At 35.3% G+C, this 144,179-nt stretch overlaps 1 protein-coding gene across 6 annotated transcripts; it reads right to left on the minus strand.

Annotated features, from left to right (window-relative positions):
• Window positions 1–1,235: 1,235 nt before the first annotated feature.
• ANO5 (anoctamin 5) lies at window positions 1,236–90,325 on the minus strand. Of its 6 annotated transcripts, none has more exons than XM_079101823.1 (22): window positions 89,791–90,325; window positions 82,607–82,653; window positions 69,706–69,753; window positions 67,236–67,277; window positions 63,591–63,704; window positions 57,927–57,995; window positions 56,117–56,401; window positions 51,750–51,863; window positions 48,835–48,950; window positions 41,261–41,395; window positions 40,793–40,898; window positions 40,627–40,687; window positions 33,663–33,814; window positions 30,375–30,449; window positions 28,538–28,760; window positions 27,150–27,319; window positions 26,411–26,508; window positions 12,846–12,976; window positions 10,663–10,868; window positions 8,932–9,110; window positions 7,324–7,432; window positions 1,236–3,839 (listed from the first exon to the last, which is right to left on the minus strand). In XM_079101823.1, exons 1-22 carry the CDS (start codon window positions 90,308–90,310, stop codon window positions 3,618–3,620), a joined length of 3,222 nt encoding a protein of 1,073 aa, XP_078957949.1. In that variant the 5' UTR covers window positions 90,311–90,325; the 3' UTR covers window positions 1,236–3,617. The 6 variants fall into 6 exon arrangements, with proteins under 6 accessions (XP_078957949.1, XP_078957952.1, XP_078957950.1 ...); XM_079101826.1 differs by lacking the exon at window positions 89,791–90,325 and adding an exon at window positions 85,577–85,693; XM_079101824.1 differs by lacking the exon at window positions 67,236–67,277.
• Between the last annotated feature and the right edge of the window lie 53,854 nt (window positions 90,326–144,179).

Below are 144,179 nucleotides of genomic sequence, written 5' to 3' on the forward strand. Positions count from 1 at the left end.
TTGAGATTGTCAAAAGTTTGTTTTAAATATTATTTTATTCACTGAGCAAGTTTAAGTCTCTTGTAACTTATGTACATATCACTTAAGAGACATTTCCTTGCATACCTGTGTATCCCCTTCCTGAAAAGAGAAAAGAGAGTAAACAAAAAGGAGCACTTATTTTGGGGGTTAGTCCCAGGGCACACAACCTCACACACACAGATATGTCTAATCAAACATTTTGGGAGACTGGAAGCAGGCATCTCACACAAATACTTTTGAGTATTCTCATCAAGTTTTACATAATGACGGAATAGTTACACTTGGAAATTATGACAAAGAAAATGAAACATTAAAAATGTGCCTAGAAAAAGAGCAAAACAGTAGTCACAGGATTCCTCATGGCATACTTCCAACCCGGCTAATGGTCCTTCTGCGAGGCCATTGCTTTATAACCTTCTTCAGTTACATATGAACCATTACTTAAAACACAGACTAGAGAGGTTCTTTCTTTCTTTCTTCTTTCTTTTCAGTACCAAAGACTGAACCAACCCAGGGACTCTTAATCACTGAGGCTTTTGTTATTTTGAAACAGGGTCTTACTAAGTTGCTTAGGGCCCAAGTTGCTGAGGCTGGCTTTGAACTTGCCATCCTCTTGCCTGTCTACAGTGCAGCTGGGATTACAGGTATGTACCACCAGGACCAGGCTGAGAGGTTCTTTCAAAACAATAGATTCCCTTTATTAATGGACAGTACAAATCCCTCACCCTCAAAAGGAGTAAGTCCACAGAAATCCATAGCTACTCATAGGAACTAACATGACTTTGGAACCAACTTTTACTTTTGATACATAATAGTTGTCTCCTTGAAATTTCTCGTTTTTCTCCTAACCCTTACGAGACAGCCTGAGAGAGAGGTGCCTCTTCCCACCCACAGTGGCTATGCATCTGCATAGCACCTCTCTCTCCCAAAGGAACACAAGCAGAATCCAAAGGAAAGAACTCTTTCTTCTTCCTCCTTTCCTCTGCTTCTTTTTCTACATCCTCTCTTTGAGAACTTGCTTAATAGTTTGGACAAAAGAAGACTATTAAAGCCCTGAGGATTCATGAGATGCAGCAAAATTAAGAGAGCATTTAATTAGGACCCTTCCTTTTAGATGGATTCATCTAAAATAAACGTTTTAAAGGATTCTGCTTCTTGTACGCAAACAAAAATTGATGAAAGCAAGAATGAGAGAGAACATTTGAAAAGTTATGTTTTTTTTTTTGTCTTCAACACTTAAACATTTTATTTCACATAAGATCCCAAATGTTCCCTGGAACATTTCTGAAAAGAAAAAAAATGAGTATCAGTTTGATTAAGGGACAAAAATAACTCCCATGCTGATAAATATGAAGTTATATTTGGTGTTCAGGTGCTCTTAATTCAGCCCTTCAATAAAAACCAGTGGATTTGGTTAAATGAAACAAATATATTTGAATACATTTGGCTTCTGATTTTGGTTAGCAAACTATCAGGAAAAGTGATACCAATAGTTCATTTTAAAATCTGTAAAACAAGAAGAAACTTCTCAGTAAATCACAAGGTGAATACAAAGCATTTATCAATATATTTTAAAAGGAAAATATCCATCAATCATAAGGATTAATTATCTTAAAACAATTTCTTCTTTTGCTGGTTTCTCCATATATACTCTTAACCCAACACTTGGGTTAGTTTGTTTTAAAGCTGTAGTGGACAGATAATTTTGTGAGTTAAATTTATCTTTATCTTACTAACTAGCTCTTCTAAATACTTTAAGCAATAAAAATCAAAGTGTATATAACTAAAATCTATGCTCTTCCTTATTTTCATCAGCACCCAGGAAGGAAGCAATGTACATTGTAATAATGTAGTTTGATTTGTCAAGGTAATAATAATATTGTGTCTGGGGCTTATTTCATGGTAACCCTGACTGATTTTCTCGAGCAAGAAATATATCTCCTCTACATATAAAATCATCTTTAAATTATGAGTGCATTTCAAATTACCCAAACATGTTCATGAAATATACCCAGTGGATGACAAATTAGTTCTCCCAATACTGGGGTAACTGTCTTATAGTTTTATAAATTCCATAATCCCCAGGTCTAAATGCTTAATATTAATCAGTAGTTAATTTTGTCCATCTGTCATATATTTAATATTGGCAATGCTATAAAATTTGTTAATATTAGATTAATAAATATTACTTTAAAAAATCTTGTGGTAAAGTTTCTTGGTGTGTGATAAACACTGTTCCTTTGGAACTGAATTATAATTTGAAACTAGAGATTCATATGGTATATAAGTGGACTGCATCTCTCTGTTTCTAGTGGTAACAAACTCACACAATATTTTGTTAAACGGAATGAGAACTAAAATTGTTTTGCACTACACAGGCCTAAATTTGAGAGGAATAATTTAAGAAATATTGTTCATTTAACTATCAAGTTCACCTCGTTCTTACTTGGTTGACTTTTCCTTGGTGTTAAACTTTTTGTTATTTCTCTACATTTGATACATTACATCATGTCAAATCAACAGCCAACAGTATGATCTCTCATGTGTCAAAGGATAGTAACAAGGCACTGAGCATTGTTTATGATGATACATCAATATGAAAAGACTGTAAACTTATTAAGAGTAAAAATTCCTTTAAGCAAATAGATTACATTTCATAAATAACTTTACCTAGCTTATATAAATAGCTTGTGCTCAAAAAGACTTCATGATGCAAAAGAGGCATTCCAGAAAAAAAGTAATTTTAAAAACTTTTAACAGTTTTCTAGACTGAAATGAATAAATCAATATGCATTGCCTTGCATTCTTTAACTGCTAAGAAAACACATGTAGTTTTCTTCAATACCTTTCATTCATTTGAAGACCTAACAACTTTGTAATGTGGTTTCCCAGATAAGATAATCTAGAAATTATAGTTACCAAAGTGTTATCATTAAGAAACTTGTTAGTCTCTTGTTGAAACATTCGGTCTTTAGAAGAAAATGAATTCTGCATTTGCCTGGAAGAACTACCTGGGAGTTTGTCGGAGTTTAATTTGTATTGGACAATTTCAGGAATAAACACCTGCTATGATATATAACCAAAATTCTTTAATATGTGAGGTTTATTATGTCATCTGATTTTGGTGTTTCATTTGCAGATTTTAAAATGGCAGGATTTATGTGACTCAGGAGGCCTCTTTGCTCCATTTCTTTTTGTAACATTTTTCTTGATGGGGAGGAGATATAAGCAACCCAAAAGAGGACCATAAAAATGTGCAGATGCACAGCAAAGAGAAGGGACAGCCCCAGTCCAGTGTTTCATTCTGAACTGCAACACTCCATGATTTCCCATAAGCTGATTCCACATGTGCTTTCAACAATCATTTATAGGATCCCAGAAAACAGTATCTGGGGAGGGCCCAGTGGATTATGTGAATAAGTGGTACTCAGCCAATAACACAAAGTTGGCTTCTATGAGAGTATATAAAAGTGAGTTAAAAAAAAAAAAAAAAAAAAAAGGAATAAAATTGACACATGGCTTTTGGCCTATGGCCCTAAACCCAGAGAAAAAAAGTGAAGTAAGACAGGCAACCAGCTGTTTTTACATTGTGCTGATTAGATTGTTGATTTAGCCAGCTGTGCTTTGCTTTCTTCCATCAAGACCTGCTTGGAAAATACTTCTGAATTAATTCCCAAGTTCTCTTTCAATTTCTTGAGCTCGAAGTCATGGAGAATCTTGACAGTCATTAACTTTTCTCGTTTGATTCTCTCCTCAACATCTTTTGGAACATCAGGGATCATCCAGGCCAACAAAAATTTAACCAAGAACACAATGTGCTAGAGGAAATATGAAGGAAACCAGAAACACTGTTAGAATTGTTAACCATTTGGCAGAAAATCCTTACAGATCATTTCACTCATTCAACCCTGTCACACTATTGTCATCCATACACTGGCATTTAACAAATATATAATTTAAATAAATAATTACAGAAATTTCAATTGAATATAATTACTGAATATACATTTTATTTCTGTCCCTTCCTGAAGACCTAGTAAAATGCTTGTGAAAGAATTAGTGACAAGAATAAAGCAAACATTTAAACCTGCAATTAGTGATATGGTGGTTGAGAGTAGAAACCAAAAAGACACAAGCAATTTTATTTTAGATCTTCAGAAAAGTTCATGAAAGAAAGTATTATATAGGTTGGACTTGAAAACAAGAGTATTAATTAACAGTGGCTCATGCCTGTAATCCCAGCAGGTCTGGAGGCTGAGGCAGAAGGATCGTCAGTTCAAAAACAGTCTCAGCAACTTATTGAGGTCCTAAATCAATTCAATGAGGACCTGTTTCTAAATAAAATATAAAAAAGGGCCGAAGATGTGGCTCATTGATGAAGCACCACTGGGTTTAATCCGTGGTACAAAAAAAAAAAAAAAAAAAAAAAAAAAATTAAGGTGCAACAGAACACTCAGGTCCTCTCTCCCTCTTCATACTCCACCCATGTACCAGGTGAAAGGTTTACTTTAACAGAAGTCAGCTATGAACTTAGAGACACAAGATATAACCAAGAATGGGGAGTGGCACATACTGAAAACAAAAGTTTATAAGAAGTAAAATTCAGCATAACATACTATGAGATCCCCAAATTCACTTGCCTTGCTCAGCTCTCAGAACACAGGCAGCCATAAAATTTTCAATGAACCAGAGGTTGGAGGACTTTTTTTTCCCTGGGTAAAATAACCCACTGATGAAAGTAGAACTACATTTACAAAATTTTGTGGTTTTCCAATGAAATTTGTGGTTTACCTCCTTGTCAGTCTACCGTGAAACCTCTCAAGTGAAATTTAACTATAGTAATATAAAGCTTAGAATCACCTTTTCATTGCCTCATTTATAAGTATGAGCAAAACTACCAACTATGAAAGAGTCTCTAATGTAAAAGAAACAGAAAAATATACAAACAGGAACTAAAAGCAAAAAAGAGGTAATGTAGGGAGCAAAAAATACTAGAATAAAAAAGAGTATCAATCTATCATATTATAGAAGAGAAAATAAATGGTTATTAGAATTTCAAAATATGAAGCATATTACCTGAACAAAAAGTTAGAAACTGAGAGGTACAACAAAGAAAAGGAAACACTGATTTAAAAAAAAAACGATACAAGTAAATGTTCTCAACTTGAGAGGTAAGTATATTTTCAGACCTAAGGGGCTCTGTGAGTATTCACAACGACTATTGTCAAATAGCAAGGAACTGTGTTGTCAAAAATCATGAAAGGGGTTATTAAGAGAATTTCTAAAGCTTATTGATCTTTAAAGGAGACCCTAAACAAAGCCCAGGAAATCAGAATGGCACTCAATTTCACAACATGGGAAGCTGAAAGAAGATGAAGAAAACTCTTAAAACATTTCAAGAATACCTAAAGGTGATGGAACAATTCTTAAGGAAATAACTTTCAATCTTGAATTCTGTAACAAGTAATAATGTGCAAACAAAAAGCCCTTCTGGAATATTCAAGATCTCAAAAATTGACCATCCAAAACTTTTCCTCAGAAAATTACTGGAAGATGTGTTTCAACATATTAAACTATCAAACAAAAAAGAATTCCAGGTACAATTTACTGGATAGAAAGGTGATCTAAGCTTCTGATAGAAAAGAGAAGTGAAAGAATGATAAATTAATGAACTAAGCTGGGAGGGAAAAAGTGTGAAAGAGGGAAAACAAAATTATAGTAAAATAAATGTATTCAGAATATAATCCAAGAAGCAGATGTGACTAATATTTATAAAGTCACAATTTATAAAACTTGCCTCTTGACACTCATTTATAATTTCTTACTCAATACTCTGATGAACAGTATTTCAGAGTTGAGAGGGATTAAATATTTAAAAATATATAATTAAGTGTGTAAGCCATTTATCACTCGGGTCTGACATGTCACTCTGTAGCAAACACATGTATATCTGTAGCAAAATAAATAGTCCCCATAAAGGAAATGAATAAAGATCAAATATAAATGCCTAGTAAGTTATCAAAATGCTGTTTTTTTGAGAATTTTGACTTCAGAATAAGAAACTATGATCCATATAAACAAAATATTATGCCATAATTATATTGAAAGGTAGGAGTAAGATGAAACTTCTTTTTCTTTTTCTTTTTTTCACAGTGCTGGGGATTAAACCCAGGACCTTGTGCTTTACAGATAAGCACTCTACAAACTGAGCTGTATCCCCAGCCCAAGGTGAAGTTGCTCTGTGTACATGCAAGTGCACCTTGTGGGTATGTGTGTGAGATCTGCCATAGTAGGAAGTCAACAATTAATATCTAAAACTAAAGCACAAAAAGTGACTGCATAGGTATGTTATTTTGCTAGAGATAAGATATCAGAAAAATGGTTTTAAAAGTTGAAATATTTTCCTTTGGCGATTAAGATGAGGATGAGGAGAAATGTGTGAGATGCTCTTTTACAGCCATGTAGAACTATTTCATTTTTTAACTTCCATGTGTAACCTTGATGAAAATAAAAACGAAATTCAAAAGAACCTGAATGAAATTGCATGTCTATGGGTTATAATTGTCAATGTTGTGGTTTTCATATAGAGTGGAAAGGTGCCATCCTTTGTTTTCTCTCTCTCAATGGTCTTCCTAAGGATTTATAGCAACCAAGTGTAGGATTTGTAACATAGTCAAATACTCCCTCTGTATTGGTTATTCTTTCATGCATGTCTTGTCTCTATAAATATGCTAGATATTCCACAAGAGGGGATTCATAATATAATGAACAGAGTGAGAGATAAGTGGCATGGAAACCTACCAATAACGTTTAGTTGATTAACCTTAAGTCAATTACCTATTTTTTGGGGGGAGCATCAATTTTTTATCAAAGGTGAAAAAGTTCAATTTACAAGACTGCTGTGACTTAAAATTGCTTCTAGCACCAGGACATAAAAGGTGTTCTATAAAATCAATGGTCACTTTCCTTTTCTCATCTCAGGGAAATACGGCAACATTTTTCATTACCTTTTCTGTCACCATGGTCTCTTTGACAAGAGTAAGTAAAGAGCAGGCAACTTCATCTGCACTGAAAACATTCCTAAACTGCCTCTTATGACAAATACTTCCTTCGCAATAACTCATTGAGAAAAAGCTAACTTCCTTTTAATTGATTCCTTTTAGTTACATGTAACATTAGAATTCATTTTGAAATATTATAAAAAAGAGATGATTCTAACTTTCTGATGAGCAAGTACCTTTAAAAATATCTACCTAAAATGAGAAGAAAGAGTAACTGGAAGGAAAGTTAAGAATAGCTTACTTCCATAACTATAATGAAGGTCATCTTAGCAGCAAGGACATGCCAGAATTGCATATTATGAAGGTATTTATGCTCATCATCTTCAGGAGGATGTCTATAATCTCTGTACCTGAAAAAGTAGAAATAAATACGAAAAATTAGCTAAAGCTTCAACTAAAAAGACTTGGCATAAGTTCTTATTATTTCTCTTAAGAGACCCTGTTCATTGACCACAAAAGTCAGGCCACAGGAAGATAAAACAAATATTCTATTTTTTGATAATACAAAACATTTTCTTATTTATTTAAAACTATGGCCATATGCTACTTATATGCATAAGTCTCTAAAGAAAACATACAATTGAAACATCACTTCTGTCCTTCAAGATAAACTTCCATTACCAAACTCTGACATTTCCATTTTTCTCTCTTCCTTTTCACCAGTACTTACTTCCATCCCTCTCTCTCTCCACCAAAACTGCTTGTATTGTCATTAAATTTAAAGAATATTTTAATCTTCATCTTATTTGACCTCTGAAGAACAGGATTTGATATTGTTGACCATTTCTGTTTTCTTGAAACTGTTTTCTCTTAATGTGTACTGACATAGCATTGATCCTTGTTTCTTATTAATTTCTAGACTTTTCTAGATGTTCAACTTTGTGAGAACTCATTCTCTTCTACAAATCACTACATACTGATGCATTTCTACTGATGGTAGAAAGTGATGAAAACAAAAATTCAGTGCCATGTTCTTAAACATTATGCTATGATTCCTTGATATCTAAATATGGAATACTATAATGTTTTGGTCTATTTGCCTTGCAACATTTTTCTCATTCTTTGTTGGAATCCCAAAAGAGGAACTGGTTTAAGGCTTAAGTTAAGGTTAAGGAATCTTGGTATATATGGGTATCTACCTACCTATATATTATCTTTAAATTCAAATAATATAAAGATCCTCATAGTACTTGATTTAATGAATGTGGAAAAAAAAGTTCACATATCCCATTTCACACTCCCCATACAGAAAATCCTTAAATGGGATGACTCTCGGTTTATTATAATATTAATTCTTTCTCATTCTACCTTTTTTCTGAATACTCATAGCTAAATTCAAGTAAGTGAAATACACATATAAATAGGATCATGCTGTGTGACAGACAGATATTACACATTGAGACCAAGGGGTATTTGTTGGTAAGCAATATTTTTGAAAAAAAATACCAATCTTTGGACTAAAACATGAAAAAGATGATAGTGGGGATTAGTATTCCAAGATTTTATAATTGTAAAGTGGCTGAGATGGGACTTGAACCTACATGCATATGTCTCCCACCAAGCATGCTCTTTCTTACTTTTCTGATTATTTCTTTTAACAGTTCTATCCTTAACCAAAATGAGAAACTATCTGATATCAACATATTTACCCATAATATATTGTTAGTTTTTGCACAGTCTACTTTTCCAAATTGGAATCATACAATGTGAAAATTCTAGAATTAACACACATTATTTATCAAGGGTTTTTGTTGACTCCAGTAAATCCTTTACATTATAAGATGAGAAGGAAAGGGATAAAGTAAGAAACACAGTTAAAGGGCAAAATTAAAATTAGACAAAAAGAAACCTGCAAGTGGTGAAGTCTCGTTTTTCTGAAGGTGCAGTGTGGTTTGGAAAATCAGCTATCAGGAATACCGACAGACTGTTATTGACATATCCTTTGAAAGGATGTGTGGTATTGGTTGAGTAGGCGTAGTAGTACACCAAACGGGGGATGATGTCTGATGTAAATGCAACAATAAAAGCCTGAACGAAAAAGCAAGAGGAAGATAGTGAGCTGTTAATCTCATTTTAAAAATGTACTATCTATATATCTCTCAGTCCCCATGAGACATATGGATGCAAAATAATTAAAACATTATTATAAATCATACTACTTATATGCTAGTCTTTGTTTTGAAACACGAAACAGCTCTTTTATAGTGAGGGATTAGTAGTCCAAGATTTTACAACTACAAAGTGGCTGAAATAGCTGGACCTAAATGTATCTGTCTCCAACCATGCCCTTCCAACCATGCCTTGCTCTTTCTCACTTTTCTGATTGCTTCCTTTCACTACTGTCTGTAATCCAAATTCTTGTGACTAGACCAACTCCGTAAACTAGGAGTGTGCACATGTGTATGATACCTGTGACAGATGAGGAGGAGATGGAAAAACAGACCATGTGCTGGTTAACCATATTTAATTAATTGCTCAGTATGATTAATCTCAGCATTCGATTTCATGTGAACGTTAGCCTTCCATTCTTTCCTAAGTGCTTGAATTACACAGACAGCATGTTTCCTTTAGAATACACGAGTCAATTTAAATTCATCTGGCTCTGCATCTTCATTATTAGCAGTAGATTTTTTTTTTTTTTAAAGCCATGGTTATTACTTTTTTGGCTACTAATCCGTTTAGGTTTTCTACCACTTATTGAATAAATTTGACATATTTTTATTTTCTAAGAAAGTCCTAGTTTCAAATAGATTTTCTTTTTTAAAATAAATGGCTACATAGCAGTCTCTTATAATTTTTTTCAGAATTTTGTGTTTTGATTTGTCATTCCAACAAAACAACTCTTGGTTTACTTAGCAATTATGTTACTTTTGTTTGTTTTCTAATTTGGTTATTTGTGATTATATTTTTATGTACTTTTTTTTACATATCTTCTACTGATTTGTTTCATAAATTAGTATCTTAAGACACATACTCAGCTCATGTTTTCCAGTTTTATTTAAAAAAAAATAAAAACATGTACAGGTATGAAAGTTTTCTCTGTGTGGTTTTAGTTCATTCCCATATGTTCTTCTATTAATTATGCTCTGTCTATAATTTCAGCTCTATTTCCTATTATACAAAGCTTACTTAGAAGTATAAATATTAAGTGGTTAGATTTTCTTCTTTGATAATGTTAGTATCACCTTCAGTTTTAAAGTATATTATGGCTAACTATGCACTGTAAAATTTGTGCTTTTGAGAATTTAGTCTTCCTATTAATTTTTCATAAATGCTCTATAACCATAAGCAAATGTGTGCTCTCCATATCATTATTTATTTTCTAAATTTGTCACATGCTATGAAACTGTATCTTGGAATGTCATGAAATTTTAATGAGGGTACAATTTTTCTTGTATTTTTAGGTGCTTGAATGACATAATTTTTTCCTTTATGGCTTAGTGCATGAAACTTTAGGATATTTTATCTTTTTGGCCTACTGCCATGATGAAATCCATGTAAATAAAGCATCATTCACATGACCCCATTCCTATAAAAACAAAATAGGATACAGTCACACCACCAAAGTAGGTCCACTTACATTAGTTGCAACAGAAACAACGGCCATCCCATAAAGAATATCTTGCCAAACACCTATGCTATGAGCTTTGGCAGCTACAGGTCTCCTATACTGAGTAGTAAGTTTCCAGGCATCCACTCGAATCTCTATGATGTTATTCAGAAGGGCAAGAAGAGGAGCCAAAGGAAAAGAAGCCACAAATAGTGTGACAAATCCAAACTGGATAACTGTAGAGATTTAAAAAAGAAAGATTAACTCATTAGAAGGAAAGAGGAACATTCTGTCAAATCCCTGCCACTTCTTTCATTTGAAGGGACATACACCAGTAAAACAATCCAGACCTCTTTCCATCTGCCCACTGCATCCTTCACATAGGAGGCAGAATGAGTTACTTCCTTCTAGAATTGGAAAGAACTCAGATGCACAGATCTTTTCTTGCTTTCTTTAGAGATCTGCTTGTCTGAAGAAAGAATCTATTCTTTGTCTTTCTTTCTTTTATTTTGGTACTAGGGATTGAACCCAGGGGTGCTTTGCCACTACATCACATCCCTAGATCTTTTAATTTACTTTTTATTAAATTTTTAATTTTGAGAAAGTGTCCCACTAAGTTACTTAGGGCCTCACTAAGTAGCTGAAGCTGGTCTCAAACTTGCAATTCTCCTACCTCAGGCTACCCAGTTGCTGAGATCATAGGCATGTGCCACCTCAACTGGCATTCTTTGTCTTTTATGTTAAGTTTAGGTTTATGCTAGTCTTCACATTTGTATTGGCATTTACATTGTGTTGGGGTAAATTGAGTTTTCTTTCTGTGTTGTTAATCCACATACATTTTGAGATCAATGACATCTGGATGCTTTTAACATACACACACATAAACATATCCCTTATATGCAGGCAAAGAAATTGCAAAATTTCTGGAATAAGGTATTTGCTAAATTCCTGATCTATGTACTACCTTAGTTATCTTTCTGAGTTTTACTCTCTCCCCTCATTAAGACTTAATGGAGGACTATATCTGTGCAAGTGGGCTTCTCTTCTCATTTTTGCTCTTTTTATTCTAACAAGGTTTGAAACCATGCAGTTGACAGACTGCGCTTTTCTTCACATGAGTGAATAAAATATAATGAGAGATAAAAAAATGACTTTCCATTAAGAAGAAAGAATCTTTCACCAATTTTCTATTTTTAAATTAACCCTGAATGTTTCTGGATGTCACCTTTTTTCATAATAACAAATCAGGCTTATTATTAAGTGGATACATACTCTCTCCTCTCCTGCTTTCTTTACTGACTTAATAGAAAATTAAGAGGAAGTATGTGGTTGAAGCAGCACAAAATTTCTAGGATCGAATCTCAGATATCTGCCTAGAATATTTGATTCAGAGAAAATTAATATTTGATTCAGAGAAAATTAATTAGCCTAATTAAGAAAGTTTCAGTATCCTCAAAAAATGTCAAATAATGACTAGTCTACATAATTTTAAGATTAGAGATAATGTATGAAAGTTTCCAGAATAAATCAATTCTCAAAGGGTCTCAATAAAGAGTATCTCATGCATTACTCCATGATTTTATGGGCCTTGGAAATAAATGAAAAAAAATGTCATTTATAATTCCACTAGAAAAGGAGATATAATCACTTGGGTGGAATACTCAAAGCAGATTATAGAACAGTCTTCAGCATTAACTTTCCTAAAATCGTCTCTCAAAGTTTCATCTCTATTCAACCCTTGAATATATTATGCATTTATTATGTTCAGCTTGTGTCTACCCTGCATCACTGCACTTAGCATTCTTCTCAGTCTGACATCAAGGATATACACACTAAATGCATGTCAAATTTTGGAAATGTTTTTCAACTTATTTTCTCTCTGAACTTATCACTGAGACAAATAAGTAAAAATAGCCATTGAAGTAATTTCAAAAAAGGTTAAAATGTGATTCTGACTTAACTAGTTTCAACAATATTAACATTCAATCAAAAGGAAAAATATTTCTAAGATTTTTGTTTTGAAACTAAACTTTAATCTGCATTCTGTTTGGTGAGAAGGAAAATGGTGGATTAACTTTTCCATCTCCATCCATTCATCTTTTCACCCTCCATCAAATTTGCACATGCAGCAAAACAGAAAGAAAAATAATAAGAGCTGAAAAACCACTCATTTTATTCAAGCCGACTCTTTCAGAATGCGGGCTAGAAATTACCTGTTTCTAAGTACTCATAGAACAACCCAAGTTGTCCAAAAGTTTCAAGATCATGATCCTGTTCCCAGCGACTGTACAATTTCTCAGAGTTGGTCCGAGCTTTCCGGCGTCTCCACCAATTAAAAACCAAGCTGTTGGAAATGACAGAAGTAAACACATGAAAGAAAGCGAAAAAGGAAGAGATCAGAGAGATAGTGTGTTTAATCTGGAAAATGGCAGAAAGGATAAATAACTTAAGGTTACAGAACAAGAAGTTTTATGACTAAATTCCAAGTCAAAATCTATTGTTCTTTTCACCACAAATGTAGAGATCAAGATTTCCTTATTAGAGTGATTAAGAAAACAAGACCATTCTGAGACTGATCATGGAAATATATTTGCTCAGATACAGGTTCACTGAAGAGTATGTGAAGAAGTAGATTACCACTAGAAAAATTTACTAAATTTTATATTATTGCAATTCTCAGAAGGACATTCAAGGAAATGAGAAATACAGAGTGTTTATGAAGGGAAATGCAAAGGCATATCTAACACATAGAAATAGATGTAATAATACTATAAACTTTAACCAAATAAATTCTGTACATTATAAAAATGTACTGTGATAAAGTTGGATGATAAAGTGAATAATAAATATTTTTCTTTTAAAGTAACATATCTATGAAATAGACCATAATGACAGACTGAAGTATAAAAATATACAATCATTTGGTACATTTCAAACAGCTTTTAAAACCTACTAAGAATGGAAGAGAAGGTATAACAAGAAATTATCTTAATCTGATCAAAAGTGTCTAACAAAAACCTCAGGCAAACTTCATTCTTAATAGTGGAAAAATGAGAACTGTTCCCTTTAGAATCAAGAACAAAGTGAGAGTGTGCATGATCATATTTAAGATTCTAGTGTAGAAGCTGAGCCAGTACAATAAGACATGCGACAAGTGAAAGAGAAAGCTGTGATTAACAATGATATGACTGTCAGCATAGAAAACCCAGATGAAGTTAGACAAAAACTATTCAAAGAGGTAATGGCATTTATCAATATGTTTCATTCCTATATACCCCCAACACAAAGGGACAATATAACTTTTAAGAAGATATCATTTACAAATAGCAACTAAAATTAAAAGTACTTAGAAATGGATTTGACAAAAGATTTATAAAACCTGTATGCACAAGGTTAAAATCTGCAGTTAAATTCATTAAAGTCCAAAACAAATCTCCATGAGCTGGCAGCAGTGGTGCATGCCTGTAATCCCCAGAGACCCAGGAGGCTGAGGCAGGAGGATCCTGAGTTCAAAGCCAGCCTTAGCAAAAGTGAGGTACTAAGCAACTCAGTGAGACTGTCTATAAATAAAATACAAAACAGGTCTGGGGATGTAGCTCAGAGGTAGAGCACCCCTGGTTCAATCTCCCAGTACTAAAATAAATAAATAAATAAATAAACGAATAAATAAATAAATAAATAAATAAATCTCTCCACAAATAGATTGGTATTGTAAAAATATCGATTATTTATATTGAAATAACTGAAATGGAATTTCAGTAAAAACCCAAAACATTTTCATGTAAAATTAACAATATATTTCTTCAAGCTTTATAGAGAAAGATAAAAGACCAAGGGATAGTCAATACAGTTCTACAGATGAAAAATTTGGTAAAATTTGCCCCTTTAGATATCAAGACCAATTATAAGCATAGGTTAATTAAAAGACTATAGTATTAGTGCAGGGATAAACAAATTCTGGAATAGAATGGTGACCTAGAAATAGTTTTGTACTTTGTATTTAAAAAAAATGGTATTGTAGATTATGGAGTAAAGGGAACAGGACTCTCAGTAAGTAGTAATATGACAATTTATATATACACATATGTAATTTATATATACTATATATATACATATACATAAAAATTGGATTTTCACCTCATATCAAAGGTAAAAACTGTTTCTACATATTAAGAACTTGACAGTAAAATATAATAATATTAAAATATATTTTAAAATTTAGAAGTAAGTATAATACAGTAGTTTTTTTAATCTTGGCATAGGGAAGAATCTTTTAAACAAGATGTTAAAAATGTTTAACCTAGAAAGGACTGATAAATTCTACTACAGCTATTGAGTATCCCTTATCTGAAAAGCGTGGGACCAGAAGTGTTTCTGGATTTTGGAATATTTATGTGTACATAGTGAGGTGTTTTGGGGATAGGATCCAAGTGAAAACATGAAATTCATGTATGTTTCAAATACACACAAAATACATAGCCCGGTGGTAATTTGATGTACTACCTTATGTGAATTTTGCATGACATAAATCAGAAGATCATAGATCAAAATATTACTACAAATATTAAAAACTTAACAAGTCTTTTCTTAAATTTCTACAAACAGATTGCTGAATATTCTTCAATTTTCAGTTCATCATGAAAGAATCTTGCTTGTTTCCTTATCAGCATGCCATGAAGGGGCCTGTTCCCTGTGATGTTGAAGGTTCCTTTCTTCCAATACACAAAACAGATTTTAAATTTTAGCTTTTTGTAGTTTTTCTTTTTTTCATTAATTCTGTAAATCCTGTTCAGCAACCTAATGAAGGTCTATCTCTCTGTTTCTCCAGGTCATATATAGTGGTCATTCCAGCCCCATACTCATCTGTAAGGATATTCTGCACTTACACAGCAGACCATTTTCTCCAACAGCTTAACTTTCTGTGCTACAGATAAATTTAAGTGCTTCCTTTTTTCTTACTATTACCCATACTAGTATCTGCAGTCTTCTGAAATTTCCAACAGTATCTTCACACCACAGGAAAAGAATAAGCAAACAATGCAGAGTGAATAATGCATATACATTTTGATCCCATGTAAAGTATCATGGAGAAACTGTTGTTGGTGCATCTGACCTGGCCTTTGATTAACATTTGTGAGTGTGTTTGTGTAGGGAAATTTGGGAATGTGTGGAAAAGATATATTGTAGCTGAAGGGGGCTGGGAGGCATTTTTTCTGGGTGACACTAAATAGACCAGGTATTAGAGACTGCATTTTGATTGAAATTGTCACAGGAAGTCAAGTGTGGAATTTTCCATTTATGGCAGGCTAATGTAGGAGTTCAAAAAGTTTCAGGGTTTGAAGCCTTTCAGATTTTGAATTTTGGATCAGGGATTGCTCAGTCTGTACTAAAATTATGTACTTTCATCTAGATAAAGCATTGACTCCCAAATGAGAGTGAATTTGCTAACAAGAGCACATTTTCACTATCTAGAGACATTTTTGTCTGTCACAACTATGGAGTAGGTGGCCTGAAGGCATCTAGGTGGTACAGACCAGGGACCTTTCTAAAACTCTGCAATGCAAGCCTGACCCAGTGCTTCAGTTCTTCAATCCCAGTTAACTCGAGGGGCTGAGGCAGGAGGACTGCAACTTTGAGGCCAGCATAAGCCACTTAGTGAGACTCTCAGTAACTTAGCAAAAACCTGCCTCAAAATAAAAAAAAAAACAAAATGGACTGATGATGTGGCTTAGTGGTAAACCAACTTGGATTCAATTCAGGAGAACAGCAATAACAACAACAAAAATCTACAATGCAAAGGCTATCCCACTAAAACGAAGGATTATCTGGCCGTAACTGAAAATAGTACTGAGACTGAAAGACTGGTACCTATGGATACTATTAAAAAATATAAAGATAAAATTTGTTAGGAGAAAATATTTTCAACATATTTAACCAAGAAAGAATAAAAGAAACAATGACCAAAAAAAATTTAAAAATTCAGAAACCAGAACTTCTGAAGTTTTCTTACAGATGTTAGGGTAAAAAAAAAAAAAAAAAAAAAAAAAAGTAGAAAAATCATTAAAAAACATAAATAAGTACTATAAGTACTTCATTATAGTAGCTCAAATCACAATAGCTAAACTATGGAACCAACCTAGATGCCCTTCAATGGATGAATGGATAAAGAAAATGTGGAATATATACACAATGGAATATTACTCAACTTTAAAAGAATGAAATTCTAGCATTTGCTGGTAAATGGACAGAGTTAGAGAATATCATGCTAAGTGAAATAAGCCAAAACCAAAGGCCAAATCCTACAACATTTCTAATAAGAAAAATGAGAGATTACACTCCATTTATGTATGATCTATCAAAATGTATGAATGCATTCTATTGTCATGTGCAACTAATTCAAACAAATTTAAAACAAGATAAGGAAGCACCCATGGCCAAGATATTTTCTTTCATGTTATTAAGTGGGGGAAAAGCAAAATAAGACCAAAATGATATCTCATTTTTACTCTCCCAGTTGACAAAAATAAATAAGACAACATTAAGTATTGCAGCAACTGTGGATTAAAAGCAACATGTGTACATTGCATACATACAAACTGAAAAACAAAGAGACAAAAGAATGATGAGAGGGAACAGCAAACTTGAGATTTTTTTGAGACAATACCAAACAGATGCACATATGTATAACTAGAGTCCCCTGAAAAGGAGACCATCAGGTTCAATAAAAAAGCTTGTGAGAAATTCCAGAAACTCTTCCCTGTGCTTCATACCACCCAAACCCCTCAATTCCCAGAGCAGCAACAATTATCTTAAATTCTGTAGTAATCACTTCCCTTGCTTTCTTATAATGTTTTATTATCTGTGATCTGTTTCACGTTGGTCTTTGAATAAAGTTAATATGGAATTTGATATTTTGCATACAGATGCCCAATTATTTCAACATTGTTGCTGAAAAACTATTTTCTTTACTCAAGTTTTTGCACATCTTCAAAAATAAAATGACCATATTTGTGTAGATCCAAAATTTCTCACTCTCTCCTATCTCTACTCTTGGGATTCCTATTCTGTTCCATTGATGTATACAATCATTCCTTCATCAATTCCACACTATTCTGATTAATAAAATGTTAAAATAATCTTTTTAAAGTGAGTAGGATAATTCCTCCAACTTGATTCTTCTATATCACATTTTTTGAGCTATGCCAATTTTCTGGTCTTCTATATAAATTTTAGAATGTGCTTGTCCATATCTACAAAACCCCTGCTGATATTTTGATTAAAACAACAAATGTATATATCAATTTGGAGAGGTACTAACATTTTTAGTATGTTAAATCTTCTAATCCATAAACAGGATATTTCTCTGCATTTACATAATTTTTCTTTCAACAGGGTTATGTATTTTTCAGCAAACAAATCTTGTATGACTTTGAGATTCAAACAACATATTAAATTTTTTGGAGAAATAAATTCTGTGGTAACCAATGTTTCTTGCATCCCAACTTTTACTGTGTTCTTTCTGTTCAAGTACATGTTTTAGTAGTTCTTTCCATGAGGTTCCATGAATACTAAGCTCTACTAGTATTTTTTTTGGATACCGAGAGGATTGACCTTAGTGACACTATGCCACTGAGCCACATACCCAGTCCTATTTTGTATTTTATTTAGAGACAGGGTCTCACTGAGTTGCTTAGCACCTCCCTTTTACTGAGGCTGGCTTTGAACTTGCCATCCTCCTGCCTCAGCCTGAATTACAGGTGTGCACCACTGTGCTCGGCTTCTAATATTTTTATATGTTTAAAAATGGTATCCTTTCACCTACACTTTAAATGATAGTAAACCTGGTTCCAGAAAACTAAAGTGAATATTATCTTTACTTGGAAACTTGAAAATATTGTCTTTTACATCAAATGCTATTGAGAAGAAATCTGTTGATAGTGCAATGACACCTCTTTAAAGTATTTTAATTTGAATAGATTTTGAGACTGTCTTTAATGTTCTATACATTCCATAATAAATCTGGGTGTGAATTTTTTTTTAATTTTTAATTTTAATTAAAAATCATAAATTTACATAGGGCAATGTTGATTGATTCATTTTGTTATTTTTTCCCTTCCCCCCTCCCCTCCCACCCCTTTTCCCTCTATACATTCCTTTCTTCCTCCATTCTTACCACCCTCCTTATCCCTAACCCTAAACATAACCCTAACCCTAACACTAACCCCTCCTACCCCCCACCCCTGTATGTCCTCATCCGCTTATCAGCGAGATCATTCGTCCTTTAGTTTTTTGAGATTGGCTTATCTCACTTAGCATGATACCCTCCAATTTCATCCATTTGCCTGCGAATGCCATAATTTTGTCATTCCTCATGGCGGAGTAATATTCCATTGTATATATATGCCACAGTTTCTTTATCCATTCATCAACTGAAGGGCATCTGGGTTGGTTCCACAATCTGGCTATAGTGAATTGAGCAGCTATGAACATTGATGTGGCTGTATCTCTGTAGTATGCTGATTTTAAGTTCTTTGGGTATAGGCCAAGGAGTGGGATAGCTGGGTCAAATGGTGGTTCCATTCCAAGCTTTCTGAGGAATCTCCATACTGCTTTCCAGAGTGGCTACACTAGTTTGCAACCCCACCAGCAATGTATGAGTGTACCTTTTTCCCCACATCCTCGCCAACACCTATTGTTGCTTATGTTCTTGATAATCGCCATTCTAATTGGGGTGAAATGAAATCTTAGGGTAGTTTTGATTTGCATTTCTCTTATTACTAGAGATGGTGAACATTTTTTCATATATCTGTTGATTGCTTGTACATCTTCTTCTGTGAAGTGTCTGTTCATTTCCTTAGCCCATTTGTTGATTGGGTTATTTGTATTCTTGGTGTAGAGTTTTTTGAGTTCTTTATAGATTCGGGATATTAGCGCTCTATCTGAAGTATGATTGGCAAAGATATTCTCCCACTCTGTAGGCTCTCTCTTCACATTACTGATTGTATCCTTTGCTGAGAGAAAGCTTTTTAGTTTGAATCTATCCCAGTTGTTGATTCTTGCTTTTATTTCTTGGGCTATGGGAGTCCTGTAAAGGAAGTCTGCTCCTAAGCCAACAAGTTGAAGGTTTGGGCCTACTTTTTCTTCTATAAGATGCAGGGTCTCTGGTCTGATTCCGAGTTCCTTGATTCATTGTGAGTTGAGTTTTGTGCAGGGTGAGAGATAAGGGTTTAATTTCATTCTGTTGCATATGGTTTTCCAGTTTTCCCAGCACCATTTGTTGTTTTTCTCCATTGCATATTTTTGGCCCCTTTGTCTAGTATGAGAAAATTGTATTTATTTGGGTTTGTGTCCGTGTCCTCTATTCTGTACCATTGATCTACCTGTCTATTTTGGTACCAATACCATGCCGTTTTTGTTACTATTGCTTTGTAATAGAGTTGAAAAACTGGTATTGCGATACCACCTGCGTCGCTCTTTATACTGAGGATTGCTTTAGCTATTCTGGGTTTCTTATTCATCCAGATGGATTTCATAATTGCTTGCTCTATTTCTGTAAGGTACATCATTGGGATTTTAATTGGAATTGCATTGAATCTATATAGCACTTTTGGTAGTATGGCCATTTTGACAATATTAATTCTTCCTATCCATGAACATGGGAGATCTTTCCATCTTCTAAGGTTTTCGTTAATTTCTTTCGTTAGTGTTCTGTAGTTCTCATTGTAGAGGTCTTTCACCTCTTTTGTGAGATCGATTCCCAAGTATTTTATTTTTTTTGATGCTACTGTGAATGAGGTAGTTTTCCTAATTTCTCTTTCTGAAGATTCATCACTTATGTATAAAAATGCATTGGATTTATGAGCATTGATCTTGTAACCTGCTACTTTACTGAATTCACTTATGAGTTCTAAGAGTTTTCTGGTGGAATTTCCAGGTTCCTCTAAATATATAATCATGTCATCAGCGAACAGGGATAGTTTGAGTTCCTCTTTTCCAATTTGTATCCCTTTAATTTCTTTGGTTTGTCTAATTGCTCTGGCTAGAGTCTCAAGAACAATGTTGAATAGAAGTAGTGAAAGAGGGCATCGCTGCCTTGTTCCAGTTTTTAGGGGGAATGCTTTCAGTTTTTCACCATTTAGAATGATATTGGCCATGGGCTTAGCATAGGTGGCCTTCACAATGTTAAGGAATGATCCCACTACCCCAATTTTTTCTAGTGTTTTGAGCACGAAGGGATGCTGTATTTTATCAAATACTTTTTCTGCATCTATTGAAATAATCATGTGATTCTTAACTTTTAGTCTGTTGATATGGTGAATGACATTTATTGATTTCCCCATGTTGAACCAACCTTGCATCCCTGGGATAAAACCCACTTGATCGTGATGCACTATCTTTTTAATATATTTGTGTATGTGATTTGCTTAAATTTTATTGAGAATTTTTGCGTCGATGTTCATTAAGGATATTGGTCTGAAATTTTCTTTCGTCGATGTGTCTCTGTCTGGTTTAGGTATCAGGGTGATATTGGCTTCATAGAATGAGTTTGGAAAGGTTCCCTCCTCTTCTATTTCATGGAATACTTTGAGGAGTATTGGAATGAGCTCTTCTTTAAAGGTTTCGTAGAACTTGGCTGAGAACCCATCTGGTCCCGGACTTTTCTTTGTTGGTAGGCTTTTGATGACCTCTTCTATTTCATTGCTTGAAATTGATTTATTTAAGTTGTGTATGTCCTCCTCGTTCAGTTTACGTAATTCATATGTCTCTAGAAACTTGTTGATGTCTTCGAGGTTTTCTGTTTCGTTGGAGTATAGATTTTCAAAATAGCTTCTAATTATGTTTTGTATTTCACTCGTGTCTGTTGTGCTATTTCCTTGTTCATTCCGATTTTTAGTAATTTGAGTTTTCTCCCTTTTTCTCTTTGTTAGCGTGGCTAAGGGTTTATCAATTTTGTTTATTTTTTCAAAGAACCAACTATTTATTTTGTTAATTTTTCCGATTGTTTCTTTTGTTTCAATTTCGTTGATTTCAGCTCTGATTTTAACTATTTCCTGTCTTCTACTACTTTTGGTGTTCGTCTGCTCTTCTTTTTCTAGGACTTTGAGCTGTAGTGTTAAGTCATTTATTTGTTGATTTCTACTTCTTTTGTTGAATGCGCCCCATGAAATAAATCTTCCTCTCAGTACTGTTTTCATAGTGTCCCAGAGATTTTGATATGATGTGTCTTTGTTCTCATTTACTTCTAAGAATTTTTTAATTTCCCTCCTGATGTCTTCTGTTATCCATTCATCGTATAATAGTGTATTAGTTAATCTCCAAGTATTGGAGAAGTTTCTGGTTTTTATTCTGTCATTTATTTCTAATTTCAGTCCATTTTGATCTGATAGAGTACAAGGTAGTATCTCTATCTTCTTGTATTTGCTAACAGTAGCTTTGTGGCATAAAACATGGTCTATTTTAGAGAAGGATCTATGTGCTGCTGAGAAGAAAGTGTATTCGTTCTTTGTTGGATGGTATATTCTATATAAGTCGGTTAAGTCTAAATTGTTGATTGTGTTATTGAGATCTATGGTTTCTTTATTCAATTTTTGTTTGGACGATCTATCCAGCGGTGAGAGAGGTGTGTTAAAATCGCCTAGTATTATTGTGTTGTGGTCTATTTGATTTCCAGAATTGAGAAGGATTTGTTTGACGTACATGGATGAGCCAATGTTCGGGGCATAGATATTTATGATTGTTATGTCTTGCTGATTTATGCTTCCCTTAAGCAGTATGTAATGTCCTTCTTTATCCCTTCTGACTAGTTTTGGCTTAAAGTCCACATTATCTGAAATGAGGATGGATACTCCAGCTTTTTTGCTGTGTCCGTGTGCATGGTATGTTTTTTCCCATCCTTTCACCTTCAGTCTATGGGTATCTCTTTCTATGAGATGGGTCTCTTGCAGGCAGCATATTGTTGGATTTTTCTTTTTAATCCAATCTGCCAGTCTATGTCTTTTGATTGATGAGTTCAGGCCATTAACATTCACAGTTATTACTGTGATATGATTTGCATTCCTAGTCATTGGACTAATTTTTGTTTTTTGACATGATTTGGTTTCTCCTTTATTTGGCTATTCCTTTAGGCTACTTCCTCCCGTTGCTGATTTACATTGTTGTTTTTCATCTCTTCCTCATGGAATATTTTGCTGAGAATGTTCTGTAATGCCGGCTTTCTTTTAGTAAATTCCTTTAGCTTTTGTTTATCGTGGAAGGATTTTATCTCATCGTCAAATCTGAAAGTAAGTTTTGCTGGGAATAAAATTCGTGGTTGGCATCCAATTTCTTTCAGGGCTTGGTAAATGTTGTTCCAGGCCCTTCTAGCGTTTAGGGTCTGGACTAAAAAATCTGCTGATATTCTTATTGGTTTCCCCCTGAATGTAATCTGATTCTTTTCTCTCGCGGCCTTTAAAATTCTTTCTTTATTTTGAATGTTAGGTATTTTCATAATAATGTGCCTTGGTGTAGGTCTGTTGTAATTTTGCATATTTGGAGTCCTATAAGCCTCTTGTACTTGGTTTTCCATTTCATTCTTCAGATTTGGGAAATTTTCTCATATTATTTCATTGAATAGATTGTTCATTCCTTTGGTTTGTTTCTCTAAGCCTTCCTCAATCCCAATTATTCTTAAATTTGGCCTCTTCATGATATCCCATAATTCTTGTAGATTCTATTCATGATTTCTTACCATCTTCTCTGTTTGGTCAACCTTGTTTTCAAGATTAAATATTTTGTCTTCAATATCTGAGGTTCTGTCTTCCAGGTGATCTATCCTATTGTTTATGCTTTCTATGGCGTTTTTAACTTGGTTTATTGTTTCCTTCATTTCAAGGATTTCCATTTTTTTTTTTTTTCAGTATCTCTCTCTTTACTGAAATGGTCTTTTGCTTCCGTTATTTGCTCTTTCAACTCTTGATTAGTGCATTCATTTAATGCCTGCATTTGTTCTTTCATCTCCTCGTTTGCTTCCCTTATTGTTTTAATTATGTACATTCTGAACTCCCTTTCGGACATTTCTTCTGCTGTGCTGTCATTGGGTTTTATTGATATAGTATCTAGGTTTGTTTGGGACATTTTCTTCCCTTGTTTTCTCATATTGGTCAGATGTCTGTGGGACTCTGTGATATTGTAGATTTCCTCTATTGGCTTATAGTGACCCTGTAGATTTCCAGTGTATCACCTACCAGCCTTCAGTAGCCAGAAGTCTTGGATTAATTTGATAATGCAGTGCTTCCGAAGAACGCTGCCCCTAGCCCGCTACCGGTTCCAGGGAGAGAGACCTGGAGAGGTCTCTTGTTGCACAGCCCTGGTTCCAGAGGCTGGTTGTAGGTTGGAGGTCTCCACTGGCTTGGGGACTTGTGGCTGGCTCTGTGTAGACAGGCTCTCACTGGGTGATTTGCCCCGAGAAGCTAGCCTAGAGAGGCGCTTCCCGCTGGAGTGGGGCTGGGCTGCTTGGGGAAGTCCCTGGCGCCCTGTGCTGGTCACTGAAGCAACCTGCGGGTGGGCTGGAGGTGGCAGTGGGGCGGGCTGGAGCTGGCTGGGGCGGGCCAGAGCTGGCCGCACTTCTTCTGTGCAGAAGGGCTCTCACTGGGGGGCCTGTTCCGAGAGGCTGGAGGATCTGTCCCTGTAGGCGGAGCCCACCGCCAGACTGCACCGAGCTGCCTGGGGGAGACGCTATCTGCCCTGTCCCACTCTAATAAGCCACTCGAATCCGGGCCTGCCGCCCAGCTGAGCTTCGCTGGGTGGGGGAGACTCACCCCGTGGTTCAATTTTAGTCCGAGACTCTCAATGCCTCCCCTTCTTGGATCCTGGGTTCTGGGGCAACTGGAGATGCAGTCACCCTCTAATCCACCATCTTGGGTCGCCTGGGTGTGAATTTAATTCTATTTATCTTACATCATTTTCAGAATTTATTTCTAAATGTCATTTTTTTCAGATTTGTATTATATTCAGCTACTGCCACCTATTTCACCTATTCAAAGAGTCTTTCCCTGTATCACTTTACTAAATTACCTTTTTCTGGAACTACTGGTAGATTAAGAGGGAAGCCTCTTAATCCTACAGCTAAAACTTTTTGTCTTGGGCTGTGCCAAGGATCAGACCCAGGGCCTTGTGTATGCTAGGTAAGCATTCTACTAATGAGCTACACTCTTAGTCCTTCAGTTTTTTGAAAATCTCATCTTTCACTATATAATGTCAAAGTTTCTCTGTAAAATTCACAAATGTATTCTTAAATCATGTTTAGTCTGGAATTGTACTCTGGAATTGTCATATCTACTGTATTTTTTATTTAAGGTATCATTTTCCACTTACATATAATTGATTCCCTTTCACATTTAGTTTTTCTTATTTATTTCAGTTTATATGCAATTACTTCCTGATTCTTTTTAATGACAGTATCACTTCCCCTTAGTTTTTAGTATAATCAATGTAAATTTTATGGGCATTGCCAAGAGTTACTAACTATAACAATCATTTAAACTAAGTTCACTTTCTAAAAAAATCATTCTCTTTATAATATTTGTAGCATTAAATCTGATATAATATTTTGGTATTTAAAAAATTCTTGTTTTATTTATTTTTTCATTCATTTTTCCTTCCCCATCTCTCTCTCTCTCCTCCTCTGTGCATGTTTATAATCCTTCTTGTATTTGGTTTAGGGGTTACCTCTGTTCTGTTCCCTTGGATTCTCAATCCAGAGCTAGGATACAAAATAACAATTTTGAGTTATTCTCTATAGGGATGTGATGCATCCAATCATGAACCCAGAAGAGCGCGTGGCTAACCCTATTACTGTTTAAAAATAAGTTTATGTTTATCCTTCATAAGCTAACCAAATAGAATTCTACTTGGCACTATGACTGTGGGTATTTGGGGCAGAGGGAGTTCAAGACAGTACTTGTAAAGTTCCTTCAAAAATAAAAGAAAACAAATAGGAGAAAAAACTCAGTCCCTGGCTTTGAGTGCAGTTAATGTGACCAGTCTGGTCTTGAATGGGGCACTATTAGTCTACTATATCCAGCAGGTGCTAAACTCTGACATTGGTATTTCCCAACAAGGAGCTCTGCAAGGTAAGAAACATGATTTTATAATTCTTTCCTTTTCCGTCTAAGAGAATATTCATCTAATAATTGAAAACAACTGCCATTTATTTTTCTCTTTTTATTATATATTCATTATTACTGTTTTTGAATCAGAGAGTAATCCTTTGACCTGAAGTTTTCCAGCATTTTATTCGCAACCAGTTTTTAATGCCTAGATTACATTAAATATGAATATATTTAGAAGTTCAACTTTCAGTAATCTTAAGAAATAATATGTAAAATGTAAAATAATTTATGAGGACATAACTTTGAAATTTCCCAGTGAAATATAAGAACAATTACTTTTCCCTCAACCTTACTCATGCAAGAGAAATGCATATTTAAAAGCCTGTATGTAAAACATTACCCTATATTCCACTAGTATACAAAATTATTATGTCAGTTGAAAATAAAAGTAAATAAAAAACTTTGTTAGCTATGCAGTAAAATAAATAATCAAATAAATAAATAAAAGTCTATATTACTTTAAAGCATCCTTTAGAATTGATTTAAAATTAAGAATTTTTTTGCTTTTTGTTTTATGCGTAAATGCTTTGTAACAAAGGCGCCATGATAATAAAAAAAAATTCCATTTTCTTCAAGAGAAAAATTTCTCATGGAAAATTGTCACACAAAAACTTATAAGTCATACATACGGATAAATGGCTTCTTTAATGTTTCCAAAAATCTGTTTCCCAGTCATTATGATGGTCAACTGGGTTGTCAACTCTATTAGACAGCCTCCAGGATCACACTAGTTGGAAACAAGTGGAGAGAAAGAAGTGAATGATGAAAGATAGAATTTAGCAACAATTTAAAGAAACCCTAACTAGAAGATGAGAAACTCAAAAGTTTAGTTGGAAAGTCTATCAAGGGGATAAAAGAAATATTAGCCCAATAATTCCAAGCATGGTCACAGATCAGTGCCAAGTTAACTCTATTACATTAACCTGTGGACTCTGTTTAAAACACAAATTTCTGGGTCTAGTTTCAGAAAATTATGAATCTTTATGCCTGGGTTAGTTGACCATTTTATTTTCCATGTGATTTGCAAGATCACTGAGGTTCAGAAACCACTGATCTTGTCTAACTCTGTAGCCCACAGTGGAGTCATTTCTCCAAAAAATAATAATTGGTCTTTTCTATGAAGTCTCAGGAATCAAGATCTTATTTATTTTGTACTTCATATTTCACTATCAAAGTCACATAAATTCACCATATAAATTCTTGCCCAAAAAGAACTCAAAAGTCTAGCAAATGGCTGAATTAATCTGTGTAGTCAGTTGTCAGATTTCTCTTGCAATTTGGTAACATCTGAGTTACTGCTGAGCCTGAAGAAAATTCTTAGTTAATGCTAGTTAAGTCACAGACCTCAAGTTTCAAGAGAACACTTACCTCTTCACTTCTCCACACATTAAACAAATATGTGTATTTTCCAGGATAGCCCACAAACTTCCCTTTAAAGAAAGCTACGTAGAAGCAGGATGAGTAATAATTTACAAACTGAAACAGGAACATTTTCAAAGTAAGACTACTCTCATACTCCTGGTAAGTTCGAGGAATTTCTGGTAAGTAAAAAAAAAAAAAAAAAAAAAAAAAAGTAAGAAAGAAAGAAAGAAAAGAAAGAAAGTCAAGGTTTAATACAATTTCCTGGTTTTCCTTGAATGATATACTCACTGGAATAAGTGAACACCTAGCCATATTATTTTGAGAGTCAAATAAAATGCTCCCCTCTGATCACAGTAGAATAATATTGAGTAAATATGAGTTGTCTAGGCTCTCTGTTGAACCCTTGCTGTTAATCTAATCACTGTGAAAGCCCAGAAAGCTCCATTTTCACATTTCAAGGGTAAATACTTGTCTGGGGGTGGGTTTGTGGGGGGTCACATAGTCAGAATGTGGAATTCAAATCCCTTTAAGACTGAAGAACTGTGTGATCATCCTCAGATCCCATATTCCTGTAAACTTGCCAGAACTCCCTCCCATATCAAAGTGATTCTACATCAAGAGCAGAGATGATTTCAATTGAATTGTTTCTCCTCAAGAATTAAACTGCTTTATCAATTTTGAAAACAATGTGATGGCAAAAAGTAGCATAAATGGTACACATTTTTCCTCTCCTTTACTTAAAATGCATGATCATGATTTTACATTTAACATATTCAAATGTAAGAAAATATTAAATTATCTTCACATTACCTGGAATATCATGAAGCAAAAGTGTAAGGGAACGTGTTTTTGAGCTAATAATCTCCCAACAGCATAGCTGATCCCCCCAAATCCAAGATATTTTTAGAAATACTGCAATAATAACAAGTTATTCTGAAGATACAGATAACTCCTCCATTTTAGCAAAATTCAGTTGCCCTCCAAAAATCTCTAATATGAACTCATTGATTTTTCTCCATGAAAAAAGCTATGACTTGATATGAACTTTTAAAAGCAGATTATCTGCCATTCCTTCCCCTTCTCCTTCCCCTGCTCCTTTCCCTTCCCTTTCCCCTTCCTTTTCCCCTTCTCCTCCTCCTCCTTTGTTTTCTTATTCTTCTTCCTTTCCTTTTTCTTCCTTTTCTTCTCCTTCTTCCTCTTCTGTTTATCCTGCTTCCATTACGATAGGCCTGAATGTAGTTATTAGGGGATTCTGTACTACCAGGAGTGGGTCTACTTAGAGAGCAGAACTGCCTTAGACATGGTACATGAACTCCCTGAAAGATGATAAAAAATGGACGTGTGGCATTTGTTGGGACCCATTTTCAATTACAGTAATGATCTGGCCAGCTTACCCATTTTTGTAATCCAGGCAGATATCTTTTCATAAAAGAAATTCAACATCAAGATGACCATAAAGTTCAAGCATGATCCTGAAAGTGATGTGGCTAATTGAGGAGTAAAGTAAACTTTGACGTGCTGCAAGGATGCTTCACTTTCCATGAAGCTAGCAAATGTAGCAAAGACGGACAGGCGGTACACAATCACAGCTACCATGCTGCTGACAACAAGAGCCATCTGTGGAAGGGAAGTAAATAATTCGTCACTCTGGTCTCTGTCCATCTGTGATACATACATATCTCTTATGGCATTATTCAGTTTAGCAACTCTTATATTCAAAACAAACCAAACCCATCTCTCCTATGGATGGCAGGAAACAAACAGTGGCAAGGTAAAGGGTAAAAGGAAAATCATTGGATAGCAACTGGTTAAGTATAAAATAGAAAAGAAAATGTATTCACAGCTCTTCCTCTAGGCTTATTTCCTGATAGCATTTAGGAAACAGCAGCCAGAACACCAAACCTGTTCTTCTATGGCCCTTCAGTTAATAATTTTAAATAAACAGGTTTAAAGGTTGTAAGGAAAAAATGAAGACAATTATGTGGCAGAGATTGTATGTGGCCATAAAGCTTCAAAGTATGTGTATTCCCTTTAGAGAACAAATTTACTGATTCATGCTCTAGGTTTAGTTAGAGAGATTACTCATAAATTTTTGTACACTTTCTATATCGTAAAAGCATAAAGACAGCCTTAATATCAGTGGTTAGAAAACTTTATTCTAAGCATTGAGGAAGAAGTCAAATTGAATGAGAACTAGAAAGCAAAACAGAATAATCTATCTGGAACCATACTTCAAAATGTTTCTCAAAGGGTGTCCTGAATTGCCTCCTCCTCATTTATCACATTTCTACCATAGTTGTTGGATAGCTAAGAAAAAAAAATTTCTGCTAACTTTTTTAAGAAAAAAAAAATAACTTTAACAAGAACTGTTAAAAAATACAGTATATATGCATTGGGAAGTTAAACTACAGTCAACGATTATTAATTTACTTACACTTCAATATACTAATCCCTCCAAGGGTAACATTACCTCCTTTCCCAAATTAAAAGGCCAACTATTAAGAAGGCACAAATGTAGAAAGGGAAGGAAATGAAACAGGTTATAGCGATAGAGAAGTTTGTTAACTAAAAAATATGGAGAAAAATTGACTCCCACATATGAGATATATTAGTTAAAATTTTTGAGTACATAAAGGCTTATTTTCTTGTGTTTTTTCTCAGCAAGATAAAGACATTTAAAGAGTTCCTTATTCATTTTATATAAATATTTTAAGTGTAGCTAAAGATACATTAATGATTTTTCTAAAACTAACCAGAGTCTGCAATCAAAATATCTGATGTTATTCTGTTCTGATTTCAAGTTATCACTTAATTAATGAATTATGAGATAGAGATAGGCTGTAAGATAAAGTTTCTCTTTATTCCCCTAGGTCTTTCTCCAAAGTCCAATTTTGGAAAATCCATGTTAATTATAGTTTATTTTATATAAGCGATATAAACAAGATAAAAAGACCAGGAACAGGAAGAGCAGGAGGGATTCCAGAGTCACCTCAGATGAAAATGTTGGAATAATATTGATGATGCCTGTTAAAGACAGGATAATGGTTTTTTGTTTTGTTTTGTTTTGTTTTGGGTTTTTTTTTGGCATCTTTTCCTCACTTTTTAAAATATTTTTATTTCTTTTTTTAGTTTTTTTTAAATATGAGAACATTATTTATTTAATTATCAAATTAAAATTATCACATCTATTTATGAAAGTCCAAACATAATGGTTTTTAAGGAAATGCTTACCCAAAATGTCACTGTGGCTCCTGATAAAAAGTACCATGGAATACGATTCCACAGAGGCATGTAAGGTTCCATCTCCTGTAACATCAAAAAAAAAAAAAATCAGAGAAAATTTCAAAATCTGCCTTCGAAGTTGATAATCCAAGGAACAGTGAAAATCATACAGCATGGTTAAAGTAGAATTCCCCGCACCCAAGGGCTCACTATATAGCTAGGGAAAGCTACCTTCTAGCAATGGTTCCCTCCTATGAAGCAGAAACCATCTGGTCTCTTAGATATTTTACACAGGGTAAGGGACAAAATGGACTCATATTAGCTAAGTTAAGAGTTGTATTCAGGTCCTGATAGAGAGGAGACAAAGGTCAAAACCTCAAAGGTACTCTTAAGTGGACAAGATTTAATGAATTTATTTTTATTCCCATTGAATTGAAATGAATGGCATTGCTCTGTAATTGCTCTGGATCATATTAAATTTGATGTGTTCTTCATAGTGTACTTCATAGCGTAAGCTGTGTTCTTCCACATAGTTCAGATCAGATTTCCTACCTGCAATGTTTAAAGTCACCAATGAAAGGTTACATTGCTAACATTCTTAGCTATATTCAAATGTAGCTAGACTTTACTAAAGACTACTGTCCTGCAGTAAAAAAAATAGTTGCTGAGAGAAATACAAGATTTCATATTTTATGTATTTTCAGGATGGACTGAAAGCAAATAATTCTCAATGGGCTGAGCAGATCATCCACGAACTCTACAGAAGTTTAGAATGTGTGTGCCTGTGTGCATATGTGTGATTTGTTTTATGTACTGTACTTTCTTGTGTGTACATTCAATATGTGTGCCAATGTGTTCTTGTGCATATTTGCAGGTGTGCCTGTGTGTGCCCATACATGTATGTTGTTGTCAATGTGAGAGCTCTGGTTTGCTTAAACACCAAAGAAACCCCACAAGTAAAAGAAAAGAAATTCTGCCTCTTGATTAGAAAACCAAGCGGATGAGTCAATGTGAATCAATACATACTGCTTCAGTTCCAAGTGTTTATTCAATGTATCTTTTGTTGGTGGTGGTATTAATTTTGGCAAATCTGAAAGGCTTGCCTTTGTTTTTTAAATAACATGAACATAAAATAGGAATAAATATCAAGCCTATATATTAATTTTAAACTACTAAATTATTCATATATTTTCTGAGGTGTTTTTAATCCTTTTTTCATTTACTAAACTTTTGTGATCTTTCAATGAAATATGAGATTGGGTGAATACCTATATAGTGAAAAGAATTTTCAGTGTTATACTGAAAGAATAGTGTCCTGAAGAGGGGATGGAATTGTGCTAAATAGGTTGTGTTTATTGTGTTTGAGACTTATTCAACACTCTCTTTCAAATAGCAGGTAATGGACAAATATGTGACCAAAATTCTGGTCTCTGAAGGCAAATCATCTTCCACTTTCCCATGAAAAAAGTGAGAGACTAAGAAGTTGAATGACTCTGTCAAGTACATAAAGCCTGTCAGGCATAGGGGCACATACCTATAATCCCAGAACCAGGAATTTTAAGCAGGAAGAGGAGAAGTGCAACGCCAGCCTGGGCAACTTAATCCCTTAACTTTGGCCCTGAGCAACGTAAACCCTATCTCAAAATAAAAATATAAAAGGAGTAGGTATATAGTTCAGTGGTAGAGCACCCTTGGATTCAACCTCTACTGCTGGAAAAGAAAAAAAAAAAAAAAAAAAAAAAAAAAACAAACACAGTCTGTTTGCCAGTTAAGGATCTATAATATAAATTCCCTTACTGGCCAGGCTCCTACTCACATCAATGTAATGATTCCACTATACTCAACTGAAAGAGACGACGTGAAGAAAATCTGCTCTAATGAACCATTCACTCATAAGCCCAGTATCTTAATACAACCATTATTCTAATTGTTGGACATTAACTATCATTTCTATTTCTATGTATTTATAGACAAAGCCCAAAGTATACACATTGTTGTTCATTTTCCTTTTATTTGCCTAGTATTAAAATTACATATTTCATGTTTAATGCTTTGGGCTTGCTTTAAAATAATCTAGTAGCAGAAAGGTTTAAGGATATAAATGAAAAAATTGCACAAATTAAAAATGATTGAAGCTGTAGGTAAATGCAAATCAAAACCACACTGCAATTTCATCTTACTCCAGTCAGAATGACATGATTGAGAATATAAACAATAATTGTTGGCAAGATTGTGAGTAAAAGGCTATATTAGTATATTGTTGGTGGGACTGCAGACTAGTACAACTGGCCTGGAAAGCAGTACGGAGAATTCTCAAAAAACTAGGGATAAAACCACCATATGATCCAGCTATTTCACTCCTTGGTATCTTCCCAAAAGATCTAAAATCAGAATACTACAGCAATACAGCTACCTCAATGTTTAGTGCAGCACAATTCACAATAGTTAAATTATGGAATCAACCTGGGTGCTGGACAATAGATGAGTGGTTTAAGAAATTATGGAGTCTTATTCAGCCATTAAAAAATAAATAAATAAAATTATGGTATTTGTCAGTAAATGAATGGAAGTGGAGAATATCATGCTAAGTGAAATAAGTCAAACTCAGAAATTCAAAGGTCAAATGTGTTCTCTCAAATGCAGAAACCAGAGTAAACTAAAGGAAAGAGGGAGGGAAGGATAAAGAAATATAAAGATTAAGGGAAGATCAGTAATGTAGAAGGAGACTGAAAGGCAGAGTAAAGGGATGGGTAAGGGGAGGCAAAGCAGAAAGGCTTCTTAAAATCCCATATTATATGCACGTATAAATATATCACAGGGATCTTCACCTTTACATAATCAAGTATAAATAAATAGATGAGTGAAAGGAAATCTAGTAGAATAGAGAAAGGAACATAGGAGGACAGAAAGGAAGAGGGAGAGAAATAAAAAGGGGATCAACAACCGAAACTGAATTCCATGCATGAATTAGTTTGTGGGGATGAACTCAACTACTATGTATAACAATGAAGCTCTAATAAAAATTAGAAAAATGACTGAAACTGGATAATAGTTCCACCCATTGGGTCGTTATAGTTTTCCATCTATTTTGAAAGTATTTGAAAATTTTCACACAGACACACACACACACACACACATATGAATAATATGTACATATTAGAAATAAAGACGTTTACATGATTTAGATTTTAGGGAGTATTTTCAAAGCAAATTAAGATACACATTATTAGTTAAGAAGCAACCTGAAGCAGAGTGACCACTGAGAGGAGCTGTCCATTTCACAGTCTCCTAATGTACCTTTGTCACTGGGTTCATTTTCCTGTGTTTACACATAGCTTCAAATTCAGGTCTCAGCTGAAGCTGCTGCTGCTCCTCTTCAAAGTCCACTAAGTCCCACTCATATTCCAGTCTGGCCTGTCGCTGTTTCCAAAACTCCAAAAACAGTGTGACTACAGGTAAAGAGAAGTATTTTTTTTAACCCATAATAATAAAAGAAACAAAATTAATAAGAAAATTATTTTCTATCACTTTTTAATTATTTTGGCTGCAAGGTGGTTCATATTTTTCAAGTGGCTATCTTCTGTCATTGTTAGACTATGAAATTACCAATGATTGACATAAAATCAAGTAATAACATTCAAATAATTCATATACAAAAAAATCAAGCTAATTTCTTAGTTCAACAAGAAATTTTATTCAGGCTTATCATACTGTTTCTTCATTCACATAATTTTATGTAATATTTAAACTTAACATTTTAACAAACACTAAGATTTCTTTTAATGTGTTTTTTACTGAAATCATTCAAGTTAACATAACATTTTATCAAGTTTAGGGAAATGTTACTTAAGAATATTTAAGAAAAAAACATAACAGCTACTTTCCAGCATAGTGTAATCTCTCGTTTCCTCTCTCTCTTACACACACACACATACAATCACATATGTGTACCTTCAAATTTCAATGGACGAATGACGTATTTATGGAAAAGTACATAAAACATAATTATACAGTTAGAAGAATTTTCACAAAAAACACCCATTTATCAGCACCAATATATTAAAAAAAATGGAAAATGAGCAACACCACAGAAACTCTCCTTCTAAATCTTCTAAAATGTAGAAGTAACTAATAGAATAGCTTCTAAATCACAGGATAGTTTTACTGTCTTCAAACTTTATATAAATGGTGTCCTACGACAAAGAATTTTTGTTGAGTATGTCATCTTTTAATTAAACTACAAATTCATTTATCTATTCTCGGTTTGATGAACATTTGAGCTGTTTACAGTTGTTCACTACTGACAATGTTTCTTCTTTGAACATTCTAGCATATATGAGTGGGTATATATGTACCTTTTATGGAATATATATCTGGGAACAGAATACTACAATAAAATCAGTTTATTACTTTATCATTTGTGAAAGACTCAACTTTTAAAGTTTCTTCTGACTCAATCTCTACTTTTAAATAATAACTGTGGATTATATGTGAACATTTTTAAAGTCCTAATTATATCTTTTCAAAATCTCACTATTCTCATTTAACTGCTCTCTCTGCCTCTAATATATGTTCTTTTCAATGCAAAGATATCTATCACCCAAACACCAGTTTTTTTGTTGTTCATTTGCTCATATATACATTTGATTATATGCTCTTTTGCTAATTATAAAATACATTTTTATTTGCATCAAGAAAGCTTAATATCATATCTACCATCTTAACTAATTTTAAGAGTACAGTGCATTATTGTGAACCACAGGTACAATGTTGTGTGTATCTCTAGAGCTTATTTATCTTTCTTAACCCAAATTTCATGCCCATTGACTACTGATTACTAATACCCCAATTTCCAATCTCCCAGTCCTATCAACCACCATTATACTATTTGATTCTATATATTTGACTATTTTAAATATTTCATATTTAAAATATGAAATGCTCTGTTTATCTTTCGGTCACTGTCTTATTTCACTGGGAAAAATGTCCCTAAGTTTCATCCATATTGTTACATATTGTAGAATGTCCTTGCTTTTCAAGGTTTAGTAATATTCTATTACATGTATATATAGTGGTTTTTAATCCATTCATCTATGGACATTTTGATTGTTTCAACATCATTATGGCTAATGCTTCAATGTAGCATTTCTTTGAGGCCCTGAGTTAACTCTTTTGGGTAAATATGCAGAAATAGGAATACTGACATAAAGTAGTTCAATTTTTAAGTTTTTGAGGAAACTTCATACTATTTTCATATTTACTGCATCATCTTGCAATCCTAACAACAGTATGAAAGGGTTCCAAACTCTATTCTCACCCATGCATTATATAAATCCAGCTTGAGAGGTATGAGTTGATATCTCACTATGGTTTAGACTGTAATTTTCCTGAAAATTGGTGACATCAGGCACTTTCCCACATATGTGTTGGCCATTGTATGTTTGTATGTCTTCTTTGGCCATTTGTATATCTTTTTTGGAGAACTTTTTACTGAAGTTCTTAACCCATTTTTAATTAGGTTGCTAGGGTTTTTCTTTTTTCTTTGCAGGATTGAGTAAAGGAGTTTTTTATATAGTTTGGATATTAAACTCTTATCATATAAATGGTTTGCAAATATTCTCCCATTCCACAGGTTTCATTACATTGTGTTTCCCTTTACTATAGAAGCTCCTTAGTTTGGTATAGACCCACTTGTTTATTTTTGAACATTACTGCCTGTGCATTTGGTGTCATGTCTATGAAACAACTGCTCACAGTTATTGTGTGTCAAGTGTCATGAAGCATTTCCCCTGCATTTTATTCTAGGAGTTTTGCAGACTCTGGTCTTATGTTTAAGTCTTAAACCCATTTTCATTTGATTGTTGTTATAGTTTAAGGGTTCAATTTCATTGTTTTACGTGTAGATAACTAGGATTCCCAACACCATTTGTTGATGGGATTTGTCTCACTATAACTTCCCCATTGTGCATTCTTGGAATGGATCCTGAAGACAGGTTGACTGTGTACAGGTGAGTTAATTTCTGGGTTCTATATTCTTTCCCATTTATCAACCATTGCAAAGTGTACTTCCAAACATCATACCACTCATGACAAATCTATACTATTTTGTCTATCAATTTAAAAGAAAGAATAATTCATTTAGAAGAATAAGAGACCCAAGATAGCCAAAGCAATCCTGAGAAAAAGAGTGATGCTGGGTCACAATCAGATCTCAAATTATACTACACAGTTACAGTTTAAAAAGAAAAAATTCAGCATGATATTAGCATCAAAACAGACATGAAGGCCAATGAAATAGAAGACACAGAGACAAAGCCACACAGATACAGTCATCTGATATTCAACAAAGGTGCTAAAAACATGTGGAAGAAAAGATAAACTTTTTTTTTTTTTTTTAACAAATGGAGCTGGGAAAAGTTTCATTCATATGTAGAATGAAACTTGACCCTTATTTCTCACAGTGCACAACAGTCAACTCAGTGGATCAAAAACCTAGGAATTTTACCAGAAAATTTGCCACTGCATAAGAAAACAGACTGAATACTTCAATACACTGATGAAGGCAGTAACTTTGTTTTAACAAGATTCCTAAAGTACATGAAATAAAAACAAAGAATCAATAAGTGGAATGGCATCAAAATTTAAAAATTCTACATAAAAAAGGGAATGGTTAAGAGGATAAAGAGTAGTCCTACAGAATGGGAGAAAATCTTTGCCAACTGCACTTCCAACAGGGGTTAATATTCAGAATATATGAAGAACTCAAAAAATGACACCAAAACAAAACAACATTAACAATATGAATTAGTTCTCAAAAGAAGAAATTCTTTTGAGAATTACTTCTCAAAAGAAGAAATATAAATGCAACAAATATATGAAAATTGTTGAACACCCTGGAAAACAAGTAAATACAAATCAAAACTACTACTGAGATTTCTTCTGACTCCAGTCAGAATGGCAATCAAGAACACAAATAATAATAAATGCTGGTGAGTGTGTGGGGGAAAATGCAGACTGATACATTTGTAGTTTTTTAAACTACAAATAAATGGAAGACTAGTAGAATAGAGGAAGGGGGACAGAAGGAGGAGGAGGGAAGGAAAGAGGAAATACTGGGGACAGAAATGGAGCAAATTATATTTCAAACTTGTATGGGTATGTCAAATTTAATACCAGTATTAAGTATAACTATAATGCACTAATAAAAACATTCAAAAAGTAATTCAGTCCTCATCTGACACTTCACACCAGAAATGTACTTCTATGAAAGTAGTCTTTATAGATTGTGTCCCAAATTAGACCGTGTCCCAAATTAGTCCATAACATGTTATATTTTACACAGACATTGATTCATTTTATCATGTAGTGCTGATTTTCAATTTCATGAGGCACATATTTTTACTCTATTCATTTCTTTCTCTTGCATATACTAGACACATTTAGGGATAAAAATCTTTCAAAAGTCTGATACAAGTAAGCAGTGCTTTAACATTTGTTTGTTTAAACTACAAGGCAACAACTACCATAAATTTCTAAAGTATTATTTGGTTACCATGACTATGTAACAGAATGAATGTTCTAAAAGTGTCAATGACCTAAGCATGTACTAATGGAAAACTGATTACACAAAATGTGATAAATTCTTAAAAGGCAATTTTACTCATAAATACAGATTTCTACACGTGCACACATACATACATATGCATTTGCACTGTGCCATATATTCTTTGATATGGAGTCCCATTATTCATTGTTTGTTGAATGGTAAAAGCATGCTTAAAACTTTATATAATATTGGCATTTATGTAAAATTACATGAACATAAGTCCCACATACTCAGAGTGAAAGATTATGGAAAATTATGGCCAAAATATTTATCACATTTTGAGTGATTGGAACATTTTTCCTATTGCTATATACTGCTCGAATTTCCTATGAAGGTCATGTGTTTTCATTATTAACAAACCAAAACATTGAAAGAAAACACTCCCTACCTTCAACCACAAATTATCTTTATTTTGAGGTTTCAACTAAATAACTATAGTGCTAGTCCTTTAACCTGAACTGTCTGTTTTTCACATCTACTCCACAAAGATATCATTTAGCTTAGCTTGACTCTTCATCAGAAGTTGTACAAACTTTTGTTTTCATAGAATTTGTCCAAGATCTTCAAAAGTCAAAGGTATATTATTCACTACAACAAACTTTTCTGAAGGAAAAACTGATGGTGACATCTCTGAAATATTTTCCAGTGTGTTTCTTCTTGTTGATGGTGCACATTCTCTCCCAGGAGGCAACTGAAATCTCTTACAATATATTTGTTGAAATCTGTCATTCACTTTATTTTATGTTTACAAAACAAAGTCTTTAATTTTAAGTCCAAAGAAGAAGAAAAAATTCCAAAATGTGTACAAAGTACTTTCCAGATTTTGCCTATGTTGTATTCTAACAGTTTATTTGTAAGATTTTTGGAATACATAACACCTTTTCTAACAAAATAATATCCATTGCTGTTGATGCTCCCGCTAGCGTAAGCTTGACCTACCTCTGTGTCCTCTGCAGTCACTTCCCACGTAAAGCATCCGAATCCTGCACTTCTCTGCCTGAGAAACCTATTCAAGCTATCAAAGTTACCTTATAACCTGAGAAGGATACCTGAAGCTAACAGGGTTTTCATGTCCAAGGGAATCCCTTATCCAATGTGGGTTGAGAATTAGTGGGTAAATACTCCAGCTTCCCATCCCTCAAGAGGCAATTCTGAGATGCTTTTTATATAATCATTAAGAGGATGAAGACCCCTAACAAGACTGAGTTTCAAATGCCTACAAATGGCAACACATTCACGAACCCCTTCTACCCTCTCCTTCTTCCCTGTCTCACTTTCCTCACCTGTCACATGTGCTTCCTGGCATAAACTATCTGTGATCAAGTCTTCATCTCAGTGTCTGATTTGAGATAAACAAAAAGTAAGATTTTTCAAAAAGGAATAGGCACAGTTCCTGCCCTCATGAAGTTCCCAGTTTGTTGGGGTTTGCAGATGCATACCATTCGCTTTTTATTGCAAGTAATGATAGCAACAAGATTTGGCAGCCCTATATTGAAGAGATGTCCATATGCTAACTTAATAAACCTGGGATTGTGGTAAACTTTTAATGAGATTTCTTGATCCTCTGTTCTCTCTTTGAAACTAGAACTGCTCTCTTCAGAACACAACAGCTAAAGAAATGTTAGAAACCCATAAATCCTTCTGATGGACAAATCCATCTCATTGATGTTTTTGGGGGGGTCCTGGATAAAGTAATCCTTGCCCAATTTTGAAATGCACATACTTATGTTGGCTAGATTTTTCTATTAATAGGAAAGAAAAGAAGTCTATTTTCTCCTAGAATTCCCAAGTTTTGATATATAGTTTAGACAAATCTTTAAGACCCCTTTTGATGAGTTATTCTTACAGAAAAAAAAAAAAAATCTTTTTCTGATGATAGGAACAACTCTATGTCATGTCAGCTTCCCATCTGAAATTGAAAGAATGCACTGGGTGGGACATTTCCAAAGTTAAGGGAACTCCACTTTATATGGACAATTTTAAACAAATGGAACTCTAAACCAAAACTAGAACAAGACACAAGGAATTCAGACTCAAACACTGTTTTGTAGCTTTGCACAGTTTTTGATCTGTGTTGCAATTTGGATCCATGAATCCATAACTTCCAGCTATCATGTATTTAAACTAAGTCACTTCTGAATTAAGTGCTTAATGAGGCTGTCTGTACTACAGCACTGGGATATAGTGGGAGTCTAATATATCTGATACCTCAAAAATTATACTTTGGGGCGGGTGCCAGGGATTGAACCCAGGGATGTTTAACCTCTAAGCCATATCCCCAGTCCTTTTCATATTTTATTTTGAGATAGGATCTTGCTGAATCACTTAGAGCATTGCAAAGTTGCTGAGGCTGGCTTTGAACTCAGGATTCTCCTGCCTCAACCTCCAGAGCTGCTGGGATTACAGGTGAGAGCCACCACATTGAGCTAAAAAATCATACCACTTCTTAGAGAAACAAACAGATATTTAATAGGCACCTTTATTTCTCAAGGACTAAGGGGTAATGAGTTCATCTGTGTACTGATTTGAGTGAAGAAACAGTGGTCTGAAACCACCTTTTGTATCTAAGATATGTCATCTGAATATCTTATATGGATAAGCTGTAGAACATATCATAGAAAGAAAACTTTTGTTTTAATGGGACTATGTACTCACCCCAAATTCCCATGAATATTGCAAAGAATACGGTAGATTCATTATCAAATAAATGGGACAACTGCAAAAATAATAACAACAACATCACAAGGACCACTTAGTATCAAATGCAATACAAAAGGAGGAAAATTCCAAGCTTTCTCAATAGACCACAATGTCTACATACCTTTGAAGTCAAGCAGGTACTATTTAGTCTCCAATAATCACATACTTGATCACAGAGTGGGCACATGATCATCTGACCTCCAATTTCAGGGTCACAGATTTCAGTACTACCCAGAGAACAGTAAAATTATTTTGAAGGCCATGTTTTAGAATGAAAGTCTAAGTTACTATTATTAGAACAATTGTTTATATAGCTTATCACATAGAACAGAAGGAGCAATGAAGTAGCAGTTTCTATAATGGGTCAAGTTACATTTTGAAGAGTCAACTTTTTAGAGCACACATTAAAAACATATTTTCAAGAAAGCGCGTGGAGAGGGGCAGCTGCTGTGTTTGGGTCCTCTTTGGAAAAAAAATCAATTAACTCCCACCATATGGAAACATTCAGGGACAATGTGCAGGGAAATAATAATTGTTTCAGTTAAAATAAGAGAAGATGTTTTCTCTGAGGAACTCAGCTGTACTTTACCTGCTTTCATTAGCATCCATTGATAATATCCCATAAATAAGACAGGCTAAGCCAACTGCAGCTGCAATTAGGAGCATTTCAGTATAAAATCCAAGAAAAACAAAATAGATACCAATTTTTTCTCCAAAATAGTTCCTGTGAAAAAGAATGAAAAGAAAATCAGAAATTAGAAGAAGATTATAGTCTGGGGAGCCTTGGTTTTGTATTCAGACAGGCAGGCATTCTAATTTTGGCACCACTACTTTCTAAATGTGTAATTTTGGTAGAGTTCCCCAACTCTCTAAACTTCCTTTCCACATGATAAAACACAGGAAAATGTTTATTCCATTGTATAAGGGATTAAAAGAAGCAGCACATAGATGGAGTTGCTGGAATGTAATATAAATTTAAATTTTTGAAGAGCTTCTAAATTTTTGAGATAGTAAACATTTTTTTTTATTTAAACAAATGGGATACATGTTGTTTTTCTGTTTGTAGTAAACATTTTTTAAATAAATTACAAGGTACTCTGCAATGCAACTTCTAGCAAATAATCTGACAAATTAAAATCATAATCATAATCTGCATGGATTTTTGCTTTACTTAATTTTTTTCTTTATTTCTTTATTTTTTTTAAATTTTTCATAGACTGTTTTTTGATTCATTGTACACAAATGGTATACATCATTTTGTTTCTATGGTTGTACATGATGTAGATTCATACCAAACTAAAAAGCTTTTTCTCAGCAAAGGATACAATCAATAATGTGAAAAGAAAGCCCATAGAGTGGGAGAAAATCTTTTCCACACCCACTTCAGAAAGAGCACTTATCTCCAAAATTTATAAAGAACTTACAAAACTTTACACCCAAAATACAACGAACCCAGTCAATAAATGGGCCAAGGAACTGGACAGACACTTCATAAAAGAAGACATACAGGCAATTAACAAATATATGAAAAAGTGTTCAACATCTCTAGTAATTAGAGAAATGCAAATTAAAACAACTCTAAGATTTTCTCTTACTCCAATTAGAATGGTTTTACCTAATTTCTGATATGGACAAAAATACTTTGAACACACTGTAAGTATACATTTTCATCTTCTTCCTAGTTTGAATCTCTGAGGGAGGCACATAGGATTGTGACATAGGTAGCTGATCAAGGAACTTAAAATGACTGTTTAATTAAAATGTCCACAAAATATGTAGTTCAGTTCTTGCTTCACAAAAGGTTGATATATGACAGTATTATTGAGCATAAATGTTCAAGTCTCAGATTCAAGTTCATTTTCTTTTAACTAAGTCTTCCTTTAGGAACCTAAGAGCATAGTTTTCTCTGATTCAGAAAACCAGGTTTTATTGTTGCTTCTTAACTGCTTATTCCTCCTCCTTATTCATATAGAGACTAGCTCACCAAATCTGTGAGCCTTTCAACAGCTTCCTAGACAGGTAGATGTGATTAGTTTTGAGTTCAAGAGCATTTCTATGGAAGCATGTAAATTTCTGTTCCCATACATGCATCCAGGTCTATAAAGGTTATAAGCATCATTTCCCAATGAGAATTTCAAAATATATCTCTCTCATATTCAATATTAGTTTTACTGAACTCCATTCTTCATTTTTCAAAACTGTTTTCTAAATATGCATCTGTTTCTATTATCTTCCTTCATTGCTTTCAGTAATGATAAACCTTTTGTATTTTTATTTTCCCTTCTTATTTTCCAAATCACCATGATGTGAAATTAAGCTATAACACTCTACTAGTTAATCCACCATTCATAACTTCCTTATAGTTACTCTCAATTAGGGTGAATGAACTTGCTTTATTTTTGGGGGGGCAGTTTTGGGGATTCAACTCAGGGGCACTCAACCACAGCCACATCACCAGTCCTATTTTGTATTTTATTTAGAGACAGGGTCTCACTGAGTTGCTTAGCACCTCACCAATGCTGAGGCTTGCTTTGAACTTGCAATCCTCCTGTCTCAGCCTCCCCAGCCTCTGGGATTACAGGTGTGCACCACTGCATCAGGCTATCGCAGTATTTTACTGACGTGTAATAATTACTATAATACTATATAACATCAAAGTCAGGAAAAAAAGGTATGAAGTATTTTATATTTTCTTTTGTGGAAGATCATATTCACTATGCTTCTTCTCCTTTGATGTTTTAACAATTACAGAAGCAAAAATTTTAGGAGGCATAATGTTATGTTACCCCCATAGACTTAAGAATTTCTCAGAAATTCAAAAGAAAATTGAATATTTCAACAACCTTATTTTTAAAGGACAAACTACTTTCCAGATTTCATGAATATTTTAAGGAGAAAAAATAGTTAAAACACTGATTAGAGGAAATCATGAGAATTTATTATATCTGGAAGTCTAGCAAATATTTTACTAAACTTTGGACTTAAACTATAAGAGTGTAGAAATGTATGGCAATGACAAATTCTGGTATTACAATCCCCTCCCAATATATTATTTAATCCAACAAAATGATCATTGCTCTGGTGACAGAAAAATCACTTAAAAATATTCGGACACTGGAAATGAAATTTGGTATGGAGATAACATAAAATATCTGACATCTAGGGATTTAGATTCCTGTATTCTGACTCTCTTTCTAGGCACCACAGTCATCCTGACTTCTCTATTATTCTTCATGTGTAGTCACCCACTAGATCCCACAAAAACTGTCATAAATAGTTTTCTGACCCATGGTCTCTCCTCTATTCTGTTCCCAACGCTTTGGATAGGATCTTCAATATTCATTGCTGGACAATTTCAATAGCACTTACTTAGCTGACTGCAGTCTTTCTCCCCATCTGGGTTTTCCCATTGCACCCCAAAATTACTCTTTTATCCCAAAGGTAAACCTTAAGAGGAGTTTTTTGTTTGTTTGTTTGTTTGTTTTCAATCAAACCAAATAGAGTATGTTATGGTTTAGATCTGGAATTGTCCCCAGATTGTTTGAAACCACTGTTCCCAAGGCATCAAGGTTCAGAGGAAGGGCTTTCAGGAAAAGACTGAATCATGTGAGATATTACCTCATTTGATGGATTCATCATTTGAATGGACCACTGGGTAGTTATCTGTAGAAAGGTGGAAATGGCTGCAGAAAGTAGGACATTGGAGGGACATGTCCTTGGTGCCCCTCTCTGTGTATGTGTGCTTCCTGGCTACCTTGTGTTGAGCAGCTTTCCTCCACTGTGCCCTTCTGCCATGATTTCTGCTCTATCCCAGGCCCAAATCAATGAAACAGGCAACCATGAACTGAGACCTCTGGAACCTTAAAGCCAAATAAAATTTTCTTCTCTTCAAACTCGTTTTTGTCAGATATTTTGGTCACAACAATGAAAAGTTGACTAACAGTATAATTCACATACAATAAGTACACTTGGTTCAAATGCAGGCCTTCGTTTCATGTAACTACAAGTCCAATTCCAATTATATACACAGCACTTCCATCAACTAAAATGTTTCCTTGTGCCCTTTGTAGTGAACCCTTCCCCAATACCCAGCTCTAGGTAACCACTATTCTGAAGTCAGTCCCAATAGCTGTGCCTTTTAAATAATAATGTTTTTAAATGAAAATGCAGAGTATGTATTTTTCAGTGGTCTGCAATGTTAATGCAACCCCAGGGATGAAAGGAAGATGTGGCATGCATTGTTTCTGTTTATTTCTGAGGGAATATATTCATTGTATGAATGTATGAATGATCATTTGTTTATACATTCATCAGTACATGGATAGCTGAGTTGTTTCCACATTTTTATTATCACTAGTTAAGCTGCCCTGAATATTCACATAGTGATGCTTCTGTGGACATTTGCTTCCTTTTCTCCAGTTCTTCATATGTGAAACTGCTAACACTGAAAGTATGCATTTAAAGAACCTTCACACTGGTTTGTAAAGGTGCAGTACCACAATGTATTCCCACCAGCAGTGTTTGAGATTTCACATGATGCTGCAGCCCCACCAGTGTTTCTTATGAGTCTTTTTGATTTTAGCTGAACTAGTAGTAGGTAAGAAGAGGTATCTCAATAACATTTTAATTTTCATTCCTCCTGTAAACCACAATATTTTGTCACTGAAAATTATTTTGCCTTATTAATGAGTTGTAAGAGTTCCTTAAATACTGTAGATAAAGTCTTCTATTGATGTCTATTATAAAGATTTTCTATCAGTCTATAATTTGTCTTTTGATTTTTGTAATTGTTAAGGAGATAATATTTTCAATTTTGATTAAATCAAACATCATTTTCTTATGCTATTTTTGTATCTTATCTTAATTCTTGCCTAAACCAAAATCATATAGATTTTTCTCTATATTCTTTTGAAAACACTCTCAGTTTTCTGCTGGGCATGGTGTAACACACCTGTAATCCCAGCAGCTCCAGAGGCTGAGGCAGGTTCAAAGCCAGCCTCAACAACTTAGTGAGGTCCTAAGCAACTTAGTGAGACCCTGTCTCAAAATAAAAAAATAAAAAGGCCTAGGAATGTCGCTCTGGTTATGCACCCCAGGGTTCAATCCCTGGGACCAAAAAAAAAAGACTTTGCAGTTTCTGCTTTTAAACTTAGTTCTCCAATCCATTTCAAGTTAATTTAAATCTTCCTATGGTAAAGTATCAAGATTCATGTTTTGGATGCATATGCACATATCCATTTATACCAGCATCATCCCCATTGAATTTTCAGGCACCTTTGTAGAAAATAAATTGATCATAAAGGTATGAGTCTGTCTGGACTCTCCTTTTACTAAAGTTTTATTTGGAAATGATTCAAACACAAAAAAAGTTGGAAGTACAATTCACAGAATGCTTTGATTCTTTCATTGTAAACATTTTGCTACACGTGCATTTTCTCTTTCTCTTTTTGTGGGTGTATGTTGGGGGCTGTGCCATGTTGACCCGCCAGGGCGGCACCTGATCACATTGGCAGCGAGGAGGTTAATTGACATAAGCACACTCAGGTGATTTATTGTCCACGCACACAATGTATGCGCATGTGTTCTTGAGCACTCCTAATTGTGCCTGCTCAAGCGTCTGGCCTAATCTTTGCGTAAGAGGCGTGGCCCTGCTCTCTGCCTCCTGGAAGTGATATAAGCGTAGGGGGAGCAAGATAGCGCGACACACAGAGCAGCAGCTAGTAGAAGAAGACACACAGCGGCAGCTAGTAGGGAAAAGCCGCGGCAGCTAGCAAACACAGCAGCTAGTAAAAAGAAGAACACAGCACCTAGTAGAAGTGGCAAGCAGAAAGACAAGACAGCGGAATGGCAGCTAGGAAGAAGAAGTGGCTAGCTGATAGAAGCATCGAGTAGGGGCAGCGGCGGAAGGCAGATCACAGAGCAGAGAACTGAGATGCATCACTAAAGCACCTTAGGTAGACGTACCCTTAGTTCACAGGATGCAGGACGCACCAGTAAGAAGCAGCAGACCTTAAGTGAGGCGTAGCAAGTCTCTCTTCCTCTAAGCTCTAAGCAAAGTCTGTCCTTCTCTCAAGGTCCCTCTCTCTCTTAAGCAAAGTCTCTCTCTCTGATAAGCAAAGTCTCTCTCTCTCTCTCCTCTCAAAGCAAGTAAACCTCATTTCCTCTATCCTCTATAAACAAGCAAGAAAGCAGTGCACTAAAGAGAAAGATAGAAGTAGCTCAGTTTCCAGTCCACCACCCATAAGACCCGTGCAAGTTGTTGCTGCAGGCGGTGACAAATATCCACGGATTTTGTACCGCAAAGAGCCAGCGACAGGTGTATATGAGTGTGCACACATATAACTTTACCTGAACCATTTGAAAATAAGTTGAATACATTGTCATCCCTTACCACTACATACTTCATTGTCCATTCTTAAGAATGAAGATTCCTTTACACAATCACTGTGACAAATTCTAGGGATAATGGTTCTTTCCTGCAGTTGCTACTTCTGTGATAACACAGTTTTTTTTCTTTTGCCTTTTTGGTTATCTACTAAACACCTTTATACTCAGTTATCAATTACTGACAATAAATTTTTTGCTAAAATTTTAAATTTATTTAAAAATTACTCCATTGTTGAAAATGAAACACACTGAAATTTACTATCTGTGGGAAATGATTCAATTATAGGATGAAAATTTTTATAGTTATCGAATTTAAGACACACACTGTATCCAGTGAAATATCTGAACTTCCTTCCAGTTGTAAAAGGAAATTAGCAGGTGTCAGCAAAGTATTGTAAATACACCAGCAATGATCTGTAACATAATGTGTCCATGGATTCAGGGATGTGAAAACCAACCCTGGGGAATACTTATAGCCCTGCTCACATATGGTAGACAGCTGAATAATGTTAAGTGAATAAGCACATTTTGAATAATGTAAAACATGGAAACCTTCATTCTCACAATTTTGTTTCTTAAAAAATATCCTACCAATATATTCAACAGCAGATGTTTCTGACAACACTGAATGAAACAGGGAAAAATGTGAAACAATCTAATGCTTTTCAACAGAAAAACTCAAATTCCCTATAAAAATGCATAATAAAGCTTTCGCTTTTGCATTTAAAGAGAGAAAGACCTTTGTACATCTACAAAAAAGGATATCAGTGATATATTACTTAGTGGAGAAAAAGAAATTCTCAGTACAATAAAAGAGATAAAAATGCCAAAAGACTGTAACAGACACTTTACCAAAAATTGTTTATGGATAGTTAATGAGTACATCAAAAAATATCATAGGTGAAAAATATATTTATGTATGTTCTCTTATGCAAACACATAAAAATAGAACTAAATAGACATTACAAAGCAAGAGAAATTCCTTCTGTGGAGTTTGCTAGAAATGGAATTTCCACTTAAAACTTTTCACATCTTTATTACTTACTTTTTCTCACAAATAAGCTATTCTGTTACTTAAAAAGTTAAGTGACCTTTATTCAACACTTAAAATCATCATCCAAGAATGAGTTTGAGTAATGACTGACTAACTGGCTATGTGCAAACATCACAGTACAAGCATAAATTATATAAAAAATACTGCCTCTAGTGGCAGAAGGGTCTGTAATCTGATTTTTCCTTTCCTGATATCATAGCAGGTCTCTTAATGGCCTGTGTAATGGAATGCTGTTATCTTTCAACTTGAGAACCATATTCTTCTTGCTCAGTTAATAAAACTGCAGACAGTTGAGGTTATTGAGCAAATGACTTACAGGTCTCTAAGATCAACATTCACACAAAAATCCATTTGTTATCTTCCTCCTATCTTCTAAATTCTTATACCCTACAAGAAAATCTAAACTAATATAAACTGAGAAATAAGTGCTGGTTCCTAGGTTAGCAAATATGTGTCTATTTAATTATCAAGTAATTCCAAGAGAAAGTACTGTTGTTATTTTTCTTCTACAGATGAACCTCTCTTAACTTGAAGATGAATCCAGCCTAGGTAAATTGCAAGGCTTAATATCAACCACCATGTTGATGTTAAATATCACAGATTTTGGCAACAATATTCTGTTCCCAAATGAATTACTTGATAGTGAAAATTATGAGACAAAATGTACTGGATGAAAATGGTAGCAAAATACAATAGCATATTATTCATTGAAAGATACTTACTTAATCAAATCTAAAGGCTGCTCCTTGTAAAAATAGGAAAACCGTGCCCAATTTTGATAAAGGATATACCTTTCATTGACAATATTGGGAGGTTCTGCTGGCTTCCAATATTGGCCCTACAAATATTCGAAAGAGGGAAATAAAAGACAAGAGAAAAGCAAATGAATGTCTTTTTATCTCCAGGAGGCTAGTGGACAAGATTAATGCTCTCTTTTAGTTTTAGATTTATGTTTAACATTCCACTGATATAAAACTAATTACTAAAACCCATCAAAAACCATAATAAGAGCAATTATTTACTAAGTTTTTACCCAGTTATCTAAAAATAGGAGTTAGAATTTGAGGCTTAACCTCTGCTCAAGCTATTCCCTTCACCTAGAATGCCCTGCCTTCTCTATTCAAGTTCTCTTAAGTCTGAGCTTAGAGATTCAATTGCTATGTAGCTGGCTCAGAATTAAGAGATAGGCCAATGCTTTTATTTTACAGATGGAAGAATTATTAAACCCAAAGCAAAGTTAAGTGAATGATCTAAATCACACTGCTATGCCAAGAAAAGATTCTTGTCCTGTTCTCTTTGGTTATCACCAATAACCACTTGCCAACAAATGTACAATATTATTTCAAATTTTAGCATTTAAGAACCTCAGTATTATTTCATATATAAGTTCCCCACCTATTGTTAGATAATAAGTAGCTTTAATAAGATCCCTTCCTGACCTAGCAAATAAAGTACTGAGTATAGAGTAGCTATTTAATACATTCTCTTCTACTATTTGTGTAGATAACTGAACTACTGAAGACCACATTGAATGAACACCTAGTTTAACATTTAGCACATGTAAAAATTGACATGTATAATGTAAAAATTTTGTATTGTATAGATTCCAACTTCTTTCTTTTTCTGTAGCTAACTCTACTGAATTTTGAGAAATAAAATGAAAAAAAAAAAAAAAAGAAAGAAAAAATGTGGCTTATGTGGGAATCTTGTATAAGCGATTCTGTATAGCAAAAAGTGGAAAATCCAGTACCTCAACTTGCATTCAGAAGTGAAGGCAAGAAAAGTACAATTGACAGTAAGTTATAGGTATTTCTAAGGACAAGTCAGTATTTCACTGACAAGTCACTAAATTTCCTATGAGTATGGCTCTGCTAAAAAGTTAGATGTATAGATTAAATTTGCTGGTGAGTGAGGATGTTAGTTTGGCCTTATGACATGACATTGGAAGAAGAGAATTAATGCCCTAACAATGAACATACAAACAGAAAAAATCCCATAAAACAATAAGCCCTTTTGTGAAGAAAGACTGACACAGAATGTGTTGAAGCATATTGATTAATTTACTTTAGATTTCTCTACTTTACAAAATGCCTTTGGCATTTAGAATTCATAATCTCCAAGGAATGTTTCTGCCCTGGAGGAAAAATATTTGTGTCTTGGTGCAGTGTGTTTGTGTGGGGGGGATGGTCATTATAGGAGGGAAGAGGATGGTTGAGGTTTCTAAAACTTGTTAGGTGCAACTGAATTGATATTCTTATTGAAGATACCTGGCATTTTGGAAAATTCTACTCTATCCTTATATAAAACATGAAAATTAACAAACAAATCAGTGTTGAACTGGCCTGGAGTTAATTCTCATACTATCGATTAATAGAGCAAGGCACAGAAGCTTGGGAAAGAGTTTTTTGCTTTGGGATTTTGGAAATTGTTGTAACACCACCACCTTCAGAAAATGGGCAATGATTTATCTACTACTTCTTTCAGTGGAAATATTTGTTTCTTCTATATTGCTGAAGAGTATATTTCATGCAAAGAGCCTATCATCAGAAAGTCTTTAAGTATGGAAGATTAAGGTGGAATAAAAGAAAAGATCCAAGAGATGATCCCAAACTAAATTAAATGCATTCAGCCACATGATTCCTACTGCTAGCAGATGGTGAAATGCGTACACTGACTATCCAAATCAGTAGATTTCCCTCAGAACCCCCAGAAACTAGTTCTTGGTTGCCAGGCTGTTTTCAAGTTTTATTCAATGGGTGCATCATGTAAAAAGTCACTTCATTCTGGAAGCTATGAGACTCAGTATTTTTTGATTTGCCGGTCCCAAAGAAAAATTCTTAATCTCAATTATTAGTCTGAATGTCTTACAGAGTGAAACCTCTAGCATGTAGTGGAGTTAGTACACAAGCTTTATTTCTAGTCACTGCCTAATCTGTGAGCTTGGATTCCTGGTTGTGTTCCAATTACACCTAGCAGAATGTTTCCATGTAATTAAAACCAATTATGTATTTGATTAATGAATATATGAATGCATGTAACTTAAGTCTTTTATGGCTTCAAAACTTTTTGAGAAGACAGGCATGGTAGCGCACGCCTGTAATTCCAGTTACTAAAAAGGCCAAGGACAGAGGATTACTAGATAGAAGCCAGCCTGGTGAACTTAGCCTGTATCACAATAAAATTTTTGAAAAAGGGTTGAGAATGTGGCTCAGTGGTAGAGTATTTGAGCATATGAATGGTCCTGCATTCAATCTCAAGAGCTATAAAAATAAAATAAAAACTTTAAGAGAAAAGACTTGATGGGTTCAGATAGAAATTTCCAAATATTATCTTCTAAAATGTTTTCTAATGTGACTGTTTTCAAAATGGATTTAAAAAAATTCACATGAAAATGTAAATACTTTTTTAAAAATGAACTTCCATTGGAAATCTCAGTGTCAACAGTCATTAACAATGTTTTTCAGCACAGTTGGGGGAGTTCTTAGATTGAGGTCTTCAGGAATTTTCCCATCATGAGAGAGAATTAGGCAAATTATAAGAAAAAGGAAAGCAAGAGGACGGTTCTATCTCACAACAAAACAATCTCCAAATGTGAGAGGAAATGAACCTTGCATTTCAAAGCCAAATCTGTACTTACATCATGGAGTGGGTAGGCAGATGAATAAGTGTTGGAAGTCAGCAGTCTTTCAATCCCAAACCTTTTCTTCCCATCTTCTATGCCAAAAGGACACCGTGAGAGAATATAATATACCTACGAGGTAAATACGAAGAGACTAGCACATTTCAGAACTTTGTACTTTTCACAGTTTTCAATCACAATTTAACAATGTCCATTCTGTCTAAATGTGGACACAGGTTGAGATTACAGAAAGAAGCTTCCCTTGGTTGTTTGGGAGAAAAGACAGGATATGGGGTTGTGAGGCATCTGCAGGTATTTCAGTTCCTGTTTCTAAGAGACCCCCTCTCCTACAGTGAAGGGTATGGGTGGATTGATCATAATGTACTTTGGTACTTTCATCCCAAGTTCCTTTGGGAGTCTTTTGTGCAGAATTCCAAGTATAGTCAAGGTTTCAAGATAGAGTCTTAATATCACCAACAGTTCACTTGGAGAAATACAAAGTAGAATCAATACTTAGTCAAGCTCTTTTGGATATTTCTTCACTTAATCACTGTGATTATTTATGCTGGACCTTTACTTGATATTATCTTGAGATGAATTTATTGACTCAAGATTATCATATCTCTATAACTTTGTGATCACTTACATCTATATATAAGTTTTTTCCTGTTTAGAACTTGGGTTTTGGTTTTCCCTGCTCTTGTATCTCTATCAATTCAATTTCATCTGCTTTTTGTCTTCAGGAACTTTTCATAATTTCTGCTTCAATGATTGTTTGATTTGATCCCTCAACACTATTTTAAATACATTTCCCACCCCTTTCTTTTACATTTCATCATTCAAGAACTTGCTGATTAGAATGATGATTGTCCTTGAATCATCATTATCTAATCTGCCATGTATGTCAAGGGAAGTTTAATATTCCATCTTAGTAAAGAAATCATAATTTATGTAAAGTAGTTTGCATTTTAACCAACAGTATGATAAAACTCTTTTATATACTTTGGATTATTTCCTTAGGAAATAGTCATCAAAATAAGAAGTTTGTCTTGAGTGAAAAATTTTGCTTTACCAGATATTAAGATATATTACAAAGCTATGGTAATAATTATAGTACTGTCAAACAAAATCAAATCTGGACTTAAGCTAAGAAAAGATATTATCAAAAGATTATTGCACGAGAGAGATGGGAACTATGACAATAGAAAGAATATTTTAACCATGAAATCCTCAAACATTTGTAAGACCAGGCAGAACACACTTTGGTTCTATTAGGATATATCCTAATAGAAATGTGAGACTAAGGGAGCATCACAGGTCAAGGTTCTGGTTCCTGTGAGGATGAAAAGTTTAAAGTTCCTTCATGTCAACTAACAGGGTCTTTGTTCTGAGGGATCAATGGTGACAAACAGTTAAACTAACCCTTTATGAAACAAAGACTGAGAATCTGGAAGGAGAGTGTCAGCTTTTGTTACTACAATGTAATAATAAAAGGGATAAATGGTGAGGTTAAGCCAAATTCTAAAAGAACTGAATTTTCCCTGGTCCCAGAAGGGAAATGCCCCCACTTCCCTTCTCCCTTCCTTTGTGATGAATGTAAATCCTTTTAAAGCCAATAGGCCTCTCTGCAGTTTTACAAGCTAGCAGTGTCTTTCATAAGTTTTCTTGGAACTATTTTAAATGTAAACAGCAACAGAACTGACATATTATCTCTGAGTCTCTGTGGAGTTTAGCCTGGACACCTGACTCCAAACTATACCACTTGACAAAGAGATAGAGTTTCATTTTTTCTTTTCATAAAGGCAATTCGCTAGCATAATTTGACACTTCAATTTCCAGGTAAATTTAGGATAAAGTGTTGGATAAATGGTGCTGTGTAATCAAACTGATGAGGTGGTAGAGGTATCTCTGGGTATCATCTCCCCCAATGATTACATGGGGAAGAGTGGTTCTTTACAGTGAGCTTGTTCCCAGAAAGAAAAGCATAGGGGATTTCTTTAACTGTCCCTGCTTCCCAAGGCTACACAATGCTGGTAAATTCATTTTCAGTATTGAGACAAAAATAGATACAAAGATGAAAGAAACAGATTAGGGTCCAAAAGTAACCTATGCATTTGTAGTGTGAAAGAAATATGAAAGTTGTCAGAATCAAAATGGAGTCACTATGTCACCCTAACAACAAACTCCAAATAAAACTGGGAGGTTATATATAGGAAGGATCCTTCTGCATGTTTGCCTGATACTGCCACAAAAGGCTATCAGAATCATTTCTCTTTAGAAACTTGCCCTTGCCTCAATCTCTTTGATTACACTTGTGTTTAGAATGGCATGCATATTCCCAAATAAATATCTTATTCTTTGGAGAAGGTCTCTCTGATTATTTAATCTAGGTTGACAGTGGATAATTTGAGTCATGACAAAGGAAGCACTACAAAATAGTAAGAAAAGTTGACTGTTTTCAATAATTGCTACAAGTTAGCTAACCATATATAATGGGGAAAACCAATTTCCATTTTCTACCATGCACAAAAAATTAATTCTAGGTAGAGTGTGTTTCTCAATGAAAAGTGAAATAATATAGGCATGCCTCAGAGATATTGCATAATAAAGAGCAGACCACTGCAATAAAGCAAGTTATACAGATTTTACAGTTTCCCAGTGCATATGAAAGTATCTTTATAGTATACTATAGTCTATTAATTATGCAATACCAGTATCTCCAAAAAAGCAATGTCTATACCTTAATTAAAACACTTTATTTTTAAAATATGTGAATAACCATATGTGCCTTCAGTTGAGACATAATCTCTTTCCTGGTGGAGGTAAGGGCATATTTCTAAAGAGAAAAATGTAGGAGATTACTTAAGATATTTTGAAACAATAATCCCTGGCCACCATAATTAATATCAAAAGTGGCATCTGTCTGAAGTTGAACACACAGTTGCTGGGCAGGCGATTCCCTTGTAGAAGTACTTTTTGTGTAAGGAAGTGGTGGCCTTTCTGCATGTTTGTGATTCTGTGACTTTTTTAATATTAATCTTCCAAATGACTTGCATAACAAAGCAAGAATAGTAGTCATCCCTTCTAAAGGAGGGGAATGTAATTTAATGTTTAGTTACTCTGTACTGACACTGTTTACATGGATCAAGAAGACATAAAGAAATAGTAACATTTCTATGCCTGATAAAGCTCCTATTTCATTCTTGTGTGTTCACTTTTAATGGGACAAGTATTACTAGATTACAGTTTTCAGAGGTTTTGCATATTTTCCTTCAATTGATTCTTATTATAACACACTGTCACTGTTTCAAGAAGTTATCTTATTTAGAAAATAGCTGAATTATGACTTAAAACCAGGCCACGTGATTCCATGTCTCATGCTCTTTACTCCCTTAGTGGTTGCCTCTTTAAGTTTTTGTTGCTAATTTTTAATATTGTTAATGAAAAGGGAGAAACCTTTCAGTTTGTGAATTCATGTTTTCATACCAAAATCCTCAGAATTACATTTTAATATTCCTGTCAATTAAATTTTAAAATATTTACTTAGGAACTAGGAATAAAATGGAATCAAGCTTTTCCTCTCCTTAGAAAAAGAGAGCCATCACCTCAAGGGTACAAGGGTCTTGAGGTTTTTAGAAACCAGATGATTGAACTAATATACAACAATGTATAAGGGCAACACGAAACCTGAAATTTTCTTCCAAAGGATAATATCTAATATTTGTTGAGCATTTGGCATGTGCCATGAACTGTTCAAACCTTTTCATATCTTAGTTCCTTTAATTTTTAGGGTAACCTATGAAGTGGATACTGTTCTAATCTAAACACAAAGAAATGGTGGCACAGAACTTTGGATACTTTAGGAGAGAGGTCTTTAATGGGAAACATAAAAGATCTTCATACTACAAATGGAGAGGAAATACTGATTTAAAAGGCTGAAAGTATGTGAACATTTAAAGCCTTAAGTTGGGGGAGAAAATTCTGAGATTTCTCAAATTCTATATATACATAAAGAAATCGAAACATTCAAATTTAACTTGAAATGATCAATATTCTTTGCACTGAATTTATAAAACCAAACTTGAAGATTATAAGAGCAATTTACAAAGAGCTTATAAAATCAAAGTTCTCTGACTCTCAGTTAAGGGTTTTTCCAGGATGGATGCTTTTGCTATTGTATCCACAGTGTCAATGACTCTTTTAAACAATAATTTGAGAGGCATAGAGGATAACAGGTTTAAGTGAGCCAAACAGATTTTCCAACCTGCCCAACACCACCAAATGTTTAAGCTCTACACACATAGTATTTTATATGCACATATATAGAAGCACACATAGATACACGTGCCATAATTGTAGAGATGTGCAAGGTCTTCTCTACCTACAATTCTGTTTCTTGACGAGGATGGAAAGAAGGTTGCTTCATCTTCAATGAGGAAGAGCTCCTGCCGATGTCTGCTGAATTGGGCAGTGAAATATTCAGGACGAGGAAACCTCACTTCCTGTGGGAGCTTCACAGGCCCAAGCATATAACGTAAAGGGTTGTTCTCAGGTCGGGGAATATCACTTTCCTTAATAGGCATTTTGATTCCCAACACTTCAGCATAAGTAACTAGTACCTCCCAAGGTGCATGGATCTTGACAAAATAAGTTCTTCCATCTTCTGAGTCCTGAATAAAATAAAGGCAAAATCAGTAAGCTCACTGATTATTTGTTATTGAGTGATTAAAGAAACAAAACTTAAAAAAAAAAAAAAAACTCAAAAATGTCAAAGCATTTATAATTTACTGAAAAACCATAGCAAAATTAAAAAAAATAAATTCTGAAAACAGATATAAAATTTTTATACATGTATAAATGTTATATATGTATATGTATATATACATATGTATTATATATATGCACATGTGAGAAAGAAAGAGACACACAGTGAAATGTTTTTAAAAATATATTTCAGGGTCAATCAACACACAGCCCTAAATACACAGTCATATATGGTTATGAACAATCTCTGAAAAACAATTTTTGGGGGCACTTTACCACTAAGCCACATCCCTAGCCCTTTCTATTTTTTATCTGGCACAGAGTCTCATTAAGTTACTTAGGGCTTTGCTAAATTGCTGAAGCTGGCTTTGAACTTGTGATTCTTAGGCTCAGCCTCCCTAGTCACTGGGATTACAGGAGTGTGCCATGTACTCAGCTGAAATGGCTAGCTATAAGCTCAGAATTTTGCTTAGGTTATATAAAGGATATATACAAACTATAAGATGGTCTCACTTTTCTTATCCAGCTTTTGTATAAAGCCTACTTGAAGAGGAAGAACTAATAAAGGTTCATCATATAGCAGAATAAGTTATAGATTTGTGGTATAATATACATTTTTAGTTAGTAAAAGTAGGGAAGAAATAAGAACTAGAGAATATTAAATTTAGAAAGCATTAGAAATATATATAGACAGGGTAGGATCCTAAATATATCTTTAAAAACAATTTTGAAAGTTATTTCAGCGAAATGGTTAAAGACAGAGATTAAAAATTAAAGAACTTGGTATATTCATGAACAGAGCATCTTGACTTAAATAGTACGTTATGCTGTAAGACAGTCAGGTTAACTACTTAGGATACCAGATTATAGGCAATTTTCAAAATAAGAATGAAACTAAGACCATGTCTTCACTTCTTTTGTATCCTGAATAGCTATTACATATGCTCATTTTTAAAGTGTTCCAGTGGTCTTTTAAAATTCTAGAGGGCATTCAAACATTTTTTTTCCCCAGAATTGAGAAAGTAATTCTACGTCTAGTTGTAGGAACATATGATTTTGTAAACCAAATGGTTACCCATTCTCTGAATTCAACAAAAATGATAATAAAGCTAATACGACCACCATGTGATGAATCATAAAATACTATTTTAAACATTAAATCACATGACTATATGCTGACTTCTGAGTCTTTCTAATACAACTTAGGAGTTCAAAAGATTGACACTGTTACTACTACTAATCTAATCTGCTTACTTATGTAAACAATCTTCCTTTACACTACTGACCTGTAAGACCATAGACCCTACCATGCCCAGTACAGATATCTGATACATAGTGATCTAAACACAAAACTATCCACTTGAAGGCTAGAATAGGAGAAAACAACACTTAAAACGTAAGATTCTTATATAAATTATCAATTAAATTTACCCTTTTGTCTTCCACTTCCAACTCAAGACCCGTTTTTCTCAGATTTAGTTCAAACTCTTTTCTTCTTTCCTATAGCAAAACAAATAAATGAGTACTTTGTTTTATAGGCAGACTCAATACACAAAGGCTGTGCCTCCAGATGTTCTTGTTCCTTTCAGGTTTGCCTATAAAATATTCAATGTAATACCCCCATCTTAATGTCATGTGTTGCCTTGTACCTGTACCATAATTAACAGCAAACACAAAATACAATACGTGAAAGAATTATCTAAGAAATATGCGGGACCTCTATTTGAAGAGCTGTACAAAACTTTACTGAATAACACAAAAGTTTAAAAAGCCCTCACAGAGAGACATATCATATTCCTAGTTGGAAAGACTCAATATTACAAAGGTGAGTGCTCTTGAAATAAATTACGAATTTAATCAAATTATAACACACAATATGTTCACGACTTTTTAATCTTAAAGAACAGAATGGCTTCTTCACTTAGAAAAAAAGTGCAGCTAAATTTTACTATAGTTCATTATTATAAATGAACATTACTGTGGGGTTTAAAACCATGTATCGATGGTCCAAATTTTTTGGCCTTAATTATGATTTAAGTGAGAAGAATTTAAGAGTGAAAAAATTTATAAAAAGCTTTACTAGGATATTCTAGGACATGTCTACCTTGAGGTTTCTATAAACTTTTCAAAGAATAACAGGTAATTTAATATGATATTCTTCCACACTTTCTATGTTGATGGACTAGGCCTGTGATAACACTGCAAGTTCTCCTTTCTCAGATAAATTTTCATCATTTCTGCTTTGCAAAGTAAGGCATATGCAAACTTCCAGAAAATCAAAAATCAGGTAGGGGGATTCAAAATATTGCTTTCAGTATTGAGAAGGTGAATAATTCTTCTAATTGCAGGAACACTTTGTAAATCACATGGTTAATCATTCCCTGAGTTCAACAAACCTTGTAACACAGCTCATACAATCATTATCCGACAAATCATAAAACATTATTTTAAACACCAAATCACTTTGCAGGAGTTCAAAAAACATTGATACTGTTACAATAACACTTTCAATAAATCTACTTGCTTATCTGACCAACTTTCCTTTACTGTAAAACACATAACATGAAAAAAGAATATAATCCAAGCTGAACCACCTCATCCTAAGATTAATTTTTATTTATGCATGAATATAGAAAATATCAATCTCATTAATCAATACATTTATGACATGCTTACTTTTTAAATAACTGTCAAATTTTGCAATATACTCATTTTCAATTAAGCACTAATACAATTATGAAAGAATTCAAATCAAAAGGTTTAAGACTTAGAATGTTATAAAGACAGTAAAGAAATTTCAATTAATATATATACATTGTTTCTTGTAGCAAAGTAATGATTAACTGAATAATAAAAAAGACTGAAGAATAAAATATGCATATAAGCATAAAATTATGTGGGGAAGTAGAATGGACATTTTAGGTGAAGAAAAAAATAAATGGTACAAAATTTTAGCTGTTAAAGTGTTTCTTCATATTTAAAAAAAAATGAATGATGGTTGATATTGAATTTCCACAGTATTTTCTTACAGTGGAAACACACTGAAAAAGTAATTGAACTGGGGCATTTACAACATATTTTAAGTTAGATCCTTTTCAATAATTGAAGGGTATACTGAGTAAGTAGAGAGGGAGAAGACTTGTAGATGGATCTGCCTTTGGAGGAAGTAGAGGAATCGAACTGTTGAGTTTCAGATGTCTATGAGACCTCTAAATAAAGATGCAGAACAGTCATAGAGTTGGGTATTATTGGGAGAGAATTCTGAACAGGAAAAGGAAACTCTGGATTTGGTACAAATACAGTTTTAAAACTAGGAGACAACATAATATCATTAGAGAAATCAGTGGAAGTTAAGAAAAAAAGGTAAGGATTAAAAACTATGCCTTGAGGCACCACAAGAGTAAGGGTTTAAGCAGAAGAAAAGATTGAGAAGGAACATTTAGTGAAAGAAGGGAAAAATACAAATGTGTTCTCTGAAGCCAAATGAAGAACATACACAAGAAAGGGTATGATCAAGTATGTCAAATTTTAATAGGTCCAGTATGATGAGGGCTGAGACTTCAACACTGGCTCTATGTGGAGATGAGCAGAGTGGTTGGGGTGAGGCCCTGAAAGGAACAGGTTTAATAAGATTGGGCAAAAAGGAATTTGAGAACTGGAGAGTAATTGGTAAGGAAACTTGGATCAAGAAAGTTTTTGTCTTGCTTTTGCTTGCTGTTTTCTCAAAGTAGAAGTTAACTGCTTATTTTTTAAGGAACTAATTCAGGAAAAAAACACAAGATCTCATTTTGGAGAGAGAGGAAAGAACTGCAGGAACGGTACTATTAATTAGGTATAAAGAAAAGAGTTTATATAACAGACAGGTAACTACTATCCAGCCTGCAGGAATGGCAAGATCATCTTTGGCATGTGGGAACTTGGCTTTCTGGAGGTTTCTCTTCAACACCAGAACTGATAAGAGTGGCTCACTTTGCCACTAGTAGTTTATGCTAAACTCCTACTTTTATTCTAGGAGTAAGGGATTTGGACATGCCCTAGGCAAAACATGAGGAGGTGACCATCTCACAATTAAAGCCTAGGGCACTGAGTCTCTAATGATCTTGCCCAGTACACAACACTTTATATGTGTTACCATATATTGTTACTGGAGAAGCATGTCCTGAGGACTCCTGTAGGCTTGTTCCTGCTTTCTCTTGAACATTATTCCATGAACCTTTTCTCTTTGCTGCTTTTGCTTTGCATGAACATGACTGTATGCTAAGTCCTTTGAGTCTTTCTAATGATCGAAAAACCTAAGGGTGGTCATGGTGACTTCTGAATAGTAGGTGAGAAGAAATAAACTACAGGGCACATGGAAAGGTTGGCTTTAGATAGAAGGATAAGTAGTTCTTCTATGATAACAGGAAGGTAGGCAGACTGTATAGATGGTAATGCTAGGGGATGGAGAGATGTGATGACAGAAACTTACAGAATTTCTCTTCTTGCCAGTTTTCTCAGCAAAGTATAAAAGTGTGATTAGCTTAGATTGAAATGGAGAAGGAGGTAGTAAAGGTATGAGAAAAAAGAATAGGTTCTTAAGCAGAAGAGTGGGGGACAATAGAATAAAGAAGTCAGATATGATTGCCAGAGAGCAGTAAGGGCCAACTAGTGGTCCATGGGCACCTTATAAAGTGAAATCTAAGTTGTACAGTTTTCTTTCTGCATGGGTGTAGGCATGAAAGTGAAGAGCGGGATTTAATTAAGGTTGCTTTGTTAACTGAGTATGCTTGAAAGAGGAGCAAGGGACTTGGTGTCATATATAATAGAGTGATCACAGTTGTTGACCATCAGAATTAAGCTAGAAAAAGATCAGAAAGAGGGGGATAAAGAAGAGTAAAAAGGTGGAAAAATAATTATATTTCATCTAGTCCTGGTGGGATTGAAAGAGAAGTGTATAGGAAAGATCTGAAGAGTTGGTTAAAAAGTTTGGCCCATGAAATATAATTAAAAAGAGCTACAGTTATCAGCAATGGCAACTTTCAGGGAAGTGAATAAGAGAGTAATGGATCATTGGAGAAGGGACTTCAAGTAACAGAAGGGTTAGAGGGCCAAAATAATCCTCCATGCATGCACTGAGATCAAAAGTGATTGAAAAAAGTAAGAGTACTGGTGGAAATACTGACAGTGAGCAGGAGCTAAAATTGTAGAAAAATAAAAGGGAAGAACCAGAGTCCAAAAGAATGACAACAGCAGTACAGGGCACTAGTCAATCTGATGAGATTCACAACTCAGGAATTTCAGGGACAAGGGAGGGAGAATACAGTGTAATTAACAAGACAAAAGATATTTTACCATATCTCCAGGGAAAGTAAGGAAAACTGCCTGCACTTAAGAGGACTGCTAGGGGAAGCAGAACACCCCAATGAAGAGTGAAAAGAACATTCAGAGAAAAAATGAAAAAGACAATGGTATATAAATTTCAGAGACCTGCTGGACCAGAAACCAGGAAAGAGTAAAAGAAAGGACTGGATAGTCACATGCTCTTGTGGGTATGTATAATAGCTCTAGTTTTATGGTTTTCACTTTTATTTGTATGATATTTACTTTCTAAGTATGTAAATAAATGTGAGTGTATACAAATACATCCATATATATATATATATATGTATATATACATGTTTATCACACATTATATAGCAATGAACAAGACAAAGTACTTGGCCTTAAAAATCTAATTTATGGTATCAGAGGCAGTAAACAGTAAAAATAAAAATGAATAAATAACTTAGAATATGATAGGTGTTACAACAAAAATAACAGGGTGTGGAATAGAGCACAACATGAAGATTATTTCAGATCAGATGGATTAGTCATACATTTTTAAAATGAAAAATTCATATAAAAAGTAAATATTATTTTCAAAAACAAACCTCATATTTTAAATGTCACATTTAATATCTAATAAAGAACTCAAAAAACTCTACACCAAGAATGCAAATAATCCAATCGACAAATGGGCTAAGGAAATGAATAGACACTTCACAGAAGAAGATCTACAAGCAATCAACAAACATATGGAAAAATGTTCAACATCTCTAGTAATATGAGAAATGCAAATCAAAACCACCCTAAGATTCCATCTCACCCCAATTAGAATGGTGATTATCAAGAATACAAGCAACAACAGGTGTTGGCGAGGATGTGGGGAGAAAGGTACACTCACACATTGCTGGTGGGGCTGCAAATTAGTGCAGCCACTCTGGAAAGCAGTGTGGAGATTCCTTAGAAAACTTGGAATGGAACCACCGTTTGACCCAGCTATCCCACTCCTTGGCCTATACCCAAAGGACTTAAAATCAGCACACTACAGAGATACAGCCACATCAATGTTCATAGCTGCTCAATTCATAATAGCCAGATTGTCCTAGATGTCCTTCAATTGATGAATGGATAAAGAAACTGTGGTATATATATATACAATGGAATATTACTCAGCCATAAAGAATGATAAAATTATGGCATTTGCAGGCAAATGGATGAAATTGGAGAATATCATGCTAAGTGAGATAAGCCAATCTCAAAAAACCAAAGGTTGAATGATATCGCTAATAAGTGGATGAGGACACATAATGGGGGGAGGTAGGGGTTAGTGTTAGGGTTAGAGTTAGGGTTAGGGAGGGGGGCAAGAATGGAAGAAGGAAGGTCTGTATAGGGAAAAGAGGGGTGGGAGGGGTGGGGGGAAGGGAAAAAATAACAATGAATCAAACAACAATACCCTATGTAAATTTACATAAATGGCATGCCTTTACGCCATGTACAAACAGAGAAACAACATGTATCCCATTTGTTTACAATAAAAAAAAATCTAAAGGTGAGCTATGTAAAAAATCTATCATTTGAAAGAAGATAAAGAAGTAGTCTCAAAATACGCCCAAAATAAAATTGACTTAAATACCCATTTGTAGGCTACTAATTTTGCAGTCTTCTCACTAAGTGTCAGCTTTCAAGAAAACTTCAGAGCACTTTCACATTTGCAATATAATTCAAGGTGAACACCTATGTAAAAATACAGAATGTGCATCTTTTTCTTCCTGTTTCTCTAAGATAAGCACTTACCGCCTTTAAGTCTGAATCTTTCTTTATGTCATCAACGTAGGAAAGCACAAAATCAATTTGCCTAATTCCATCACGGAAGAAGACAGAATCTTTACTTTGTTCTCTTTTTTGAAACTGCAGGAGACATAAATGACATATTCAAAATTATTGTTTATTCTCAAATAGCAAAAGCTATAGAGGACATTATTTAAAATTTGATTCCCACCTTATTTTATTTGACCTTGGAATGGCATGTCAGGACAAGTAACCAGAGTTCTCATTAGCAGAAGAGGATGCTTATTTTACGAAGTGAAATTTCATAGAGGTGTTAAATAATAAAAACTCAGGAGGAAGTTAAGAAATCCACACAAAACAATGCTTCAATTGTATAAAATTATAAAATGAACATATGTATACATTAATCCCAAAATGCACATTCAGAGAGTTTTGTTATATTTATTAAACACAGCAATTAGTTCATTAGATAACCCATGATTACACACTTCTTTCAGGATGTGATTAATAGTTACAGATTTTTTCATATAATTATCACTTTCTATTTCAACCTTTGAAATGTTAGAATAAAATCAAGGCACAATTAAAAATTAGAAAGCTGGTAGCTTGCTAGCTGGTCTCACTGTAAGTAAGTTCTCATGCAAATCTCTTCTACCATTGATCTTGGGTGAGTCACAATCAATCTTCTGTTTAAATTTGTGGAATTATTTCACTATTATAATCAAACTTACAAGTTTAGGTTTCATATGTTGTATAGTTCATTCATTCCTTTCCTTTCAAAACAACAAAAAAGTACTAGAGAGCTTATAAAAAAGAGATTTCATGTTTGACTTATTTGGTCTTTACAATTCACATGTAATATGTAATACTTGATACTTTTAATATTTCACCTGTAATATTTAGAATTATTCAAATAGATAATGCAGTGAATGCCAATGTAATCATTTTCCACTGGCTTAAGCAAACTTGTGAATGGGGAACTAGATGTCTGTATTTCACAAGTGGTGGTTTTATTAGTTTGAGTTTCTTTTATGGTACTCTGTGCTCTTTTATTCTCCCAAGTCAGGCCAGATGAGTCTCCCATATAAAGGAATGAGTGTAGATTAGTTATGATCAAGTCAGACAAAAATTTCGTGTTTTATCTGTGGTATATGAACAGAATTACTGTACATAATGAGTGAACAGCTGATGTGTCCCAGAAAGAACAAATTTCCAATGCACCGGAGGAAATTAATGAAAAAAATGAACAAAAACATCCACCGAAAAATCTAGGGAGTACAGAGATTAAGAATCAAAATGTAGAAACTCAAAAGTTACGTCTGAGTTTTTGGCACACCATGTGAAGAATTGAATAATCAGTTACTCTTTCCTATAAGAAAATAAAATAACCAGAGAAAACTCAAACTGCTATATGTTATGTGGTATACCTTGATTATAAATCAGTCAAAAAGGAAAAGAATGGAAAATAAAACAAAAATCATTGGCACTCTTACAAATCATCATAATATTAGCCTATCTTATGAAATTCCCACAAGTTTATGAAAGCTAAATGGTAGAAAAAACTAAACCAAGTATGATGTAAGTACAAAATTAGAGAGGAAAAAAAAAAAAAAAAAAAAAAAACCACTCCTCTTTCTCTGATTCTGTGACAGCCATATTTTATATGTTAGGTTTGTTAAATGACTAATATTTTTACAAGTGATCATATTGTTTAGACCAGTTAAATCTAAGTTCACAAAGAACAGGAAAATCCAAACTTCTTTCATAGTGCAACCCTGATTATAAACTATAACATTTTTTTTAATATAGAAAAAAAATCACTGGTATCTTTGCAATCACCATTAGGCACATGTTTTAATATTGTTAACAAAACTTATTAAAGCTTACTGGGTTCTTGATAATAGCCATGCTAATTGAGGTAAGATGAAATCTTAAGAGTTGTTTTAATTTGCATTTCTCAAATTACCAGGGATGTTGAACACTTTTTCATATATTTATTAATCACCTGTATATCTTCTTCTGAAAAGTGTCTGTCTTGTTCCTTTGTCCATTTATTGATTGGGTTCTTTGTATTTTTGGTGTAAAGTTTTGTAAGTTCTTCGTAAATTTCGGAGATTAGTGCTCTATCTGAAATGCATGTGGAAAAGATTTTCTCCTACTCTGTAGGCTCTCTTTTCGCATTATTGATTGTATCCTTTGCTGAGTAAAAGCTTTTTAGTTTGAATCCACCCCATTTATTGATTCTTGCTTTGATTTCTTGCCATATCAATGTTTACAGCAGCTCAATTCACTATAGCTAGATTGTGGAACCAACCTAGATGCCCTTCGACAGATGAATGGATAAAGAAATTGTGGTATATATACACAATGAAATATTATTCAACCATAAAGAAGAATAATATTATGGCATTTGCACATAAATGGATGGGAGAGGAGAATATCATGCTAAGTGAAATAAGCCAATCCCAAAAAACCAAATGCTGAATGTTTTCCCTGATAAGTGGATGATGATATATAACGGGCGTGGGGGATGGGGTTAAGAGAAGAATGGAGGAAATTTGGATTACTTACAGGGAAATGAGAGCAGGGAGTGGGTGGGGTATGAAAGATGGCAGAATGACACAGACAGTATTATCCTATGTACATTTATGATTACACGAATGGTATATCTTGTACAAGCATAGAAATGAAAACATGTACCCCATTTGTGTACAATGAATCAAAATGCAGTCTGTAAAAGTAAAATAATAATTTTAAAAAAGCTTACTGGGGCAGAAAAATGCATAATTTTGTTACACAGAATACTTTTAAAACACAGAATACTTTTTTTTATTAAAAATCATAAATTTACATAGGGCAATGTTGTTTAATTCATTGTTACTTTTCTTCCCTTCCCCCCCTACCCCTCCCACCCCTTTTTTCCCTCTATATAGTCCTTCCTTCCTCCATTCTTACCACCCTCCTTATCCGTAACCCTAAACCTAACCCTAACCCTAACGCTAACCCCTCCTACCCCCCATTATATGTCCTCATCCGCTTATCAGCGAGATCATTCATCCTTTAGTTTTTTGAGATTGGCTTATCTCACTTAGCATGATATCCTCCAATTTCATCCATTTTGCCTGCAAATGCCATAATTTTATCATTCTTCATGGCAGAGTAATATTCCATTGTATATATATGCCACAGTTTACAGAATACTTTTGAAAATCATGTTTTTGTTTTGCTCAAAATGTAACACAAAGACCATATTTTACAATACATGCATGTTAGTGTTTATATTTGATCTGTTCTGAGAAATGCCAATTTATAATTAAGCAAACATCTGAGTGACTTCTCTTTGAATAATGGGGTTATTCTGAGATTCATAACCTATATTCCTGATAGGAGTTAATAAACCCCTGAACTATGTGAAGTCTATTTGCATTAATGTGTGTGTGTGTGTGTGTTTATACATTTTTAGGAAGAGGGTACACAGATCTCTTTATAACCAACAACGATTAAGAATCACCATTCTTAAATGTCAATTTCCAGAGAAGTAGAAATTGGCAACAAAACCCCCCATATTAATAGTATTCATTGGAAGAAACTGATCCAGGCTATTATTAAGCCATCCAGAGCATAAGCCAACAACATTCAGCACGATTTTACCATAAGACGCCGCCTCAGGAACAAATTGAATCGCTTTGCAGGCTGTGAAGCAACCAATAGGGAGTTAGCAAACCCTACTCAGAATTAAACAGTTTAAAAAACAGATAATCAGTATGAAACACACTCAGTGTGATCACTCTGTGTGTGTGATATTTAAAGCTGAAGGATAGAAAAAGTTAACAAGTAATAAAGAAGAAAAAATGGGAAAGAATAATAAAAAAATTTACTTCAAAGTAAATTTCCCTAAATTTTTTATAATGTAAATTCGGATGGAAAATATTTGTGAAATTATGGAAGAAAGAGAGGCATAATGAATTAAAACATGGGACTAATGGAAATACAAAGCAAAATAGATATTCTTTACATATGCCTCTATATATCAGAAAAAGAAAGCAAAATTGCCACCATTGTATATTCTGGGAAGACATAAAATGTATAAAGTTTACCCAGGGCTTATTTCTTAAATATTTCATGACTTTCTAACACACTGAAAAAAGAAAATCATTCAATTATTGAAACACTGAATTGTCTCCTAGTTTCTATTGTCATGGCTAAAATACTAATATGTAAAATACCAAGGAAATGTCTTTAAAATATCTGATATTTGAAAGATATTTGAAAGAAAACAAAAGCAATAGCACAAAAAAGTCCATACTGTGCATACTTTATTGCATCATGAAAGAATAAATAATCCAGCAAAATTACCAATGAAGGGGCTCAGTTCTTGACATAACAAGTTTTGCATCAACTATTCTCTTTCTGGAACAGACTGAGGAGGCCTAAGCAACTGGTGATTGTTGGGGTAGAAATTCCTGTTCTGTAATAAGCCATTTCTATATGTGAAAAATGAGAAAACAAAATGAAAAGTCTAACTGCCAAACAGGAAAATGGAAAACATATACAAACAGAGTGGTAAAGCAAAATAAATTAAAATGATATTTTGATGTTGAAAAAAATTAGTATCTCACTCACATAGAGAGAAATACAGATCTAAACTAAACTAAGGATACTGAAAAAACGGAAATAGTTCTGAAGAGGCTACTGAATGGGCAAAGATCTAAAGGAATGATGGTCCAGTTGACCAAGCTGTGGGGAGACAGGCACTCTCACACATTCATTAGACCGATGAGGTGGAATTTAGCAATATAGGGAAGGACTACATGTGTCTTTGTTTTCTAATAGAGAAATCCCATGTAGAAGGAGATACTGGCCAAAGTTGCTTAAAACTAACTCCCAGGGGTATTCATCATTGCCATATTTATGACAGCCTTGGAAGAATTAGACCAAATAAAAATAAATGGTTACTAAGAGGCCAAAGAAGGAAGAAACTTTGTCTGAAAATGCTTTATTTCTCAGTTTCAACCTGAGATAGATTTACCTTCAAGCCAATAATGTCTAAACCTCAGGGTACTTTTCTTGCACCTGCCCCTTCTGGGGATTTAGGAAAGACCCTAGCAATATATTCTCATGGTAAAATAATTTTCAATTGGTTTCTCTTAAGGAGAAAAATCCAAATTTTTTAAGATTTAGGCATCACTACACCTTATTTAATCTATGGTCTTCAACTTTGGAATCATGTGAATGCTTTACATGATCAAAATAAAAAATAAATAAATACCAAACCAATAAAATTTCAATTATTTTAATTTGATCATCCCCACATCCTCATTCAGAATACTAAAGTTAGTTCCCTGGTGAAAAACAAACCATCATCTATGCTGAAACTATTTTCCCACCTTCCAAAATGGCATTTGTTATTAGCAAAGAGTGAAAAATTAAGAGGTCTACTGACCTTTTAATTGGTATTCAAATTTAATTTTTAAATGAATTGTTTTTCTTCATAATTATTATTTGGCATCTCTTTATAAACAAGAAGAATGATGTAATGGAAAAAAATCCAAAGTAGGTCTCAGAAACTTAGCCCCAATCAGGCATGTTAGCACACACCTGTAATCCCAGTGGCTCAGGAGGCCGAGACAGGAGGATTGTGAGTTCAAAGCCAGCCTCAGCAACTGAGTGAATCCCTAAGAAACTTAGCAAGACATTGTCTCTAAGTAAAATATTTTTAAAAGGCTGGGGATGTGGCTCAGTGGCTAAGCGCACCTAGGTTCAATCCCTAGTAACAGAAAGAAAAAAGGAAAAAAAAAAAAAAAAGAAAAAAAGAAAAAAAATTCTTAGCTCTAGTCTAGGATCTATTGTTTAACCATCCATACTAATGGTTTTGATCAAGTCGTCAACTCACTGGACTTTTCATTTTCTCATTTGCAAACTAGGAATTATTAAAATGCAAGCAAATTGCTACACTTCATATGTTATTCTATGCAGCATAACTGATTAACATAAACAAAAAAATTATCAAATACCATGTGTGAGGGTCTTCAAAAAACTGCATTGGGAAAGACAGCATCACCCTGCACTCTGCAAAAAGGTATCCCATGTATGCCCATTGGTAGTACCAATTGCTGCTTACCATTCGTTCTTCCTTGATGAGAAAACTGGATTCTCTGCTGCTCATGCTCTGTTAGTAGCATTGGGGGGAAGACATAAGGCTGTCAATAATAGTGTCAATCAAACAAGTGGAACCTTTAAGTTTCATTAACAAAATTATTAAGGTTTCCTATGCACAGATACTAAACTACTCAAGGGAACTATGAAACTCCCAAAAGTGTGCCCCAAATTTTGTATATTCAAATGTATCCATGTGCATGTATGGATCTACATAACTGTGTATGTGTCTGTGTGTGTGCAAGTCTCTATGTGTATATAAAGAGAGAGGATATGTGAGAGAGAGTGATAATTTGGGAAGTACTTTTATTAAATAATATATGACATGAGAAATAGTTAAGAATGTGATAAAACTGCAGGGAAATAACAAGGAGCTTTATTCTTTTAATGAGACTGAATTTTGAACAGGATCAACTAGAAGAGCAGAATTAATTAGCTGTTTTTATGCCTTTCAACATTGGCTTGAAATTATTAAAATGAATATCTTATAAAAAGTCAACATCAGGATTCTTAAGGCTTTATACTCAAGAAAAGGTCCATATGTGTATATAAATACACCTGCACCATTTGTAATCAAAGCAATAATAATGCCTCCCTGAGGGCGATGGATTTTAAGGTCCTCATGTTACATATGGCCAGCATACTATGCAACCTACTCCTGAAATCACACACATTCACTCCTCAGTAGTCTCTAGGGACAGGTACAGTAAGAATTATGAAGAGACAGTAGATAATAAATAACTCGCAATTCATATCTAGACTGGGAATTCACCCATCTTGTTCTTGGAAAATCACAACCAGCATCTCATTATGACCAAGAACCAATTTTGCAAAAGCAAATAAAAGGCACTATAGATGAATTTTAAAAATACTCATGATGCATTCTAGATAAAGTATTCGTAGGGCATTCTAGAGGAGTAAAGTGGCAAAATGTGCCAGGAAGAAGTGGTAATTTCTTTGTGTTCTTAAAGAGGATGAAGAGAAAATTTTGAACACATGCCAATTATCATACCACTTAACTTATACAAAAAGTTGCATATAATCTATGGTAGTAAAGTAATGTTGAACCAAGTGGAAATGATTCATGACTTGCTAAAATCCTATTCCACTTACCTGTGATTCTTACTTATGGACTGTGAATGAATTTCACTAGTGAATCTAAATATATCAGCTATCAAAAAAAGCTAAGGAATATCTTAATCAGTCAATTCTGAAGGAGAAATCTCTACAAATAAATTGTATAACTCCGTAGTATATTTTCATTTTATGTTGATTTCTCATAACATTGTTTTTCAATTATTCTACAGAAAGGTCAGTTACTTTGCTTATAAAATGGTACCAAAAAAAAAAAAAAAAAAGAAGAAGAAGAAATGTTCCAAAAGCCATCAGTGTAGTATCATAATCTGTCACTTTAGGAAAAATAAGTTTGGTCTGATTTCCAATCAAAAACTATGGTTATATATCCAGTTTTCAAAAAAAGGTGAAATAAAATAATAAAGGTTTTTCTACTTTTTGCTGAGTATTTCATTATCTCCCTTCTTACTGACCTCATTATTTGGCAGAAAGAGAATCCATACTGTTATTAATTCTACACTTCCCTCAACAGGGCAATAGCTTTCACATATCAGGTGCCTTCTTTCCTGACCCCAGCCACCAAAAGATTTAGTGAAATAGTACAAAATGAAATGAAATGAATAAATGGATAAATAACACAAACTTTAGTAGCAAAATGGGACACTATTAAGAGGATCTATAAATCATCATAGACACTGAAGTCATCCTGAATATTTGAAATATTAAATGGGAAAGATTTGGAGATTGAAATTCAGAAAAAAAAAAATCAAAAGTTCTATACAGGAATTTTCTGGCTTTGAATAAATTTCATTATGCATATTTCATTGTGTATATTTAAGGTATTCAACATAATGTGATCTCACAGTAGTTTTAATTTTAATTTTCTTAATGATTAGTGATGTTGAACACCTTTACACATAACTTTTGGCCATTCTTACGTCTTCTTTGAAGAAACAAACATTCAGGTCCTTTGCCCATTTTTTTAACTGGGTTACAAGATTTTCTACTATTGCATCATAAGAGTAAAATTTAGAGTATTACCACATTTTCAAACCTGTGGTTTGTAATTATTTCCCTAGTTTACAGATTGCCTTTTCACTTTTGTTATTTCCTTTCCTGTGAAGAAGTTTCTAGTTTGATGTAGTACCATTCATTTATTTATGTAATCTGAGATTTTTACTGTGATACCCAAAAATTTACCAAGGACAATTTCCAGGAGGTTTTTTCCTACACTCAGTGGTTTCAGATCTTACATTTAAGTATTTCATCTGTTTTATCCATTTTGAATAGCTAGCATGGGATGTAAGAAAAGGTCCAAATTCATTTTTCTACATGGAAATCCAGTATTCCTGTAGGGAACATTCCTAGAGCTTATCTGATAGCAGTCGCTGACACCATGGTCTAAGTAAGCCAAACAGTCTGGACAGAGAAACTGAGGTAATGGTAAAGACTCGCCATGGAATGAAGGTCTTTGCAGCTGCTGAGGCTGAGTTAGGAGCTGAGGGAAGGCCTCACTTATCAAGCATCCCAGCAAGGTGTGATGTGAGCTCCCCTTGCTTCATGCTGTGTGCTGGAGCTTACCATCCCCCCAGTCCTTTGTTTCAGACTTGTTGCTGGGCAGAATTACTTAGGCATCCTCGGTTTGTTTATATTACCTCAACATATAGTTCACCTATAGGCTGATTCTGTTATGCTTTAACAAGAGTGTTAACCTGATTGGATAATGTGCCTATGTATGTACTGTACGATCCTAAGTAAACTTAGATCTGTGCCTTCAGAGCCCCATTTTCAATGTCTCAGTGCACTAGGTAGGCATTCTATATCCTCACCCTCAGCAGAATATTTACATATTCCCAGCATTACTTATTGAAGAAACTATCCATTTCCCACTGAGACCGCTTAGACTGAGTCCTTGTTAAAATTTGTTTGACCATACTTTTTGGATTTGTTTCTTGGTTCTGTATTCTGTTCCACTATGTGTGTGTGTGTTTATATGTATTTACATTTGAACTTTAGGATTCATTTACTATTTTTTTGAAGAATGGCATTAGAATTCAGTAGGATTGTGTTAAGTCTCTATATTGGTTTGGGTAGTATAAACATTTTGACAATGTTAATTCTTCTCATTCTTATATACAGGTATCCTTCCCCTATTTGTACCTTCAATTTCTTTCATTAATGCTTTAGATTTTCCAATCTTTAACTCTTTGGTTAATTTTATTTATGCTTTTTTTTTCATTCTATGGTAAATAAGATTGTTTTCTTGATTTCTTTTTCAGTTTGGTCATTATTTGTGTATAGAAATGCTACTGATTTTTGTACATTGATTTTGTATCATGCATCTTTACAGAATTCATTTAATAGTTCTAAAAGATTTGTGTGTGTGTGTGTGTGTGTGTGTGTGTGTGTGTGTGTGTGCAGAATCTTTAGGATCATTTCACCTGCAAATAGGGATTAATTTTACTTCTTCTCCTAAAACTAGCATACCTTTTATTTCTTTCCTATTTTTTTTTTTTTTTTTTTTTCTAATTGCTCTTACTAGTACTTCCAATCCCACACTGAACAGAAACAGTCCAGGTAGGGTAGCTTTGTCTTGTACTGGATCTTAGTGAAAAAGCTTTCAGTTGTTCTGAGTGTGGTGTCAGACATGGAATTTTTAATAAAAGACCTCCTCTTGTACCTAACCATTTTAGAGTTTTTATCAAGAATGGTTGCCAAGTTTTTTCAAATACTTTTTATCCAGCAACTGAAATGATTATATAGCTTTGTATTTTTTCTGATCAAGTCATACATCATATTGAATTATTATTATTATTATTTGGTATTGGGGATTGAACTCTGGGACATTTAACCACTGAGCCACATCCCTAGCCCTATTTTGTATTTTATTGAGACAGGGTCTCACTGAGTTGCATAACACCTCCCTTTTGTTAAGGCTGGCTTTGAACTCTTGATCCTTCTGCCTCAGACTCCCTAGTCACTGGGAATACAGACATGTGCCACCACGCCCGGCCTTTGAATTATTTTCATATGTTAAACCAGTCTTATGTGTCAGAAATAAATCCCACTTAAGCATAATATATAATCTTTTGATGTGTTGTTGTTTCATTTTCTAATGTTTTACTGAAGATTTTTGCATTGATGTTCATGAGACAGTGGCCTGTATCTTCCTTTCCTTTCTTCCTCCCCTCCTCATTTTCTTCCTTTCTTCGTTCTTTCTTCCTTTCCTTTTCTTTCCTATATCTTTGCTTGGTTTGGGGTCAGGGTGATGTTGGCTTCACAAAATGTACTTGACAGTATTGCTTCTATCTTCATTTTTTGGAAGGTTTAAAGAAATACTGTTAATGACTTAGTTTTTGATTATTCAGTAGAGTTCAGGGATGAGGCCACCTGGTGTTCTTTCTTTGTTAGAAGATTTCAATTGCTTCTTCAACTCTTTGTTATTTGTCTTTTCAAGGTTTTTGATTCTTTCTGACTCAATTTGGTAGATTTTATAAATATATAAAGCAAAAATTAATAGATATGGAAGAATAAATAGTAATACAATAATACTACGGGACTGCAATTCACCTCTTTCAACAATGGAAAGATCAAGTAGACAGGAAATTAACAAGGACATAATAGACTTAGATAGCACTTAGATCAAATAGACCTAATATACACATATAGAATTTTCTACCCAATGCCAATAGAATACACATCTATCTCTAGAGGACATGGAACTTTCTCAATAAGAGACAATACATTAGGCCACAAAATAAGACTTAACAAATCTATGAAAATTGAAATTGTATTTGGTATAGTTTCTAATCCCTACAGTATGGAACTAGAGGAGTCTTGGTAAGTTCACAAATATCTGGAAATTATACATACTCCTGAACACCCAGTGGGAGAAAAACGACACCAAAAATAAAATTTAAAAATATGGCAGGTACAATGGTGTATAATCATATTCCCTGCTCCATGGGTGGTGAGGCAAGAAGATCACAAGTTTGAGGCCAGTATGGGCCACTTACTGAGACTCAGTCCCCAAATAAAAAATAAAGATGGCTGGGGATGTACTCAGTTATAGAATGACCATAGGCTCAATTCCTAGTACTAAATAAATAAGTATTTTTATATATGTGTATATATATGTATTTTTATACATGCATATACACACACGTGTGTATATGTATATATATAAAAATATCTTGCAATGATAATGGGAACAACACATCAATACATTTGGAGTGCAATGAAAACAGACTGAGGAAGGAAATTTGTAGCAATCAATGTCTACTGAACCAAACGTTAGTAGAAAGAAGGAAATAAGAGAGATCAGAAGACAAGTCAAATAGAGAAAAGTAAAACCATAGGGGGGAAAATCAATAAAATCAAGAATCCGTTTGTTAAAAAAATAAACTGAACAAATACCTAGACTAAATAAAAAAAAGAGAGAGAGAGAGAAGACAAAATCAGAAATGAAAGAGAAGATGCCCTGGAAATAAAAAGGATCATAAGGGATTATTATAAACAATTACATGCCAATGAATTGGAAAATTTTGAGGAAATGGATAATTTTTTAGAAAAGTTTAAGCTACCAACATGCAATCAGAAATAAATAGAAAGCTTGAACAAACCAGAGATTGAAGAAATAATTATAACCTAACAGCAAAGAAAAGCCCAGAACCAGAATGAATTCATAGCTCAATTTTACATAGTTCTTAAAATAGTATTTTTAAAGAAGTAATAGTGTGAGGTGACTCATGTTATATTTTTATATGAATATTCCACAATGAAACCCACATTGTGTAGAAATAATATGCACCAATAAAAACTTAAGCTAAAATGGGAAAAATAAAAGAAATATGGAGTGATTAACAGCAAACTCAGCTCCTAAATTTCATACATAAAATACCAATTTATGTAGTTTCACTTCACAGACTCCTCATAAACTTTTTCTTAATTATGTAAAGTTAACTATATATATAAACTTGAGCAAGTTAACCTCCCTACATCATGACATCCACACAGCAAAATTAAGTTCTCAATAAATATTGTTTTTTTAAATTAATCTTTATTTACTTTCCAGTGGTCATGATAAATTTGTCATTTGTATCATAAATTTTCAATTCATATGCATTTTCTTATCTCCAAAAAGACTAACAATGTTCAATGATGACCTATATTAATTTTAAATCAGAAGTAGCTCAACACTCTAGAATTCAGACCTTTATCTCTTTAAGCAGTCATGAAAGTACAGAAAATCTTTTCAATGTACAAAACAATTTTGAAATAATGAACCTGGAATTTCTGTATATACTTGCCTTGAAATAGCCCAAACATTCATCAGTCCATTAGCCCAACATTTGCTAATGGACTAAATTATCCATTGATTCTAGTCATCTCTGTCTTGATCCAATTCTTGGATGAATATTATATTATCATATTTCTTTTTAACAATTGACTTGGACTTTCATTTTTACGGCACTTGAGTATTGGTAGAAAAAAACTGGCATTAAAGAATGTAGGTTGCACTTACTTTAAAAATATTTTGAGGGCTGGGGTTGTGGCTCAGTGGTAGAGCATGTGCATAGCACATGTGAGGCAGTGGGTTCAATCCTCAGCACACACATAAAAATAAATGAATGAAATTTTTAAAAATATTTTGAAATAATAGCTTCATGGGAATTTTCCAAAATAGTACATAGAGATCTTATATACCCTCCAATCAATTTCCCCTAATGATTGCATCTTATATAATAACAGAAAAATATCAAAACCAGGAAACTGACACGAGTACAATGTGGGTATAGTTCTGTGTTATTTTATCACAGATGTACATTTGTGTGAGAACCATACCAATCAATATACAGCTATTCCATCCATGAAGATCTCCCTCATGCAACCCTTTTAAATTTATGTCCATTTTCCTTCTTTCAATGTCAATATCCCCTAGGAACCACTATTTTTTCTCCATGTTTATAATGTTGTTTCAGAAGTGTTATAAAAATCAAGTGAAAAATGTGTATACTTCTGAGATTTTTTGTTTTATTCAGCACAATGCCCTGGGGCCAAGTTGTGTACATATATCACATTTTGGAGATTCCACAAAAGATTAGGAAAGGAATCACCATATGACCCAACTATTCTAGTCCTTGGTATTTATCCAAAATAGCAGAAATCAGCATACATACTGACACAAGAATATCAATGTTTACAGCAGCAGAGTATACAAAAGCCAAGTTATGGAAAGTGCCTACCAGTTGTCTGTCAACATGAATATATTTTCATGTGCTTATTTGTCACCTATATTTCCTCTTTACTAAAATGTCTCATCACATACTTTATCCACTTTCTAAATGAGTTAATTTTTAATATTAAATATTTTTATTATATAGATGATCCTCAACCTACTATGGGGTTATGTTTAAATAAGTTCATCACAAGTTGAATATGTTCCAAGATGAAAGTGCATTTAATAAACCTAACCTACCAAGCATCATAGTTCAGCAACACAGTATACTCTAGAGGATTGTTTGTTTCCCCTTATGAGTGTGTGGGTGACTGTATTTTGCAGCTGCTGCTACCTAGTATAAAGACAGAATGTCAAGCCACATATTACCACTTCAAGAAGAGACAAAACTTCAAAATTTAGGGTATTATTTATACTGGACGTATATTATTCTCATATCATGATAACATACAGAAAAACATAAATTGGCCTATAAGTAGAGGACCATCCCTATACCATAGATACAAGTCCTTTGTCAGATAAATCATATGCAAATATTTCTCCCGGTGTGTAAACTGTACTATAACTCTGTAAATTCTCCTAGGATCTTTCACAGGAAAAGATATACTTAATATGACAAACCCCAATGCATCAATTTTTTCTCTTACAGATCATGCTTTTCTGTCACATTTAAAATCTCTTTGACATGACTTGGTTTCCAAAGAGTTTAACTTACTTTTTCTTCAATAAGTTTTATAGTTTTATGTTTTACATTAAACCTATATTCAGCACTGAATTAATTCTGTATGAGATACGAAATTTAGATTGACGTTCCCAAGGTTGCCTGTGAGTACACAAATGCTCCAGCACCATTTGGTGAAAAGATTATCTTTCCTCCAATCAACTGGTTTTTGTACATTTTCCAAAAATCATTTTGCAGAATATGTGTGAGGCTATTTTAAGATCTTTTTATTTTTCACTAATCTATATGGCTTTCCCTTGCCAGAATACAGCTAAAAAAAAAAAAATAATAAATACATCTTGAAATAGGATGTATTAGTGATTGCTTCTACTTTATTCTTCTTTCCAGAAATTGGTTTATCTCTTACTTCCTTGTCATTTCCATAATTTTTTAAGAATAATCTTGTCTATATCTATAAAATGTCATGCAGAGATTTTGACTGGAATTGCATTAACCTATATGCCAATTGGGATTTTCATATGTTCATTGCTAGTATATATGAATACAATTGAGTTCTACATGATTCTCTTGTATTTCATTACCTTACTCACCTCACTTACTAGTTGCAGGTTTATTTGGCTTTGTTTTTACATATTTCTTAGGATTTTCAATATACCATCATATTTTCTGCAAATAGGTAGAGTTTTATTTGTTCCTTTCTGTCCTGTATGTCTTTTATTTTCTTGTCTTATAACAAGACTGTCAGTACTTTCTTTAATAGAAATGGAAAGTGAGGACATCCTTGCTTTGTTCCTGATCTTATGGAGAAAGTTTTCAATCCTTTACTATAAAACATGTTATTTCAGGTATTTTGTGGATATTCTTTATCAGATTGAGGAAATAATACTCTATTCCTACTTTTCTGAGAGTTTGTATAGGTTTTGTTCTTTGTTTTTAATGCCTGGGCATTGAATTTTAATAATTTTTTCTAATAAAATAAGATTTTTATTCCTTAGTTTATTAATATGATATTTTTCAAATAATAAAGGACATTTCCATCACTGGAATAAACTCCACTTGGTCATGGTATATAGTTCTTTTTATACATTACTGAACTTTATTTACTAATATTTTACTAAGTATATTTTGTTTATGTCATGAGGGATATTATTTTTGGTTTTGTGAATCTCCATTTTATTTTTCATGAATATCCTTAACCTTCCTTGATTTAATTAGGCCTGGATTTTCTTTTCATTCTCCAAGTATATTTCACTGGCTCTAGATTTCTGCATTTATAGTTTTCTGAGCCCTTGAAAATTTCTACCATTTCCTTTAGACTGTGAATTCTTATAAGAAATCTAATATCATTTTAATTACTTTCTCCTATAGTTAAAGTGTTGTTTTCTTCACTGTTTTCAAATTTTTTTTTTCCTAATTTCAAAATTAGGAAATTTCAAATTTTTTTTTTCCTAATTAGTTTTAATTTGATTCATCTGAATTATTTTGGATTCATCCTGTTTGTGGTTCCCTCAGTTCTTTGAATCTGTGGGTCTTTATGTCTTTTGGCAGTCTGGTATTTCCAGCGATGATTTTCTTGAATATGTCTGTAGTGCACTTTCTGTCTCCTCTCTTAGGACTCTACTGTCCTGAGTGTTATGCCTTTTGTTAAGCTCCACGGGTTCCTTTGCTAGTCACTCTAGTAACTCTTTTGGGCAACTCTTTTATCTTCAACATTAGGAATTCCTTCCTCTATACCTTTGATTTTCCTAATAAGTATTTTCAGTTTTAAAGTTTCCATTTTATTCTTTATACTTCTAATTTTTGATGTCATCTCAGCATTGGCATGTTATTCATCTTTTCTCATTCTTGCTGAGACACTTCCATTTCTTGGTATTGTGAGTCATTTCCTATAGAAACATAGATTTGGGGATTTAATGTCTTTAAACTATTGATTTTATTTAAATCTGCTGATGCTAATTGCAGGTGAGTAAGTAGGGTGATGCCTCACTTCTAAGTGGTAACAGAAGTCCAGGTTTTACACTCAGCCTCTATGGTCCTGGAAGAAGGCAGCAGTGAAAAAGGGTTTCTCATTATTGCTTAGTGGGGTGGGAACCCAATCTCAGCCCGAGGCCCTCCCTGATTCCAAGAACAAGGATGCCTCATTGTTGCTCCCCAAATGGCCTGTCACCATGGTGGGGGAAGGGCGGAGGTAGCTTCTCTTCCTGTGGGCAGTGATGAAGCTTCTGACTTACCACCAGGCAACCTCTGATACCTACCCAGCAGGGAAGGGTTTCTGCAATGTTTTATCACTACTGGATGTGGAAGTCCAGGCTCCTCACATGGTCTCCACTAACATCATGAAGGGACAGGTTGTCAAAGAGACTTGTGTCAACCCAGAGGGAATGAAAGTCCCAGCTCTCTACTCAAAATTCCCTGGCACCAACCCTACAGGGAAGTGGAGTACTTCATCACCACCAGGTGGGGGTAAAAGTCTAGCCTCCACTTGTGAGCTCTGGTAGAAGGGATGGTCATAGGACCATGAATCCCCCAATAAATACTTTTATTGGCTATAACTTTTCTGTATTCCTAGGTCAGCTTTTCCCTATGCAGAGTAGGCACGTCTTGAGGCTTTCTGTTATTGTGTCAGCATTTCCGGGTTGCTGGCTTCTCCAACACCCTGTCTGCAACATACAAAGGAAAGAGTAAACCCAAGAACTAACTCTGTGTTTTTCTCTTGTGCTTCAAGGCTGCCGATTGGTCTGTCTTCTTCTAACTTTCAAGTCCCATTATGTTTGTTTTATATATGATGTCCAGAAGTTTTAGCTGTACTTAGCAGAATAAACAGGAAAAAAAATTTCTACATCTTCCTGAAAGCAGTAACTGCAGTTATTACTATGTCAATATGAACAAAAAGAAAAGAATAATGTATTTGTTATTATTGAATTGGATTAGTCAATCTCATAAGATAAATCTTTCCTCTGTCTAAACTAAAGACAGGAAAACTTATGTTTCATGATCTATATTTTCTAAACAATTACACTGATTGATTTATTCACTTACGCAATATGTTCTTTTGTTACATTATATCACTTTAGTTGTGGAGACCCTGCTTTATGACGGTGATTTTCAAATCTTAATGGTAATAAGAACCATGTTTAGTACTTTCTAAAAAAACTTGACCACTTTAGCCTTATCCCCAAAGATTAGTAGTCATATGAGATTGAGTCCAGGAATCTGCATTTTAAAGAAATTTTTATTCAGGGGATCTTCAAAATACACTATAAAAAAAATCACTGGACTGTAATATCTTCATAGTACCTTCCATTTCTCATATTGCTTCTCTCAGTATTATGCTCACTGAGCTTCTAGCGGAACTTCTGGGAAATTTAAGTCAACCAGCTTATTTATTATTCAGCCAATTTATCCAGTCAACCAACCCACAGCCAACCTATCCTGAAAGAATGTGTTTCCTCAGGTGGTAATTTCTTGTTATTCCGAGAGTTCCCCGCCCCCAGCCCCTCAATGCCAGGATAGAACCCAGGACACATTATACTTACTGGGGAAGTGCTCTACCACTGAGTTACATCCCCAGCTCTTTTTACTTTGCCCAAATGTATCTCAAGCTTGCAATCCTCCCATCTGACCCTCCTGAGTAGCTGGGATTACACTAGAAATCCATTTTAAAAAGACTGCTTATATCTGACTAGATACCTCTAACCGAACTTCAGGGCATCTACCTCTGTGAGAGCTACTCACAGAGTTCCAAATCAACTGCAGTCTACCAGAAAGATTAATTTTTTAAATTATTTTTAGTGTCAATGGACATTTATTTTATTTATTTATATGTGGTGCTGAGAATCGAACACATTACCTCACACATGCTAGGCAAGCGCTCTACCACTGAGCCACAACCCCAGCACAGAAAGATTATTTTATTGAAACACTTTTAGAATGTTTATGCTTGGCATAGAAATAAACTAAATTGTAGTGTTTTTTTGAAAGCTTATATAAATAAAATAAGGCCTCTGGTTGAAATAATTCTGGGAGTTTTTACAAGTTGTATAGTTATTCCTCAGTATATGCAGGGGATTGGTTCCAGTATTCCCTGTAGATACCAAAATCCATCAATGCCCAAGTCCATTAAATAAAATGTCTTGAAATTTGCATATAGAGTACACCCAATTTTCTGCATACCATAAAACATCTCTAAATACTTATAACACAATATAATGTAAATGCTATGTAAGAAGAATTTATTGCATTGTTTAGAGGATAATGACAAAGAAAACACACATATGTTCAATACAGACACAATTATCTTTTCTGAATATTTTTGATCCTCAGTTGATTAAAGCCATAGACATGAAGCCCAAACATAAAAAGGGCCAATTCTGTCTCACTTTATTATTTATTGTGCCATTCGATACGTTTTTTTAACTAAGGTTGAGTCACTTGAACTCCAGCAGAGTGACAGATTAAAACACATAACATATTAATAATTCTTAACATAAAATGTGGTCACGAATAAGCTTGTATTAAGCTGTCGCAAAGTGTTTGGCTGAATACTATTACTTTGTGTATTAAAGTCAAGAATATCTGAGTTCATTTCACAAAAAACCTTAAAACATATTCAACTTAGGTTTGTTCCTCATAACATTTTCTAATTTCCAATTTTCTAGTATTAGAAAAATCTAATACTAATTCTGCATGAAAGACATGGACTTTGGTTTACTAATGAAAAAATAAATAGGTTGGAGGACAAAATAAAACGTAGCATGAGTAAATAACTGACATGCAAAGACCTAACTGTTCATAGGAAGGACACTGCTAACTTTGCCTTGATAAATTTTATCTCTTACATACAAGGGGTTAATACATATATATTTCACTTACTTCACTCATTTGGATACTATAGGTGATATCTCTACTGCTTCTTTTCCCTAGATAAAAAAAGAAACAGAAAAACATGTTTCATTGGTCAGCTGGTTGACTACTTTCAAAAGCTTACACAAAAATAAAACTGGAATTCAACAAATGAAATTCAAAACAAAAATACTGGGAGAATACCTGCAAGATCATTCTGGGCATAAACTTGAAAACAGCCTACAAAAGACATTTGCTGAAACCTGTTTATGATCTAAGGAAAAATACCAATTACTGATGTATAGGATATATAATCTCACCCACTAAGAAATAAACCTAATTTTGATCAATGGAGTTATCAAACCATAGGTAAAAATCACTAAGAAGAAAACATCCAATAGAATTTCCATTGGTATCTTCTAGTTCTTAGCATGAAACATTAAATATTTTCTCCACCTCTTTCTTGGTACTGAACCAGACTGGTTTCAGGGGAAACACTATAAGAGCATACCAGTTCTAAGCAGGTCAGATTTCTTTCCCAACATACAGATATCTTCATAGCGGGTATGTGCTCATTCATTTGGACTGATATACATGTTCAAGTAAGTTTCTAAAACTGAGAAATATTACATATAGAATTCTTATTTTTACTCTCTAGTGACTCCAACTTGAACAAATACTATGAAATACTTAAAACTCAAAAAATTCCTACATAAAAAAGTTTTAAAGTAAATATCACAATGTGAATGAAATCAAATGCTGGTACCACTTAAAAGCCATCCATAATAACTAAAATTTTAGGAAGAGTTAGTATATGTTTTGAGAAAAGAGAAAATACAAATCTACCATTTGTATACTTTCTCAGCATCCAATAAACAATTCATTTCACAAAATATTAAATGTGTTACATGAAAAGGATTTAATTTATAACAGTCCAATTCATTTTTACAGATTATTCAAACCACTAATGATTGGTAAGAATCACAAGAAGTACAGTATCATAAATGTTTTGAGAAACAAAGTCTATATTCAAAATATAGTATATTGTTATACCTGTCCTAACTCATTAGCTAATATTATTAATCTCTTACTTTGCCTATATTATGTTAAACTTTATCATAGATATAATATCATAAGAAAAAATCCACAATATACCTATATACAGGACTTGGTTTCTGAGATTTCTGGAATCCTCCCAGGGTCTTAAAATGTATTCCCCACAAATAAGGGGGGCTACTGTTGGAGATGTAGGATGTGCTCTACCACGCTAAACCAAACTTTCCCTATCCTCCCTTAGAAGAGTACACAAAGTTCAAAGCTCTCAACTATCATGTAAATGGCATAATGTCTATCTCATAAGGTTTGTGTGAGTATTAACAAGAGGTCAACAAATAATATTCTTTGATACTGCTGTTACTCTTAAGATATGTTCTGTTTCTCATTAATTTTAAAAACTATTATAAACTCCTTTGGGTTAAGTTTCAAAGTGTCAAATGGAGTTTAAATAATTTCTATTTGCATTTATTTTGTTGTTGTTGCTGTAGAAGAATCTGCTCTTAAAACGCTGTTATTATAGCAAAGGTGAAAACTAACCAATTAGAGCTGAACTTCTCTGAGTGGAGACTTTATCACGTAAAAGAGAATAATATAAATTAAAATGCTCTGAAAATATTCATACAGTGCCATCAAAAGAAATGTTTTCCCATGAATACTACCTTGAAACACAACTCAAAATTTCACAATGTTCAGAACACCTCTCACTGTATTCAAACATGAAATACATACTAATCTAATGTTCTTGTGTTACGGTCTGGATGTGATTTAGGGCATCCCCCAAAGGTTCACCTTCTGAAGGCTTAGTCCCCACTGTGGCAGCATTGAGAGAGGGTGGAACTCTTAAAAGGTAGAGCCTAGTGGGAGGTAATTAGGCCACTGGAGCAACATTCTTGGAAGAGACTAATGTGGTACTCAGTGAACCCAATTAAAACAAATGCAAGTTTTTATAAGAAGAGCAAGTCTTGCCCCTGAATTTTTCTTATTTCCTGTCTTGCCATGTGATTCTCCCTCTCATACAAAACTGCCATAATGCCATTCACAATGCTTTGATATACCCATAAGGTCCTCAGGATAAACAGATGGGGTCATCTAATCTTGGTCTTACATTCTCCAAAAACTATGAGCTAATTAAATACTTTTTCTTTATAAAGTATCCAGTCTCAGCTATTTTGTTATAGCAACTATACCTTATAATGAATAGGTAAAGAATAATATTTTAAGAAATACATGCTTTGACTCTCAAGGTACCATATTTGAACATTGATATGAGGAGGCTTTTATTTTCTTGAAAAAAAAACAGTCACTATTGTACTGAAGAAGAATGCATCAAACAAAATATCATTCCAAGGACAGAACAATCAAATGAGTACAAGTCTTAGGCTAGGTTTATAGAATAATTTTTAATACTATTTTTATGAAAAGAAAGTTGAAAAGATGCAGACACTTATCCCTCTTTTCTCTAATTATTTTTGCTCCACTTAATGGAAAACAACTAAGTTAAAAAAAGTTTTCAAACTCCTGTCTAAACTTGATACATTTATTTGAGCATTTAGAAAAGAGAAAATAAGAATCTTCCAGAAAACCTCCCATCACTTCTAGTCCTCCTCTCACACTTAACATTTAAACTCACTGCTTTCTTTCACTGAAATGAATAACTATTCTCTTCCCTTACTGACATCTGCTTACATTTCACATTATGTCAGTTTTAACATTCTCCTTTCAGGTCTTCCCTGAAACTACCTCAGGAGTAGTTTGTAAGATGGATCTTTTTCATAGGAGCACATTCCATGTAAGGTGGATCCTTTTGTGAAAAGCAGAAAAATTCAAGATAGATTTATGTCCTCACACACATTGCTAAATGTTCACACATGCCATAGATTTACACAAACTTTCACACTCACTGGTGGAGTATAAAAATGTATTAACAATGCATCATCACCAAACCTCTGTCAAAACAGGTCCAGCTGAAGAGACAGGATTTGAAGCCAACAACTCCAAGTCAACTTCTTGTTACTTCTCCAAATTTTAAATGGCTGTACTCTTCTTGTGGACTAGAAACCTGAGATATGAAGGTTTGGTACCAATGATTATAAAGAATTAATGAATGGGTGCTAAAAGTAAAGCCAGCTCAAAGACCAAGCTTTGAGTTTTCACTGAACGCACATTACTAAGAATATACTCTCCAGCAAACCCAGAGCCCAAAAATAGCTCTTGCATTTACCAAATGGTCTTCTCAGCTTACACCCCTACCAGCAACATAAAATAAAATAGTTTTATGCTAACATAACGATGTTTCTATCTGCAAGAGACAACACATAAGACAGTGTCTGTAAGATTATAATATACCTAGATGTATAGTAGGCTATACCACCCATTTTTGCTTAAGGACACTCTATAATGTTCCCACAAAGTGAAATCACCTTACAATGTATTTCTCAGAATGTATCACTGAAGTTAAACAGCTCATGACTGTATACACAATCAAATATCCACATTCTTAAGTGATAGATGGTTTTATTAAGCCTGATGCTTAATGTACATGCAGAGGTACAAGCAACTTTTACCTTCAACTTTCAAACTGCCTCTTCCAATGCTAACTGTTCATGAATCAAAGCACGAACACTGCAAATCAGATTCCTTATAATGTCAACTAGTTAACAGTTCAATTCCAGCAACATTGACATTTTACTGTGTTTGTTTACATAACTATTTAAGTGTATTATTACAAATTTCTAGCAGAATTTCATTTTAAAAATTAGTAGCAGTAGAAAAATGGCTAATTGGAAATATCTGAATAAAGAGTCTGAGAAAAAGCAACAAATTCCAGGAATGTCTCATTCTTATATTTAACAGGCCAAATGTTAACTGTTTCTCTAGAAAGAAATCTTATCACATGTAAATCAATAGCTTAATTCTCCCATGTTTAATCTTCAAAGGTGATTTAGGTAACATAACATATAAGACTGTGGTTTACATGCAGGGAAATGAACTCATTCTAAGAAATCCTTTATTACTTTAAAATGTAGAAATGAAAGTGGCTTCTAAAAATTGATGCTGCAGAACCTAGAAATGTTTAACCTTCTTTGGCTAGCACTTTCGATTTTATAACTGTGTCAGTTAACTCCAGCTATATATGTATATAGATATATGAATAAAATATATATATATATATCTGAAAAGGAATTTCTAAAAGTCCATTGAATTGTCAATATTAAAATAAACATCTCTAAAGTCCATTGAATTGTTGAGATTAAAATAAACATCTTCATCACAATGCACTTTCATAAGACCCTAGTAAATAATAGAAAAATAAATGGGCAACAAAGCCAATCCAGCAAAGTAATTGACATTTTGATTTTACATCTAGAATATAAGAGTTATCTGAGTGTTCTTGTCCACCCTATTCCTTAGGCCCTGCTCTCACCAATGCTACACCTCTCCACAATGTGGATTCTTCATCTGTGAACAAATCTGAGCGCAGATATTTGGGCAGAATAAAGTCTTAGGCCCATTGATCAAATATATGTATTCCTCATCAATGTCCTATTCTCCCACCTACATCAAAATCAGATAAGGGAGCATAAATAAATTACAAAGGCTTTGGTGCATGCTTATAATTCCAACAACTCAGGAGGCTAAGGCAGGAGGTTGTCAAGTTCAAGATCAGCTCAGCAACTTATCGAGGGGTAAATAAAAGGACTGGGACTGTCTATATGGCACAGTATCACTGGGTTCAATCCCCAGAACTAGTAAATAAATAAAGAAATATTACAAAGATTTTTACAAAGAAAAGAAAAGGGAAAACCCAAGTCATTTTGGGAAAAGTAGTAAAACCTTCATAGAATGAACTTAATGCTGCATAACAACTTCATGTTAAAGTGATAGTACTTCTAAGTATAGATTCTAGTAAAATCAGATTTCAAACAACTAAAACACAGTATTAGTTAATCTCCATAATATTATACTGAAATATCTTTTTTTCATTATATAGAGAAGGTTGGGGACATAGATCAGGGATAGAGTGCTTGCCTGGTCCATATGAGGCCCTGGGTTTAATTCCCAGCACCAAATAAATAAATAAAATCATTATACAGAGAACATTTCATCATATACATTTGTTCCCTCCACTCTTCCTTCAATAAAGAATACAATTTTTGGCTCTCATGGTTTTATCTGAGAAGCACCAGTTTTAAGAAACTACTGAATGCTGTGAATGAAAAAACAAATCCATTTAAACTCTTCAATTACTAGAATTACAACAGGAAATAACTCTTAACAAAAGCCTAAACCTTCAAATGAATATGGAAAAAGACTTTCAGTTTTATACTGATAAAAGCTATTTGACTGTTTTTTTGCACCACTGAACAATCATTTTTCCTAATAAATACATTTATTATATAATTTATCAGAGCCATTATCCAAAGCTTAAGAGTTTTTAAGAACTTTATTTTCTTCTATCCTCAAATTACTTTTTTATTTTTAAAAAGGGGGGCATGAGGTTGAAATGAACTAAAACAAGAGAACAAAAGAAGACAACAGAGTGAAAGAAAATATGTGTCATATCTAATAAGAGGACTGGTATCTAGAATATATAAAGAACTCTTACCAATAAATAATGAAAGGAAAAGTGACTCAGATTTTAAAATGAGCAAAAGATTTGAATAAACATGTCTCCCAAGAATATATATAAGCATATATAAATATATATATACAAATATATGACAAATAAGCATATAAAATATTTGACACATTAGTCATTGGGAAAATGCAAATCAAAATCATATTAAGACACCTTAAGACACCACTTCACAACCACTAGAATAATTATAATAAAAGCAGACAATTACAAGTGTTAGGATGTGGAGCAATTGAAACCCTTATACATTACTGGTGTACAGACACCTGGAAAATGTTCAACACAGAACAGCTATATGATCCAGAAATCCCCTTCTGAGGAGTATAACTCCTCAAATTGAAAACATATGTTCATATAAAAACTTGTAGATAGATATTCATAGCAGCACTACTCATGGTAGCAAAAAAAAAAAAAAAAGAGTGGAAATAACCTATATGACCACTATCTGATGACTTGATCAGTGTGATACATCTCTATAATGGAATATTACTAAGCAATTAAAAGTAATGATGAACTGAGAAATGGATAAACTTCAAAAACATGCCAAGAGACAGAGGTCAATTGCAACAGACCATGTACTGCATGATTCTGCTTGTATGAAGTGTATGGAATAGGTAAATCTGTAGAGACAGTAAATAGATTATTGGCTGCCTGAAACTAGGGGTGGAAACTGAGGAGGGTGGGGAATGACTGCATAGGCAGTTTCTATTTGGAGAGATGAAGGTGTTCTAAAATTACTTTACGGTGATGATTACAAAACTTTGTAAAACAATTGAGATTTCCTCTTTAAATGGGTGAATTTTATGGTATGTAGATTATACTTAAAGCTGTTTCAAAAGGGGAGAAGGATGCAATAATACACTATTTCTTGGCCTATGAAAACTGAATAGAAGGCTATCCTCATGTATTTTATTACTTTAAAAAAGCTGCTTTCAGGTTTAGCTCAAATTCTAAACAGGATATGAAATTATTGTCTCGGAAACAGCCTCAGAAAAATAAGTGCATTTTAAAGAGAATGTGTTTACTAAAACAGATCCACAGAGCATAGGTCTGAGCAAAGAAGGGACAAATAGTTCTCTACAGAACTAAGCCTTCAACTAAAGCTGTTCTGTTAAAACAGTAGTGTCCCCAAGAACACACGAATCTCAAGCAGATAAACTTTAAGGTCTGCGCCTCCCATAATTGAGCGTCTCCACACAAGACTGGAGACTACTCAGCAGAGAGGTAGGCAAACAGACCCCAGGGCACGCTCTAGGACCCCAGAATTGCTAGGCGTCTCAGGAGAGTCCAGGGAAGCAAGGAGGATGGCACAGGATATAGTGGGAAGCAGAAACCCACCCCACCCAGCTCAAGCACGGAATGTCTGTACTGATGTCTGTCTCGCGCAGGGCTCGCCACTCTGCGAACGTCCCCGGTTCTCCGGCTGCAGGGCCGCCAACGTCCCCCGGGGTCCATGTGCTGGGGATGGAGGGGTCCACGCGCGCAGCCCGCCCTCTCCCGGCGCCTCTCCAAGGGGTCCTACCTTCCTGCTCCACCATTTCCAGGAGGTCGGGATCGCCCATCTTCGCCAGCTCGTTGATCACACTGCCCCGGGGGCGGGTGCCGGCGGCAGACCACTGCGACCAGCGGCGAGACAATTTGGGGGCGAGGCTGAAACGGATCTTGGGCCGCCGCGGTTGCTGTTTGGGTACCTTGAAAATTCCGGACGTCTCTCCGTCGCTGTCCCTCGTCTCCTTCACCCTCGGGATCGAGTGCAATTTGGCTTTCCTCTCCAGCGGGAACGTCCACTCGGCTTCGTCCGGGGACTCCGACTCCGCGCCCTTGACCCTGCGCTTCACCGACCTCTCCCGGTAGCGCTTCTGCGCCCTCTCCAAGTACGCCTCCCAGTACCAGTCCCCGGGCCTGCCTTGCCTCCTCGAGTCCTTTCCGCTCCTGCTCGCCAGACGCCTCCTTTGCCACAGCACTCGGTCGCTCTTTCCCCGCCCCATTCTCTGCAGCCCAACCTCAGGACCCGCCGGCGCCCCACCCTCCGGAACCGCCATCTCCCAGGGCTCTTGCCTTTCTGGCGGGGCGCCGGCCCCCTCCTCTTCTCCACCCTGCCAGTCGGCCAGCTGCGGCCGGGGCTCCTCCACCTGCGGCCGGGGCTCCTCCACCTGCGGCCGGGGCTCCTCCACCTGCGGCCGGGACCCCTCCACCTGCGGGCCCTGCCCGGGGCCAGCCGCCTGCCCGCCGCCCGCCTCCTGGCCCTCCAACCTCCGACCCTCTGGATCCTCCTGCTCCATTCTCAACAGGCTCCGCTCGTCCTCTCCCCGGGCCACCCTAGTCCCTGACTCCTGGCTCTCGGCGACGACCGCCCTCCTCTCTGAACCTTCCACTGAGCCCCACAGGTGGGCGAAACGCTGCCTCAGCCAGTTAGCCAGGTCCTCATTCATCAGCCTGGCCCTCACCCTCCGTGGGTGCCACCGGGAGAGAACCCCCTCCCGCTTCGGGAGTTATTTTTTGTCGGGTGAGAAAAGTCCCCGTCCCTTAAAGAGACCCCACCCCATTAAGGCCCGGATCGCAGAGATTCCAGCAGAACCCGCCCGCCTAAATCTGAGCACTTTTCTCTGAGCACTTCCAGCTGCCCGGACTCTGAACAGAATCTTTTCTAGTTGAAAGGTCATGTATTGTGGCCAGAGATTGAGGTCAGCCTCTGCTCCTTAAAAGTTGAATAGCTTTGGACAAATTTCTATAAGCATCAATTTCCACATCTTTAGATGAGAATAATAGTACTCACTTGAAGGGGTGTTGTGAGGAGCAGAGTATTCGGCACAGAAAGTGAACTTTGGCTATTATTCAAATCAGCCCGTATCATTTTGAACCCTGCTCTACCTCAATCCCTTAGTGCCCTGAGAACTTTAACCTGATGCAGATGAGTAGGCCCCACTGCTCACAGGCCTCTCTGAATTGGTTCTGTGTTGTTGAGACCCTGTCAACTGCCAGCTCCACTGTAGTCAGGAGATAAGAATTAAGGTCCAATGGGGAGTGGGGAACAGATGCGAGGTGATGAACCCAAAGGTGATGCAGACATCTGAACTCACTGGTGATACTGCGGTTTATCAGTGACCACTTTTGCTCCCTCTAATGTTGAAGTTCCAACACTAAAGAAGCATGCCAAGGCAAGCATATTAAGCAAGTTTTATTTAAAGGTAATAATACACACTTCTCTGGGGAGGGAGAAGGGGGCCATGGCTGATGTTCTAAAGTCCCAAGAAGTGAGTGCACCCTACCTCTTTTATAGGTTAAGGTTTCTTCTGTTCTCCCATTCTCTCTCCCCATATCTCTCCTTCCTGCCTATATGACTAGGCCTGGTTTTGCAGGTGAGATACATAAAGTGAGAAGCAAATGGGCAGGGGGAGTGCCAAAGTGATTCATTCAGCCAGGCAAGGGCCCAGGGGACATTAATTAACAGCTCCTTGCTTGCAGTCCTTGATAAGGGCAGGTAAATTTAGCAATCAATGGGCTCTGGAGATCCTTGACATTCCATTCTCCCAGGGAGAGTCTCCAACTTCCAGAGGCAGATGGCTTTCATGGCCTCCATTTCCTCTATTTGACCTGATCCCCTATTTCTACACTAACTGCCTGTCCCCAATTCTGGCTTCACTGGGAGAGCCTTGTGAGTGTCCTGAGTTTTGAACTGATTTGAGAATAAGGATGAAGTGACCCAAGAAAATTTGGTCTTTATTCATTGTATTTTTTCCCCCATTCCACTGATATTTTCAAACTGAGAATCACCTTTTGCAGATGAGGAACTGGCCTAGAGAGAAGTGTTTTAAAATTTGCGAAGGTCTTGGTTTACTACAGAACTGAAATCACTTCTCACCTGTGTCTTCCCTACTTAAACTTCTAGGAATATATCAGTTCTTGCCAAGTGATTCAAGACTATGTGCAATTTCCTAGTTGATGTGTTCTGGAATTGTGTTTGAAAGGTGAATATATGCAAGTCAAGCAATAGATTTACATGTAATTATAATAAATGGCTAATGATGACCAAAATGTTTGTTCTTTATCTCTTTATTTTTAAACTTTGTTTCATTCTAATCAATGTTTGATAACATGAATATTTAAAATGTTCTTCCTATATGAAAAGAATTCTACATATAGTTATAGATTCTGTGGATGTTGTAACAGGTGGATAGAGACTTTGCTTTACATAGATTAAATAAATGTAAAGACAAAAATATTTTTCTATAATTTGTATAATTGTTTTTATATTTCTTGATTCTGCAATATATTTGAAGTGACATATAGGAAAGATATTAGGTACTGATATTTTGCCCAAAATTCAATAAAATATTTTTTAAAACCAAATTTTCCTCATATTTTATCAACTTTCTTTAAACTTTTTTTAATAAAATGTTGAAAACCAGCTATGTTCTTTTCACAAAGGTCTGTATCTTAACCATAACTCTTTAAATCTTGAGACATATTCTCTGTATTTGAATCACTGAAATATTTTTGTTGCTTATCCAACAAAATTTTGCAATTTCCTCCATCACTGCACCTTGCCTCTTTGCACACAGACTTCAATCATTCATTTCCAGAACAATATTCTAAATACTGAATACATGTTCCTTGAATGTAGTTGAATACACAGTTAAGTACTGTATTGGGATTCAAAAGACTTGGCTTGGCTTGGCTTGGCTTGGCTTGGTTCCCCCCACCCCAAATGATTTCAGCTTTTGTTTAAATTATTACAAGCATCTGATAACACCTTTATTTAACTTTCTTGTTAGGTCCTCTAAAGTATGCAAAATTATTTAAATGATTATACAAACAGCTACAAAGATAGAAATAGTGTCACTTTGGAAACTAAGCTAGCTAGTGACCACTTAAAATACTCGTTTGCCAACTGATGTGGGAAAGTATGAATTTGCTAAAGGAAAGGCACCTTTGGGTTCTCAGCATATAGTGTATGAAAGAAAGCTTGAGTATATAAAGTCCCGGGTATGTACTTAAACAACATCTACATGTGGATTTTTTTTTTTTAATTCTATCAGTCAATTGGACCAGTGGACTTATTTTGAAGAGTGTAAGTTCATGAGGTAGAATTTAAATGCCAGAAAAAGACTCAGGAAGCCAACTAATGAATCCTTCTTCCTTCTGATATTTAAAACAAAGATACAGCACCTCTAGTCTTGTCTGGATCAATCTCAATTTCTCTACATGTCAAACTTTGACTCCTAAGTTTCCTCCTTTTGAATTATTTGTCATGCAATTTTTTTTAACCCCTAAAAGTATCATTTAGTTCATGTATTTTCAACATCACTGTAGTCCACAAAGAAATAGTATACTCTAATGTATGGAGCTTTGTGACAGGACTCAAAAGATCTGCAAACCCATTTTTGCCCCATAAGAATGTGAGCAGTACAATGACCATGGACAGTTGACTTGGCTTCTTTGAAGCCCGGGTCTCATCTCTAAAATATAAAGGTTCTTATTTAGTTCAATTTTCTCCTGACATTGTTGTGAAAGTCAAACGAATCATATGCATTAAAGTATTTTGGAAACAATAAAAATGTAACAAACATGAGAAAGTTTTATCAACTTCCAGAGGTAAAATAATAGATTTACCATTAGCTAGAAATACTAGATGAGGTATTGCTTCTCTTCAAAAAATGCAGCTTCACTATTTCTCTGAAATATTTACTATTTACTACCTCCTGGCTTTAGAGAAGGGACCAAGTTTCTTTATTTGCAGAATTCATCATGCTGAATTCTGGCTTTTTAGGTTCTGGTCCTTTACTGTGAGCCTAGTTTTATTTACTAGCGCCTTCATCACTATCACCTGGCATTCTTCCCTCTCCTAGAAAAACTTTAGTACTTAGCATTCACATACACGCTTGATATTTGCCAATCTAAATGCCTTAAGATGGCATGGCCCTTCTGCATTGTAACTAGAATGCAAAATGACATATGTTTCCTGACTAAAGAGATAAAGGGGACCTTCTCAGCAAAACATAAGTAACATGGAGGCATTGTGCTCTCCCATGTCTCTATGTGACAGTAACTGAGGTTACAAATAAACTTCTTTGCTTTCAGTCTTCTAATGGCTTTTTATCACAAATAGGGAAAAATCTAAACACATTTCTTGCCAGTAGGCTTGCAAATGCTATTCATTACATAATCTGGGCTTGGCTAAGTCTCCATCATTATTTTCCTCCTCTCTCTCTCCTCACAAAGATTTTCACGAAGATGCTTGATGGTTCACTCTGACAGCACTTAGTTTCTTAAGCAAATGTCACTTTCTGCAAAAGAACTTTGCTAACCACCTGGAGAAAACAACCCCACATCACTATCTGTTTACTCTGTGTCAATTTTGTTCATACCACTTAACACTTCCTATCTTTTTATATTTGTTTATGCTTATTTATTTGTGTATAAACTCCATGAAGGTTGAATTTTTCTCTTCATTTTTATATCTGTGACACCTGGAATGGTAGTGACAAAAAGAGGTTCTCAGTGAATATCTATTAAAGGAATGATTTGACCCCATGATATCATCAAATTTCCCATTGCCTCAGTCTGGCTAAGGGTTGACTTCTCCAATGTCCCTTGCTTTTGAACAGCTGGGAGAGTAATCATATTACATACTTGGACTGGCTCCGAAAGTGCTGAGTGTCAGTCAGAAAACTGCATTTCTATTTCTAAATAACTATAACATGCACCTAAGGGAACTACTAGACTCAACAGAGTTAGAGACAGTAATTTGGGAATTCACTTCACCATCTGGGGACCAACCTCCACTTCCCTGTGAAGGAAGCAAGCAATGGGAGCAAATGACAGGAGGAGGTAAACTAATACTATCTCACCTTTAGTGATGCTGTATTTCTGAAGCAACAAGTATGCTTTAGTATAATTGCCCCCTCTTGTTTAAATGGGAAACACTTAGAATTGTTATGTTTCTTTGTCAGACACATAAATAGGACTCCAAAAGTGAATTCAAATAATCTATGCTGGTAGCAACAAAAAGCAAATATCTGGACTTTCGGTTCTGAGTGGATGCATCTCTATTACAAATTCCCTTTGGTTTTTCATGAATAAACTTCCATCAAGAATCTATTCCCAATGGCTAAATATTTTCTTTACCACTACATCTTTTTCTTTTTCTTTTGCATTTTTTTTTTTAGTTTTTGCAAATGAACATTTAATAAGAAAATACTGCCAAATAGAAACAATTTCTATGCAATTGTAAAATACAAAAACTTAATGTGGCTTTTTGTTTGTTTGTTTTGGTTTTTTTTTTTGTTTTTTGTTTTTTGTTTTGTTTTTTATGTTTGATTTATTTCACTCAACATGATGTCCCCCAGCTCTGTCCATTTTCCTAAAAAAGACAGATTAATTATCATTTACAACTAAATAATAATCTTCTCTCTCTGTGTGTAAGTGCACATGTGTGAGTGATATTTTCTTCATCTATTCTTCTATTGATAGGTTGATTCTATATCTTGGCTATTGTAGAGTGCTAGAATAAATGTGGATATACAGATAGCTTTTTGCATGCTGATGTCATTTCCTTTGGATAAATTCCCAGCAGTGGTATAGCTGGATGATATGGTACTTCTATTTTTAATTTTTGGGGGAAACTTTGTTTAGTATTTTAAAATTATTTATTTATTTTTATTATAAACAAATGGGGTACAAATTGTTTCTCTGGCTGTACATGAAGTAGAGGCATACCATTTGTGTAATCATACATTTACATAGGGAAATGGTGTTTGATTCATTCTGTTATTTTTTCCTTCCCCCCACCCCTTCCACCCATTTTCCCCTCTAAACAGTCCCTCCTTCCTCCATTCTTGCCTCCCTCCGACCCCCCATTATGTATCATCATCCACTTATCAGGGAGATCATTCCTTCTTTAGTTTTTTCAGATTGACTTATCTCACTTAGCATGATATTCTCCAATTTCATCCATTTGCCTGCAAATGCCATAATTTTAATTATTCTTTATGACTGAGTAATATTCCATTGTGTGTGTGTGTGTATATATATATATATATATATATATATATATATATATATATATATATTACAGTTTCTTTATCCATTAATCAACTGAAGGGCATCTAGGCTGGTTCCACAGTCTGGCTATTGTGAATTTAGCAGCTATGAATATTGATGTGGCAGTATCTCTGTAGTGTGCTGATTTTAAGTCCTGTGGGTATAAGCCAAGGAGTGGGATAGCTGGGTCAAATGGTGGTTCCATTCCAAGTTTTCTAGGGAATCTCCACACTGCTTTCCATAGTAACTGCACCAATTTGCAACCTCATCAGCAACGTATGGATGTACCTTTTTCCTCACATTCTCTCCAACACCTATTATTGCTTGTATTCTTGATTATTGCCATTCTAATTGGAATGAGATGGAATCTTAGGGTAGTTTTGATTTGCATTTCTCTTATTGCTAGAGATGTTGAACGTTTTTTCATATATCTGTTGATGGCTTATAGATCTCTTCTGTGAAGTGTCTGTTTATTTCCTTAGCCCATTTGTTGATTGGGTTATTTGTATTCTTGGTGTAGAGTTTTTTGAGTTCTTTATAGATTCTGGAAATTAGCGCTCTATCTGAGGTATGAGTGGCAAAGATTTTCTCCCACTCTGTAGGCTCTCTCTTCACATTGCTGATAGTTTCCTTTGCTGAAAGAAAGCTTTTTAGTTTGAATCTATCCCAGTTATTGATTCTTCTTTTATTTCTTGACCTTTGGGGGTCCAGTTTAGGAAGTCTGATCCTAGGCTGACATGTTGAAGATTTAGACCTACTTTTTCTTCTATAAGATGCAGGGTCTCTGGTCTGATTCAAGGTCCTTGATCCATTTTCAGGTGAATTTTGTGCAGGATGAGAGATAGGGGTTTAGTTTCATTCTGTTGCATATGGATTTCCAGTTTTCCCAGCACCATTTGCTGTCTTTTCTCCATTGCATGTTCTTTGCACCTTTGTCTAGTATGAGAAAACTGTATTTATTTGGGTTTGTTTCTGTGTCCTCTATTCTGTACCATTGATCTACCATTGATTTTTGGTGCCAATACCATGCCGTTTTTGTTAGTTGCTTTGTAGTATAGTTGAAGTTCTGGTATTGCGATACCCCCTGCTTCACTCTTCCTGCTAAGGATTGCTTTAGTTATTCTGGGTTTCTTATTCTTCCAGATGAATTTCATGATTGTTTGCTCTATTTCTGTAAGGTACGTCATTGGGATTTTAATTGGAATTGCATTAAATCTGTTTAGCACTTTTGGTAGTATGGCTACTTTGACAACATTAATTCTGCCTATTGAAGAACATGGGAGATCTTCCCATCTTCTAAGTTTTTTTTTTTTTCTAAATTTATTTCTTTAGTGTTCCGTAGTTCTCATTGTAGAGTCTTTCACCTCTTTTGTAAGATTGATTCCCAAGTAGTTTATTTTTTTCAAGGCTATTGTGAATGGGGTAGTTTTCCTAACTTCTCTATCTGAGAATTCATCACTTATGTATAAAAATGCATTAGATTTATGAGGATTGATGTTATATCATGTACTTTACTGAATTCACTTATGAGTTCTAAAAGTTTTCTGGAGGAATTTCCCACTTTCTCTAAATATATAATCATGTCATCAGCAAATAGGGATAGTTTGAGTACTTCTTTTCCTATTCATATCCCTTTAATTTCTTTGGTCTGTCTAATTGCTCTGGCTAGAGTTTCAAGGACAATGTTGAACAGAAGTGATGAAAGAGGGCATCACTGTCTTGCACCAGTTTTTAGGGGGAATGCTTTCAGTTTTTCACCATTTAGAATGATATTGGCCATGGGCTTAGCACAGATACCCTTTAAAATGTTAAGGAATGTTCCCACTATCCCTATTTTTTCTAGTGCTTTGAGCATAAAGGGGTGCTATTTTATCAAATGCTTTTTCTGTGTCCATTTAAATAACATGTGATTCTTGGATTTAAGTCTGTTGATATGGTGAATGACATTTATTGATTTCCGGATGTTGAACCAACCTTGCATCCCTGGGATAAAACCCACTTGATCGTGGTGTACTATCTTTTAAATATATTTTTGTACATGCGATTTGCTAAAATTTTGTTGAGAATTTTTGCATCCATGTTCATTAAGGATATTGGTCTGAAATTTTCTTTCCTCGATGTATCTCTGTCTGGTTTAGGTATCAGGGTGATATTGGCTTCACAGAATGAGTTTGGGAGGGTTCCCTCCTCTTCTATTTCATGGAATACTTTGAGAAGTATTGGAATGAGCTCTTCTTTAAAGGTTTTGTAGAACTTGGCTGAGAACCCATCTGGTCCCGGACTTTTTTTTGTTGGTAGGCATTTGATGACCTCTTCTATTTCACTGCTTGAAATTGATTTATTTAAGTTGTGTATATCCTCCTTGTTCAGTTTAGGTAATTCATGTCTCTAGAAACTTGTTGATGTCTTCAAGGTTTTCTGTTTCGTTGGAGTATAGATTTTCAAAATAGCTTCAAATTATGTTTTGTATTTCAATTGTGTCTGTTGTGATATCTCCTTGTTCATTCCTAATTTTAGTAATTTGAGTTTTCTCCCTCTTTCTCTTTGTTAGTGTGGCTAAGGGTTTATCAATTTTGTTTATTTTTTCAAAGAAGCAACTATTTATTTTGTTAATTTTCCCGAATGGTTTCAATTTCGTTGATTTCAGCTCTGATTTTAACTATTTCCTGTCTTCTACTACTTTTGGTGTTGGTCTGCTCTTCTTCTTCTAGGGCTTTAAGATATAGTGTTAAGTCATTTATTTGTTGATTTCCACTTCTTTTGTTGAAAGCGCCCCATGAAATGAATCTTCTTCTAAGTACTGCTTTCATACTGTCCCAGTGATTTTAATATGATGTGTCTTTGTTCTTGTTTACTTCTATGAATTTTTTTTCTCTCCTGATGTCTTCTGTTATCCACTCATCACATAATAGTGTATTATTTAATCTCCAGGTATTGGAGAAGTTTCTGTTTTTTATTCCATCATTTATATCTAATTTCAATCCATTATGATCTGATAGAATACAGGTAGTATCTCTATCTTCTTGTATTTGCTAAAGTAGCTTTGTGGCATAAAATATGATCTATTTTAGAGAAGGATCCATGTACTGCTGAGAAGAAAGTGTATTCACTCTTTGTTGGATGGTATATTCTATATATGTCGGTTAAGTCTAAATTGTTGATTGTGTTATTGAGATCTATGGTTTCTTTATTCAATTTTTGTTTGTAAGATCTATCCAGTGGTGAAAGAGGTGTGTTAAAATATCCTAGTATTATTGTGCTGTGGTCTATTTGATTTCTGGAATTAAGAAGGATAAGTTTGATATACATGGATGAGCCAATGTTTGGGGCATAGATATTTATGATTGTTATGTCTGGCTGATCTATACTTCCCTTAAGCAGTATGTAATGTCCTTCTTTAGCCCTTCTGACTACTTTTGGTTTGAAGTCCACATTATCTGAAATGAAGATGGATACTCCAGCTTTTTTGCAGTGTCCATGTGCATGGTATGTTTTTTCCCATCCTTTCACCTTTAGTCTATGGGTATCTCTTTCTATGAGATGGGTCTCTTGCAGGCAGCATATTATTGGATTTTTCTTTTTAATCCAATCTACCAGTCTATGTCTTTTGATTGATTTCAGGCCATTAACATTCAGGGTTATTATTGTGATATGATTTGTATTCCCAGTCATTTGACTCATTTTTTTTTTTTGACATGATTTGTTTTCCCCCTTATATTGCTATTCCTTTAGGCTAGTTCCTCCCGTTGCTGATTTGCATCATTGTTTTTCATCTCTTCCTCATGGAATATTTTCCTGAGAATGTTCCATAATGCTGGCTTTCTTTTTGTAAATTCCTTTAGCTTTTGTTTATCATGGAAGGATCTTATTTCGTTGTCAATTCAGAAAGTAAGTTTTGCTGGGTGTAAGATTCTTGGTTGGCATCGGTTTTCTTTCAGGGCTTGGTAAATGTTGTTCCAGACCCTTCTAGCTTTTAGGGTCTGGATCGAAAAATCTGCTGATATTCTTATTGGTTTCCCCCTGAATGTAGTTTGATTCTTTTCTCTCACACCCTTTAAAATTCTGTCTTTATTTTGTATGTTAGGTATTTTCATAATAATGTGCGTTGGTAGGGTCTGTTGTAATTTTTTATATTTGGAGTCCTATAAGCCTCTTGTACTTGGTTTTCCATTTCATTCTTCAGATTTGGGAAATTTTCTGATATTATTTCATTGAATAGATTGTTCATTCCTTTGGTTTGTTTCTCTAAGCCTTCCTCAATCCCAATAATTCTTAAATTTGGCCTTTTCATGATATCCCATAATTCTTGTAGATTCTGTTAATGATTTCTTACCATCTTCTCTGTTTGTTCAAGTTTGTTTTCAAGGTTAAATATTTTGTCTTCAGTGTCTGAGGTTCTGTCTTCCAGGTGTTCTATCCTATTGCTTTTGCTTTCTATGGAGTTTTTAACTTGGTTTATTGTTTCCTTCATTTCTAAGATTTCTGTTTGGTTTTTTTTTCAGTATTTCTAACTCTTTATTGAAATGATCTCTTGCTTCCCGTATTTTCTCTTTTAACTGTTGATTTGTGCAATCATTTAAGCCTGCATTTGCTCTTTCATCTCCTCCTTCAATGTCTGCATTTGCTCTTTTATCTCCTCATTTGCTTCTCTGATTGTTTTAATTATGTGCATTCTGAACTCCCTTTCTGACATTTCTTCTGTTGTGCTGTCATTGGGTTTTATTGATATAGTATCTAGATTTGTTTGGGACATTTTCTTCCCTTGTTTTCTCATATTGGTCAGATGTCAGTGAGACTCTGAGATATTGCAGATTTCCTTTATTGGCTTATAGTGTCCCTGTAGGTTTCCAATATATCACCTCCCAGCCTTCAGTAGCCTGAAGTCTTGGAGGAACTTGATAATGCATTGTTTCCGAAGAAAGCTGCCCCTAGTCTGCTACTGGTTCCAGGGCTTGGAGCTGGCTCTGTGCAGAAGGGCTCTCACTGGGCTGTCTGCTCCGAGAAGCTGGCCTTGGAAGGAGCCTGCCGCCAGAGGGAGCCAGGCTGCTTGGAGAAGTCTCTGATTGCCTTGCCCTGGTCCCAGAGGCTGCCTGCGGGCCGGAGCTGGCTGCTGGCTCCGGGACTTGGAGCTGGCTCTGTGCAGAAAGGCTCTCACTGGGTGGTCTGCCCTGAGAAGCTGGCCGTGGAAGGAGCCTCCACCAGAGGGAGCAGGGCTGCCTGGGGAAGACTCTCGCTGCCCTGCCCTGCTCTGAGAAGCCACCCCTGCTCCTGCCTCCAACTCTTCTTCCAAAGGGTCATTTCCCCCAAATAAATTTTATCCACACAAGTCTATCTCTGGTTCTCAGATGAGGGGAAATTCAGGCTTAATAGCACTACAATTATATCCCTTTAAAAAACTCTATTCCAAGAATTCAAATAATCCAGTCGACAAATGGGCTAAGGAAATGAATAGACACTTCACAGAAGAAGATCTACAAGCAATCAACAAACATATGAAAAAATGTTCAACATCTCTAGTAAAAAGAGAAATGCAAATCAAAACCACCCTAAGATTCCACCTCACCCCAATTAGAATGGCGATTATCAACAATACGAGCAACAACAGGTGTTGGCGAGGATATGGGGAGAAAGGTACATTCATACATTGCTGGTGGAGCTGCAAATTAGTGCAGCCACTCTGGAAAGCAGTGTGAAGATTCCTTAGAAAACTTGGAATGGACCCTCCATTTGACCCAGCTATCCCATTCCTTGGCCTATACCCAAAGGACTTAAAATCAGCATACTACAGAGATACAGCCACATCAATGTTCATAGCTGCTCAATTCACAATAGCCAGACTGTGGAACCAACCTAGATGTCCTTCAATTGATGAGTGGATAAAGAAACTGTAGCATATATATATATATATATATATATATATATATATACACAATGGAATATTGCTCAGCCATAAAGAATGATAAAATTATGGCATTTGCAGGCAAATGGATGAAATTGGAGAATATCATGCTAAGTGAGATAAGTCAATCTCAAAAAGCCAAAGGACGAATGATATCGCTAATAAGTGGATGATGACACATAATGCGGGGAGGGAAGGGTTAGTGTTAGGGTTAGAGTTAGGGTTAGGAAGCGGGGCAAGAATGGAGGAAGGAAGCACTGTATAGAGGGGTAAGAGGGGTGGGAGGGATGGGGGGAAGGGAAAAAATAACAGAATGAATCAAACAACATTACTCTATGTAAATTTATGATTACACAAATGGTATACCTCTACGCCATGTACAAACAGAGAAACAACATGTATCCCATTTGTTTACAATAAAAGTAAAAAATAAATAAATAAAAATAAAAAAAGACATACATCCCAGAAATAAATAATACGTTACAAGAAAAAATAATCATTTAGGAAACCAAGGCTAAAAAGAGGTTAAATAACTTCCCAAATAAACATTGCTATTGAAAAACAGAGCAAGATCCTGAATCCCAGGATAAACTAACCACCCTCTTTGTGGTTTAATCACCATATTGCTTTTCAAAAGGGAAAAAAGTTAGTTTTGATCTTGTTCAACATTTGAAAAAGTTATATCTAAACTCTCAGAGTTTTTGCCATTTTTTAAAAAATGTCTCATGCACCAGGTGACAGTGGTATATACCTGTAATTCCAGCAACTCCAGAGGCAAGGCATATGGATTGCAAATTCAAGGCCAGCCTCAACAGTTTAGCAAAACCCTAAGCAAATTAGCAAGACCACATTCCAAAATAAAATATAAAAAAGGACTGAGAATGTAACTCAGTAGCAAAGCACCCCAGGGTTCAATCTCCAGCATCAAAAAATACCCCAAAAAACAAACAAAAAAAAACTCTCACTCATCAATTATTGAACATAATTTGATCTAGTTGGAAGCCGTAGTGTGTAATTTGGGGGAACATCCAGAACCAGTTGCTGCTTCACCTTTTCTGCTGTTGTCACTTTTCTGCCTCCCTCTCTGATTCCTGCAATAGCCTGTTAGTTGATTTTTTATTCTTCTAACCAAGCAATATAGTTTAATGGAGGCAATATTGGAAATTTAATCATTTAATAGCTTGATGAAACTAATAGCAAATCCTAACTCACTCACTTTTTAACTGTGTGATATTTGTTGTGCCTCATATTTTCTCTGAGCCTCAGTTTTCTTATTTATATAAAAAAGAAAAACCCTCTCTTGCAAGGTTGTTTGGTGAATTAATATAATAATTCATGTCTTCATTTCTTCAAATATTAAAACACAGGAGGCCATTTTTATTTCACTGTGTTCATTGTTGTTGAATTTAAATGGTAGAGTGAGGGAGAAGTTGGAACTTTTATTGTTCAATGTATATTAATTCCATTCATTTTCATGAAAGGGTTTTTTAGTCTGTAATGCTTCTAGTAATCTGTGGAGCAAAACCAAAGATTTCTGAACTTTAACATTGTAAGTACATAATGCATAAAAATGCCAATACAAATATTTCTTGAAGCAATGGAAGTAACTCTTAAGACCCAATGGAATCACATATTGATTGAAGTGCTCCATTAAGCAGTGTTCAGATGAGTTTTAGTGCTGCGGAAATGAAATAAAGACTCCTGAAAAATAGAGCAGGTTCCCATTAAAAAAATGACTTCATGCTAAAATTCAAATATGCTCTTAGCCAATTCATGTTCCCAAAAATACATTATAGCTACTACTAATGTTCTAAAAATGTCCTTGAAACAACTTGGGTTAAATAGAAAACAAACTTGATTGAAATATAGAAGCTTCAAATTAGTGAAAGCATAAATTTATGTGCACTAAAACTAGTCAGGCCATTTATAAAATATGTTTAAAAAACACAATCTATTTTCAAAGTGTCTAATTTATACACAATATCACCGTGTGGTAGAAAGAAAGTGAAATTAAAGAGTGTCACTGCCTCAGTGGTGAAATCTGAGGTTTAGTCCTCCTAATTAAATCTTGTATGTGCTCCACCCAGGGGCTACATGGTCTATACCAGTGTAACATCAAGCATCAAGAATATATTTGATTCCTCCCAAATGATGATACATTTGTAACTGAGCCTGCAGTGCTTTGTAATCTCATATTTTGAGAAGAAAATTGTTGATCATGTTCTTTATTTAGTTCTCCCAAGCTAGTTATTTGTAAGCAAGTAGTCTTTCCTTGGGAGATGAGCCCACACAGCCTGATTATATACTTGCTTTACACTGAGGGAATGACTCTAAGTCAGAATTGCCAAAAAAAAAAACAAGGAATGGGAATCTTAAAAAACAATACAGGCCACTCCTAACATTAACCAGTCACCATCCACCTCACTGTAACAGCCCTGCAGATCAAACTCAGGGCAGGGTTTGAATGACTGGATTTGTCCAGGTAAGAGATTGAACCAGAAAACAACCAGGGTATGCTAAAAAAAAAAAAAAAAAAAAAAAAAAAAAGGTTAACATCTACAATTATTTAGTTATTTGGTTGTTATTCTCTTGACCATGTTTTATGAGGGCAAGAACTATGTCATTTTTACTAATCCCTGCATTCTCCATAGACAAGCATAGGGCAAAACGAAGAATATCCATCAACTGATGACCAATTGAATCTCCCCTTCCTTGTTTCGCTCTCTGGTATTTTCTTATGTGATTTCTTATCTTCCCAAGTAGATTGTAATCATCTGAGAGCAGAGACCATATCTTACATTCCCCCCAAAATCTTCCCGCTGATCTTTTTTCCAAATCATTGTCGATAGTGTGGGAGAGCAAAATGAGAACTTTAATAGTTTAGGAGCTAACAGGCTGTGGTTTTGCATGTGACACACAGCAGCACTGCTTACTGACGTTTAACCATAGAGGTTTGTAGTGACTAACAGGTACCTTTAAAAGATAACCACAGTAGCAGAAGGAGGAAACAAAGCAATGGTGACAGAACAATCCCGCTTTAGGCTTAGTGCAGTTAAAGTCCCTAAGCAATATGAGTTAAGAGTCCCTACATTGTTGACAAGCTTGAGTTCCTATAAGAAATGTAGAATGCATCCTTCAATAGAATTGCACCAACTCTTTGCCTTGATGTACCCCAAACTTGCTTATGTATGAAAGTAAAAGCCCTGCTCGGGGCTCAGACTATGGGAATTATCCCTCTGAGCTATGTCACCAGTAATAAAGTGCTGCTTCCAGATCTCAGTGTCCTGACCCTCATTTCCTGCTGTAATACCTGAAGAATGTTAAGTCCTGAATTTCAGAAAGAAAGTAAAACAAAAGATATAGAAGTAAAAGTGGTAAAAAGGAATTGGGATGATTTCTGCAAAATATTTGTAAGTGTACATTGAGCTACACGCAGTTGGCAGATTTGACCATTTTTTACCTATTTTGCATCAGTCTCACATGATTCCATCTAAATGTTGAGAAACCGTGGGGAAAAGCATGACATTCTGTGCCCTTAACCAAGTCTAAATCAAAGCCTTTACTAGTTTTACAATCTTGTATGAGCTTGCAATTTTAGTTGGTCCTCAGATTCCTCAGTGGTAAAAAGGGTCTGATGCCCATTTTGGAGTATTGGCATGAAGGTTGGGTGAGCAGAGATCTCTACAATCTCTAGCCCATTGCAAACAATAAAAGGAGTTCTTCCTCCCACTCACCTATGTAAGTATCTTAACACTTCTTTATCTCAATCCACTCATCTTCAAAACAGGCAAAGTAACTGTGATATTGATTCTATATGAATCAATTTAAAGCTTTTTGCTGCATTATTTAAACTTAATAATTACATGAGGTAGATATGGTTATGACCATTCCTATTTTACAGACAAGGAGACATAAATGTGGCCCCAAACTCATGCTTATACTACAGTTTTTATATCAGCTATAAAATCAATTTGCAGAAAAATTTATAGTCTTTGGACAACAGGATATGGAGCTAGTAAAGGAGAAAGGAAAAAGAATGATGGTTCTTGCGTGAGTGTGAGAGGAAGAGTCTAAAGATGACTGCGTCTGACTTGGACCATCTATTTTTCTTCTTAATGCATGCATGAGAGACAAGTATGTGCCATACTTGATAAATCTTTGTGGTCCTAACCCTTCATTTGGTAGGAGCATGGAGTGGGTGGTGCATTAATCTCTGAGTTAGTTTGCAAATCTGCTTACCTAGTAGGTTTAGCTGTTTTGAATAAAAGATGGATAATAGTCCACGAATATAGTATATATTCTTTTTTTTCCTTTCTCTCTCTTCTCTCTCTCTCTCTCTCTCTCTCTCTCTCTCTCTCTCTCTCAGAGCCTGGGGAGTAAACCCAGGGCCTCACACATGCTAGGCAAGCACTCTATCATACAGCAATATTCCTATATGCTCCTTTTCCTCATCTTCTTGATTTTTCAAAGCTCTCTCCCTTAACTTTTTTTTTTTTTTTTGAGTTGGGGTCGCACTATGTGACCTAGGCTGGGTTGGAACTTGGGATCCTTCTGCCTCAGCCTCCCCAGTAACTGAAATTACAGGCAAGTGCCACTGAATCTGACTCCCTTAATAACTTTAATCAACTGATTTCAATTCTGATTCTGATAGTATTCTAAGGACTTTAATACATTGACTCATCAAATTTTTACAGCAACCTCAAAAAATAGATGCTTCTCTTTGTCTGCGCTTTACCACTACAACGAAATATGTGACATAGGCTATTTATAAGAAAAAGAGATTTCTTTAACTTACAGTTTGGGAGGGTAAAAATTCAAGCAGCACAGCCCAGGCTCATCAAGGACTGCTTCTTGGCTGTACCACCTTATGGCACGGGCAGCAATGACAGGAGTATGTGCAAGAACAAGAAACTACAACTGGAACCAGGAGCAGAGAACAGGATAGGGCCAGCCTTACTCCTTTTAGAACAACCCTTTCATGAGAAATACCAAAAATCAAATAAGAATTATCAAGGGGTTGCAAGGGAGCCACTTCATGTCTCCAGTGACTCAAGGATCTCCCTCTCCCTCTTAAAGATTTCACCACTTCTCAATATCACTGCTCTGGGGACCAAGTCTTCAATTACATGAACCTCTGTGGGGCAGACACAATTAAACCATATTCAAATCATAGCCATGCTATTCTCTTTATTTTTCAGTTGAGGAAACTGAGGCATAGATGGTCTTAGTAACTTTCTCAAGAACACATGATTCCTACATTTCACAAAGGTAGATAGGTTCCAGGAAATTACACTGTTCTTTTTTGTGCAACTCTGTTTCTTAATGTCTTAAAAAATTATTAGTTCTATACTTTATTAGCTGAAGACTACTGCTATCAAGGAGAAGCATTCTTACACCTAAGTGATTGCCAGTTAACATTTTAGAATTACCATTGGGGATCCCCTGACTACTGGGAATAATATAACTCACTAACTGCCTCTAATTGTACCATTAGGGTGTCATTCATTTGTATCATGTATTTGAAGCCAGAATTGGGGACAGGCAGTTAGTGTAGAAATAGGGGATCAGGTCAAATCGAGGAAATGGAGGCCATGAAAGCCATCTGCCTCTGGAAGTTGGAGACTGCCCCTGGGAGAATGGAATGTCAAGGATCTCCAGAGCCCATTGATTGCCAAATTTACCTGCCCTTATCAAGGACTGCAAGCAAGGAGCTGCGAGTTAATGCCCCCTGGGTCCTTGCCTGGCTGAATCACTTTGGCCCTCCCCCTGCCCCATCCGCTTTCTCGCTTTTTACCTCACCTGCAAAACCAGGCATAGTCATGTAGGCAGGAAGGAGAGATAAGGATGTAGGGTGTGCTCACTTCTTGGGACTTTAGAACATCAGCCATGGCCCTCTTCCCCTTCCCGGGAGAAGTCTGTATTATTACATTTCCTTGGCGTGCTTCTCTAGTGTTCAAACTTCAACAATAGAGGGAGCAGAACTCATCACAGGTAAACGATAGTATCATATTAGTCAGCTTTTCAGCACTGCATCATAATAACAGAAAATCAGCCTAAAGGAGGAAAGTTTTGTTTGTTTTTTTACAGATTCTGTCTTCATCTGGCTCCATTGCTGTGGGCCTGAAGTGAGATGGACAATCATGACAGAGAACATGGGGCAGAGTAGAGCTGATCACTTCATGGTAGCTGGAAAGCAAAGAGACAAGAGGAAGGGATAAGAAGTAGTCCCCCGAGGCACTTCCCCAAGGACCTACTCCCTTCCACTAGGTTCCACCTCTTACGTTTCCACTATTTCCCAATAATGCTATCAAATTACAAATCTATCAATTGATTAATCCACTGATGAGGTTAGATCCCTCATGATCTGATTATTTCCCAGTATTCCCACAACTAAGCATTGCTGTATTACGGATGAAGTCTTCAACACCTGAGCCTTTGAGGACATTATGGCTCCAAACTATGACAGATAACAAGTTGGCTCATTTTTCCCCCCTCTGAGTGGCCAGGGATTCAAACCGAGGTCTTTGTGCACGCTAAGCGAGCGCTCTCCAGCACAAGCTATTTCTTTAATCAAGTTGCCTCATTTTAGATAGATATGGTGGATGAGAACATTAGGCTAGACCAGAATCTAAGGGTTGGAGATAAGATAGAAAATAAATCCTGGAGTATTAGAGAACTGCTGGGAAGTTGGGGCTGGATCTGGTGCCTTGGTAAGGGAAAGATAGAGGGAGAGAAAAACAGGCTTTTCTATCAGATTGAACTCTCACAACACTGAGATAGTTACTATGTGCCCTAGTTTGTGAATGAGGAAACTCACGAGCAGAGAGGTTAGGAATTTCCCCATAGTCACACAGATGTTAAGCAGCTGAGGATGGATTTAAAATCATTTCTGACCTCATATTTAAATGTTATTATTTCCCCATTACTCTGGGTACCTTCTAGGGAAGAAATTCATGGAAAATACATTGCTTCTGAACTGAAGGAATACTTCCATAATGGGGTATAGAGAGTTGAATAGTGTATTCCCCCAAATATATGCCTAAATCCTAATCCTTGGGACCTGTGAATGTGACATTATTTGGAAATGGGATATTTGTAGATAAAACTAAGTTGAGGACCTTGAGATGAGATCATAGGTCCCTCTATGTGGAAACTTGGGAAAAAAATAAAAAGATTCCCCACCTTACATTGTCTTCAGTCATCACTTCCCATTTCCCCCCATATTCCTTCTTCCAGTAAAGTGTCTCCTCTTGCCATGTCTAGAGATCCTCAAAGAGCATCTGTAGAACATGCAGACTCTTGGTTCAGCCACGGCCAGTATATATCCTCTGCTGCCTCTTGTTCAGCACCCCCTTGTCTTAATTCAGAACCTTGAGAGCCAGAAGTGAGGCAACCTCAGCACACTTGTAACAGTATACACAAGAAGTCAAGTCAAAACACTGATGTCCCTGGAGCCCAAAGCAGGGTATTTAAGGAAGGGAAGGGAATGATCGTCTCAAATTTCTGGCAACCATGGCACAGTAGCAGTGCCAGCTCCTAAGTTCATCATGTCAGAGTCTCCCTCATGCTCTAGTCTTATCTCCTCTCTCCCCCAGGAAATCTCTCACACAAGGCACTCTGTGGGCAGCAAGCAGCAAGCACAATCCCACTGCCTCAATTCCTCTGCTCTCTAATCTCATTCATTGTCTTGGTGTGTGTGTGTGTGTGTGTGTGTGTGTGTGTGTGTGTGTACACATTTAGTTTTAGTCAACTTTTTAGCTGCTGTGACTTAAATACCTGACCAGAACAACTGTAGAGGAGGGACAGTTTATTTGAGGGTTCATCATTTCAGAGGTCTTAGTCCACAGAAGGCTGGCTCTATTCTTCAGGGCTCTAAGTGAGGCAGAACATCATGGCAGAAGAGTCTGACAGAGGGAAGTAGCTCACATGATGATCAACTTGCCAGATACAAATATATACCCCATGGCCAGGCCCCAATGAATCACTTCCTCCAGCCACACTCCACCTGCCTCCAGTTACCACTCAGTTAATCCCATTAGGAATTAATTTGTTGATTAGGTGAAGACTATAACCCAATCATTTCTCCTCCAAAGCTTCTTGCATTGTCTCACATGTGAGTTTTTTGGGGACACCTCATATCCAAACCATAACATTCTGCCCCGTCCCCTAAATGTTTCACAATCATGTCATAATGCAAAATACATTTTGTCCATTTCCAAGAGTCCCCATAGTCTCAACAGTTCCAAGTTTGGCCAAAAGTTCAAGTCCAATGTCTTTTCTGAAACTTGGGGCAAATTCACATTGTGAGCTCCTGTAAAAATCAAAAGCAATTTACAAGTATCCAGTACATAATGGTACAGAGTAAATATTTCATTTCACAAAATTAGGGGCACAGAAAGAAAGGATAGGACCAAGGCAAGACCAAAATTCAACTGGGTTAACAAATCCCATAGCTCTGTGTCCAGCATCTGGAACACATGGCAACTGTGCATTCTGCATCTATGGCCTTGCTGGTTGCAGCCCAAGTGGTTTTTCTGTTGGCTTCTCTCTGCTCAATTTCTGCAGCTTTCCTAGGATGATGTCCCCCATTAGTGGCATTTCTTAATCTCAGGGGTCTCTACTGCAGCTTCAGCTTCCTCCTCAAATCTCTACACTTTGCCTTCTCAGGGGGTGCCCTCAGGGACTCTGACCTTGATGCACATTGCCTGGGCTCCAAGGCCTTCCTTTGAAATCTTAGTGGAAGCCTTCATTACCCCCTACCTTCAGCATCCTATATTCCTGAAGTACCAGACCATATGGTTGATGCCAAGGTCTTGAGCAGTAGCCAAGCCTCCAGGGACCCTGACTGCAGCAGCCTCTGAGTGTCTGAATGGTTGAGCAACTTGAAAAAACTTCCCAGGCCCCTTGTGCAAGAAGGATTCCCCACTGGTCTCTTCTTAAGAAAATTTTCACTTTTACTCCCTTGACCTGAGATGAGTGTGGTCTTGCCAGCTCGTGAGATGCCCTCAAATCATCTTTTTTTAATTGGTTTTGGGCAAAGTCTTTAACATTTCTCTAGTGGAGGTAATGTCTTAACAATTGCAACTTCCTTAGCTCCAGTTTTGTCACGAGCGGAAGAGAGGCAAGTGACTAGAATTTGGTTCCAAACAAGTTGGCTTTATTTGATACACTCAGGACAACACAATCCATATCTTAACCTTAATATTCCTAATATCACACTTCAATCAAATCGTATGGCAAATAAACACACCTCAATCAAATAGTCCAAAGTCCTCTCTGTCTTGTCGGTTCCGATGACCTCGAATGCGACTATCTTAGTTGGAGAGAAGATGACGGCTGGTCTCGGAACTTTTCTCTGGCCAATGGTCAGAGGATGGAGGACAGGCAGGCTCTGCTGGTCATGAAGCCATCAGAGCAGCGGAGTCTCGGCAGTCTCGATGGATGATCGGTGGGGCTCGCGAACCTGGCTGACGTGGATTCATCAGGAGATCTGGGCTGAGCTGAGAAGCTGTCTGAGGGGTGAGTTTATATAGCCTTCTTCTTGGCTTGTTTTCAATTCTAGTCCATATGGTGTCTTATCTCCCTGGTGCAGCACTCTCGTGACACTTATGTCTTTCTGGCTTGCTGTCCACTAGGGGCTTGCCATTTATTCGTCAGATATCCAAGTCTGCTCCTTTCAGTTTTACTTCTGCCTTTCAAGTTCAAGTTTTTCAGATATTACTGCTATACTTTCTGCTCCTGAATATCACAATAAACTTGGCTAAAAGCTGCCAGCAATACCCATGCCACTCACTGAATGTTATGATGCCTAGACATTTCTTCCACCAGATTAAGAAGTCCATTCCTTTTAAAATCAGCCTCAAAGAAAGTCTCTGAATGGGGCAAAATGCAGACAATGTCTTAACCAGAACATAACATTGTTTACCTCTAGTACAATTACCAATAGTGTCCTCCTTTTCTTCTAAACTCTCTTGAGCCCTCTCTTCACTGTCCACTGTTCTTTTTGGCATTCTGGTCTTCTGAGCTACCACAGGATTTGGTCATTAAGCACCACTTACAACAATTTAAAGCATTTAAAGCATTTCCAGCTTACACTGCTAGGATTCTCAAAATTTCTCCCACCAAATCCAAAAAAAACACAAAAAGCTTCTGAAATACGTGGTCAGGATAGTCACAGCAATGACCCCACTTTTCGGAACCAATTTCTGTTTTAGTCAGCTTTTTTGTTGCTGTGACTTAAAAGACCTGACCAGGACAATTGTAGAGGAGGACCGGTATATTTGAGGACTCATGGTTTCAGAGGTCTTAGTTCACAGAAGGCTGGTTCCGTTCCTCTAAGTGAGGCAGAACATCATGGCAGAAGAATGTGGCATAGGGAAGCAGCTCACATGATGATCAGAGAGCAGAGAGAGAGAGAGAGAGAGAGAGAGAGAGAGAGAGAGAGAGGTCTCAACTTGCCAGATACAAATATATACCCCATAGCCAGGCCCCAATGAATCACTTCCTCCAGACACACCCTGCCTGCCTCCAGTTACCACTCAGTTAATCCCATCAGGGATTAATGTGCTGATTAGTTGAAAGCTATAACCCAATCATTTCTCCTCCAAAGCTTCTTGCATTGTCTCACATGTGAGCTTTTGGGGGACATCTCACATCCAAACCATAACACACACACACACACACACACACACACACACACACACACACACATTTACATATATATATGCACACACACAAACTCATATGTCCTTCAGTAAGGATATATAAATATATATATATGTACATATATATATGTATCTCCTTATATATATAGTAAATGTATATCCAGTAAAAAAACATGTATGTAAAGGGAACTCTAGAAAAAAGGGAGGAATATTCTCTACCCACACCCAGCTCCACTCCAGAAAACAATCATTACATAAGGCAATTATCATGCTAAATGAGATAAGTCAATCCCCCAAAAAACCAAAGGCTAAATGTTTTCTCTGATAAGTAGATGATGAAACATAACAAGGGGTGGGGGGAAGGGAGGAAGGGAAGAATGGAGAAAGGATGGATTGTGTAGCTGGAAATGAGGGGTAGGGAGGGGTGGGAGAAGGAAAGATAATGGAATGAGAGAAACAGCATTACCCTATGTACATGTATGGTTTCACAAACAGTATGATTCTGCTTCATGTACAACCAGAGAAATGAAAGTTGTACCCAATTTGTGTACAATGAACCAAATAATAATAAAAATCAAAAAAAGAAACAAAAGGATTGTTGGTACAGAGCAAGTATAAGGTTGTCAGAGACAAACAACTCTTTTCCTTTCATCAATCCTGTTTGTGTTGATGAACCATCAAAGACTTTGATGCTTGGTGTGACTTGTTGCTATTTTCAATGCCCAAGAGAAAGTAAACTACTCTTAAGTCTTGATGGAAGATTGTTAATTGATGAGAAGTTCATAAGATATAGTTTCTGGACTTCGGCTCAATCAACCACAGGTTTCAGGTTGAAAACGAAAAAGATGGAATTTGGCCATTGCTTTAGCCCTGTGAAAGAGGCCTTAGGAAAGGTGCCAGCACCCAGTTAGATCAATTTTATCTATAGAGGCTAAAAGCAGGCCTGATGTGAGAGAACAGATGAATACCAATTGCAGCTCAAGAAAGAAAACAAGAACAACAGCAGAAAAACAAAAAGGACAGTGAGAAAAAATGATACTGAGTTAAGTTTAAAGAATGAGTTCCAAGTCAGAAACAGAACATTTGTTTCCTTCCTATAACCCAGATTGAATCTTAATTCCTAATGCAACAGTACTAAGAGGTGAGATTTTTAGGAAGCCATTAGACTGTGAAGATTCCACCCTCATGAATGGATTAGCGTCCTTATAAAAGGACTTAAGGGAAGGAGTTTGGTCTATTTTGTTCTTCTGCCATGAGAGAACACCTAGAATGCCTTCAGTGAGAAATGAGCCTTCAATATGCACCAAACTCGCTGATGCCTTTACACTGACCTACCCAGCTTCCAGAACTATGAGAAATATAACCTTGTGCTTTATGAATTATATAGTCTCTGACATTTTGATATAGCAGCATAAATGGGCTAAGACATATTGCAAACCAGAATAGGTGATATTGTATTCATTTTATAAAGGGACTCCTTTAAATTGTCCTTCCTTCCCCCTTTCCTTTAGCTCTTTTATTCTTCCCTAATTTTTCAGCTGAAGAGAAGCACCACCCCCACCCCAGATGTTAACTGTTAAACCTTTCTTTAGAGTCACAGAAATCAGATTGGCTTTTAAACACACTTCTTTAGTAACTAGTGCAGGAGGTGGAAATCCATTGTGATCGTCTGGAGAAGACACAGTGCTCATTGTCTCCCCTCTCCATGAACCCTCCTCCCCTCCACAGTCCCCCTGCCACCTAGTCTAGAAAGGGACAGCCTTGAGGAACTAGCCCTCTATGGTCTTCAAGGTTCTCATTGAATAAATCTGATTACTTCCCACCAACTCTCCTTTCTTCAAGTATGGGGTGCTAGCAGCTGGTAACTCAGACATTTGATTCTGGTGACAGTTTGCTAGAGTGGCTGTAATAAGATGCCACTCACTGGGTGGCTTGAGAACATATTATTTTCTTACAGTTCTGGAGGCTAAAATCCAAGATCAAGGTTTGCTTTTACCCAAGGTCTTTCCCCTGGGCAAGCACGTAGCTGGCTACTTTCTTTGTGGTTTTGCACATCTGTGTTTGCACATCCCTGGTGTCTTTTTGTGTGTCCAAATTTTCTCTTCTTATAAAGAGATCAGTTTTGTGGCATTAGGACTATACCCTTTGGCTTCATTTAATCTTAATTACCTTCTTAAAGTTCATATCTTCAAATACACATTCTGAAGCACCAGGGCTTCAACATATGAATTTGAAGATTAGGACACAATTCAGCCCATAATAGATACATTTTCAATAAAATGAACAAACATGCTTTCAGTACAATATAAATGCTAATTCATGTTAGTTTTCTGCTGTCCCTTAAACATTTATTTAATGGAGTAAACATTCCTGAGCCAAAAAGTCATTTGGAAAGAGTCCAAGAATTTTCTAGCTTTCAGAGAGTTAAAAAGATCATTTGAATGCACAAAACATTGTTTCAATTCAGTAATTAGGTTGTGCCCATTTCCAAATATTAATTGAGTGATTCAATACTCGTTAGAGGTCAGGGTTGTCTATGTCCTCCCTCTGTGCTAAGGTTGATACATGGCAGCTGTCTATCTTTAGAGAAGAGTGTGTGATAGGTCTCTTCACCCGTCTGCCCTATTTTAAGCTACCTGCTAACTACTGTTTCTGCTTCTGAGGCAAAGAGTAAAGAAAGGAAGTAGAGGTAAGGAAAGGCACAGAGGTGTCCTGGCTCATTGGTCTGGACAACTCTGTGCTCTCAGGCTTCAGTAAATGTTTAAGTGATTACCTTAATCATCAAAATACATTAGTGATCACCAGGAATGAGTTCACCTCTCTCCAGCAATTCTCTTGACCTGTCCTTATTTCAAGTGACTGCTTTTGGTTCATTTTCTTAGACTCCTACCACCATCTGGCTGTATCTAACTTCTTGCAGTTCAGGCCCTCTGCCTTTCTAGTTAGCTTTATTAGTCAGGACCAAGGGTAACTCCATACTGACATTTGCTCCTGGGGAGTTTAGGTTTGGTCAATGGGAAATCTCTCTATTTTCTTGCTCCAGCCAAGTCTGAGAGCTCAAGACTATACCAATGCAATCCCCTTAATTATGTTTGCACGACCTATGGTGGCAATCTGATCCAAATCAACTAACTGTCTTCAAGATTTCACAATTGAAGAAACACATTTTGAGTCCTGCAAGGTGGTCCTAGGAGCATTCACCTGCCTCAGAAAACCTGAAGTACAGTTTATCCAGGTCTGGGGTGGAGTAGGTAAGAATTCACACTGTAGAAACAGCTTTCTCCAAGGAAATCTCCCTGTTAATTTTTCTGTCTACTCTCCAGTCCTTCTGTATGCTTGATTTGGTGGAGACATTCAATACTCAGTTAAAATTTCACATCTATTTTATGTTGGGTGTCTGGTCACAACACAGGCACATACCCAAAGAGGATCAGTGAGTATGAGGAAGAAACAGAAGTCTCCTAAAAATATTAACCAATGGAAATAGAAATAGAGGGATTAGGATAAGGAGGAAGAAAAAAAGAGGGGTGGTGGGAAGGAGGGAGAGAGAGAGAGAGAGAGAGAGAGAGAGAGAGAGAGAGAGAGAGAGAGAGTCCAAAGTGTGCTACAAATGTTTTTAAAGTAAGTAGTTATTATTTGTGGAAAAGATGATTTAAATTTTTCTCTTTATACATTTTGAATCTTCCAAGTATTTTACAATGATTTTTAAAATAAAAATTGTAGTTTAGAATAATTTGGGATTCACAGGGAGATTGCAAAGATAGCTGGAAGATTCCTCCAATATCCTACAACCATTTTGTCCTATGATTCACATCTTATATCAGTAGAGTACATTGTTATAATTAATTAACCAAAATTGACATATTTTTAATAGCTAGTTCATACTTTCTTGATTCAGATTTCTTTACATTTTTCCCAGTGGCTTATTTCTGTTCTAGGATGCTATCCCAGAATGCTACAAGTAAATGTACTTGGTTTTCCTAGTTAACCAGCTTGAGGCTGTGGCACTTCCTCAGGTTTTCCTCATTTTTTTGACAGCCTCTATAGTTTTGAGGTGTACTAGTAGGACATTTTGTAGAATTTCTTTCAATTGGGATTACTTGATGATTTTCTTACGGTTAAATTGCGGCATTATATTTGGGGGAAGAAAATCACAGAAGTAAAAGTCATTTTCTTCACAGCTTATCAAGAGTAAATAGAACCTGACTCTCACTGTGGATGTTGACCTTGAGGACCTGGCTGATAGGGCCTGTTGTATTTCTCTAACGTGATGTTACTCTTTTTAATCCATTATTATACTTTTTGTGCAATTTAAAAGCAAGCCACTATATACATAAAGCTCATACTTCAGAGAATGGGAGTTGTACTATCTTTGTTGAAGACAAAGTGCCTACATAAATTATTCAGAATTGTTCTGCATAGAACGTTTGTCTCATCTCTGATTTATTTATCTAATAATGTATTTTTATCAGTCTAGACTCTTGGATATTTTATGCTTGGGTTATATGATCCTTTTTATTAGGAAAAAAGACTGAATATTTATTATTTGGAATCAAATGAAAATGCATTAACAAGCACATAAGAACTTTTAATTGGACTTTTAAAATAAATTAAATTTAATCAAATATAATTATCTTTGTAAAAAAAGAAACTTTTCAGCAGCATAACTTCACTGAAGGGGATAAACGTACTAACAAAATAAATTTTAAATGTATTATTTAAAACCAAATAAATTTTGGACAGTTTAGTGCCTTAGTTCAAGGATAAAATAAACTACAAACTAATTCAAAACGCTACTTGGTATGGTATGTTTGTATTTCTCAGTAGTATGTTTATAGCAATTGTGAAACTGCTTTCTGTATGTTGCAGGATTGAGCAAATGAGTAAAGACATTGGCATGTGTGCAAGCGGATTTATATGAATACAAAGCAGAGGAGAAAACTAGTACTGTTGTACGGGAATTTTCTAAAGCATTTTAGATAAAAGGAAAAATACAAGATGAGCACAGAGCACTTGGTAAGTGCTCAAAGTGCTCAAAGAAAAACATAACAGCCTATTTGCACAGAGCAATGGGGCTGGCCTGAAAGGCCTCCCAGAGCCCGAATCTGAGAAGATCAGAATATTAAAATAAATGATATTCGTAGGTTATATTCCAATCATGAACGGGCCATGAGCTCATACCAATAAAAATAGGTGAATAATAAAAGGGGGAGAAAGGAAAACAGTCCGTTGCTTTTCTAAAGAGTAGCAAGTATTTTACCAAGCCAATAACTTCTGCCAGTTTTATATGAGAAAACCAATTTTGCTATACTCATCAGCACTTATTAATATAATTTAGTTTTTGTTTTGTATTTCATTACATGATTGCTATATAGTTCACATATAGGGTGTGTGTGTGTGTGTGTGTGTAGAGCGAGAGAGAGAGAGAGAGTGAGAGAGAGAGAGAGAGAGCTAGAACTATAGCTAAAAATGGAGACAGAAATAAAGAGATAATTACAGGAGAGATACTAAGATGAGGGAGGTGGGAGAGAACATACATGAGAAAGGAGGTTGAGAAAATAATATATATAGTTTAGATGTTGATTTTTCATTTTTTAAAGATTTCCGAGCAAGAGACCATTATTCTGGTTAATTTTCATTACATACTCCTGATAGTGATCTGACAGTGATTTTTCTCAAGATTACAACAAATATGCTGGCCACCATCTTGAAGAAACCTGTGTATTCTATTTTGAGAATTTCTTTCAAGAGCATACATAGTATAATATTTCAACTTTTTCTTTAATTCCTCTAATGAGGTTTTTAGTTTTTTTGTTTTGTACGCTTTGCCAAATTTCTGACCTTTTCTTCAGTATTTACTGCCCTCTGGTGTTTGCAAACAGGTTGCAATACATTCAATACATTTTGCTTCTAGTTGGTTTCCTGCTTATTAGGATTCCTTGACTTAGGTGAATACCGTCTATGCAGATTGAGCTAATGTTTGAAAATTTTCACATTTATTTCAGAAATAAAAATAGCCAATAGCCAACAGTCATTTAGGAGGAATTCCAGCATTAAAAATATTTGGGATTTCCATTTGGCAAATGAAGAATGCAAATTGCCTGAGAAACATAGTTACCAGAGTGACTCTCCTTTATAGGCCAAAAGATGAAATATTTACATTTGTTCTATGAAGTCGACTTTTTGATGGGTAGAAAATGTTGTGAGCATAAAAGTAGCAAAAAAAAAAAAAAAAATGCAACTAACAAGGAGGAGAAAGGAGCAGAGGGAAAGAAGAAACTAGTACTTTATTCTTTCCAGGGGATTTTTCCTATTCTTGAGGATTTTCTATTTTTCATTTAGTAAGGATATTCTACCATTAGCCAGCTCTGCAACTTTAGACTAGTTCATTTGTTTTACATGGGCTTCATTTTTTTTCCTCTTCTATATACTGAGATTTTCCTAGTTCAGTAGTTTTCAGATCTTTTTGAGAGAGAGAGAACCAGGAGTTTATACTTATTCCAGTAAAACATTTCATGGATAGAGCAAGGAAATAGGAATATTTCATGCAAAACACAGGACAGGAAGCAACACAGCACTTTTATTAATTGAAGTATAAAGTGGCTAAAATAAAGAAAGCAAGGGGTGGGGCACATACATAGATGAAAATATCATTATACAAAAAGAAGAAAATGATTTAATATGACACTTCACTTGTAGATCATCTTTTCCTGCCATTGTATGAGACCTTAGCTCCCCAAACTGAAAAAGACAGTAAAAAGCCATGAAATAGTAAATCCTCTGACATTCTGCTCTGCTTCTCCTTTTTGATATGCAATATATTCTTCTTGCAATGACACTGTCCTTGGATGAGCAGTTACTTTTGTTTCCATCTACTTTTAGTGTAATTATTGTCGCTTCCTTTACTTCAGCTCTTCAACATATTTGGTGATGAGTAGTAAGAAATTTGGCCTATCCAAAGGAAAGGCTGACTTTTGACCAGGTTCTTGGGAGGTAACCTCAAAACCTTAGTGATTCAGGTGCCCTTTTTATTATGTTGGGCCTCAGGACTTTACGTGATAATTTATGCTACTAAGATAGCCATGGTACATGATAAGTAGCACATCTGGCCATATGACATAAGTTTCAACCCCCAAGGAACAGGTGCGTTTGGAGATTGAGTTCAACCTGCGCATAATTCAATTAATTGTGTTTAAGTAATGATCCCCAGTATAAAAATTCTGGACCTCATATCTTTTTTTTTTTTTTTTTTTTTTTTAAGTACCAGAATTGAACCCAGAGTCACTTAAACACTGAGCCACATCCCAATTCCTTTTCTTTACGTTTTATTTTGAGACAGAGTCTCACTAAATACATAGGGTCTTACTAAGTTTCTGAGACTGGCCTTGAATTTGTAATCCTCCTAACTCACTCTCCTGAGTCACTGGGATTACAGGCGTACAACCACTGTATCCACCTTTGGACCTCATGTCTTGATTGAGATTCCCTGGTTGGTAATACTCATGCATACGGCTCATGATTACTGTCATATATGTGAAGATAATGAGGCACCATTGTCTGTCTCTGACTATGGGGAGTGGGTGGCTGGACACCCTGTTTGGATTCCTCCTCAACTCTGCCCAGTACCTTTTCCTTTGGTTCTAATTTGAATCATTTCCCTACAAATATGACTTTGAGTATAACAGCTTTCAGTGAGTTCTGTGAGTCTGTGTAGTGAATTATGGGAGCCCAACAGTGGTTCTGAATCTTTAGAATTTAGAGTTGGTGTCAGAAATCTTGGCCAGATTTGTCAGTCTATGCCCCTAACACTGCAGTTTGAAGTTTGGCTAACTCCAGGTGACATAGAAACAAATCAAAACTTTTGTATGTCTCTTTTGATTATTTGGATGATTGCATATTCTAAAAGTCAAATCTCTTTTGCATCTGAAGTGAAGGTTTATCTGTCCTTCCGTTTCAAAGAACTTGTTATCCTTGGGAGGCTAAGTAGTGAGATTGGAAGAACAATTTCAGAACACCACCACCACTGGTATCATAGTATTTCTGAGTATCAAAATCTTCAAACTGTGTATTAGTCAATGTTCAATCAGAAGCTGGAAACTATGTGATGATTTGAATAAAGAAAGTTTAATCCAAAGAATGATTGACTGTCACAGGAGTTTGAAGCAATGAGGGTCTGATGAATAAGAAGTAAAGAGGATTCTAAGGAATACAGGATTAGCAACCTGTGGGGCTGGGATTGCAGCTCAGTGGTAGAGCATTTGTCTAGGGCACAAGGCCCTGAGTTCAATCCCCATAACTGCAAAAATGAAAAAAAAAAAAAAAAAAAAAAAAACCTGTACCTCTTTGTAGAGATAGAGCACCCAGGAGACATCCTACCTTCAACCTCAGGCTGAGATCCAGACCTGGGAGAAGGAGGTTCTGCTCTGGTCCACTGGGTGGCCGAGAAATTGTAGAGATCTTTCATACTTTGAAATAGATGGGGTTCTGCCCTATGGAACTTACAGAAAATTGGGAAAATTTTTCTCAGAAAGTTGTATTGGGGTGGGAGGGAGTTTATTTTAACAATCTGGAAGTTAAGGGGCTTTCTAAATTTGTCTAAGGAGGTAAACCACAGCAAGATCTCAGATCTTCCAATACCTAGTCTAGTATACCATTTTTACCATGCATGCATCTGCAAGCTGGTTTTACTTTTAAGTTCAAGTTATATTCTCCTGGAATTATTTTCTCTCTTTAATGTGATAACTAATAGAATGACTGTAGTTTTGGGGACAGAAACAATGTGCTGAACAGTACAGAGAAGGAGGAAATATACTCATTTTACAGATTAAGATAGTAAGACTTATGTTTTACCTAATGGCTGATGGTAAGTAGCAGAGTAGTTTGTCTGATCTCAAAAGCTGGATCTTAGCCCTTATATGAGTTGAATCAAACACTTATTTCCTACGGCCAGGAAATTCTTGAATGGGAGTATTCCTACCCTTAAGGGAAAGGGCACGATTGTAAAATAGGAGAGATGCCAGCATGTGTTGGGTGTTTGCTTGGATACATGAAGGATATGCTGTGTAGGAGAGAGTTGTGGATAAATGGAGGTTAGGGTGGCACTGTTTCCTGACAGCTGAGTAGAGGGGTGGAAGGCAGTGGGAGGCAGGGATTGGGGCAGGTCTGCAGGAAATAGGAGGCTGGTACAAATCATTAATGCCTCCCTCATTGCTTGCTTAACCTGTAGGACACAAATTCAGATGCATGGTAGTTTCATCTCTCCTTTTTGCCTACTCCTTCAGCTGTGCACTGTAAATTTTATTTTTAAATGTGAGATTGGGTAGCTACATCATTTAAATAAGTACAAGGTGTAGATTTTGAGCAATTCCTTCAGATTTATAATGTCATCACAAATCTCATTCTCAGTGCAGAAGCATCTGGAAACCTTGCCAAGTTCTCCAGACTACAGGTAGTATGGTACATTGGTCATATAGCATCCCCTTAAATGTGGTTTTATTTGAGTTCTCTGATAGAAAATAATTTCCAGTGGGATGAATGATGTGTCACTTGCAGTTGAGAAAGGAACACTTTAATGTTTGTGAATGGGCTATATTTAGATCAGGCTGCCCTGTAAAGATAGATCTCTGATTTGTTACTGGTCAGGAGACTCAGATGGGCTGCTTCTGTGTCTCTGAAGTTGTCTATGTATTTAGAGAATGCAACTTATTTTCTCATGAATTTGCCAACAAATGCACAAATTTTGTAAAGCAGATCTATAGCAGAAAGAGACAGAAAATTAAAAAAGTCCTACGAAAGGATTTATAAAATAACAGATCTGGAAAGTATCTTAGATACATTCTTATCTGGTCCCTTAATTTCATGCAAGTGGAACACAAAAACTGAGCTTCTTCTTTGATAGACAGCTTTGACTTCAGAAGTTTCTGTAATAATGTATGTATGTTATTATGGAAAGTAACATATGGGAGTTGTGTTAAGTAATGGAAAGTAACAGGGAGTTGAAGTTGTATTTACAAAAAACTCCAAAGCAAACTTTGAAACTTATTGCCAAAGGGATCCAAACCTCACCTAGTCTAAACCTATTTCTAAGTTGTTAAAGAGAACTCTTTTAAGAGGAAGGCCTCTCAAAGTCAACACAATCCTGTTCTTTGGTTTGTAACTCGGACAGCTATTAGGTATAAGACTTTGGGCACTGTGATCAGTGAGCATCATTTATCTCATTTGTAAAACTGGGATAATAAATAAATCCTAAAGGATTGTTGTGAGAATTAAAAGATTAAAAAAGTGCTGGGCACGGTGACTCACACCTGTAAACTCAGTGGCTTGGGAGGCTGAGGCAGGAGGATCTCAAGTTTAAAGCCAGCCTCAACAAAAGCAAGGCAATAAGTCACTCAGGGAGACGCCATCTCTAAATAAAATAAAAATAGGGCTGAGGATGTAAAATTAGAACTCATTTGAATGGTCTCATAGATTCCAAGTGGGTCTGCTATATGCTTCCCTTATTTCTTCCTCACAATGTTTAATTGTCTAGTCAGGATTTTATTCTAGGATCCTCTTTGTGAGTTTATTATGTTTTTTCAGGAGTTTCTTGTCAAGGCATTGTAGTTATAGCTGAATGTTGGAGATGTTTCATTATAATTATTGTTATTTGTATTGGCAATAACCATTTAATAAGATAGTTAAAATTTTATATAATGTTTTGTTTACCACCTTATATAGTGTTTATATATATATATATCTCCTTAAATTTATGCATGTGCTCAGTGACACTCAAGCAGTTTTGCTTGAGTGGATTGAATTATTATTTATTTTAATAATTGTTATTATTATTATTATTTTAATAAATTACTTTGGTTAGAGTTTTCTGAATCTAGTTTTTAGTAAAAATGCATTTGCTAGAATTGTTGAATGGGGTAGAAACCTTACAACTCGAGGTAATTCCACTCAAATAATACCATTTGAGAAATGAGAAGTACAGAAATCAATAGCCGATGATTAATTCCTGACTCAGTCAAATGACCAGAAGCTGTACTCTTGGCAAGGGACAGTAGGGAAGTAAAACTTAAACATAATATTTTGTTTGTAATTTTGATAACTAGAAATGACAAGTAAGACAGGGGAAAAGAAACTTCAATTCACCACTCCTCGAAATAGAAACCCAGGTAAGTTATTTATTTTCCCATGACATTATAGATTCTTGACCTCAGTATGCTTGTCTTTCCCCTTTTTTTTCTCTCCCCGGTGGCTAGTGCAGTGCTTAACAAACAATAGGCCCTTTTGTAGTGAACAGAAGATATTCCCTGTTTCAATTTGATTTTAAATTTATGACTGGTGGAACCAAAGTAAAGGATCAATTAATAAAATTTTCTTCTAATAATTCCAAGAGCATTGTGCCACTGGGAGAGGGGTGCTCTGTGAAGATTAGATTCTTCACGGGAAGGGAAGAATTATATTGTTATTATCTAGGGATAATTTTGTCATAAAAATATAATAATAGTAAACATTTATTGACATTTATATGCCCAGAGCTCTGCTAAATATTTCACATGAAATTTGTCATTTAGGATTCACAATGACATAACAGGTAAGATTCTATTACTAGTCCCATTTTACAGAAGAGGCCAGCTCTGTCACTGTTTTGTAGACTAAATCAAGGGAGTATTCCCATATCCCTATTTTATTCCTATTGCAAACCCTGAAAATCTGAAATGTGTAAGTCTAAGAAAAAATATAGGAAAAAAGATACAAAAGATTAAATGGAGTAAGGGAGTATACTAGATAGAAGCCCCATCCAAAAATTCAGAACTAAGACAGAGTTAGTTGCAGTAAGATGAGAAATTTGGCTTGGATTTTGTGTTTACTAAATATTCCTCTTAGTTTCAACTGTGGCAGAATATAAACATTCAGATATCTTAAAATAGGGAATTGATTTGCATTGTGTGACTTTCTTTGCTATTCTACAAGAATTGCAATTTTTCCTCTTACCTTCTGGAAGAGTTTGGAGATAAAATCCTTTTTCCCTCCAGGATAAGGAGGGATAATTTAGGTCCTGGTTTGATAAGCCACTAATGTCAATGAGAAAAGTGGAAAGGAAGACTCAGGTTTGATGGGAGAGGCTGAGTGTATATGAGCAACAGAAGGCAGAGACAGTTTTCCCTTAGGAAAAGACTGAGGCAAACAGAGAAGTGCGCTTAGGTCCTGGGACCACAGGGATCCAAGCTTAGACTTCTGAAAATGACCCCCCAAATCAGCAAAACCTCTGAGAAAAAGGGTCATGTGATAGGTCTAGGGAGGAAAACTTTTTATCAACTTTGTCTTCTATTAATCATGCAAGTGAAGACTGTAACATTTCTACTGATGTCTCCACTGTGTTAAAGTGAGCCAGGGATAACATTTTTCTTCTTAAGTCAAATGTTCAACAGGAAGTGGTGGGAGAGGAAGGGCTAGATCCCTGTGAAGTCTCCTAAGACACACTCCTCTTACCCCACCTCAACAGCAAAGGAAGGCTCAGGACCTTGTGAGGATAGATATTATTGGGTCTAAGATTTTTCTATTTCTGATATGTTTTACATATATAGACATATATATGTATACACACACACACACACACACACACACACACACACATATATATATACTCACACATATATATGTCTTGAAGTTAAACTAAATATATTGCTAGTGTAAGAACCCAGGAACCGACACAGGAACTCACATAAGAGAGTTTATTAAGCAAACAGGCAGTCTCCCTGCAGGGTAAGAGAGAAAATGAGAGGAAAAGAGAGAAAGAGAGAGAGAAAGAGAGAGAGAGAGAGAGAGAGAGAGAGAGAGGGAGAGAGAGAGAGAGAGAGAGAACAAGAGAGAGTGAAAAGCCAGGAGGAGAGGGCATGAAAGTGAGAAGGAGAGGGAGAGAGAAAATGGCAGGAGCACCATTCTTAAGCATTTGAATTCCGCAGGCTAACAGAGGACCAGTAACGGAGAAGGACACTTGCAAGTTGATTGATGATCCAGTAGCTAGCTAAGATGTTCACAGACTGACAAACTAGGTTGTAAGTTGGGAGGAGGAGAAATGGCTGCAGCGTAAAGGGCGGGGGATCCGCTTTATATTATATTATAGCTAGTTCACTAAGATTCTTTTACCATCTCTTGAACACTTTGCTAGGTGGCAGGACCAAGGACTTTGCTACATGATCTTATTTTGTTGCAAACTCTGTGAGTAGTTATTTTTAGTAATAGGGAAACTGAGACTCCTAAAGTGTTAGTGATTTGCCCAAGATGACACAGCTAAGTGTCTTTGTAAAGAATTTAACAGCTATTATCTGAGTAATGGGTGACAAGAGTATGGCCATCACATGTCACTTTACTCTCCTGGAAATGCTTTGTATAGTTAGTGTTGAAATTGAATAATGAACTATATTCAAACAGTTGTTAAGATGAGGAAAAAATATCTCAAAAGGGTAATAATTGGAAAAGGTTTGTATGAAAGCAGAGAGGAACAGACTTCTTGATGTTGAAGTGGGGGCAATGCCAAAACTAATTGCAAAGGTACATATAAAACTTGGGTTTTTTTTTCCCAATACATTTCTAAATCTGTATCATTTTGTTCTTGGTTAAAATACTAACTCCTGTCCCAGTAGGTGGACAGCAGCCACTTCAGCAATTTGTCCTATGATATGGAAAGGCTTTGATTATTGGTCATTCCAATATTTAAGAGAAATAGAGTAAATTATAAATGCTGTAAAGAGATGAAGTTAATTTTCTGACTTGAGAGCTACGGAGGCAGAATTTCTGCCTACATTATGTATCTCCCTTCCACTGTCTTCTATTTCACCACAGTTAGTGGGGTTAGTTATTTTGGTCTTCACCATTTCCACTTAAAAAGAGAAATTAATGGATGTGTGTGTGTGTGTGTGTGTGTGTGTGTGTGTGTGTGTGTGTGTGTGTGTGTTGCGGGTGGGCGGGGGCCTGTTGGTTAACTCTACCACCGAAGCCTATAAGTGTATACCTTAAGTTTATATTCCCAAAATGGACCCGGGGAACACTAGTCCCACAAATTGCACTCTAAATTAAAGACTCTGTAGTCAAATTCCTCTGGGGAATGTAGCAGCCTTTGCTGATGTCAGTGAGGGTTATACATTTACAGCCAGCAATTCTTTGATGTGTAGAGTTGTCCCAAGTATTGTGAGACATTTGATCTCCACTTCACCTGGCCTTCAGATGCAAATGGAGGACTTCAGCTATCATGAAGATCAAATTGCCCTAATACATTTATAAATGACCTTAGGGGATAACAACAAACCTCACTGAAAATGTGCAGCTATCACCTTATACCAATCCACAGCACATAGCACATTGGCATATTTCTCAGGGAAGAATTTCTTTTATTTATAGTTTTAATCAATTCAATATCTCCTAAATAACTATAGGATTCCTTCCTCCAGCCCCTTTGTTTCTCTTTAAAACACCAAAGGACATCCCTTGAAATGTCCTTTGGAAAATACTGCTTTATGAAGAAGAACAAGGAAAGTAATATTAGCGTGAAATAGTGCAAACAATTATCTAATATTTATAGTACACTTACCCCATGAGATGGATATGGTCCACTTGACCCGGGGGCTTTCAGAAGTTTTGTTTTAAGCATGATCACTGCTTAGGATCTTTCAAGTGAGTGAAAGCTAACCATGTGTTTCTTTTAAGATCAACTGCCCAGTCCCTGTCTTGCTGGCTTGGATCAGTCAGTTATTTTATTTGATGCAGTTAGTAATTCATTATACAGTTTGAGCAGTTCAGGTTTCATTTTACTAATATTTCATCAGAAAACAACAGGGGATCCTTACTCAAGATCCTTGCCAGAAGAAAACCAGACGTGCATAAGGCCTCTGTGTGCACTTCACTCTTGTTCAGGTCACGTACAATTCTCATGCACTCACTCTGAACCCTTTGACTTGTCTTCATTTTCAATTAAAAAGATTAAACTAGCTAAGCACCTGCATGTAGATATGTAATTATGCAGTAATAATCAAGTCAAAACAGCACATTTTCCTGTATTTCAAACTCACATTTTGCCAGATATTGAAGTTGGTCCAGAACAAGTCAGTGGCAGAGATAGAATTTGGACCAAGGAATTCTGACTCTCAGGCAGGAATCTTTATACTGCTCCACTGTGTAGTCTCATAAAGGAAGAAGGACCACTGAGATATGGGAAGTAAGTATTTGGAGTGAGAGGTGGTTGAGAGAAAGAAACTGAACTTGGTTGAGAGACCTCTAAAACAGAAATTCTCAGAAAACCATTATTTTACCATTCAAGCACTTAAAAAGGGTCCACCTCCACCCTGCCAAATACACCTCATTTCATGCCAATTATATAAGTAGAGTAAACTTAACAACTGCTTTGGTAAGCCACCAGTGTATGGAATCTCTATTATCAAGGAGCCCAGATGGCAGGTTCAAGTTTCTCATTTCTCAGGGGCATAGAATAACAGACCAAATAAATGTTTTCCTTTTATCCAAATGCAGTGTAAAACAAGGGTTGGGTTCCCTAAATTCCAGCCTGTCATGGGCAGGTCTTGAAAAAATTATATGGTCTTTTCTCATAAGACCTAAAATATTCCTTTCATCCCATTCTGAGTTATAGTGCATTTCTTTTCTTCCACTATTTAACTAAAAAAAGGTTTTTGAATACTAGTCTTTCTCTGTTCTCTTGCTGAAACTATTGAAATGGATTCAGAAAAAACAAACAGTACTGAAAGTATATTCTTTTAATAGTCTTCTTTATTGAGAGAAATCTCTATATGTACTTTTCTCATGTTTAAATTCCAAGTGATAAGAACTTTCTCATTATAAGCAACCAAATTTTGGATTAAAGTTTTCATAGAAAATCCCCCCCTAGGTTTGTTTCCTCTTTTTATGTTAAAATAACAAAAACCTTTGCTTGGAAGATTTTGAAATATAAGGATAGGGAGGAATCAATTGTTGGTTTTGGAAAAAGTGATACTAGCCCTATGGTTCAAAGAGGAAGTCCAACGCTCAAACACGTGGTCTGATTTGGACACAGTTCAGTAGAAAGGGGCAAAGCATATGAAAAATACATGTTCATGCCATGATGATGGAAACCAACATTCAATCAGTGTGAATTAGATCACAAGGTATGTGGGTAACTGTGCAAATTCTAGATGGCATGATCCATCTAGGAAGGGCAAACAGCACTGTGGCATATTGGTCCTCTGTTGGCAGCTCTCAAAGGAGAGTAGAAATCCAGGTTTTAAACTGGCAACCAATTCATAAAACATTAAGTGAGGGTATGTGTCAAATATGATGTTCTGCATCTGATTGGCTCTTAGTTTAAATAGAGTATTGCTATCTCCAATATCTCTCTGTCCTCCCAACCAGAATCTTCCAGGATCAGGCTCATTCTGGTGCCTTTTCTCTCTCTGGAGTTGGTTGTCAGTGTGTAGGTATTAAGTGCTTTTGGCTTTTGAATTCTAATAGTTAAAGAACCAGCAGGGGGAACCCACAGACTGTGTGACTCAAACTGAAAGGACTAGATTTTAAAAATTTATCCACAGGAAAAAAAAATTTAAACATTTTTGAGGACCAGCAGTCAACTTCTGGTGGTCTGGTCAGTAATTTCATTTGTAACTGACATGCCAATCCTTTTTTCAGTCTGATAAAATACTGATATCTTAACCACCACTGATACAGTTGGAAACATTGAAATGCAAGCTCTTCTCTTGTGTGTTAGTCACCAGATGTTACGTGCACAAATGCTGAAAGGAGAAATCATTTCCTTGCTCAGTTGGGTAAGTAGCTGATCCATGTGCCGTATTCATTTTGACACAAAATGAGCTTACATCTATCATCATTTTATTATCAAGGTACCACTGTATGTACATCAATGTAAAAAGTACAAACTTCTACAATATCGATTCACTACCATTGAAAAATGTGAGGGCTAATTGTAGAAGCTAACCTACACACACACACACACACACACACACACACACACACACCCTCACCCACACGTGTATATAAACACATAAATTTCTAGATAAATATAGCCTATTCTGTGGAGAAAGCTTGAGCAATATTTCCTTCTAACCTTCATCTTATCATAGTACATAGATAATAGGCGCATAGATTGTAGGCATAATAGTGAAATTTAATGGTTATGGAAAAGATGATTATCTCTAGGTGCTCTAGCCATGTCTGATCATATGCTGAGCTGTAGGGATCACTACCTGGAAAGACTTTTAGCCTGCTTGTCACATGTCAGGGTATTATGGAGCACTTGTTGGGAGTTTCTGCTATAGGTGGGTGAGACAAGTGTCTCCAGTGGTCCCTTTGGAAATGACTTTTTCCCCCTTTATCCAAGAGTTGATTTAGTTATTTTTCATTGACTTGTATCAAAATATAAATTAAATTCTTTGTAAGTTTTCCTTCAATTTTAAAATATAGAATGAAATGAAAGATTTTTAGCTTTCAAGAAAACCTTTTCCCAAGTAAGGGCTCATCTTACCACAAGGGTTCTCTCAGCCTTGTTTGGCTCATGCGTGTTTGGATACACATTTGTTTTGTGAGGTCAGAAAGCAGGACCAAAAGGGAGAGAGAATGGCCTTTGCTGCTATTATTGTACCTGAGTGAAAGTCTAATCGATACTGTTGCTCTGACATCAGCATCCATATTTAAAACTAGTTCTTACAAAGACTGGACTACTACTACTTTGGAAGAGACTAACGATGAGTTCTCATCAACATATTAAAGTCTGATGGAGTCATTGGTGAACTGGAGAGGACTGACATCTTTCATCTGGGTGCAGAATGACATTAAATGTCCACATTTGTTGCACAGTGACTTTTCTTTAGTCCTTTCCTTCATGGCTAATCAAATTAGATTATGCCTATTAAACAAACATGCTTACCTTCTTTGGACCTGGGCACACCCTCTATACTCTAAATTAGTAGACAGGTGAAAATTTTAGCTTTCTCTTAATTTGGGAAACCTATGTGTAGAATTACAAATTTTTAGATTTGCAAGCTGCCAAGAATCCTGGCCATAGCTTAGTTTTTATTTTACTTCGTTGCTGGGGATTGAACTCAAGACCTCATACATACTAATCATATGCTTTACCCCTGAGCTAAATGCCTATCCTTGGTTGAGAGACACAACTTTTTAGGAAAAGGACAAAGTAGAGTAACTTGCTTTTCTTTGCAATCTCTTCTTTACAGCTACTTCTACTTTACAACTACTTCTAGGCCTGTACTCTGTTATTAAGAAGTCGAGAATATCAGTGGGAAGGGACTTGGAATTTTGTCGTGACTTTAAAGTTTGTAAAATCTTTAGTAATGCTTTTATCCTGAAGCAGGCCAGGTAGGACCTAAGAAGATGACACTTCACTTCCAAAGTGTGGGGAATTCTAGAAGATCTAAGTAATTTTCCAATATTCTTCCAAGCAAATAGTGGCTGCTGGTCTTTACAATACTGTTAGGACTCCAGAGGTCATTGCTGTCAAGATAATAGGTATTCACCGTTGCAACAGAGAAACCCTTCAACATTCTATTTCAAATTTTATTGGAACAAAATTTCTCCCAGTGGTCCCTAAACCAACTTTCCTATTTGAGGTCAGGATATTTGCTTTCTAAAATGGAGATCTACTTCATTTAATTCTCTGTTACACTATTTATGACAGCTGCCCCCAGACTTTTCACCAGGAGCATTATCACTCATGTCCCTTGGGCCGTCTCTTAGAACAGATCTACAATAAGATTTTATAGCTGTGGAATCCAAGGAGAGAACGGTCATTGTAGGACCAACTGAAAAATCCAATGCGATATTAATATAGATGAACCACAAAGCACTCAGTAAAACCTTTGCTAGGTGAGTTGACCACTTGGGATCTTTGAGTCTACAGGGAGGGTACGTGGGAGGTAAGAGCACTCAACTTAGCCTTTATCAACCAGCATGATCATTCCCAGTCTGAAATCCCTTAGGCAGTAATGTGAGTAATGTCTGCTTTTCTCCAACTATATTTTTAAGAACCTAGTAGAAATCTCCCTTTTTCTTTGTATTGATATCCCACAGTTTAGAAACAAACCAAAAAGAAAGAAAGAAAGATACAATAAAAAATAAATAATTAAATACATAAATAAAGCAAACAAACTGAAGTTTCTTGTTTTGGTCTAGGATTCTACTTTCTTAGTTGTGCACAGTGTCTGTTATCTGTGGCAAGTAAAGAGCCTTGATCAGCAATTGTTTGTAAGGAATGACATGATTTAGGAAGAATTTTTAAAATTAAAGACTTGGATGACAGAAGGATTGAGAAATCTTTCAAGATATAATGGTGATATACTAAACAACAATATATAGCATATTTAATGTTGTACACATTATCTTATTTATATATCCCAATAGTGCTGATGAAATGGATAGCATTTAATGAAAACTAAACATCAGAGAAATCAAGTAATTTAGCAAATGTTAAATTGTGCAGTAGCTATCACCTCCACTTAGAATTAACCCTCTCTGATAGGTACTATATAGTTCCCACAGCACTGTGCTTGTGAGCATGGACTCTGGACAAAGACTTCAGATGAATGGATAAAGAAATTGTGACATATATACACAACGGAGTATTACTCAGCCATAAAGAAGAATGACATTATGGCATTTGCTGGTAAATCATGGAACTAGAGATTAGAGACTATCATGTTAAGTGAAATAATCCAATCACTAAAATTCAAAGGTTGGATGTTTTCTCTGATATGTGAAAGCTAAATAAATAAATAAATAAGAGGGGAGGGTAAAAATAGAAGAAAGATCAGTGTTGTAGAAGAAAGTAATTGAAGAAAGTAGGTACGGTATAAAGAAAGAACAATGGAATTAATCTGACCTAAATTTTCTATGTATGTACATGAATATACCACAGTGAATCTCACCATTATGTATATCTACAAGACACTAATTATAAGAAAAAAAAAACTTTATGTAAATTGCAGAAAGATCAGTAGAGGGAAGAGAATGGGGGAGGAAGGAGGAGAAGTAAATGAGGAAGTACTAGGACTGAATTAGAACAAATTATATTTCATGCTTTTATAATTATGTCAAAGTGAATCCTAATGTTGTGTATAACTAAAAAGAACCAAGAAAAGGAAAAAAAAATTAAAAAGAAAAGATTGCCTGTGTTCAGATCCTGACTCTTTCTCATACTAGATGTGATTTGGGGAAAGTTACTTAATTTTCTTAGCTCTTAAATGGGATAAAAATATTACCTAGTTTGGGGGTTACTGTGATGATTATTGAATTATAGATAAAATAATTCATAACAGTTCCTGAAATAATAAGTATTAATTAAATATTATTTATTGTGTATTATATATATTATATATTGTATTATATATATTATGTATTATATATTATAGTTATTATATATTGTAGTTATTTGTCTAACAACAAAATTCCTGTTCAAACTCAAACTTTTCCCACCCAGGTGTTCATGGTCTTTCATCATATTCACCTTTTCTAAAATTTACTACCTAAGTACTGAACATGCTGGACACAATAAAATACCTAAAATAAGTGGAAGATAGAATTTTGTTTTTCTTAAGGGGATTATGACCTAACTCTGTACTCAAGACCAAAATGTAGTATCATTAGAGATCAATCTAATGCTGTTAAATTATTAGCTCATGAATGTAGAAATTTAGAAAAATAGAAATTCAGAAAAAGTGATGTCTATTGAGTATTGGCTGGGGCAATTGAGAGGCTTCATGAGAAGAGTAGAAATCTGATAGGTTTGGAGAGGTGAGTGTATTCCAGGTTGGGGGCCAGGCATGAGCAAAAGTGGAGGGAAAATAAACATGTCAGCTCTAAAGACAGTGGGGACTAGCTTGAGTGACCTGTGTTTTATAAAAAAGTGAAAGAAAAAATATTAAATAAGATGTGATCCAGTTAAAGGACACCCATGAGTCAGGCAGAAGAGAATAGAATTAACGTGAAAGGTACAGGGAGCCATTATAGATTACTGAACACAGGATTAAATTGATTAAAGTGGTGTTTCAGAAAGGTTAATCTTTTGGTGGAATGAGACAGACATCATTACCCTATGTATATGAATGAGTATACGAATGATATGAATCTACATCATGTACAACCATAGAAACAAAATGATGTGCCCCATTTGTGTACAATGAATCAAAATGCAGTCTGTAAAAAATTAAAAGATAAATAAAAAAAACTCTAGCACTCAAAAAAAAAAAAAAAAGAAAGATTAATCTGGAAAGAAATGGTAAAAGCAATTAGAATTAGGAATTCTTAGCCTCACTGATGGTTGTACTATCCAGAGAAAAGGATAAAGGTAAAGTATAGGACATGGTTACCTATTAAGGAAAGGGACAGAAAAAAGACTTAAAAAAAAAAAACAAAACAAAAAAAAAAAAAACTCAGGTGAGAGAATGTAGACATCAGGGCAGATATGATTTGCAATTTGTTAAATGTTTGGTTTGCATGGCATTTTAAAAGCATTGGAAATTTCATAAGTGATGAATTTCTAACCATGCTTTAAAGTTGAAAAGCCTAGTAATGTTAGTCTTGAATTTCTGCAGAGCCAACTTTATGGCAGCCCAATGAAAGCGAGTTATGCACTCTGAAATTACCCATATCCTCCACCAATCCCACTTCTTACACCAGCTTAGACCGTGTGGACTTTTGACCTTGTGACCCCTGCTTTAGGACTTTTAGCCTGGATATTTCCAATGATACTGGGAGATAAATGGCTTATGAGACTAGCCTAAGTTTCTTAAATTTCATCTCTAGATTCTTCTTTCTCTCTTTCTATAATGTCTAGAATTTATAAGGTCAATTCATATTTTCTTACATCTTCATTATGAGAATAGGGAATAATGATTCATATCCATATAATTTCATGTGAATCAAAACAATATTTGCATTGTAAAATATCACTTGATCCTAACAAACATTTCATGAATGTTCCTGCTTTCCTAGATGAGGAAACGAGAGCCAGGAAAAGACGGGATTCAAGGCAAAATGTTTTTAAGAATACTACAACAGGACATACAGTTATTATTTAATATAATCAATATTGGGAATATTTAAATTAAAATTTAAATAACTTTAAACTTAAAATGAAATTTAAAATGTGCCAAACACTGTATTAATGTTTATAAACATTTTCAATGTTTCTTGGTATATAGTGAAAACTCAATAATTATTTATTTTTTTGTCCCTGTATTCAAGATAATGGTGATGGGTGGGGATAATTTGACAGAGGCAAGCAAAATGAGTGATTACAGGATTGAATAAGGAAACCCATGAAACAAATGTGGTATATTATCAAGTGCTTAGAAGACATTCAGTTATTTTCTTTTCTTCTCTGGGCCACCTTCAATCTATAGCTTGAAAATTTTAATGCAAATATTATGTGAGGGAAATACAGAATACCTTAGATATTCTGACCAAAGGACAGTTGGTAAGAGTATGTAGGAAAGTGTTGACACATTTTCTGACTTCTTAACTACTTCTTCAATTAAGTCCTTTCAAAATCATAGGAAGGTAGAAATAAAAATGGCACTAGGGAACATTAGGTCTATTTTATCCCTAGTCAGTTGATGGTATCCTTGGAATGTAATTAACATTCACCCAAAGGTCACACTGCAAATTTGTCACAGAACTGGGAACAGAGTCCAAATCTTCTGATTCACAAGCCAAAGCTCACACAGTCAGTTCATACTTTTTTACCAATTTATACACCAAATCCTGCATTTCTTGTTTTGCTTTAAAGTGGTTTCTTAAAAATGGAAAAAGTAAATAAACAAAGGGAACCAAATTCTTTTTTGTGCTTCATCAAGAAAATTCAGCTTTGATAACATTGTTCCTCTAAGGACCTTGACATTTTTTACCATCTGAAATGCTAGTGCAGCCTGGAATGCTGATCTGGGTACTGACTTTGGTGTCAATGGTGAGGATAACTCATCAAGGCCATTGTTTGCCGATCATATTTTGGGAAAATAAAACTGTGAAGGACTACAATCTTCTGTGCTTTGTCTTTACAACTGAAATTAACAATGGTGGAAAATTCCAAACAGTATTTCCATGACAGGAACATTCCAAAGACTTATCCCTCATCTCAGGAATAAGAATAGGCTACCTGACATTGTCAGTAGTGCCTGCCAAGGAAAGAAGAAAAGGTATTAAGAATATTGCACATATCAAAAAGATTAGAACTATTCTGCGTGTTTTTAGAGGATAGAATTAGACTTGGTATATGAAAATTACAAAGAGGCAGGTTTTTAAGTACAAATTGTCTTGTGAGTTTCCTGGTTCCAAGCATAGTGCATAAGATTTGTCCAGCAAATATTTACTGATTTCTGCTTCCAGTGTTTGAGTTCATCTCTGTCTTGGCACATTCATTCTGTATTGCTTTTTTACTTCACTGCCTCAACAAAGACTGTACACTACTTAAAATCAAGCACTGTGTATGTGCGTTTTAGTCTACTCAGGCTTCTATGATATAATATCATAAACTGGATATTACATTATTAATTAATAATAAATTTATTGTTTCTCATAGTTCTCCAGGCTGGGAAGTAGAAGATCAAGGAGCTGTCAGACTCAGTACCTGGGTAAGGGTCTGCTTTCTGATTTATAGATGGCACCTTCCCATTGTGTTCTCACATGATAGAAAGTGTGAATGAGTTCCCTTGGTCCTATTTTATAAGGGTACCCATCCTATTTATGAGGGCTCTTCCCTCATGATTTAATCACCTCTCCAAATCTCCATCTCCTAAAAACATCAACATGGGGGATTTCAAAATATGAATTTTGGAGAGATACATTCAAAACATAGCATGATTTATTACATGTCCATAGACCTAACACAGAACTTGTCATGTATTAGCAGCTAATCAGTATTGTAGATTAAAAGAAGAAAAAACAAAAGGAAGGAAGGGGGGAGAGAGAAAGATGGAAGAGGAGGAAGGGAAAGAGAAAGAAATTGCCTTAAAGTTGTCCAGAAAAAGAATGAAGCACTTTGCAACAAAGTATTGAAACTCCAGCTGGTGGGAAGATGATCTGGAATTTCTTTAGGTGATAACATTGGTCATTTGGTAAATCATAAACAGTATTGGAAAAGCTATATTTTTTGAGATTTTAATTATTTAGAAATTCCAATCATATGTGATATTTTCTTGCCTCTTAAATTGTAAATCTCTTAATTGTCATAACAACTAATGAAAGCCTGGCATTGGATTTAGATGTGTCTTTGACAAACGTGGCACTTCTAAAGCAGAAATCTCCATTAGTCTTGTAGTTTTCCAACTATAGGAAGAAGGCATTAAGTATTCTTGCTAATATTTAAAAAAAAAGGACTCTAAATTTAGTAGCGCTATCTTTAATTATGTTAAATTGAAGCAAAACTCGATCCTGACAATCTGTAATTATACCTACATTATATTTGCCATAGAAGAATTATAGGGAAGAAGAATATTCTTTAACATGTAATACAGTCATTTTAGTGTGCTTCTTAAATTCAGCTCAAGCAAATTCATTTTAAGGAAATGCTAAATTCCATCACAATTTGATATCAGAAGTCCTTTTCCCAGGAACATAGAAAAGTAAAGGTTGTGAAAGGGTTAGGACACTATGATGTTGGGGGAAGTGGGGAAGAGCAGACCTTTCCCACATGATGCCCCAAGGCATGTCCTCTGTATGTAATGTCTTCTCTGACATACCGCATTCACCCTAGTTTTGCCTGGAGTGTCTCAAGTCAGTTCGTGAGTGGAATATTTTGTTATAACCTCATCAGGAGATTCAAAATCAGCATAAATGATTCATGCTTGACAATACCTGTGAGAAAGAGGAGCAGATGCAGTAATTCATTTGTTGCCATTCAATTCCACAATCAGTTGATAAGTGGCCTTGTCATTCCAACTTCTTTGATTTAATGCATGAATCATAATCACCTCAACTTTCCCCAAACTAGCTCAAATAGCTATTTTATCCAGACTTGGGATTTTCTGATTCAAATGAAAGAACAAAAGAAAATAGGAAGGAAGGAATGGAGGGAGGTGGAAGGAAGAGGGGAAAAAAAAAATAAAGGGAAGGAAGAGAAATGAAGAAACAGGAATTGAAGAGAAGAACAAAGAAATGGCAAAGATGATGGGAGAGCAAGAAGACCGAAAAAGGTGACAAAGAAAAAAGGAAAGAATATATATATATATATATATATATATATATATATTTTTTTTTTTTTCAATTGCAATCAGATACCAGAATAATAAACAAGAGGTTGAATGGGTAAAAAAGTGTGGTTAATGACAGGAGGTTCTGGATGGAAATACTTCTGGTTGCATATCCAAATAAAATGCCTTAAATTGTAAGGATGACATATATCTTGTACAAAAATGAGCTTAAATAATGGTTCTCAGCCAGAGATAGTTTTTGAGAAGAGTTTCTGCAGTCAAGAATATTTAGCAATCTTTCGAGATGATTTCTTGTTACCACTGGAGAGAGAATGATACTAACATCTAGTGGCTGGAGGCCAAGGATGCTTAACCATTTTTATATTCCGGTAATGCACAGTCAGACTCTCAGAACAAAAATTATTTAGTTCTTTTCTTTCCATTTTTGTGTTCTCCTGGCTTGTCTTCTTGAGGCTGGCTGGAGTCATGGTCTCAAGGATAACTGCCTAATTCCAGGTGTCACTTCCACATGACTATCTCAACTTATGAATAAGTGAGCACTTTTCTTGAATTCTACTTTCCAAAAACTGCCCATGAAACCAGTGTAAGTTCATTATGATTCATCTTGTGGATTTGGAATGAGTTCTATTTAATACTTGAATAAAATTATTTTATTTTAACAAGGAAGTCAGGAAGTCATGGTGTTTGAATAGGTATCCCAAGGACAGATGCTGCCTGAGAGACGGGAGGACATTTCCATCATCTTCATAGTGTGCTTTTCCTTGTGGGTGCAAAGCATCCTTCCTGATTTCTATTTTTTCTGGTTTATTGCTATTTAATGCCCTTGCACTTGATATTATTTCTTTGGCTATGCTAATATCTTAAATTGAGTTACACTTTTATACTGCTGTCATGGAAGATGTTCTTTTTTAACAGCTTTGTTGAGATATGATTGATACACAATACAAACTGCTTATATTTAATGTATACCATTTGATGTGTTTGACTTATGCTTATACTTGTGACATTACCATCACAATAAAGATAGTAAATATACTCATTGCCCACAAAAGATTTCTTGTCTCTTTCTCTCTCTCTCTCTCTTCTCTTTCATTCCACCTCTTTTGTGGTGAGGACTTTTGACATGAGATATAACTTCTTAACAAATTTCTAAGTACACTATAACATATTATTAATTATAGCCACAAAGTTATACAACAGATATCCAGAAGTCATTCACTCTATGAACTGAAACTTTATACCCATTGAACAACAAGTATCCATTTCCCTTTCCCTCCGTCTACTGGTCACCACCATTCTATTCTCTGCTTCTATGAATTTGAATATATTAGTTACCTTATTTAATGAAGAATTTCTTCTTCTGACTGGCCTTTTTCACTTAGCATAATATCCTCCAAATTCATCCATGTTGTCACAATTGGTAGCATTTCACTCCTGTTCTCCAAGAAATGCCTCATTTGATGTACAGTACCATAGATTAATTTCCTTTTGAGGAATTTTACTTAAATGAAACCAAATATTATGTATTATATTCAACTTAGTATTTTCTCCATAGAATATCTTGCTGTCTACAAAAAGAGATGTTTTAGCTTCTCCCTTTCCAATTTAGATTATTCTATTTCTCTCTATTGGTTTATAGCAATGGCTGGAGTCTCTAATGCAACGTAGAATAGAATATACAAGAAGAGTTATTGGTCCCTTGTTCCTTATCTCAGAGGTATTCTTACACTATTTTTCAGAGTATTGGCGGTTGAACCCAGAGGTGCATTACCACTGAGCTACATGCCCAGTCCTTTTTATTTTTCAGTTTAGGACAGGGCCTCACTAAGTTGGCAGAAGAATCACAAGATCAAGGCCAGCCTCAGCTTAATGAGGCCCTAAGTAACTTAGACCCTATTTTTCACTCTTAAGAATGTTAGCTGTATATTCTTCATAGGTCATCTTTATCAGGTGGAGGAAGATTTCTTCTATTCTTATTTTGCATAGACTTTTTAAAAAATCAGAAATGTATCATCATCCACTTATTAGCGATATCGTTTGTCCTTTGGCTTTTTGAGATTGGCTTATCTCACTTAGCATGATATTCTCCAATTTCATCCATTTGCCTGCAAATGCCATAATTTTATCATTCTTTATGGCTGAGTAATATTCCATTATATATATATACCACAGTTTTTTATCCACTCATCAATTGAAGGGCATCTAGGTTGGTTCCACAGTCTGGCTATTGTGAATTGAGCAGCTATGAACATTGATGTGGCTGTATAATGGGGGAGGGAAGGAAGGGTTAGTGTTAGGGTTAGAGTTAGGGTTAGGGAGGGGGGCAAGTATGGAGGAAGGAAGCACTGTATAGAGGGAAAAGAGGGGTGGGAGGGGTGGGGGGAAGGGAAAAAATAACAGAATGAATCAAACAACATTACTCTATGTAAATTTATGATTACACAAATGGTATGCCTTTACGCCATATACAAACAGAGAAGAAACAACATGTATCCCATTTGTTTACAATAAAATAAAAAAAATCATAAAAAATAAAAAAATAAAAAAAAAAAAAAAGAAATGTATTTTGAATTTCAACAAATACTTTCTGCATCTATTGAGATAGTTGTCCTATGTTTGCTAATATGGTGAATTACATTGATTCGTTTTTATTATGATACCAAGTTTACATTCCTGGAATAAATATCAATTGGTCATGAAGAATTATTCCATTACACACTGTTGGACTAAACTTGCTAAAAACTTAAGAATGTTTCCACCTATGCTCAGGAGGGGTATTGGTCTATATGTATTTTGTTATTTTTTCTGGTTTGCTGTCAGAATAATTCTGATATCAGTAGGCTTCACAAACTGAATTGAGATTATACTCTTTCTTTAATTTTCTGAAGTAATAAGGACAATTTATGTACAACTGGCATTATTTTTTTCACTTCTGAATATTTGATAGACCAGTAAATCCATTAACTGTAAGACTGGAGTTTTCTTTGTGAGATGGTTTTTAACTGCAAATTCAAATCAGTTATTAGATATAACTTTATCTTGGTTATTCATTTCTTCTTGAATGAGCATTGATAGTTTGTTTCAAAGAATTTGTCCATTTAATTTAAGCTAAATGTAAAATTGTTCATTAAAATTACTATAAAACATTAAATTTAAATGTAATTTAAAATTTAGTTTTCAATCAGACTAGCAGTTATTGAGAACAAACTATTAATAAGTACATATGACTATTTGCTACTGTACTGGACAGCACAAAGAACACTTTTCTCAGTATAGAAATGCTCTACTGGAAGTCCTACAGATGGTTATTAAAAACAAATATGTTGTACTTATAATAAAACCCATTCCTATGTGTTCTTTATTAATTTGGGCTCAATAATTGGAATAGGTAAGATCTTGTTAAGAAATGAGATTTGTTTTTATTTTTAATTTTTAAAATACTTTTTTGTGGTGCTGGAGATGAGACCAGAGCCTTGCTCATGCTGAGAAAGGGCTCTACCACTGAATTATATCTCCGGTCCCTTTCTTTTCTTATTTTTATTTTTGAGGCAGGGTTTCATAAGTTGGCTGAATGTCCTGAAACTTTTGTTCCCTTCTGGCTCAGCCTCCTGCATTGCTAGGATTGCAGGCATGCACCACCATGTCCAGTGAGAATTGTTTCAAAAAGCCAGTTCAATTCCATCCATTTACCTGCAAATGCCATAATTTTATTCTTTATGGCTGATGTGAAGCAGTCTGTAAAAATAAAAATTAAAAAAAAATCTAGTTCAGTGCTAAGAAGGTTATCATTTTTAGTTATGTTTTTATCATGCAGGACAGACACTAGATTCACACACCTCCTTTGTAAATATTCAAATCACTTTTAGTGTAGGGTTTATCAATATAGTCTTCCAATATTAAGAAGAGTAATGTCTGTATTATAGCTGGCCTTTCCTACATAAGTTGATCGTCTAGGAAAGAGACGAGTACTATTTATTAAAAATAAAACCAAAACTGTGGAACTTCTAATCCATAAAATCTATCCTTTGGTGAAACCTCTGACCATCTTTGTTTTACATATCTGTAAAGTCTTCTTATAGAGAATTTTCCTGACACATTGTTAAAAGAGATTGTTGAGCATATATTTATCCTGAAATATTGATATGCTTTAGTGGTCCTGAAACCTGCAAATCAGAGTTTCCATGGTAAAACCATCACTTGTTATGGGGATTGATATTTCAAGGGGTTAGGGAAACTCAGAGGGCTGCTCTGAGCAGATTTCTCCTTTGTTTCATTGGTATTTCTAAATGATTTGTTTCAAGTGGCTTGCCCTGTTGATGAGTGTGTGTTCTAATTATTTACACTAAAGCAGAGATAATCAATTAACTCTAACATCCTGACCTAGAGAGTAGGTGTTTTTTCAGGGCTGGTCTTTTCAAAATGGAAAACAAAAATCTGTGTTATTTAGGATTGAGGAGGACCTTTGCTTTTCTTAACTGAAAGAGTAACCAGAGGCTCTTTTTCTATTCATTTAGTGAACTTTGCCTGATAGCTATTTCTTTTTTTTAGCTATCCATATTTTTATACCCAGGAGATCTTTTTCTTAACAAATAAATGTTTATTTATTTCCCTTTGTGTTGTATAATTTAGAGCTTTGAAGCAAAACAGAGCTAAGTTAATGTCCTTGACTATGTTACTTAATGAATTTGACCCTCAATTTCTGAACTCTAAAAGTGGTGATTAAATGTACCTCACAAGGAGATAGTTAAGCATAGTAATTAAGTGCATGTAATTTGGCATCAGACAGATTTATATCCCTAGTCTTATGAATACCAATTTCTTAGCAATTTGATAATTGGAAATTTAAAAATATTCTAAATTTTCCCAGTTGTCAATGGGCACCAATATATAATATGTACACACACACATAATTGCTATGTGAATGAAATATGATAACATGTGTAAAGTATATAACACAGTGCCTGGCTTAAAATAGAAACTATCCTCATTCTCATCACTAGCTTATCATCAAATAGCTATCATGCAGTAACTGACACTTAGTAAATGCTTGGCAAATTGAACTTTTATTCCCTTTCATTTTCCCTATGATGTGATTTTTTTCCCCTAGAGAAGCATTCTACTATTGATCTACACCCCAGCCAAAACCTATTACCTTTACTTCAGTTTTTACTTTATAGAAAATAAGATAGATACCAATCTTTTATATTTTTCTTTTTAATCTTTTGCTTTCTACCTTTTCTCCTTTCTCTGGGTACCTTAGGATAACTGATTATGGGAAATTCACATATATAATTTTAGGGCTATCTAACTATGAAATCTTAGGCCTTGTCTGTGGGTCCTGTCCCCTGGAAGGAGGCCTACATGGCGTTCTGTCACAAGACAGAGGATTCTCTGGGACTAGTGCCCCATCCCCCTGTCCTGTGTTCTGTGAATAGGGTATTTGTCATTTGTCTGTGGTCTGTGAAATGGCCCTTCTTTGTGTTAAGTGAACAGATGTTCCTCTGTGGTTAGAAGAACTAGGGCAATAGAAATCTACTGTGTAGTCTGCCAAATAGGCTAGTAACTGCTTATGCAAGGATTGACCTTTGAAATGTATGGCTAGCTTAACTGCAAGTATATAAAGGAAGTATATACACAGTAGAGACAGAAGCAGCTTCCTATGTGACAAGTATTCCATCTCTCCTGAAAAAAGCTCTTCTCAGATTTTGGTGTGCAGTCTGAGTCCCTACGTTCCTAAAGGTTGCTGTTCAAGTTAAGCCCCTGGTGTTGCAGCCCTGTGCAACACTTGTCTATATGAAACATTTTTCAACAATCGTCATCTGTACATGATTCTACACGGCTTAAATAATTTAACAAACAGTGCCTGGGTAGTCAGTCACATACAGAGCACAGAAGAATGAAAGTGAAATACCTCTGAAATATTCCTTGTAGGGCATGATAACAAAAGTGTCATGATGGCAGATAATACTCAAGGTCAAAGATACGTTCTCACCTGGGATCCTGGTTCAGTCAATGAGCAACATTGAGAGGCTTAACACTGCCCTCCCATCACCATGTACTTCAGTGCGTTTTCAGGAGTGGGGAATACGAGTCCAAA

The sequence above is a fragment of the Sciurus vulgaris genome, assembly GCF_902686455.1.
Source record: "Sciurus vulgaris genome assembly, chromosome: 11".
NCBI lineage: Eukaryota > Metazoa > Chordata > Mammalia > Rodentia > Sciuridae > Sciurus > Sciurus vulgaris.

Excerpts from the sequence above, each read along its gene's own strand:
- ANO5 (XM_079101823.1), bottom strand. The coding sequence starts at position 90,310 with ATGGCGGTTCCGGAGGGTGGGGCGCCGGCGGGTCCTGAGGTTGGGCTG. Across the intron at positions 67,278-69,705 it reads TCATCAAGGAAGAACGAATG|CCTGCAAAGCGATTCAATTT; the intron begins GTAAGCAGCAAT and ends GTTGCTTCACAG. Across the intron at positions 27,320-28,537 it reads TGCCTGGATTACAAAAATGG|AAATTCCTCGAACTTACCAG; the intron begins GTAAGCTGGCCA and ends TTTACTTACCAG.